This window comes from Aulonocara stuartgranti (genome assembly GCF_965226115.1).
Source record: "Aulonocara stuartgranti genome assembly, chromosome: 8".
In the NCBI taxonomy this organism is placed as follows: Eukaryota; Metazoa; Chordata; class Actinopteri; order Cichliformes; family Cichlidae; genus Aulonocara; species Aulonocara stuartgranti.
Window position 1 is genome coordinate 4366954 of NC_138959.1, and position 144179 is coordinate 4511132.

The window sequence follows — 144179 nt, forward strand, 5'->3', positions numbered from 1 at the left end:
TTGACCACATGACCATCAACGAGCACACAATATTCCAAATATTTCTCTTTCACCAACAACAGTGAGGTTGACCACTGATGTTGGCTAAGGTCTGCCTCACATTCGGAGCCAGATTATTAATTTACTGGCTTGAATAGAAATTCATATTTAAATTCAGTGCCATGTAAGAGGCGTAGAAGATATATCAATTCAGCAGCTGAAGAATGAAAAGGCAATGCGAAAAATCTCAAATACCTCCTCAAAAGATGCATTTTTTTACATGTAAATGGTGACATTTGAATAAAAAAAGAGGGGAAAGGGATGCTTACAAAGTTCATACAGTGCAGTGGTTAAACATGTGGCCCAAGAGCCAGAACCAGCTGCCAAATGATCCCACTGGTCCCACTCTGAATCCATTAACAACTGTAGTTTTTCAGTAAAATGTGGTGATGTTCGCCTGACTACACAGAAATGAAAATGCATGAAAAGGTAAGTTTTTCAAATTGTTTGAACCACAAATATCTAAAATACTGAAGCTGTATACTTACAAAAACTCCAGATGTGAAGGTTTTTTCCAAGGTGATTTGCAAACTGTAACGCACATGTAATTACACTGTACTCAATGACTGTGGAATAACTTGGATATATTTTTATTTTTGCATTTATTTTTTAAATATTACCTTTTGTGGTTGTTTTTAACAGAGTGGGGTATGGAGACCTGCTTAACTCTTATGGTTTCAGCTTTTTAAAATCTTGCGCACAGCCCAGGTGCCCAGCCCAAAATCTGCTTCTTCACACTTAAAGAAAGGGGAAATTTGTCAGTGGTTTTACTGGCCTGGCTCGCCTAAGATCAAACTGGGCTGCATGTGGCTGCTGGGCTAAGATGAGTTTGACACCCCTGCTCTAAATGTTGAAAAGGCTTCACCCTCGGCCAGGCCTCTGCTCCTAAGTCATTTTCACTCCCCCTGCACGTACCTGAGAAAGGTCAGACTTAAGCTTTACTGACACAGCCCCACAGTTTGCCCCTCTGCGATGCTAACCGCTGGATATTCATGCAGCCAGCACAATGCTGCCTCACTGACTTATATATCCACCCATCCTGTCTCCGTTGCCTGTAAGTAAGCATCAGCAGCTTCAAGTGAATCTCCATTCTTGTAAGGGGTTTACCCGCTATTGTGCCTTTCACCGGTGAAATATCACCCCGCCAGCTCTTATCTGCTTAGAAATACGATGCAACAGAATATAGTAAACAAACTCACGCGCTGCCATTAGCTTTATGTTTGCGTTTTTTTTATTGTGCAGTGAAAACCAGTGGCTCATTTCTAAGCAGTAGTCCCCAAAAGCAAAGCATCAAAATGGGAGACAGTGTAGTTACTTTGAGTGAGAACAGTCGCGTAATGGGGCAGTAAAAGGTGTGCTTCATAAATAACGGGTAAGTTGTGAAACATTTTCAAATAAAAACAATATATTTTGGGATAATGAAGTTTCATGCTATGAACTTTCGTCCACATTTCCGCTGTACGGGCATTTGCAAAGATTGACATCTGCAGCAGCCAATAGAAAGCCTCGAACTGGTCTCTCGACCAATAGCAGCGCAGGGGGGGCTGGTGTTATGGAGTCGTAAACGGTTAGTAACAGGACAAGCAGGTAAGTAAGATTTTGTCTTGTTATTTTCTTAAAATAAATGAACGCTCCGCTTGGCAGGAAAAAAACACACATTACGTTAAGCCCCCGGTTGTTTGGCTTGAGCTGGCGGAGTTTTTAAGCGCACTTTTCTGCTAAACGTGCAGCAGTCATTGAGAAGTCAGAGTGGGATCGGGAAGCAAACAAGCTAGCGAGCGTTAGCATCTCTTGCTAGCTCAGCTGGCTGCTATCTGGCAGCCTGGGAGTTCCAAACATTAGCCTGTTAGCTCCGCAACTGGAGAAACTACTGTTTGATTATAGCATAAATCTCCAGTGGCGCATTCCTTCACACAGCGTTCAGTGAAGGAGCCGCTTTTTGTAAACTTACATTTTAATTTCTACACCGTGGTGCTGACATTAAGCGACATTTAAAACTTTTTCATTATAAAAATTTGCAACGATAACGTTAGTGGATGTTAGCTTTAGCTAGCGTTAGCGTGGCAGCAGGACATTCAGATGAATAAATAAATAATAAATAATAAATAAACAGCTGGGGAGACGATACTCAAGACTGAGTCCTAGAAAAAAATAGTGGGGCGGGCGAAGAGGGTATAATTCAGAAAAAACGCTCAAATTCCGAGATTAAAGTCGCGCATTAACGAGAAAAATAGGAGAAATGGTGTTTATTTGTAGCCAATGAGTGACTTTGCTTCACTTTTGAACATTAAGTTTGAAAGAAAATCAGAAATGTGAACTCCTTGTAATAAAAGACCAACAACACCTCTTTCCAAGTATGTTGTTAAGGCAGACAACAAGCGACAAACTCATTTTCACTACGCTGCAGCGCAGGTCTACGTGCAGCAAGCGGTGGGAGGAGTGCACGGACCCTCAACAGTGTACAGCACTGGAAAAACGTCATGTATACTGACGTCCCGCTTCGCTCTCATACAGTGCCAATTTTATATTTATTTATTTTTTACGTACACTGCGCCTCGTTTTTCATATAACCCTGGCATTGTTTTTATTTTTCAGTTTTGTTTGTTTGTTACATTTTTTAATTGTGCCAGATTTGCAATTAACCCTAATTTTGCGTTTTTTTCCACTTAAATTTGCTATAAATTTTATTTGTATATATTCCTTTTTCCCTTCTTTAATTTGCATTCGTTTTCTCAGAAATTAGCCACACGTTTGTCATGTAAATTAGCTGTTCTTTATGTTAAGTTGCCCCTAAATTCAAGGGTTGTTCTTTCCATTTTCCACTGGGCAATTTTCCAAAGTTTGCTATTTTTTTCCTCAAAAATTTGCCCCCCCTTTTTTTTCTTGTAAATTTACAATTTTTTTAGTTAGTGTAATGTGCTGATATCGATTTACTCATGTAATTGTTTTTGCCCGTTCGAATTTTCTTTCTCTATAGCATCAGGATTGGCAATCAGCATAAGAACTGAAGTAAAATAAAAAGTAAAATCTGCCAAATCAACAACATGGTCCAACAAGGGCCTTGTGAATTAAGGGAGCAGCTGATAGTAGCTTATATATCTGTAACTTGCAACATGTACAAACAAAAAATTCCACAAGAGTTACAGCTTGCGCATCACCTAACCCTCTATCTTTTCCTACTACGCCATCATAGTTAAATGTATTGTCTGAAAATTTTAAATATGATTCAAGTAATCTTATTTTTTATTTTATTTGTTTCATTTTAGGTGTCATATTTTCATGTGTGGAAACTGGGAAAATGATCCCATGGATTATTGATTGGAGTTCACCGACAATGGAGTTAAAGGTATAATTGTTATATGCATTTACCTTTATTTTAAAGCCAGGGGGTGCTGCAGCCACCCAATGGCCTTGGAGAAAAGATCACATCAGGGATATAAGTAGTCTGGATTTTGAGCACCCGTGTGAAGAGCAACTGATTAGCATACTCTGTGGACATGTCCCTGTGGATGTATTTTGGTCAAGTGGGATGGATTACATATCCTTGAAGTCTGAAGGGATCACCTAGGAGGAGCACAAGGAAGTTGAGACATCTTTGCATCAGCTGTAACCTGGAGCAAGAGCAAATGGATGGATGGGTATTTGCCAGTTATAACAGTCACAAATCGGTTTGTTTTGTTTCTGTGATGTTTTTCGTTCACGTCCCATGAAGACCTGCGGGGGTCATTTTAGGTTAATACAAAGCAACAACAAAAGGAAAGAAGTAATATTAGGAGATGAAAATCACACTTTTAAAAGTTACTGTGGTAAATCAATAAGAAATGGCAATCAAATTTTCAAGAAAAAAAATGCAGAAATTCTCAGAAATGAAACTAGCGACAAGACTGGTTCACTGAAAAAGTTATGTTTGTAAAAAGTGTAATATTCTTATAAAAACAACAAACATTTTTGAAAATGATAGTCTTTAATATAAAAGAAAAGAAAATCCAGAAATGATCAGAGATTGAAGCCAACAACGTTTTTTTCTCTTAAGAAATGACAAGGTATATTTCTTTATTTTATTAAAGTAATTTGCAAGAGTTAAATGGAAGTATACCCCTGCTTCACTGTACAAGAGTTGGGAGTGGCTCAAGAGTTGGGACTTTGCCTTGTAATCGGAAGGTTGCCGGTTCGAGCCCCGGCTTGGACAGTCTCGGTCGTTGTGTCCTTGGGCAAGACACTTCACCCGTTGCCTACTGGTGGTGGTGGTGGTCAGAGGGCAGCTGTCCGGCAGCTGTCCGGCAGCCTCGCCTCTGTCAGTGCGCCCCAGGGTGGCTGTGGCTGCAATGTAGCTGCCATCACCAGTGTGTGGATGACAGGTTGTGTAAAGCGCTTTCTTCCTCCCTCTGATTTCCACACACACAGATAATGAAGTGTTTATAATGCATGTCCTTTCTGGTAGTCTGATTATGCTCAGAGGCCATGCAAGACCTGTTAGAATAGAATTTTTAATACTTAACAAGCATCAGGAGATCAGAGGTACTGAAACAATCTAAAATCACATATTTTTTTCCATTTTCATTTAATAGTGGGCTTAAATGGTAGTGAGACAAGAGAGGATATAATGTAACTTTGTAAACATCTCAGCTCGGGTTTGTAGACGAAAACACTTCTCAGTAGAGAACTACGTTGAATTTCTCTTTTAGTGTGGGAAAATGGCTGTCAGTGTGCAACGAGTCGTTTATAGGATTATCTTCTAGTGCACAGGATGTTATTAAAAGTTGTTTATTTAAATGTCAAAGAAGATAAACCAGACAAGCAAGAGACACTGGAGTAACAGTATGATCATCTAGTGATGGGCGAGTAGCTGCAGAAAAGTAGCCTCCCTTAGCAAAAAATAAAAAATAAAACCCATAAATAGTGTTTGAAAGAGAAACTTGAATCTGATATTACTTTTTAAACAATTTCAACAAAACACAGGGCATATTTTTCAATTAAAGTTGTGCCTAATGTAACTTGAAGTCCATCCAAGAAAATTAGGTTAACATACTCACTGTGCTAGAGCCGTGCTTAAAATACCTTCATATGATAAACAAAAATTCAATTAATTTGAAGCTACATGATGTTCAGGTTTATCATTCAAAAATAGATAAATGATATCTCAGTGTGTAGCCTCAATACAATTTAGACACAATTAAGCCTGGGAAAAAAATCAAAATGACAATGTAAATGTTTAGAAACAAGCTGTTCAGTGGCAAATATTAATTGTTTATTTTTCCATTGATGTGGATGTCAGTCAGCATCGCTGCAAATAGTAGCCAATAAGCTAGCCTTCAACCCAGCTGCTACTTCATCTCTTAAAAATAAAAATGAAAAGAAATTGTGCAATATGCAAAATTAGGTCAAGAAGAAGGAAGTACAATTTGTTAGATGAGATAAGATAAACGTTTAGTCCCACAGGTGGGGAAATTTGTTTACTTATTTGATCAGGTATATACCTGTTTAAATCTTACCTTAAATTGCAAAAGCTTTTGAAAGCAGAAAACAGTGGCCTGGGTTCGAGTCCAAACTGCTGACACGTCTTTCTTCACTATCCAATTTTTAAAAAAACAATTTTTAAAGGCAAAATAATAAAAAAATAAAATACAATAAAAATACTATTTTAAAAAGGGGGGCTTGAGTATCACTAATTAAGGTAATGCAGAGGGTTTTTCCTAGTTCAGAAGGGGCCTCTGTTGGGTTTGACTACACCCGTAAGCATGACTGATGCACATTTAGCTAAGGGAAGTAGTCTTTGTTATGTTATGTATGGCCATTTAAGAAACAAGCTCGAGTTCATTAAACCTCTGCAAAAATCTTCTTTAAGAAACAGAAGCTCTTTGGTGGGTGTCAGTATTTTGTTATTTGTAGGAAAATTCCTACTAAATGTGGGCCAGTCATGCTTGCATGTGAGGTCGCCCTCCAAAGGCCAATTTTGAGGCCTAAAAAATAACTCATAGCATTTGAACTTAAAGCATTGCATGGATACAAAACACTGATAAGACTGACTTTATCTTACAATAAGATGATAACTCTGTTAGTCCCCACTCCCCTTTACAACTTCCCAGCAACCACATCCCCCCTCATTACTGAGGTCAGGGATTTGCATTTTTCCTTTAATTTGTCACCCATCCACATGATGATCTTTTCATTAAAAATCAGTCAGATGTGAACATTTTTTTTGGTCTGATCCCCTCAGAATCGGTTTTCCATAATACAAAGTAATAAGAGGTTTGTCTATAATAACAAAGACTTCCTGTGATCCAGGCCCTCCCAAATGCTTCATCTGCATCTGGACATCAGTCAAAATAAAATGAAAACGTCACTTTTTATTAAAAACTTTTAATAAAAGGTCTCTTTTTTTTAAATCTATTAGGCAACAATTGAAAAATTTCACAGAAACACAGGTAGGAGTCAGAGTATATTATAGCAACTTTTTTAGCCTTAAACATGCTTGTATATATTTTATCCTGCAGTTTTGTTTTGCGGCTAATAAAAAAAGATAGCAGTATAAATGCAACAAAAACATGAGACCGTTCTAAAGAAAATGCTGTAAGTAAGTGTTTTAAAACATGCCATAGAAAGTACGTTTTTATAATGTTGTCAGACTAATTGATACTTAACAGGCTGTGTCGCCTTCATTATAAGGATTAAATATGTATTGTGGCTCAGTACAGAACTTTCTGGTCATAAATTGCTCAAATTAGATGGTGAAAAATAAAATATCTGCCACTAGAATGCATTATAATAAATCATTATAATGCATAGTAATAATAATCTAATTAGCACTGTAGATATTTATAATAAATATATTAATAAATAATAAAATTATAATAAATAGGGTTAAAATACACAAACTTTTTAGAAACTTTATTTCTTGTTGACCTAACATTTTGCTAAGAATGACATATTCATTAACTGAGTTTTGTTTCATTTATGCCTGTTCGGACATAGTTGGCGCTGTTTTTTGCACAATATGAAGGTTCACACGCGGCTCTGTGGGGAAGATCTCCTTCATGCGGCCAGTAACACTTGACACTAAACATAAACATTTAAGACTGATGAGTTAAATTGATTCCCTTATAGTTTTAGCTTAGTTTGTTCTTGTTTGGAGGTAGTTGGCGCTATGTTTGGGCACAGCGTGAGGCTTTTATTATTTTATTACACGCAGCACTGTGGAGAAGAGCTCCTTCATGTGGCCGCTGGCTGCACCTCGTCATGAAGCTTGTTGTGTGTAGTGTAGTGTGGTGTTTGTGGGCGATCCTGTTCCTGTTAAAAAGTGACAAGAGGCGCAGGCTCTGTTTGCACAAATTCTTCCAAAAAATAGCTGCTTAGGGGAGCAGATCCCGGCTGTAGTCCTCGTTCCTGTTAGTTATTGTTGATTTTCCGCGTAAATATTTAGCGCACAGGTGGTCTTTGAAGCATAAGGGGTATTTTCTGTGTGTACCGTTGGAGTAGGAGCATAGATATGGCGTGTTTAACCAGAAACAGCAGCGGTCGCGGAACCAGTACAGCAAGAAAATAAAAGTGTGTGTCCGCTGGTATCTTTTTTGGAAGACAATGCCCTCCTGTGGGATCTTCTTTTGAGCTTTTATGTCGTTTCTTATCTGCCCTTTACTCTAGTGGTGACTATGAGAAACGTCTCCCGCCTACCAGCTCTAGCACATACGCACACACTCACGCGCGCGCGCAGCACTTCTATGTTTGTCAGAGTCAAATCCGAGGGAGAGGAGCTAGCCGCCATTTTCTAAGCGTCTCTCCCTAAAACGAGAGAAAACGGCTCGCGGCAAACTGCCGTCTGGATTACCTCTTCCTCACCGGGAATCGGACTTTTCGGTAAAGGATTGCCGTGAAATCGCCTACGTTTGAAGTAATTTGGAGTAGAAAGGACGGTTTCGCGGCCTTGCCCTTATATTCGGCGAGGCTAGCTGGCGAGTAAGGTGTAGCTCGTTGATTCGCCCATTGCTGTATCCGGAACGAACCCGAGCGGCTCTGCGCTGTGGACCCGGGCCCCTTTTCCTCCGCTCTCTGGTTGCATTTATTATTTTATGGATATTAATTGATGGCTGAGTGATCGAGTCAACGCGCCACATTTTGTGCGTGTGCGTGCGTGTTAGCACCCTTGGATTTTTTTCCACCAGAAACTGCAGGGGATTGTTGCCGAAATTCCCTCGGATAGTGCAACCTCGTCACGTGGTAGGTTCCTCCTTTTTCTTTGTTAGCGAGCTAGCTAGACTTGGCTGGGTCTACCCCCAACTTCTCCGCTTTTGACACATTTGAGCCCCATTTGTTTGGCGAACTGAATGAGGACCGCTGTAGATTTAAATGTAAAAACAACAGGGCTGCCTCGCATGTGTTCCTGTAGGTCTAATTACAATGCAAACCATGTCTGCACCCTGCATTTAGCTCCCAGCGCGTTTTAAAATAAGTTCTGGGGATGGCCAGATGCTAACAAGAGGCCAGGATTCATTCTCACGCTAATTCTCCGTTTCGTTATTTATGCTCTCATAATACATGTCAGTGCTGGGCGTTTATGCGCCTCAAACTATCAGCCCGGGCGGTGCGCACAGGTTACGCAGGCTGGAAATGTTTACGTGCCTAACTGGGTTAGCTCAAAGTTTACGGCCGAGATATTGAAGGGAGAGCTTCAAAATAAAAGATCTAATGTGTCGCGGATGGGCAGCTTTTCACTGCAGCTGGAGGCTAAGCTTGCGGGCAGGTTGTGTTTCTTGCATCAGCAGCGTTAATTTGCACACAGTGTGTCTGAAGTGACAGGCTCCACGGAGGAGATATTTATCTGCCGAGTTTCCCTGCTGCGTGATCTCCTGCTCGCGTGTATGTTTTCTTAAGATATTCAGCCACGTCTCGATGCTACAATCGCTCTGCTCTTCGGTGGCTTCAAGGCTATGAATAGACTATTATAGCCGTGTGCTCTCAAAACGCTTTTGTAAACATCAGGAAGACATTTTGGTGATTGCGTTATGCTTTGCTAAACGTTGGATGTGGATATTATTTTTGTCGCATCTCTACAGAGGCTCACTAATGGTGCAGTCGGTCCGTAGGGTTGGTTATTTAAATTACCCCCCGTTCTATGCTCAGCGTGTTGCATGAACTCGCTCAGTGTGTTTAAAGCGGAATGGGCGTTTTTTTTTTTTTTTTTTTTTTTAAGGTGGATGAATTGCATTGCATAATCTGCTTCGGAAATACCAACATGGCGTAGTGCGCGCTGACTAGAAACTGCGGTGAAAATACTGAGAGCCGCCTCCATTCATCTCGCCCTGCAGACGCTACAGCGTACATGCAGCTCGCTTTTTATCTGCTGAATTGTGAGAAGGGAGGCTTTTTATCTAAAAGTTTAACATAGATACAAGAGATACTTGGCACGTTTGACGTCCTTAAGGTTTTCTTTAAATTTGAATAATTTACTGACAGATGTAATTGGATAATAATTTAGGGAAAGGTGTAATAGCTGAAAATTAAACAAGAATCCAGTCAGGATGACATCATGTGCTTTGGGCTAATGCTGGGGCCTAAATCCACCTACTTACTGTAAGAAACCCTGCTGCATACTGACTTACCAGGGCACATGTAGGGCAGTGGGGTTTGGGGTAATTTGCATTGGCTTTTCCTGTTCCTCTCTCATAAAAAGATGTCTTCCAAAGCGTATTCTTTAAAGAGCAGCTTTGTTAAGTTAAAGACAATGAGGGCTTGTTCACACAGGCATGGGTGGAGTGGGAATAATAATTTATTAGCCTGGGATTTAGCTCAGTTGTCTGTTTATTCCATCTTTGTCTTTAGCATCACCAGCCCCAAGGTCAGTGTGTGCATTTTAATTTCTTTGTACTTACCAGATGTTGTGGGTCCCTCTGTTGACAAATTATTGTTGATTTCAGTGACAGCCAAAGAATGGTTCTGGAGTGAACGATTGTATTTTAAGAGACTGAAAACACTTTTGCCCGGGATTTTCTTACCCTTCAACTTTGCTTGTGTTTTATTCTTTAGCAGTTCACAGGTCAGCAGCATGTCAAAGAGTCAATGTCATGGAGTTTCCATTAGTATTAGTACATTTATATTGAACATATTTTAATAAACATTTAAGGCAAGAAACTTTCTTTTGGGGTGGTGGTAGTAATTTTCCACTCATTGTACAGTCTTACAGAACCTGTACAGCAAGTATTTCTGTTTAATGTTTTGTTGTATACAGGCACAGTCTGCATTCATGTTTTTCCCATCATGATATACAATTATTATGGAGAATATATTTTAAGTATATGGATGAAACATGGATTTTTCCTGGCTAACAGAGGGGCTGGGTGAGGGGGTGGGACACTACCAACATCAGCAAGATTAGTCGGTGTACAGTAAACACAAGGAGTTCCTGCTTTTTCCTGTTGCCTTGTTTGACAAAAAAACAAACAAATACAAATTCTCCCAGTATTTCTAACTATCTTGTGAAGAAAACCATTGTACATATTAGGGGTGGTTGATATAACCTCAGCATTAAATCTTGATAATCTTGAAAATACTGAATTCTTTATTCATGTTTGATTCTTGAAGCTTGTGGGTACACGTAAATGAAGGGCATGGCCCATCCTCCTTTTCTAATGAGCTAATATCATTGATGAGAAATTGCTAATTTGAAGTGTGAATCTATTGAAATAAAGTGTCAACAGCAGCAATAGTGTAGTAGTGACACAGCATTATATCCAGTGACACAGCAAAAGACAAATGTGGCCTTGTTTGCTTTTTCCCCAGGACATTTTAAGTATAAAATTGCTGTTTAACAATAGCTAAACCAACTTAACCCTGTAACAGTTCAGTAGCTGCACAATATTATCACATGATGAAACTGAAAAATATTTAATAACTTGTAACTTTGGTTGAGCTTTTTTAATCAGTTGCTGAAAGTCCTCCTTCACTACTATGTAACCGGATCAGTAATTTCCATCCACCCTTGTTTACATTTGGGAGCTACTAGTATCCCCTCCTCCATAGCCTTCTTTGTTTTTGTTTTTAAAGTTTATTTATTTTAATTATAATTTTTTCCTGAAGTGGTGACACACGTTTGTTTCCACCTTTAGAGTAGAACAATTTTCTTGTACGTTTTTTTTGTAAGGTACCGCACTTTATTGGAGATTGTTGAAATATTTCCCTTTTAGGCACCAAATCTTCATCGCTCTCAGACATGCCTGGGCTTGTTGCACATAAAAGCATATTGTTTTACAGTAATGATATTGTGATGACATTATTATGTCACCATACAAATTTATGCTGGTATGATGATCCCTGGATATATGATGTATCATGGCTGATGTATGACACAGTTGTAGTAATTTTGTAATAAAAAAAAGAATACAAAAGTCTTAGTATTTAAAATATTACTGTTTGTCTTTTTCTCCCTCTTCTTCTTCTTACTGTTGTTTTTATTGTTATATTGTTGCAATAATAATATTATTGTATTCATATCATTATTATAACAATAATAATAATCATAATAGAAGAAGAAGTGTGGACAACAGAAATTTCACTGTGCAAGCAGTGGTTTGAATAAAGCATGTTTTTGTGTATACTTGGTTGCTGAACACAGTCACTAAAATACTGCATTTATTGCATCAAATATGGTTTCTCATATTTCAAGAACAGGTCTTATGGTTCCCTCACCTGAGTAATTTTGAATGAATGAATATAAATGACACTTATGGAGCTGCTGGTTTCAGTTTTAAATGAACATAGGTAGGTAGTATCTGTATGTTTGTTTACACCTTGTTATGAGGCACATCCCTGTATAAGGTTACTAATGTTATCTCTTAAGCGCTGATGGGAAATTTACCACACAACTCCCTCATGTGAAATAGTATCAGAATTTGATGATGGGTGGTTTTTGGTCATAAGGTGAGTCTTAACTTTTATTTCTTTTCTGTGGTTTTTTTTGTCCCTGCAGGCTGTCCTCAGGTGGGGCAGTAAGCGGGTGGAGTGGAGCAGGCCGCGGTGCCCGTCCCTCTGCACTGCATGGCTGCGATGGCGCCCGCTCTCACCGACGCCCCAGCCGAAGCTCACCACATCCGCTTCAAACTGGCTGCCCCATCCTCGAGTCTCTCACCAGCCAGTGCAGAGAACAACGGTAACGCCAGCAACATCCTCATCCACAGCAGCGGCCCCGCCAAGTGCAAGGCCACCTCCGAAGAGTGTCCCCTCGACTATTGTGGCGGAGGCGGTAACCAGGAACAGCAGCAGCCACAGGCCCAATCTGACTCTGTGTCCCAGGCCTCTGCCCTGGGCAAACTCCAGCCACTTGTGGCTTCTTATCTTTACCCGGATGTGACACCTGTCCCTTCAACTAAGGAGTCAATTAAGCTGCAAGGAGTCCTCATTAAACAGTCTGTGCTGAAAAGCCACAGAATACTGCCCAACTCTCTGCTCAACGGCAGCGGAGACTTCCTCAGGAAGAGGCAGGCGATTGAACTGTCGGGCGGCCAGCTCAAAAGTCTCATGAGTGGCGGCACCAACGGAAGCGGCCAGCCCATGGCACCCGTCAACGGCCTGGCCAAGAAGCTGGCCACCATGTCCAGCTCTGGCTGTGTGGTCGCGGTGAATGGCGACAAGCCTCCCGCCGCCACCGACTCTCAGCCCCAGAACCTGCCCTTTGACTCTGAGACCTTGACGGCGACCTTAACAGGGCACATCCCTTTGAAAGGAGCTCTCAAACGGAGGCATTCCTCTGGGGTTTCTCAAAACACAGATGGACAAAATGTCGAACCACCAGTGCTTCAGTCAGCTGCACTTTCTCCCTTTACCAGCGGCAACCCTAACCCAGTTGAACAGGCGAATTTGGAGGAAGCAGATCCAGATACCCATACGAGTCAGCCACAGGGTTTTGATGGAGAGCGGCCAGGCAGCAGTCAGCAGGGCTCACCGCCATGTACGCCTGCACCTCCCATACCCTGCAGTTCCTCCTCAGATAGCCTCGACGTTCATGTAAGAGAACGCACTCTCATCAATAGCAGCCGCCAGGCTGAGCTCGAGAGCCGACTGCGACGTTTGCACAAACGTCTTCAGGTGGTACAGGCAAAGCAGGTTGAGCGGCACATTCAGCAGCAGCTGGGTGGCTTCTTGGACACGGCCTTGAATCGGCTACTAGGCAGCAACCGGAAATCAGAGACTGCAACCCCCACAGCTTCATGGAGGACCGGGCGCCACTCGTCAAACAACCGGGACGGTCTGAGTCGTTTCCTGAAAAGTGGCTCGATGCCCTTGGAGCTGGAGAGGTTGTATTTGAGTGGCTCAGCCAACCTTCATTCAGCAGAAAGCGCCTTTGACTCTGATGTAACAGAGAGTAGCTCTGGAGGGGACTCTGACCTGGAGGAGGAGGAGCTGTCCCGAGTGGACATTGAGCAGCGGCATGTCAAAATGTAAGTCACCCTCTGAAACGTCAGGCTATTAGGGAGTTTGTACACAAGCACACAGCTGGTTAGAGCCTTCAAAGACTGGAGGTGAACACTGAGGGAAAGACGTCTTATGTTGGAAAGAGGTTTTATACAGAAGCTCCACAGAAGGATTCATTCAAAATTTGGCTGCACTGTTTGGTAACGCCACAGTACTCTGACATTTCATGGTGCTGGGAGTTGTTCAGTCCCTATATTTCCAGGGAAAGTTTCTTGCTGCAGTTTTTCTGTTATGCCATTCCAGGTGCTAGTGACAATTGTAACCACATAGCCTGCCTCAGTAGTTGTTGGGTAAAACCCCAGGAAGGGGTAAGAGGTACGATTCACCCAGAGAGAGAGCGTGTGTAGTTGTGTGGGTGCTATCCTGTGGAGAACGAACCGGCTCGAATGGACTTGCTGCCTCCTGAGAGGGCCTGAGCTGAAATCAAGCGTTGTATTTATTTGCAGGGCGAAAAAGTGAGCACCCACAGAGCACGTCACTGTTTTGGTTTAAAACTGAAACCTAGTAGGAACGTAGAACTGCAGGGGTGGTGGTGGTTTTTGCAGAAGGTGTGAGTTTTATATTTTAACATGCTGCCTGTTGTGACGTCAGGTTTCCCTCAGCCAGGAGGGTGGCCTGTGCATGTACTTCATGGGAAGTTCACATCAGAGAACGTGTTTCTGTGTCATTAGATTTGGGGAAAGTGTGTGTGTGTGGGGGGGGGGGGTAGAGCAGGTGGTGTTAGCAGCATTAATGGAGTTACTGGCCTGTTGAAGATTGGGTAGATTATTAACAAAGCAGTTAAGATCACTGATTTTTATTATCCTTTCCAGTGTTGACTTTAGACCTTTGACCTAAATAACTCCATAACGTAACAAGAAACTTGTGTCCTTAGCATACATGACTGAGGGGTTCAGTTTTGGAGCAAATGGTTTTTGAATGTTTTCTGTGGAGCTCAATGGGGGCGAGAATATGTTGATTAAGTTATACTTTATACAATTTCTGTCTTGTTCAAACACGAAAAGAAGCAAACCAATTAAGAAAACTAAATAAATATGATACGCAAGATAAATAAAACATAAGTTAAAAAATTAAAGGGGAAAATAAATGTAAATAAAATAATTGATTCAACTATAGAGAGAATAACTAAAAATGTAGATCAAATAAAATAGAATGCCAGAGAAAATAAAACAAGACAAATAAAAGTGTTAAAAAAATAAGGTAGAAAATTGGGGAAAGTAACATTAAGCAAAATTGAAAATTAAATAAGATATGTTAAAACCCAGGATAAGAAGTTCTCTAATGCCTTTTAAAATGCCTGTATACAGTAGTAGTACTAGTAGTAGTCATTTAGGTAATAAGGGTGAATATGGCAGTTCAGAGTTGCATGTTTGTAATGAAAGTGAAAGCTGTCATGTCTGCAGGGGGTTCCCAAAGTTATGTTCTTAAAAATACTACGACAGGGTTTTGTTTTTTTGTTGTTGTTTTTTAATTCAGTCTCCTTTGTTTTCAGTAGTGGATACGGTTTGCCAGGAGGTCATCAGGGTCATGGTGATAGAAATGGGAAGTTGTGACATTTTAGATGGCTGTATTATTTGTGAACTCATAGCTGAGAGTTGCATCTTGTCAGTGAAAATGCCAGGCAGAGGAAACAGTATGGAAAGGTTGGTTTAATTAGAGGCCGTCAAGGCAAATTGGTGGATCAACTTAACCCTTTCTTTTAGCTCTAACTCAGCCCATTATAATGTAGGCATCTCTTGAATTTCCCCAAGTAATGATGATCAAAAGCACTTTTCACCAAGCACCTGAAGTACTTCGAGGTATTATTTGAGTTTACATGTTGGGCTCAGTTAGCTCTTTAGACATGATATAAATGACTCATACTGAGCTCATTACATTCAGTGATTTCTTTCTCTAAAGGGGACCAATCATCATGTAATAATCAGCTGAAATTCCCAACAGTGGCTTCATCTTTTCTTCATCTGCTTCAGTTAATCTTCTGTTATAGCCAACATGATATGTCTTGTTGCTGCTTTACCATGAAAGCTTTCCAGCCACCAGCCATCACAAGGCTTTTATTGTGAAGCAGCAACGGCTTCTTGGAGCCTTAGTCACTCTTAACAAGCACTAACTCTTCAGTGAATTCAAGCACGTCTCTGTGGAAAACTGTACACGTATTTACAGTTTTTTTCCCCCTCCACTCTGTGAAACGCTGGATTTTAACCTGTATGGTAAATGACGCATCAGAACTTGTGAGTGTATGACCGTTTCTAAATGTTGTTTTGCTCAGAGAAGATCACTAATCAATCATTGGCTAACAATGTTAACCCTACTGAAGCAAGCTTAGGGCCTACAGGTCAGGAGATGTGTTAAGCAAACAAGTGTCGTTTTTCCACTCATGTATGTGACCTTAACCTGAGAGCAACTAGTTAAGCTTTGTGTTTGAGGGCAGCAGAGTGCTCTTAGCCTGAATTACTTGAAATTTTATCAAGTTTCAACTTAACAAAGAATTGGTTTCACCTTGGATTGATTATAGATAAACATTCAAATTTCAGTTCTTTTAGATAAATCATGATTATTTAACAGATTGTGGAAATATAAATAGATTAATTGAACTCAAGAAACGTTAACACCTGTGGTTCCCAAGTAGTGTGTTCTAGGTAAGTATGAGTGTGCTACAGGATTTGTGACAACCATATGTTGCTGTGATATACAACAATTAAGTATTAATTCATTTGTTGCATCAGTACATGAAAGCTACCTGTCTTGCGACTTTAGTGAGAGGGGATATCAACAGGGCTCAACTGACGTGTGGCATCTGTAGTGAGGTGTTGGTTAATGCCACCATGATGTCAAGCTAGCTGACGAGGCATTTGGAAACGAAATATCTGCCAGTTAAAGAGTGTTGAATTTGAACCAGAAGGCACAAGACAGTTGGGTTGGGTTAAAGTATCAGAAGCAGGGATGGAGTTGAGGTACAGGTTGGGCTGTCAGAAGCCGCATTACAATATCAAAAAAGAATGAACAGCAGATAAGAGTACAGGTGTGCCTTGAAGTTTTGGTTTTGCCATTTGTGCGTGCACAAACCAGTGGACTACATGACTAAGGGTTGCTGCTCTCACTATTCAAAATGCTAGTTGGTTAAACTATTTGTTTTAATTGATAGTAGTTAGCTTCTTCCCTGACAGACAGAAGTGCCTCTCTTGAATGCAGATGAGTGGCTGTAACTTCACAGTAAACAGGTGTTTAAATACTGTTATATATTTGTAGTCAGCAATGCACATAATAGTGGGTTTACACTGAATATTAGTGTTTTATTAATGTCCAACACCAGTTAGCTGCTGGCTCTAAGGTGCTATGCAGCCACCCACCATTAGCCAGACAGGCAAACAACCGAAGTAAGAGGAATTACACCCCCACAAAGTAGTGTGGGTCTGCACTAGTTTGGTGTAAAATGTGAGAGTAGACTGATATCACTTAGCTGGAGCAATCGTTAGGCCTAGTGTGGACTCTAAACATGCTTATGCTCACCGGCCAAAGACAAATTTTGATCTTGGAAAAGCCCCTAAAATATACAGCTGGTAATTTGAAGACATTACACATGACAAGTTTTTCATTTTCAAAGCAGAGGAAAATTCTGTATTTTTTTGTTCATGGTGATACCTGCTAAGAAAAAATGCAATATAAAACTTTGGAGGGCGACTACAGGTGTATGCAATGTAATTGGTTTGCAGTAAGTCGGTGTTTTCCTAAGTCATCTGTGCATTTTCCTGTTTTTTGTTTTGTTTTGTTTTTTTGTCACATTGATTGTGAGTAAAATAAAACCACATAAAGTCAAACTTCTTTTTAAAAAAAAAAAAATATATATATATATATAACATGCCTGGTGATTTTCCTTGGGATAGAAGGCCAAAACCTCTTCTGTAATCAAGGAAGAACACGGACATTGTGTAGCTGTTCATTCAGTATATTTAAAAAATAAAAAACCCCAAAAAACTGGTTTCTTAGCTCCCAGCCCTGCGGCTCTGAAACCTTAGCTCCCTTTGTGAACATGTTCGTCTTCCTGGAAATAAGGTGTGTGTGTTTATGTACATATAACCATGAAGCCACATTTTCACAACTGGCACTTTGTCTCAGTTACCAATTACTGGCTTACAGCTTGGTACCACTCAACACTACACTCACAATGTAATGTTGTCTTCTTCAGGCCAGCAGCACCTCAATTATTTAATGTCAGCCGAGTTGACAGCGTTGTGTAAAATAACCTATTTGGATGCGTTGCATTACTTACAGCTAATCCCATCATCGCTGTCTTTACTGTAGACGTGGTTTCTCGTATCTCAGAGGATTGGGGGGCCAGCCAACTGGCCAGCATCTGGTGCAGGCTGTCAATGTGACGTCTGTCCATGCCGCTTTCCTTTATAAACTATTTGCAGGATCACTTGGATGCATTAGATTAGGCCTGTTACACTGCATTGAGAAATGAGTGGGTACTTTTTTTTTCTTTTAGTTTCTGAGGCAACAATAAACGCTCATCAGGAAATCTCAGATGTTACATAATGCCTCGTAGACAGAACAATGAAAACGTCTGCGTATTTGCACTCAGGTTTGGGGGCTTTGCATGTTTTAGTTGATCAAACTGTGCTTCAGTGATGGAGTACATGTTGCTCATATGATACTAATGCATCGGGACAGTTAAATGACTGTCTGCCCACCTTGCTTCTGCTTGTGAATCAGGGTGACTAGTTTGGCCGGGACCACAGCGTGCCCTTCATGCTTATGGCTCAGCATTACTCTGCAGTCTCAGCTGCTCAGCTACCTTGTCCCCATACTCATTCCTCCATGTCTGTGTATTTACGGATGTATGCGAGCCCCTGTGTACGTTCCTGTCCTGCTCTGACACATCTGGATGCGTTTAGCTCGAGCTGAGTTCCTGAACACGAACCCACAGTCGTTACATAACCCTCCTCTTTTATGTAATGACTTGCTGCTGCTGCTGCAGCTCTCTGGTTGAATTTGCCCTCTCTAGTTTCTCCTGCCCCACACCCTGCCTCGGCCTGCCTTGTTCAGTTTTCTTCCTATGAAAAGATGAGCCTGACCAGCTGCTAGCTCACCCCTGGCACATCAATTATATCTGAAGAAAATAATGTCAATGTTAGGATAGTTTTCAGCTCTTTTTATTATTTAATGTGTTTGAAAACCCTTCGCACAGGAGGACAAAGAACTAAAATGACAGCTGCTAACTTTAATTTCTCTGTTCTTGTTACATAGTATGAATGATGGCTTGCTGGTTGTGAAGCATAATTGAAAAAAGCGATTCAGAGGTCACACTTCAAAGTATCAATATAAGTATGGTAGAGAGTGGAAGTTATGGGAGTTTTAGTAGTGTAGTTTGGTTGGTTGGATTCATTTTCCCTCATAGTTTGCATACTTACACAAATACTGCAAGTCTTAAAAATGCTAATGATTAAAACAAAATAATAATTCACCATCCCTTTAATTCCAAAGAGAGTTAAAAAGATTGAGTAGCAGAGTCTTAAATCTTTCCTGCTTTGAGCTGTAGGATGCCTGAACTGGTCTGTTCACATTTAGATGATAGCTAACCTAAACTGCATTTGACACAGGGCTGGTACTGCAGCTTTAACCACCTTGTATAGTCCTGCAGAGATGTTTTGGAGGGTCCAACCTAAATCTGAGCTTTTGAAGTACAAATGAAGCTTTGTACTGGCTTTCTTTGTAGTAGTTACCTGTCTTGACAAAACTAAAAACCCCAGTCCCCATGGGCATTGCGATGGTGGTTCGCAGCTTTCAGTGTTAACTTGGGGTTACTGCTTCAGGCTGTAAGTGCACGGTGTGTTTGATGTGTTGTTTCACTTCTGTTTCGCACAAAATAAATAATTTGACTTCCATCTACATCAGTTATTATCAGAGGAATGTGTGATAATGATCTAGAAAGGATATAAACAGAGAAATGTAATTGTGGAGTATTTCTGCAGGAAGGTATTTATTTTTGTGCTTTCACAAATTAAATATTAATTTATTTTACCTCTCAGCAATGTAGTTTATTTGTAATTTGTACATTAGAGCTCTGAAACTTGAAACATGTGTCATTTAAACTGTCTTTTTATTAAGAGTTTTTCCTTTATACATATAAACAAAAAGAGAAGAAAAGGATTACAGATTATCTGTACATTCGGGGTAATTAGCCTGTACACTTAAGGCTGTGAAATATAAAAGGAAAAGAAAGCTAAATAAAGAAATATAAACATAAGTATTATAATAGTAATATTTCCCCAGATAACATAATCCCTGCAAAATAATCCAATTCATTCCCACCCAGGTCACTGCCCTAGACCTGTACACTGTATTTCCACTCCTGACATGAGGGAGTTGCACATAGACAAAAGTGAATGTACCTGAAAATCTGTGTCATTTAAATAGTTCCTGTGTTCAGGACTGACTCTGTCCCTTAGATCAATGACAGATGTGGAAATCACTTACATTTGTGGATGGATCAAAGTGAAATGAATTTGACTGATTTAAACCTCTTGGTTTTAAATACATATCAATTTTATAATCCCTGTTCTGTCAGCTGCAGTTCCTGCAGTGTAAAACATACTTGGCAACAGATGAGTCCCAGCGTGAAAACATATTCATGCAAATTCTTGTGACAGTGCAACTCGTACTTGTACTACACAGCTTCCTTCTGCATTGCTAGTTGGGTTGCATATATAAAATCTATTTCTTCAGACACTAGAGCACACTCACGTTAAAGAGTTTTTAGTGTTAAGCTCAGCCTTGCTCTACTTGAACATAGGTCACTAAAGTTAAAGTAATCTCACTTATCCAAAAATCTGTGTATTTTCCTGTCATTTTAGACTTTGGAAGTAAGTGTTTTACTTTTGCATAAATTAACCAGTGAATTCTATTTAAAGTTTAAAATAATCCTCTTAATTAAAAACAAATTTTTCTCTTTTTTTAATTATAACAAACTCTGACATTTCCAGTTATTAAGTACTTGTTTTTAATCAGTGGTGCCAAACAATTTAACTGCAGTGAAGTTAGAGCTGGGCGATATGAGATTTTTTCATATCATGATATGTTTTTTTCATTTCAGGCGATAACGATATCTATCACGATATAAGCCAAATAACTATATTTGTAAGATTTAAATGTGCCGTTGCTCACAAGTAAAATGTGAAATAATCAGCAGCTTGTTTTTATTTAAATATTTATTTCCCATAATAATCAGAATCAGAATCAGAATGGGTTTATTGCCAGATGTTGAGGTTTACAACATTAGGAAATTGCTAAGTTCAACAGGGTAGATGTACTTAAGGAACATGAGACTTTTTCAGATAAATAAAGGCAAATATTGCAAACTACACAAAAGGCAGCCGCTAAAGCGTTTAAGTTTCAAAATAGAACAAACGAAACAGACTAAATTGTCAATTCCACTTAGAAACAAAATATTAATTCTAAAAATAAATCTTAGTTTGTTTTACAGAATAACAGACAAAACTGACTAACTTTTGTCAATATCAAATAAACTGAGAACTATAAGGAAATTCTCAATCTCTCCTTGTTGTATAGCTGAGCTTTTCATACAGTTTTAACAGTTACTTTAGTCTGACAAAAGCCGAATGACGAATTAGCGCTTCCAGTCAGAGACTGAGGCTACGTCCACACGTACACGGGTATTTTTGAAAACTGAGATTTTCCGTTTTCGTTTTAAAAAATAATCCCGTCTAATTCAATTCAATTCAATTCAATTTTATTTATATAGCGCCAAATCACAACAAAAGTCGCCTCAAGGCGCTTCATAGATACAGAGAAAAACCCAACAATCATATGACCCCCTATGAGCAAGCACTTTGGCGACAGTGGGAAGGAAAAACTCCCTTTTAACAGGAAGAAACCTCCGGCAGAACCAGGCTCAGGGAGGGGCGGCCATCTGCTGCGACCGGTTGGGGTGAGAGAAGGAAGACAGGATAAAAGACATGCTGTGGAAGAGAGACAGAGGTTAATAACAGATATGATTCAATGCAGAGAGGTCTATTAATACATAGTGAGTGAGAAAGGTGACTGGAAAGGAAAAACTCAATGCATCATGGGAATCCCCCGGCAGCCTAAGTCTATTGCAGCATAACTAAGGGAGGATTCAGGATCACCTGGTCCAGCCCTAACTATATGCTTTAGCAAAAAGGAAAGTTTTAAGCCTAATCTTGAAAGTAGAGATAGTGTCTGTCTCCCAAATCCAAACTGGAAGCTGGTTCCACAGAAGAGGGGCCTGAAAACTGAAGGCTCTCCCTCCCATTCTACTTTTAAATACTCTAGGAACAACAAGTAGGCCTGCAGAGCGAGAGCGAAGTGCTCTAATAGGGTGATATGGTACTACAAGGTCATCAAGATAAGATGGGGCCTGATTATTTAAGACCTTGTATGTGAGGAGCAGGATTTTGAATTCAATTCTGGATTTAACAGGAAGCCAATGAAGGGAAGCCAAAACAGGAGAAATATGCTCTCTCTTTCTAGTCCCTGTCAGGACTCTTGCTGCAGCATTTTGGATTAGTTGAAGGCTTTTCAGCGAGTTTTTTGGACATCCTGATAATAATGAGTTACAGTAGTCCAGCCTGGAAGTAATAAATGCATGAACTAGTTTTTCAGCGTCACTCTGAGACAGGATATTTCTAATTTTAGAGATGTTGCGCAAATGGAAGAAAGCAGTCTTACATATTTGTTTAATATGTGCGTTGAAGGACATGTCCTGGTCAAAAATGACTCCAAGGTTCCTCACAGTGTTACTGGAGGCCAAGGTAATGCCATCCAGAGTAAGAATCTGGTTAGATACCATATTTCTAAGATTTTCAGGGCCGAGTACAATAACCTCAGTTTTATCTGAATTAAGAAGCAGAAAGTTAGCGGCCATCCAGGTCTTTATGTCTTTAAGACATTCCTGCAGTCTAACTAATTGGTGTGTGCTATCTGGCTTCATGGACAGATAGAGCTGGGTGTCATCGGCATAACAGTGAAAATGTATGCTATGTCTTCTAATGATGCTGCCTAAGGGAAGCATGTATAATGTAAACAGAATTGGTCCTAGCACTGAACCCTGTGGAACTCCATAATTAACCTCAGTGTGTGAAGAGGACTCTCCATTTACATGCACAAATTGGAGTCTATTAGATAGATATGATACAAACCACTGCAGTGCAGTACCTGTAATACCTACAGCATGTTCTAATCGCTCTAATAGGATATTATGGTCAACAGTATCGAATGCTGCACTGAGGTCTAGCAGGACAAGCACAGAGATGAGTCCACTGTCAGAGGCCATAAGAAGATCATTTGTAACCTTCACTAAAGCTGTTTCTGTACTGTGATGAGCTCTGAAACCTGACTGAAACTCTTCAAATAAGCCATTCCTCTGCAGATGATCTGTTAGCTGTTTGACAACTACTCTTTCAAGGATTTTTGATATGAAAGGAAGGTAGGAGATTGGCCTATAATTAGCTAAGACTGCTGGGTCTAGAGATGGCTTTTTGAGTAAAGGTTTAACTACAGCCAGCTTGAAGGCCTGTGGTACATAGCCGATTATTAGAGATAGGTTGATCATATTTAAGATCGAAGAATTAATTAATGGCAGGACTTCTTTGAGCAGTTTTGTAGGAATGGGGTCTAAAAGACACGTTGAAGGTTTGGAGGAAGTAATTATTGAAGTTAACTCAGAAAGATCAATTGGAGAAAAAGAGTCTAACTTAACATCAATGGTACTAAGAGTAGCTGTAGATAATATTACATCTGTGGGATGATTACTGGTCCACACATAAAGGCAGAAATGAAGGAAAACGCTGCTATGAACATGCCAAAGCAGCAGGTGGCGCTAGATTCCTAACCGTGCAGAAATGTTGGCCAATCAGAAGTCTAGAAGCCTCGGTGGGAAAAAGTAAACAAAGCTGCGGCATAGAAGCAGAACCGAGTCGTATGTGTGGACGGACAGTAACTGTGTGTATATGTAAGCATTTAAACACTGCAGAGAGTAGAATTAACAGTAACAGTATTGTAGAAATTCATTTCACCGAAACAATAACGTGGCGCAGAGTGTGACGTATGCACCAGTTTATTGTATTTCCAGACTTGCTTTCGGCACAATTTACAGTGCACGCTACTCTGTTTTTTGTCAGACTTGAAATAGCCGAAATACCTTCACCCTACGGAACTTCTATGGCTCTTCCGTTCGACAATCTCTCCGGCATTGGAACCATCATCTGTTTTCTCTTCGGTCACGCTCGGTTGATTTTTCTAGTCGGCACACTCATTTCCTCCATTACCCGCTGGCTGCTTCCCAAACAAACACACGTGCGGCTTGGCACTTGTGCTGTACGTAACAAGTCACGCGACGTGACGCTGCGGCTGTGATTGGTTCGGCTCTGCGCTACTTAGTTTGGATTGGCTGACCTTTTTTTTTAATTTTTTTATTTTAATTTTAAGAGGACAAGAGCGGCGAGGTCTATCGCGATAGCTTAATTTCTCTATCGAGTAAAAGTTATATCGCGATACATATCGTTATCGTTCTATCGCCCAGCTCTAAGTGAAGTTAATAATTAGATTTTTAAAAATAAGGTTAGGTTAGGGATTTCAGTGTTACTCCACTGGATTTAGAAGTATATGGAAAGTTAAAAGTATTTGTACCTCCTACATAGATTCTTTCACTCATAAAGAAGTTACTATTATTGTTTAGTTACAACAACAATTACATGGGAAGTTTTTGTAACCTTTCAGCCTGATCTTTAGACTCAAGGAATGACAGAAATGTTTAAAATTGCACTTTCCTGTCATGCCTTCAGTTGCCTGGCACATTTTATTTTAATTTTTTAAGGAAGTGAATTGAGGCAGATCTTTCAGTTGGTCTTATGGACCTGGTAAATGTTCTCCATAATGTACTTATTTAATGATAGAGAAACATTTGCAGAGGTATTTTTTGGGTTAAGGTTGAATAATAGTGATCCAAGTATAACAGCAGTACATTTAATGAATTTTTTGACCCGCTGGGTCAGATTTGACACTCCTGACCTGAACTGGAAGAAGTCTTCTTCCAGTTCAGCTCTAACTTGCCCACTCTCTTTATTGCCAGCCTGAGTAAAATATGAACATTCAATGACTGCTCTTTGGATTTGTGGCACATCTGTTGAGTATCAAATGTGTGCATTTGCTGAAGACTGCTTGAGAGGAAGGTGGAGGTAAAAAACGAGCCATCACTGCAAGTTGGAATGGGTGTGGGTGCACATTTTTAAACTGTCTCTCTCCTGGAAGATATTGATAGTGCTACATTTAGCTGTTCGCATGAAAGAGAGAAAAGTACAATGACCCAGCTCCTCTCTGACCTCCACACACAGCTTGCCAATCAGGCTGCGAGCCAGGAGCACATGTCAGATCATAAGTTTACGGAAAGTTACAGATTATGGGAGGCGCTCTGTCAAGGGTGTGTGTGACGCTGATGCTGTTAAATAATATGGCAATATGCAGTTTGGACCCGGATCATAAATATGGGTTAAGAGGAGGGAGAAAGTTGAGATAAAACCTACACTTTTAAACTAGCACTCACTGTATTTGTGCATCAGTGCCACAGAAAGCAGCTGATCACAGGTGACGTGGGTGGACATGACTTTTATTTACATGCACAATAGTTCTGTCTGTGCTTTGGCTGTGCAGTTAATCAAATTTTATATTAAACAAGATGATTAAGATAATCATCTGCCTTTGGCTGTGCAGTTAATCAAATTTTATATTAAACAAGATGATTAAGATAATCATCTGCCTTTTTTCTTTACTAATAGTCCAAAATGACACTTAGCCAGGCTTGTGGCAGTTTTACTTCAGTTCATATTTCTTTATGTAATTCAATTATATTTAAAGTGCATGGAAATCCACTTAATTCTTCTAAGTTGAAGCTGCTGTTTTTCCTGCGTGTAATCATATTAATCTTGCTGTAATCACAAATCCCTAGTCTGTGTTAATGTCTGTCCTATACTAATTTTAAGTATTGTTGTGTAAGAGTGATAAAGTGAAAAAACAAACCTAACAATGCGTACTACAGTTGTATTAAGACTGTCGAGTTTCACTTATCCCCACAAAAAACAAACACAAATTCATATTTTCTATTAACTTTTCAAAGAAGTAAATGTGTTTCTAGTTTTGAAACCTCTCTATTTGTGTTCCCTTCAGCATGCTTCAGGTGGGATGACTGCTGTCAGTTTTCAGCTTAGCATAAATACAGACAGCTTTTATTTTTAAATGCTTGTGTAACTTTTAAAACATAGTGGTGATAAAAGGAAGCATAAGAAAGGACAATTTTCATCACCTTTTACATTTCCTGATCAGGTGCTTCTCGAAGTACAGCATGAATGACAGCAGCGTCATCTTCACTGCTTTTCTGTTTTCAACCTTTTTGAGGAAAAATGAGGCTATTTGGGATGAATCTTGTAAAACATTCATTCAGTACCCTCTCATACTGCTTTTAATTTGCTGTTATGCTTCACAGGTGAATTCATGGCTGTGGTTGGTGGAAACACATTTTTGCTGTCCTTTGTGGCACCTTTTTCCCCCCTGTGGGTTTAAAAAGAGAATTAATTAGTGAGCTTCATTTCTAAAAAAAAATGCCCAGCAGTCCAGTGTGATACAGTCGAAGCCCCTCTCATACCGCAGACATGCCTGTACACACTAGGGCTGCTCGATTATGGCAAAAATGATAATCACGATTATTTTCACTGAAATTGAGATCACGATTATTTGACGATATTTATTTAACCCTTTAAGACCTACTATAGAACCAAGTCCACCAGAGCTTATATTATTTTTTTTTACATGCTGTAGTGCCATTTGTGGGAGCATTTCAAGTTGCTATACATCAATACAACTGTTATAGCCCATATTTTAATAATATGTATGCATTAAGTCCATAGTAATTACATAAATTGCAAAAAAGTGCAATAAACTACAAAAAAAATTGAAAATCGCTTTTGTTTTGTTTACATATATTTCTACTTGGAGAAATTTAAGAGGTTTATCCCTCAAAACTTTAAATACAATAAAGTTGCAAAAAATAGTTTCCCACCACAGGAAATTTATTTTGAGTGTCTTCATAGTTTTATTTTGGAGATACAGCAATTTTTATATACTGCAGGAAAAACAAAAAACAATCCTATGATGCAAATTTGCAAAGAAAACAGCATGTGCATCATTTCACTGTGGGAAGTGTTACGAACAGCTGATAGGAACGGCAAAGCGTGTTTCTGGAATATTATGTTTTTGTTCCTGCAAGCGCTTTTTATGCAATTTTTGCAAAGCTATATGTGGAACGAAACCGTGACCGAGGACAAGCTGATGGCATAAGATGTAAGTACAACTCCTCCGGTTTCATATGCAAAACAAATTATTGCGCTAGCTTACGCGGTTCAGGTTCTACAGGGATTTAAAAATAGTTACGCAAAACGGAGCGTGCTGCTCTGACCGGCTTTAAAGGGTTAACAATGACTTTAAAAAATAATATAAAATGGTGTGCAACACCACTGAAGTTTTTTTTTTTTTTTTTTTAAACTCTCTTTTCAACCAACGGCAGTCACTCTCTAAATAACCTCTGCTTAGCTTTCCGAGCTTCCCTCGGGTCCTCTTAATCAGCGGTCTCCAACCTTTTTTGCGCCACGGACCGGTTTATGCCCGACAATATTTTCACGGACCGGCCTTTAAGGTGTCGCGGATAAATGAGGGAGGGGCTAATAATCGGCTCAGTCATTTTTAATGATCGTTGAAAGCCCAGATCGTAATCGTGATTAAAATTCGATTAATTGAGCAGCCCTAGTACACACTGTAATCAACATGTGCTTTTAATGACGAAATGATAAACCAAAACATGGTGGCTCGGATTACATGTTATTAGAATTGCCAACTGTTACACAACCACATGCAGTTAATTCACCAAATTGTGTTTCTATTTGGAATGGAAGTAAACGGTCTCTGTGGCGCTAGTGGTCAGAAAGATGATTATAGTTGTTGAGGATGCACTCATATATATTTTTTAAACCTTTGGCTTCAGGTGTCTTCTGTTCTAATCCACCACCAGCGTTTCTGTATTCCTCACTGTGGGGTTATGGCACAAGTAACGGGTCAGTAGTGAGAGCATAATAATTTTTTATTTTCCCTTAGTCACAATTATAAAAACAATCAGATGAACTGTGATTACCATCTTATTGAATAAACTAACAAAGTTAATGTGTATTGAACTAAACCCACCACAGCCTGGTGGGGAGTTTCCTGAGAGGCAAAAGTAAAGGACAAAAACAGAACACGCTTTTATCCTGATAATCGTGTTTTAAATGATTATGAAATCAGATTAACTGCAGAGCCCTATTCTGAGGAGGACACTGGGAATCATTACTTATACGTAAGACAATATTGAGTTCAGCTTAGGGCTGCTCGATTATGGCAAAAATGATAATCACGATTATTTTCACTGAAATTGAGATCACGATTATTTGACGATATTTATTTAACCCTTTAAGACCTACTATAGAACCAAGTCCACCAGAGCTTATATTATTTTTTTTACATGCTGTAGTGCCATTTGTGGGAGCATTTCAAGTTGCTATACATCAATACAACTGTTATAGCCCATATTTTAATAATATGTATGCATTAAGTCCATAGTAATTACATAAATTGCAAAAAAGTGCAATAAACTACAAAGAAAATTGAAAATCGCTTTTGTTTTGTTTACATATATTTCTACTTGGAGAAATTTAAGAGGTTTATCCCTCAAAACTTTAAATACAATAAAGTTGCAAAAAATAGTTTACAACAACAGGAAATTTATTTTGAGTGTCTTCATAGTTTTATTTTGGAGATACAGCAATTTTTATATACTGCAGGAAAAACAAAAAACAATCCTATGATGCAAATTTGCAAAGAAAACAGCATGTGCATCATTTTACTGTGGGAAGTGTTACGAACAGCTGATAGGAACGGCAAAGCGTGTTTCTGGAATATTATGTTTTTGTTCCTGCAAGCGCTTTTTATGCAATTTTTGCAAAGCTATATGTGGAACGCAACCGTGACCGAGGACAAGCTGATGGCATAAGATGTAAGTACAACTCCTCCGGTTTCATATGCAAAACAAATTATTGCGCTAGCTTACACGGTTCAGGTTCTACAGGGATTTAAAAATAGTTATGCAAAACGGAGCGTACTGCTCTGACCGGCTTTAAAGGGTTAACAATGACTTTAAAAAAATAATATAAAATAGTGTGCAACACCACTGAAGTTTTTTTTTTTTTAAACTCTCTTTTCAACCAACGGCAGTCACTCTCCAAATAACTTCTGCTTAGCTTTCCGAGCTTCCCTCGGGTCCTCTTAATCAGCGGTCTCCAACCTTTTTTGCGCCACGGACCGGTTTATGCCCGACAATATTTTCACGGAACGGCCTTTAAGGTGTCGCGGATAAATTAGGGAGGGGCTAATAATCGGCTCAGTCATTTTTAATGATCGTTGAAAGCCCAGATCGTAATCGTGATTAAAATTCGATTAATTGAGCAGCCCTAGTTCAGCTTAAAGATTGCTTTACTTACTCTGCACATAAAATGTAATTCATTATATTGGCATATTATTGCAATAATAGCTTCCCAGCAATTGCTCCACCAAATTGTCTTTCTACCTCCTGCCTTGTGTACAGGCCTGAAAGTAAACAAGTGAGCCGCAGACAAAAATGTCTCGCTCATAGTGTGAGATTTTCAGCAAAGAATTTGCTTCATTCTGCATCGCAAAAACCCTTCGCTGCTGTACAGGGAAAGCACTTCATGGCAGTATGTTGCATTAACTAGATTTCATCCATCAGTTGTACTCTTCCTCATCTGGTGGCTTTTGAGTGGTAGACTGTGTGATGCAGGACAAAAGTTTATTCATGTTCGGTGAGAACACATTATCTTTGGGTTACTTCATTTGTACGTCTGGGTAGATTTGGTCTGTAGCAGGTGAGTCATCTGTGTTCTCACACACAGGGCTGTGCGATATGACCAAAATCTCATATCCCGATATTAAGACATCTATCGTCCGATAACGATATAAATCACAAAAATGTAACATTTTCTGTAAATTCTGTGAATCTCGGGCAGCTCGACTTGCGTGAAGTGTTTCCAGCTGGGCGTCATGGACCTAGAGTCGAGTGTTTTAACTGATGCATGAAACTATACATTTTTAGACAGGTTGTAACGGCCACCGTTTTCTTTGTGAGTATTTATTACACGGCGTGCTGCGGGGAAAAGCCTGTTCTAACGTTTGAGTCTAAGGTTTATTTTTTTAGCACCTGGCGGCTCTTTTTTGCTTCTTATCCGTAAATACTCTGCATCTTTCACGTGATTCAGTTTATTTTGAAAAGTCTCAACAGGATCTTGAGCTTTATTGTGAAAGGTTTATGTGGAAAATAAACTAGCGGAAACGTTGTGGTTTAACCGTCGTTGTTGCTAACAACAACGCATAAAAACAAGCGCTTGCCTGTCTGTAGTGTGGTTATATTAAATATAAGAGAAAGGGAGAACTTTAAGAAATTAATATAGCCACTACAGTGACCATCAAAACGATGAAAAAATATTGCTGTAAATAGTTTATTTTGCGACACCACGAAACAAACGATAGCGTAAAATGAAACGATAGACGTTTTTATATCGTTATTCGATATATATCGTTATATCGAACAGCCCTACACACACACACACACACACACACACACACACACACACACACACACACAGCAGTTAAGCATAATGCAATATAGTCAAGAAATAAATTGGTGACTTAAGCAATTTATACCACATCATGTATGATAAGCATTTTTTTCCTCTCCCATTTGTTGGCATCCTCTATGCAACGCTTGTGCTAGCTGCTCTTACCTCATGATGAGATAAAAGTGCATTGTGGAAAGGAATTAAACAGATCAGCCATTAGGTCAGTATGTTGAGTTCACCAATATCTGATCAGGATACTAACATCTGATTAAGATATCAGGTTGGTTCATCCTTACTAGCAGGTGAGAAATCCCTATGCACTGCTCATCGTTTTGTTACCAAACTACTGCACACCAAATCTGAATATCAGGTCTAGCCTTTTTGAGTAAAGATTGGACCATTGTCTGGTCCACATGTCGGGTTGTTGCACCCCTGATTAACATCAATAGGAAAACTGGTTGTTTTCACATGAGGCAGCGTCATGTGTCCAGCGGATGGGATATCAGGACCTGCTGGTTTTTGAGAGAGAGCTTTACTGCGAGGCAGCGTTACTGAGCGATTATGGTGGTTTTTGAAGGGGTCACTATGTTATAGACGACATATGTGCTGCATCCAGAGAAGCACCACAATGGAGAATCTGCTGACAGCCAGAAAACGGCCACCGAACCGGCTGCTGCTGGCACTTTGTGTGTGTATGTGGGAGTTGAGGGGGGAGGAAAATTTGTCCTGATTAGAGAGGAGGGGAGGAGCTCCTCGTTGGGAGAAAGAATGGGTGATAGTAGTGGGTTCTTTCTAACTGACCCCTCCTCTTTCTCAACCTCCTCAGTCACCCTGGTGATTGAGGTCATTGGACTTGTAATGATCGCTCTGTTTGTGCTTTTGTAAACTGCAGCTGAAGCTCTTGCTGCTTCTCTTCTGTTATCTGATTTTAGGTTGTTCTGCACTTTCAGAGTGGATTATTTTAACTTACCTGGGATATTGTCTGTCAGTGCTGATGAGGTGTCCTAAGGACTGAAGCTCTTCATTCCCGTTCAGCCTTTCCTTATCATGTCTGTGATGTTTTGCTTCTGCTTTTAAGGAGCTGATGTATCCTCACTCGCCTTGGTGGTTTGGCTGTCTTTATGTGACTGCTGATCTTTGTATAATAACCATATTTAATGAACACATACCAAATTTTACTTTCATGCTATCAATATTTTCAAAGTTACAGACACTAGAAGAATAAAGGGTTGGATAAGTCACCCATCATTATTATTATTATTATTATTATCATTATTATATTTAACAGCGCTTGTGTGCCCTCTTGAATTCTTGAGTACAGAAAATATCTGGAGGAAATGTTCTTTTATTAGGGCTGTTTAAAAACTGTATGTGAGAGGCCTCTCTTTTACATACATTACATATCAGGCTCATCTACTAGCTGTGATGTCCTTTGCTCAGAGCTTAAAAACAAGATTTTGACTTTAGATTGTCACAGTTGGAGAATGTTTAAAATTTATTTGGTTGCAGTTTCTAACAGATTGTTATGTTGTGTAATAGTTGCTGAACTTTCACGTGGCTCAGAAATACCGTAGGAAATGACGTGGCAGTTTGACACACCCCTCTTTACCTTAAGTGCATATAACTTGATGCTTGTGCTAAGTAAAGCAAGACAGACAAATTATTTTAATGATTATAAGAGGACCAATTGTACTTGCGTGCAAGACTCTCCAGAATGTCAGTCAGTACCTTTACTGCAGTTGGACATCAAGTAGGCTGAATTTGGACCCTTTGGTGAGCTGGCTTTAGGTCCTGGGTCTCATGTTTGATACTTCTAATTCAAAGGGACTAAATGGAACTGATCGTGTGTGTGTGTGTGTGTGTGTGTGTGTGTGTGTGTGTGTGTGTGTGTGTGTGTGTGTGTAAGGAACAGCAACAGGAAGTAGTGCCAGCAGGAAACACTGCAGCTGTATTTACAGCATTGTCCTCCATACTATGTCGTAGTGAACGGGGACATAAGACTAGCAGATGTGTCAAGGAAGAAATCGGAATGTCTCTGATTGCACTGATCGGCTCCGTGATGGACGTCATCTGCCAGAGGAGCTCTGTTTCTGCTCAGCACCTCAGTAAGGCGAGATTCTTGGTTGGATTATTGGTTATTCCAGCGTCTGCACCCAGCCCCACCCCCCTCCTGCACCCTGTGCCCTGTAGATTTGCTTTTAAGGCCTGTCTGTTCCTCTCCAGACTGCCAGAGCGACCCTTCCCATCTCCCTTGTCTTTCTCTCCCATCTACCTCTGCCCTGGTGGAGGCTCTGGAAATTGAAAACAGGTTAGGGTGTGTGGGGAAGAGAGGAAAAAGAGGCAGTGCAAGGTCTATCTTTGTCTGCTATCTGAGTCATTACCTTCATTGTTCATCCACAGCCTCTGCGGCCCTGTCTTTGGAAGAAATGGCGCCCTCTGTGGTTGCTTCCGCACTGTGCAGGAGCAGACATTTTCCTCTCATGTCTGCCTTTGAAATGGCCATTCTGTGTGTCATACTGGTAAAATGGAGTACCCTGCTCTCAGCTGGCACTCGTTCCTTTCTCACAGAGCATACCCCTGCAGTGGAAACCCCCAGTTCTTTTTTTCTTTAATTTTTAATTTCTCCACATATTTATAATGCATGCCTAATCATGTTATTTTTTGACTCTAATGCTTTTCCAGGCTGCCTGCAGCTGCCACTGCTGGGAGCTCTGCTATAACGCTGATTCACTGACCTCTGCAGTCTGACAGCGGAAATGCTCCAAATAATCAATTTTAGTGTTTAATAATAGTTCAGTAAAACACCGGAAAGTACTTATATAAACTGGGAACAGACTAATAACTGTAGTTGAAGACCAGTTGCATAAATAAGTGGAGCTTCACTAAAGTCCACACTGGGTCCCAGCGAGATGAGGGCTGATGCCGACTGGTCGTTTTTTCTTATGAAGGTTGCTGATTGAAATGACCTGGAGGTGTCTGTGTGGCAGACACAATAAAAGCTGTTTGAATTCCTTAAATGCTAAGGAAGGGTGCTTCAGTGCTTCCTTTATTACCTCCTTTAGTAGCAGAGTGTACACTGAAACATCCTTTATAAAAGAAAATAATACTGTCCCACAGTTTCAGTAAATTAGGTGTGTTTTCTTTTTCACACAATAGTCTGTTGATATGTTTTGAGCCTTCATCAGCTGGCTGTGTTAAAACCTACATGTGACCTATGAACATCAAACTGCAATAATAAAACATGCTGCTTATCAAGTTGTTTCCTGGTGTGAGGTTGGGGGATTTTTACATGAGAAAGCTCAATAAATAAAGATTATGTGAGTTTGAAGTTCACCACAATTCAGTTGAGTGGACAGGATGAGTAATTAATCTCAGTGAGATAAATATGTTGTTTCACTTCATAGGCTGTTTAGTCCTTTTTATTTAAAATTACAGCCTTGGATATAAAGTTGTTTTTCATTGGTGTTTCTATTTAATTTGACCTTTGTGAAAAGAAATTAGTTTGTTTTTGTCCCCCACCCCAGTCCAACCTAAGGACAATTGAACAAGATAAGACCATGAAAGCAACTCGCTTGTTTCACAAGCCTGAATTAGACCTTGCAATCAAAGCACAATGATTAATCTTTAACTTTGATCTTGCACATATGTTTGTAAGGCTTAACAAGGTGTGTAGAAAGTTTCATTAAAAACAAAGTACTTAAAAAAAACAAAAAAAAACTACTTGTACATTGCAGCCTTTTGAAACCCCCCTCAGCTCCTCCGTACTTTGATTTGACTCTTTTCAGTGCATCAGCTTCGAGACTCTTCCTTGCTATTGGTTGTTCCTTATCTTTGTGCATATGTGTGAATTTAAACACCAAAATAACAGCACATTTAAGACACATGGCTAACACAGGGCATTTACTCGCAGTAAAGATGTGGTAGTAAATAAGAACTTTATTTATATGATAGAGTCCTAAAAGGGAGATGAAAAAATGGTGAGAGATACAGCATCACATAAAAGGAAGCTTATAAGAACGTGGTTTTAGATTTCACTGGGTTTTTTTTTGCCTGGCTCATCTCCTCAGACTGGTGGATCGAAATCCATCAGAGGTCCTGATGCCTCAGTTCAGATTGTCTGCCTGCAGCATAAACCTTCCTTTTTGTTGTATTCTGTATTAGCCCGTTGGCTTTTTTTTTTAGGTGTGCCTGTCTGTCTAGTTCAATGTGTCTGTGGAATTCAAACCATTGCTACAGCTGGTTTGGCTCAAATAAATAGAACCTAAAGTAGTGAAGAGTAGATTTGATCTGGACACACGTGACATAAATCACTATCACCCAGAGTATCTTCTGTTGACCATAACTTAAACACTCGTGTCATCCCCCCCCTGCAGATGGAAGCGAGCAGAGAGCCGCTACACCGTGGAGAGAGCTGCCATCATCAGCCACTGGAACTGGCTCCAGGCCCACATCTCGGACTTGGAGTACCGCATCCGGCAGCAGACGGACATTTACAGACAGATCCGCGCCAGCAAGGTCGGTCCTTCCATTTATTAGACACGTCTGTGCATTTTAGTTTTTTTTTCTCTGATGTGCAGAAAAATCTTCCATCAAGTGTAATAAAATCAGAAAAGAGTCCTTTTATGTGTATTTCCACTGACACTGTAGGATGAAGAAGCTCTGTGATGCATTTTAACTTGTATTAATTTCTTTATCTTTGAATTGAAAGTATAACTCTCATCTCTCGATTTCTCAGGGCTCAGTAGAGCTGGGAGGTGTTTCGCCAAGTGGGGTGCTTGCAGGTGGGACAGAAGTAAAAGCAGAGCCTGTAAACACTCAGGTAAACAGATTTGTTTCTTTAAAAATTGTCTTTTTAATAGAACAGTAGCTGCTAGTGGCTTAAAACCATTGTTTTTATTCTTTTTGTTGACCTTTTTATTGTTTTTACATAATTTCTGTCACATGTATTGTTGCATTTGTACATGGTCACATGAAATAGGACAAACATTTAAAAAAATGAGGTCACTGTATGCACGAGTAATCCCTGTGAGTCAGTCTCATAAAGCAGTAAACAGTTCAAGACAGAGGTTGTCTTTAATCAACCCAGCCGCTATCTTGGATAGATTAGACAGACTGTTATCAGTTAAAATGGCAATTTTTACTATTTTTATATTCTTTTGATTTAGAAAAACATTTTGCCTGCATTAAAATACAACCGCTGACACGGTTTTCATAGCCCCCCTTTTCTTACTTAGCAAGGCTGATCCCATCATCTCAGGTACACAGCTCTGGCTGCAAGTTGCACAAGCTCCACCAACTGTCCAAACCTTATTTTTGAGATGCACAACTAATCAGAATAAGTTGAAACTGTTTACGACGGAGGATGAACCGAGATGAACTGAAAGCTTAACAAAGGGATTATTTTTGAATGAAGATGAGTTTAAAGATTTATGTAAGAGGCGAGCCTCAGATCAGTTTTTGTGAATACAAAGGGAAGAATACAAAAACAAAATTAGACAGCAGTAAGGTTACAAAATTTTCTTCTTGTTCTTCCAACAAATAGAAAATGGTGCAAGATAAAATCTTTAGCCTTCATCAATTCTTATAAATAACCCCATTCATTCTTGGCTCAAGTGTATAATGTAAAGATAAATAAATATTAATGAATGAATATTAGTTGTAGCCTTTATTCAGCACTTTGATCTTCGGATGCTGTGTTAGTGGGTAAATATAAGCAGCTCTGCTTTAGTCTATCCCTGAGAATGACTGAAATATTGAGCTTGTTTGTTTTCACACAGGTGGAAATGAAATGGTAAGTGTTCACGGGAAATTGTGTTCTTATCTGTTCCTCAGGTCTGACCGAATCAAAGCAGTTTAGAAAGGAAAAAAAGCTCCCTAACCCTCAGATCCAAATAATTTCTCTTGATGAGTCGGCCTGTCTGGGTGTTTAAATTGTTTATGTCTGTTCAGCTGCAGCTGTGCAGCCTCCCATTGCAGCGGTGTACATTTGCTCTACTGCATGTTGAACCTCATTAAATTAAATGTTTTTCTGTCTTTAAGGTAATCCGATTTGATAGCAAAGCTGCTATATAAATGGCAGTTGTTTATAGTAGCACGTTTCATTATACTTGACATATTTAACACAAGCTTTTAAAAAACTGTTTAAAATAAAAATATCAAAATGTTGCAAAGACGTAAAGTACAAATTAACACACGCTCAGCTATTGAGTTGAAATGATAGAGAAATGTGGAGCAGATGTTTGTGAAATGAGACAAGGTTGACTGGAATCATGAAACTGTTCACTTGTGTAAAAGCTTGCGGAAAAAGTGCTTCAGGTTTTTTATCTTGATGGTTTAAGCCTTGGGAGAGTGAAGGCCTTAGCCCAAATCTGGACTGAATAATTCAAGGCCACAGGACCAAGATGATTTAGTTTGTCTCTAATGCAGTTTCCTGAAATACCGCCGGCTGCCTGAGTGTTCAGCGTGGTCAGCCTGCCAGTTAACACGAGGTGTAGTCTAACTGGTTTTGGTCTTATCTGTCGATGCAGGACGCCGGTTCAGAACGTCTGGAGCACACGGGCACCGCCCATATCAGCAGCACAGAGCCGGGCCCTTGGAAAGGTCAAAACGGGCAGCCAGTCAACGGCGTCCTCAGCAGGTACAGCTGCTAATGATTACCTCATTTTGAGTTCTCGGAAAGGCTCGCTGCCTTTCCAGGAAACGCGAGAGGGGAGTCCTTCGTTTGGATTTGCAGTTAGAGAGATGCTGATTTTAGCTGGAGTGATTAGTAGAAAAGTAATTAACCTTTTTCACAGCAGACATTTCAGCTGGAAAAACATCCACGTTAGTCATCTTTGCATAGTGGTGTTTTGCTGTGGTAATAAATGGACCCAACTATAATATTTGTCTCATGTGCTTTTCACGCAATCACAATATCCACTATGGACAAAGCTTTGTCTGTGACTTTTGTTTTTTGTAGTCTTAATACTGCATTTTAAAAAAAAAAAACTGGCACATCTTCTAAACATCAGCTTCCCTGAACTCATTTTTTTCTTAGCAAATGTGAAAGTGTAGCTGCTAGATGCCGCCTGATGAGACATGAAACAGTCTTTAACCTCCAGCTCAATAGTGCAAAGTTTGTTGAACTGCACCCGTGTTTGAATCAGGGATTTTTATTTAGTTTATTTTTGTTTCTGTTGTGTTTAGTTTTCAGGATGATTTTCTCCGTTTCGGTTTTGTTTTGATTATTAGTTTCAGTTATTTTTTTTTCATTTCACGCAGTCAGTGGACACAGTCCTGTAGATATGTGTCAGTGAACTTCTGTACAAAAATCTACATAACATTTGTTTTTGTAAGTGTGCATAGGTTGTTTTTCACCTGGTTTTGGTTTTAGTTTCATTTTAATTAACTGTAATGACCTCTGTGAGAATGAAGTGAGTAATAATCGTGTGAGCTCAGCCTCCTACACGCTGTGCTCAGGCAGCTTCCTCATTGCTGATGAAGGTTTCTAAAGCAGGCCATCTCCTGTTGTTAGTGCCATATGAGAATAAGTCATTCTTTTTAAAATTACGGTAACCAAATAGGAAGCCACCTGACAGAATCGGCTTTACTTTCAGTAATGACTTCAGTGGATTTTAATGAAGCAGTACAGAATTTTACCTTCATGCTGTGAATAATTTGCTAAATACAGGCTCTTTAAACGTCGATGGGTGAATCGGAGTTTCCTCTTTTTCAAGTAAATGTGATATTTACAAGAAATTGTCAGCCCTGAAAATTACATTTAAGCTCTGTTAACACAAAAGAAATCTCCTATCACATACTGACCTGTGAAAAGTGTATTTTGGATAAAGTTTTCTGTAGCGAACGCTTGTTTATGTGCCTCTACATCATAGACATTAAAATTGGTGCAGTTTTGCTCCTGAACCTGTGGGTTAGAGTCACTTGGAGTGGGTGTAGAATTGATTTGCTCTGAAAATGCACCAAATTTCAACCCACTCGTATGGTGCTACAACCGCATCCCAAGGTAAATTTTTATTGTGTAGGTTTATGCTAAGGTTTCTGAAGGGGCACCAGTTGACTTTAATTAATTATAATAAAAAGGTGTCATAGGACAATGTATTGAATTGTGTGTCCAATGTTTGTGTGTGGAAACTGTTGAAGTTACATCCTGAAATATTCAGACTCTATAATACATTAGATTAAGTATTGTTCCAAACACAAGAAAGAGTGTGAAAATGTCCTCACAGATGGTTATTTGTAATCCTGTCACATAGGGTCAGCTCACATGTCTTGTTATTATCTTGAAGCCTGAATCCAGAGTTTAGGATGCTTGATGTGCTCAGTGATTTCGATTTTTTTAATTTTTTTTTTAAATATTTGCAGTTTTTTGTTTTGCAAAGTTTATAATACTTTGGGCACTGTATCATACAGACTGTACAGCTGCTAGTACAGTCTGCTATCTCTGAGGTGTAGCACATCTGGCAGCTAAAGTCACATTGATGAGTTTTAAGCTAATGAGATGCACTCACAGCTACGAGTACGCCAGCTTTTAACAGGTGCTAAATCTTCTCTCCGTGTTGTAGGATGGCAGAGAGCACAGACGCCAAGCATCAGCAGCCGTCGGCCTACGACAGCACATGCGTGGCTGCACGTACGCGGCCGCTAATCAGCTGCCGCCGGCGGCGACTCATTCAGCCCAACACTGTGCCCAACCTTAACGGCAAGGTGAGTTTTCTGCTCTGTGTGATTATTCTTGAGTTTCACTTGAAAGAAGCTGCAAGGGCACACGCGTGTGAAGGAGTCTTTGTGGAAACGGCGCGAACATGCTGAATGTTCAGTTTCGCACATTTAAGAGCAGTGAAAGGGCTTTTTGTTAGACAGCGCCTAGTGTTTTAGGCTTCACTCTTCGGCTGGTGCGTGACCTAATAACTGAGTAAACGAGAGATGGGGAAAGTAGGGCATCTTTATTCAGAGTCGAACAACAAAGGGTAGTAATGGCCCCATGTGACGACTCACAAGTTTTAGTTGAGGGGGGAATAGAAACGTTTCTCTAATTGTTTACACCCCTTCCCACTCTCTGGGAGACTGAGTGTGACTTTAAGTCTCTAAATGTGTTGAGGCTTTTAAACTGAAAAATACTACTACTACTACAATTATGCAGTCATATTTCTCCTGCTTGTTTTTATAAACAATATTTTTAAAAAGGAAAAAAAACAGACTTTCAAAGAAACAACAAAAAGGTCCTTCAAATCAAAGCATGGTGAGCCACATGATTCAGAAAGAGAGAAAATCCTATCAGTTCAGCAGGACATAAGAAGCTTAATGCATCTTTTACATTAAACAACTATTTACATTATAAAATCCAAATCGTTCACAGCTGTCGTTTTAAAATGCTGTGCCTCTAAAACAGCTTCTCTTTTTTAACATGTTTTTATGATGTAGTGAAAAATAATCTTAATCATTTCATGATTAGTTATAAATAACCCCACTTTTATGTTTACAGAGTGTCAGTATTTACAGTGTTGACCTGATTGGTTTATGTTCCCTCCTTATCGAAGCCCCAGGTTGATCACTTTGTGGACTCATCGTCTTCCACTGATTCAGGATAGTTTGGTGATGATCTGTTCATCATGGAGCACATCACAAGGCAAAAGTGAAACCAAGTGGCTCAGAGACCACCTGATTTTACACCAGGAAACTCCCTAAATCATAGCATAGAAACTTGAGGCACTACCACAGCTTCTTTAAAGAGTGTGCTGAAAGAGATTTAAATGTACTATATTAGTGTGTAATAATATGGTTGGTTTCAGTAGTGAGGAGGAAACACTGATTATTTCTGTGGGACGAAGTACAGCGAACTAAACCGGTGTCAGATACGTCCACGCGCGTTCATCTAGCAAAACATAATCAAAATAGGAGCTGATATCTCAGATGAGATGGAGGACATTTTCTGCAGAGGAACTTTTGAACACCAGTGATTTACAAATTCTAATAGGTATTGTCTGATTATATTGGGGGGGGGTTCTAGTAGGAGGACCAAACTCATTAAACACAACATGGCTTAAATAGAGTGGAACACAAACTGAAATGGCTCGGTATGAAAAAAAAATGGCACAGCTAAATAGGAAAAAAATAGAATAAAATACAAAAGGTCAATGGAAAAGAAGAAAATCTAGATAAAATTCAACAAGGAGCTTAAGGAGCGGGTGCAGTCTGTTCTGTTTTTGTATCTATTAAAAGAGAAAGTTTCAGTAAAGTACCAGCAGAACTAATAATAGAGTAATTTTAAAAATGGGGGGAATAGACATAAAGCAGGCACACGGAGCATGACGTCAGCGGCTCTAAAGAGCAGAACATTTTCTGGCATGACTCACTCAATAAGTGTTTAACGGCCGTGTCAGTGAAGCCGCTGAATTATTAATAATCACAGCTTGGCTGTGAATGATTTGCAACCGCTCTCGTTTGTCCTCCTGGCAGGCCCCGAGGAGCAGCTGCATCCAGTGTAACTGCAGGGTTAACCCCACCTGTGTGATGTGCGGTGGCTGGCCCACCCCCAGAGAGGACCCTCAGTACGAGCTGCCCACCCTGGAGCGCCTGTCAAGGCTGGATCTTGGCGTCCACCCCATCCTCTCCTTCCCCGACGGTCAGTGCTGGTCTCAGAGCGGAGCTTGAGTTTACGCAGCCATTTCCTCCTTTACATTCAGAGGGGAAGACAAACAAGGCGTGGCTGTGAGCTCAGCAGGAAGTTCTGCTGAACATATTTAGTCATTTAGAGTCTTCTCTCTCTCTGCGCAGCAAGGAACTCACATAAATGAAGACAGGAATTTCTGACTTTACTGCAAATCAAAACATGAACAGTTTTACACGACACGGACAAATGAAGCAGTAGGTTTGGCTGAAGCTCACAGAATAGATTATCTAAGGTTGCAGTGTAAAGCACACAGCCTGGTGCCAGATTCAGCCTATCAGGACGTCTGATTTGCTCCCAGAGGGAGGGCAAAACTTTTCAGGCAGTTTAGTGTTCTATTTTTGCTCTTAACGATAAATAAAATGTGTAACCAACAAACCAATAAATGACAGGAAATAAGTTTTATTTTTTAATTATACAGGGGGGAAAAGTGTAATTGTCTTAAGTCTGGGTTGTGGGCTGCTCGTCTGTTTTCCTGTAATTTAACTGGGTTATTTCTGAAACTCTGAGCCCAGAGGAGATGTGATGTCGTGTGTTCTTTTCACTGTTTAATCATTTTGTTTTTTCTTAAGCTATTTCAGGGTGTCTCATGGATGTAATTTTCACTGGGCACCTAAATTTGTTTACACTAAAACAAAGGGGGAACATTTTGGAGGTGACTTTAAAGGTTATTAGTGAACATTTGGACCGCTGCTCTGAGGCTTGTTTCATGTGAATCACTAAACTGCAGAAAACTCTTCAAGAGTTTATAGCACTAATTTTAGGAATATGTCTTTTGTATTCTTGGACTTGGCATGATTCATATTAAGGATGATAATTTCACCCACCCTCCACCCCAGACTACTTGAAATGCTATATTTGTGGCAGATATTTGTGTTTTTTCTCCTGTGAGTACAGCAGCATGCAATGTCACAGCTCCATACAGACCTTACCAGTCTGATCCCTGGTAGCTACAGCGCTTTCTTCTCCTGTTCTTGTTGCTTAATGGTGTCTGGCAGCCTGTATGTGCGTTACTGCTGCGTTCTTGTTCTAGTAGTAGTGCTTCAGTAGTGGATATTCCCTCTGGGGTTAAAAAAACAAACAAAAAAAACCCTGAGGGAATATATTTATTAGCTGAAGTTGGGCTGCACTGTGATGTAATATCAGTTTATGCTACTATGTGCTCATCTGAACCTCAATTTGCCTAAAAACGCTCAACACTTAACCCTCATTACATTTGAGTTTTAACACATCCACGGAAAACTTTGCCCCCTGGTGGGGGTAATGTGAGTGTAGTTACAGAAGTGCCCTCAGTTTGTCCTCCTGTGTGAAAAAAGTAAGCTCCTGATTGGCTGCCCCTTGGAAACATCTGGAAGGTCGAGATGTGTGCCTGAGAAGAGCCAAGTGTAGAAAAAAACTGCCCGAGACTGAGTCAGCATTTATCTCGTATGCTGACCTCGTTAATTTGAAAGTTTCACCGTGTTTAACGTGAACCTCCGTCACCATAACAAGAACGTATTTGACAGAATATGAGGGAAAGCATAAAATTTTCTTCAGGAAGTTGATTTTTCTGAGTCTCATTTCCTCTGCCGCTGTCTTCCTCAGACGTTTGTATAGGTCTGCGCCTGCAGCAGGTGATGAAGAGCCAGTGGCAGACCAAGTCACTGGAGAGGAGCAAACCACTGAAGAAGCTCTCCCTCAAACACAAGCTCTCCTCATCCAAAGAGAAGCACAAGTTCACCAACTCGCTCATGGCAGTCAGTAAGTATGGGAGCTGTCCGAGCGGCAGCTTTCTGCCATTTGACGGCAGCACACGAGCACAGCGACGCCTCTGAGATCACATCACCCAGACTTAAATACGACCTCTCACATTCAAAATAAATATAAGACGTGAAGAAACAGACAAATGTGTACAAATGTACGATGTTACGAAATGTCATTTTTAAAGTCAGCACATTATTGGGACACAGTGTGATTGTTGTTCAGGTCAGGTTTCTGCTTAATTCCAGCTGTGTAGGTTTCACAGTTCACTCTGTCCTGGTAGCTGCCGTATTTCCTAATTTCACGCAATGAGACGCTTCTCAGAAAAGAATCTGCCTTCTGAGAAGGCCCGATCTCGATGTCATATCCACTCAGCTGAGAACAGAGCAGCTGTTGATTGGTTGTTATCCTAGAGGAGAAAATACGCATTTACTAATTCCACCATCTCACACGTGAAGATTTAATATCTGACATATGAACATAAGCCAACTAAAAACTTCAGGCAGTGGATTTTTAAACTCAACAAAAGTCTTGGAGTAAATTTTTATTATCTGAACATGTTTGTTTTAATGTGTAATGTAAACGTCCATGACTGTGGAAGCGCCGTCAGTTGTCCTAACCTGTGACATATATGACAGTAACCTGATGTACTCCTGGTGTTGCAGGATTGGGCCACAAGAGAAGCGCTGAGAAGTCGAGGACAGTTGACAGCAGCGTTGGCGGAGGCGGCGGCGGCAGCAGCGGCGTGATGAACGCGGCCAGGCTGGAGGGCCAGGCTGTGTGCAAGACAGAGCGGCTGCAGGCCATCTCGACCCCGTTAGGGCCGTACGACAAGAACTACAGCCGCAAGAGAATAAGGGAGCACTCGCTGGAGAGAGCGGACTGTGAGTTACACGTCTGCAGCAGGGACTGCTTTAATCTGAGGTCCCATCAGTGAACCCGCCTGACTTTTCCTTTCTTTCTTTCTCTCTTTCTCTCTTTCTTTCTTTCTTTCTTTCTTTCTTTCTTCCAGCCTCCCCCAAGCTCTTCATGGACTCGAGCACCCCCTGCACGACTCTAGCCAACATGCACTCGTCCCTGCACAGCCCCCTAACACGCCAGCTGTCCACATCTTCAGAGAACTCTGTGCCGCTGGGCCTGAGCAGCCAGAGTGTCCCGAGCACGCCTGTAAGGACGCCACCCCAGATCTCACACCTTATTTGGATGATTCAAATCATCAGTCCGGGGTTTTTAAAAATGCTTGCTGTGTTTTTTTTAAGCAGGCTTTACTGCAGTCATATATTTTATTAATGACATTCATTTATTTCAGTAGCTGCGTGGAAATCTGATGGTTTCACATGACACAAGATGACAAGCACAGCATTAAAAAAATGTGTTCCAGGGAAAGTCTTAGACGGGGTGTGTGTGGGAAAGCTGTGCTGTAGTGAGGAAGACGGGAAACAAACTGAGACTTCTGCGGCGGCAGCATGCAAACAAGCTGCGAGCGTCACTGTCTGATGCGTTTTTGGCGCCATTAATGCGAACAAAAGTAAAAGTTGAGGCTCGGTGTGAGAAGAACACTCCCTCGATAAACACTCATCACACAGTGTTTGTCGCTGGGTGGAGGTTCAGACGTTAAACTCGAGCTGAAACTTTTTTGTGGTTGCTGGAGCAGAAAAAGCAGCAGGAAACAAAAACACTCGGCAGACTCGTTGCGCCAGCTGCTGCCGTATCCGCTCTGTAACTTGTGATCTGTGACCCCGTTCGTGGTCGGAGCGCTTTAACGTGCTGCGCTGTCTGGGCTTGTTTTTGTTTTTGCTTTTTTCTCTCATTTTCATCATTATTATTTTAATAATTTTACTTTATTTTAATTCATTATTTTCACACTTCAGAATCAGGCTGTCTGTGTGGATGCTTAGCTTAGCTTCAGGACTTCTTAGCGAGTAATCTGAAACCATGAAGCAGCATTTTACTGATTAACCTGCTGCTGTGGATGGGCTCACTCCAGAGGTTCTCACGGCTGAAGTTCAGTCTGCTTTCAGCGTCTTCTTCCTGCCGTGTGAACTTTTGGAAGCAATTTAACTCGTCCTACGTCTTTTTTGTGCTTGTATTGAATTGCATGTACTCATCTTCACAAACTTGTTACAAGTCAATGATGTTTTGTCTTCATTTACATCCAAAGTTGAGTCTCTAAACCTCGTAAAGCCTCTTTTTCACGGATATTAAAGTTCATCTGGTGATTTTCTTGGAGCTGGATAAATCTGGAGCGCTCTGTTTTGCCTCGGTTTGTTTTTCGGGAGCTGAAGGAGTATTTGGACCTAGAAATGGTTAAATGCTGCAGACTCGACCAACTGATTGTGACCTGCAGGGCATCTTCAGCTCATTTGCACACTCACCCTAAAACATGAGCGTGTAATTGTTGCCTGCTGGTCTTTTACACCAACATGGACAACATTTATTAAACAAAGTCTCCTTGGATTAAGGAGGAAACCTGTAAATTTTAAATATCCAAATGTGTTTGTGAAGTGAGCTCATGATGACCTCAGTTTCTATTAACCTTCATCTTTTGGATTAACATGATGACACGTGTCATCCTCCCTGCAGGCTGTGAGAGCGTTTGAGCTGAAAGTGTGTCGGAGCCGGTCGAGTCGTTATTGTTTGCAGACTTCTGTGTAAAGTCTCGCTTGTTTACACTCCTCCTTTGTTCTCCAGCAGCAGCCAATCAAGAGGAGGCGAGGTGAAAGCTCCTTCGACATCAACAACATAGTAATCCCCATGTCTGTGGCTGCCACCACCCGCGTGGAGAAGCTTCAGTACAAAGAGATTCTCACGCCCAGGTAAACCGATACCTGCATGGAAAAATACCACTCTGCTGTGGCTGCTGGTTCCCTGCACTCACACGTTTTTGTCTTGTTTTCTAAAGCTGGCGGTGTGTGGACGCCTTCTCGCAGCCCATAACCGAGGAGGAGAACGAACGCGAGGTGAGAGAACCACCTCATCTGTGGTATTTATCAGATTTCACGTGTTAAGCTGGGATGTTAGGATCCGTTCAGGAGATCCTGAGCTGCTGAGCGAACAGTGACACCTGGTGGTCGGATCTGACTCGTACATTTTAACCTGTGAAGCAATCATGAAGGCTTTGAAAACCTAAAAACTCTTCTTTCAAATTCTTAGCGTGACATTAAAAGTTATAAAAACATCTCAGCGTCGTTGTTCGAGCTCAGATGGTCAAACTGCTTTCTCTCAGAGTGTTTGATGATTAAACTGAAGCAAACGAGTTTTGGGGGTCCTGATGACATGCGATGTTTCTGCAGGTGGAGGACCTGTCAGACGCAGCTTTCATTCAGCTCCATCAGGCCTATGAGGACCAGGAGCGCACTCGCTGGACTTGGAGGGCCCTGGCTCCTGCTAAGAGGCGGGGCAGCAGGTAAGAGCAGCATCATACGCCTCAGTAAGCGCCTCGCGTTTGTTGTCACGCGGCAGCCGTGACATTGACAACTCCTCCGTTTCTTCCTCAGGTCGTACAAGTCCGTGGACGGGCGCACCACACCTCTGCTGTGCGGGACCAACCCGCCCACCCCTCAGCCCGCGTCCCCCGACCCGGGCCACTGCCCAATGCTGCATGACTACAGCTACGTGCCGTCGCCCATGAGTCCCGCCAGCCCCGACACCGCCTCCAACCCCCACACGCCCTGCTCGAGGGACTCCCACCGGCTCCTGTCCAGTGAGGACACGCGGTGCTCCACGCCAGACTTCACCTTCGAAGAGCGGGTACGTAGCTCCACCCCTGAGGATCAGTCAGCCTGTGAAGCGTCTGAAACTTTCATTCGTTTTTAACACCCGCATTTTTCCCCCCCCCCCAGACGGTGGCGCCGTGGGAACGCCGGTGCTTCCCCCTGCCCGAAGACCCGGCCCCAGAGCCCGAGTCTGAGAGCGACCACCAAGTCAGGCCCAGGATGCGCAGCATCTCAGGTTGCCGAGCGATGGCCTACGGACGCCTCGATTCGGATGACGCAGAGCCGCCCCTTGACGACGAGAACAGTGGCGGCGCCCTAAAACACAAGTCCTCCACCCACCGATGAATGAGGGCCCCCCCCACACACCCACACAGCTCCTCTCTGGCATTAACAAGCAGAACCTCAGCGCAGAATAACATTAAATGGGTTCCTGTTGTTTGATATTCAAACATCAGTCTAATACTTTCACAGTTTTTAGTGAACATTACGGAGATAGAAGCCTTTCCCGACACTTGTTTTTTGTCACACGAAAGAAAAAAAAAAAAAAGATAAATGTTTAAAAAAAAAAAAGTATAAAAACAACACGTTACAAAAAAATTTCTGTAGTAGGCTAAACAATGTACATGGGGGCTTAGTGGTGTTTCATACGTCGCGTGTACACTCGTAGCGCACTATGTAGCGGACTCCTCAAAAATATGGCCAAAGGGTTTTTTTTGTTTTTGTTTTTATTGACTAGTTTGCTTGTAATTCCCATGTACATTTTTAGTGGAGTGACAAATAAAACAATAAAAAAAGGAGAAAAAAAATCAGCCCTTCCTCTTCCTCCGCCCCCTCAGACCTTCCTCATCCAAATAAAACTGATACATTTGAGATGTGGTTCCCCCTCCTTCCACTAGAGGTCGCCTGAACTCACCAGAGCACTTCTTTAAACTGCCAAGTCTGGTTTGCTTCATTATGTTTGTTTTTTCATTCCTGACGTGTTTTTTGTTAGTTTTTCTCTCGTTCTGTTCTGACTCATCCTCTTCTTTTTTGTGCGTTCCTTTTAATAGTAAATCATTCCTTTTTTGATCTCCCGCCGCTGCCTCTGTTTTCAGTTCAGCTTCACAGGGCAGCACAAACAGACGCGGCGTTAAGTTTGTTTTTTATTAGTGTTTTTTTTCTTTTTCTTTTTAAAGCACTTACCCCTCAAAGCGCCGCCGCTGCATGTCAGCAAACACGCTTGCGTCCGATCCCGACGGCACAAAGGCGTCCACTTAATTTAAAAAAAGAAAAGAGGAAATGGAAACGTCAAATCGCAGCGCGGCAAACAAACCCCGCCCTCCCTCCTCTCACATTTCACATGTAGCAGCTCTCAGCTGAAGCCGCCCTGAGCTCAGGTTCTCCAAGGGAAAAAATCTTCTGCTGCCCCCTCCGACCGATCGATCGATCGAACGTCACACTCAGACCGGATTTTATTTTCACCACATCCTCCATATAACCTCACACACTCCTCCTCCCTCCACCTTAAAGTAACTAATTGCTATGCAAAAAAAATCTATGGTTTTTCATTTTACACCTTTTTATCCCGCAGCCATTCAGTCACTGTTTGTTTTTTTTCTTTTTTTGTAGTTAAGCGAGATGTCGATGTACCTGTTTGATTGTTGCAGCAGTTATAACCTAATCAAAAAGCTGAATTGTTTTTTCTTTTTTTGTAAATAGTACCATTAAAACATTTATGTTTAACTTGGTGCCGTGGTCCTGCTCTCAGCTCATTTTAACCTGTGTGATGTCACTGCTCGCCTCTCGCAGGTGTAGCGCTGCGTTTGTCCTCTGGCTCCGGGTGTTTGAATGCAGACTTTTCATAGGTGGTCCTGAACGAGCCAGAAATCTACATTTTTACTGTCAGATTTGATGAAGTGAAACAACTGTGATCAGCGTCCTGATTACACCACCACCTCCACCTGCTGCGTCTGGAAGTGTCATCCTCACTGAAGTGTCCTGTTTTAAATCCATAACCGACCAATCAGAACGCAGTAACATGAATGGTTTATGTAGAAAGTAAGATTTTCTTACTATGAAGCGAGGAGTTTTAATTCTGACTTACTTTGTCAGAGGTGTGAAAGGTTCACAGCTGGGGTTGAACTACGCCCGGGCTCACGGGCACCCAGACAGTGATTAAATGGGGAGTTGAGGCATCTGCTGGAAAAATCAGCAGCGCTTTGAGCAGGTTAACAGGAAATGGAGCGACTCTTCTTTCAGGGTGTGAAACTCTAGATTAAACAGCTGAAAGGAGTTTCAATGCCACAACTTCTTTCAGTGGAGAGGTGACTGGTTTAAACAGTTTACTGGTTAATGTGTCTGCCTCACCAGAGAAAGCTCCAGTTGACTCCCAGAAGAAGACCCAGTTATCCTCTGGGATTATGTCAGGAAGAGAATAAAACATGAGGACTGACCTGCTGTCAGCAGCCTGAGGAGAAAGCTGCTGCTTTAAAAGTACAACTAGAAGTCTTGTTTGTACACACACCTACAATCTGCAGTTAGACCTGGATTGTGGGACGAAACTGAAACGCCACCTGGCGGCTCTGAGACGAGAGCGACCTTCCTGTTGTGACCGCTGCACCAATCCTCAGACTGCCGGCTCAGAAAGCTTCATTTCAGCTGAATGATGTCCATAAGTGTGCTAACCTGGCACTAAGTAACATTGTTTTGACATGGGTGACCTTTGACCTGTTACTACAGTTTAAAACTGAGTGTGAAAACTTTTTGGTTGGCTAAAACATTTATAAAAGTATTTTGGGCTTTAAAAACAAAACCTTACTTGATGAAATTGTTAACAGAACTTGTGGCTGTTTATTCAAACTTGGCTGTTTTTATGATGCCTGCTGTGAACTTTGAACTGAAAGAAATTAAAAATAAAGCGAACACTAAAGAAAAAAGCATAAACCTATAGCTATAGCACTGCTATTTTCTTATCGCTGACAACTTAAAGGTGCTTTTTGTTTCAACGTGTGAATGAAAACATTCACCACCAGAGGGCAGCATTTCACCAGTAGGTGCATTTTAATGTTTCCAGATGTTTGCTGCTGCTCGCGTCCTCTAAAGTCTAATCGTTCACCAGGCTGACATTTTAAAGTAGATCACTTACCTTATTTAAAAAACGTAAGCCTGCAATTTTAAAAACAATTAATCATAATTTAAAAAAAAAACCACCTTCTAGAGCCTGAGAAAGTTCACACACAGTGCTCCATCTTGTGGTGCAAAGTGGTATTACATCAAAGTATACAGCTGCTTCAGAAATAAAATCAAAGCAGGTTTTACCTTTATTCACTGTTTAAGTGCCAGTGTTGGCCTCCAGTGACTGCTGAGGGCTCCCTGCTGCTTTGCTGATAATATTAAAGAACAGAATAATTTGGACAGATTGTGACTTTTACGTTTATTAGTGAATATCGATATAATTGTTGTCTGCAGGTCCCAGGGTTGATTGTTGTGCAGCTGCACTAAGAGGACGACCTCATACTGAACTCTGGATAAAATAAGACTGAAACAGGCCTTTTAAAAGTAATTTCTAAATTATTAGCTTAATCATTTTTATTCTTTAAATTAAAAGTGATTTTTTTTTTATTACAGTGACCGTTTCAGCTTTTACACACTAATAAATTTTCCCCCTCTTTTTCACAGCTGTTGCATTTTGCTCGTATAAATAAAAAGGAAAAAGTTTCTCTTATGTTTTATATTTCATAAATGCAGTAAAACACATCGTTACTGTAAAGAAAATGTAAAGCACCAAATAACATAAATATTTGAATTCCGCTGGAAACAGATGAATGAGTCCCGTCTGATCTGGGAGTGATTTTTTTGCACTCCTTCACCACCACGGTGACTTCATAGCATTTATTTTCAAATACACATATACAGCAACAAGAATCATCATAAACCAGTTATTGAGAAAATGCACAATAACGAGAACAATCACATTTCCACAACTGTACAGCGTCAGAAGTAACCCCGAAGAGAGGAAAACAAAAACGAAAGAAGGTGACGAGTTTTGTTACTGTGGAAACCTCTCTGAGATCGGCTCCCGTCCCTGGGTGCTCGCGTCCGTCCTGCACGCAGAGACGAGCGTGGAACTGGAACTAAAGAGGGTTTAGCATGCAGATAATGTTGCAAGCTTTTCGTGTGCTTGCTCGTTTAGGAAACCTTACAGCAAAGTCGGTGACCTTTTGACCCTTAATTGCACATTTTTTTATACAAAAAAAAAAAGAATTGGTACATCCGTCCAGTTCCAGAGCAAATATAAACAGGATATACAGAGAGATCGCTTTGTGAAAGGGGGGCAACAAGCAGACGGCTGTCTCTTACATGAGCTGCATGCAAGAAGCTGTTTCACTCATTTTAATGCGAGTAATGAATCAGCGGGGGGGGCCACATCGGGACGTCTCTGAGCACATGAACTGGGTTTGTTTGCAGGGGAACGTCTTAACCTGGCTCCAGCTGGAGAACACAACAAAAACGTGACCACATATGCACCGCGTGGACAAAAGTAAGTGGACGCACCTGTCTGGCTCAACCATTTAAAAGGGATCATATTTTAATCTGATACTCGGGCACTTTTGCTGCTTAAAGGAAGGTCTATCTATCCTTTAACTTTGACGGGTTTTTTCCCAGTGCCAAAAACTGCAGTTCCTCTGATGGCCACTTGAGGCTGCCTCCATGTTCAAACAACAACCTCACAGTGGAAATAAGTGTTGGTTGTTAGGGCCAAATGATGCACCTGTGGCTAAAGCACCATGAAGGCAGTGAAATAATCACCTCCTCTAAATATTCCTGTTCTGGCCTTTGGTCAGAATTTACTGAGAATTTAGACACATTTTCTAAAAGTTAATTAAACACTGAGTCATAGTTAAATGTAACGGCTCATCAAATGAATCCGAGAAAGTACCAAAACCCAAATGGCAAGTAATATCCGGCCCAAGTGTGAGGTTTCTTTTTGTTATCTGGGACCACTGTGTGCTGTGGCGTTCAGGTCTCCTCTGGCCCACCAAACACTTCCTGTGACGCTCATCAAGCCTCACTCGTGACTTTTGGACTACTGCTAAAAATCTGCAGCAGATAAGCTCTCATGCGTCCACAAACTTTTGCCACGAAGTGCACTTTTACTACTTTGCAGGGAGCGAGAAACACGGCCATCTGATCAGTCCTGTGTTTCAGGTGCATGTGTGTTGGATACAGACTGCCTAAGGAGGTCTTCACCGTCCGCCTGCCGTGCAACACTCACAATCTTCTCCGTACAAACGATCCATTAACAGTAAAACAGCCGTTTTCAGTGTTTGTGTCACCGCTGTGAAAACTTTAGTCTACCTGTACGTGCATAAATACTGTTCTCAGCCTCCTCCTCGCAGTTTAGCTATGAAAATGTCACTTTAAGGTTAATTTTCCCTCCTCAAGCTGTAGCGCATTTACACAAAGCAGTAAAAAAAAGAACACTGACAGTAGCAGGCACGATACAAATGTTTCTTCATATCAAATACATGTCATATATCCACAGAGTACGATTATAAAACTGTGCCCAACACAAAGTCTCTACTCTAGCTCTTCACTTCGTCTTTTTTCTGTATTTTTTAAATCCAGGTAACGCTCCCCTGCCCCTCCCTCACCTACGACGCAGGGAGAGCGTCAGAAATGAGACCGCGGAGAGGCAGCAGCCCCTCGCTTCGTCACCGAGCTCAGATAATTGATCATTCTGAGCCGAACGACTCACACAGAGAACAGGAAACAGCGGGGAACAAAAACCAGCTTAAATAAGTCAAATAAAAACCGAAGAAGAAATGTTGACATTTTGTTTTTTAAATTTTTCCTTATTTAGCTTTAGTGTTCTTACAACACGTGACCGGGCCCTTTAACTTCCATATTTAAGGTGAAATATTCCCCAGCGTGCTGCTCACGTCTGCAGTGGAAGTTTGAACCCGTGAAAGTGCCACCAGGCTGTAACGAGGTCTCAGCAGCTGCGGGTCGCAGCAGACAGCACAGCTTTACCGTATCGTCGCCACAACAACGAGCCAGCTACTTTATAAGAAACTACAAAATCCTGATGCTTCAGTGTATTTATCGGTTAACAAATGTTTCAATGGCCGTTAGAACAAGATCACCCTCACTCGGCCATGTTTCTCCTATTAAGCAGGGAAGAGTTAAACAGCACAGCTGCCGTTGGTAAAGGCCTCTCTCAACCCTCCGTTAAGTGTAATTTCTCTCTTTCTTCTCGATCTCGCGGCTCTGAACGAACATCTGAGCTCGGCGCGTCCCGTAAAAAGTCGCGTGAAGGCGACGCGATCAGTCGCTGTTGTCTCTGCGGTCTCACTTCTGCCCCCTCCCACCCCGCAGTCTCCTGCAGTAGCTCGAGGTGCAGCACATGTCAGGACTACACAAAGCAAAGACAGCAGTGAGGTCTGAAAGCTTTTTCTTTTCTGCCTTGACGAGAAATATTTGCTACTTTTTCCTTCTAACTGTTCCTCCGCCCACTTCACCGGACCCTGTATCTGATCCCTCTGCTTTAGCGCAAACGGACCCCCACCCCCGTCCCACAAACAGTCTGCATTAACCTCCATCTTCAAGGTTCTGTTTTTTTTATCAAAAAATAAATAAATAAAAAAAAGAATCAGGGGACACCCGTCAAAGGTGACGCTGATAAGATACACTTCTAAAAGGGTTCACAGTCAATGTGACGGGAAACCGAGTCTTAGACGATTTAGCGGGATATGTACGGAGATCCTCAGAGGGAGGATTTCGCTCTGCTGGGGTGCTTTAACTCTTAAAGGGACACTTACAAAAGGTTCAAATTAAGTGTAGAGATCAAAGACCACAGAGAGATATTCAATACATGTTGGCCTACTGGTTAATCTGTTTTCTTTTTTAAGACCTCTAATAGCAACGCCTCGACGAGATTCAAAGGTTAGTGGAGGATAAACAGTGACGGGCAGCTAAAAAAATCAAATAAAAGTCCTGTGAAAGTAACGAGGAAGGCATCACAACTCCTCTACGTGGTCGTGCGGTCGAGGCGGGGAGTGCGGCGAGCGCGTTCACAAGCCTTGTTTGGCCAGGGAGGCGGACACCTGGTCAGCCAGCGTGGAGAGCTGTGGAGAGTCGGTCATGTTGATGCTGCCAGAGGAGGACACGGTGCTGAGCTGGTGAGGGGAGTCTTCCAAGGAGACGATCTCGGCGCCGTGGTCAGTGCGGGCCTTGGCTGTCTCGCGGAAGTTCAGTTTGTGGCTCTCAATCTGTGGCGAGATCGGAGGTGAAGGTCAGACATCAGATCAGCCATGGCCTGGATTTTTCTGATTTTTAAGGACTAATGATAGTCCTGCACTACGTAATCTTTTAATTTCCTGCGTTATGATTCGCCCTCAGCTGTTTACTCAAAAGTGTGTGCACATGAGGTACTGTTTGCATGCATGCAACAGAAATAAAGACGTTTACAGCTTCCATGTTCATAACATTTCTTTAAATGTTAAAGGAAACCGGTCAGCAACCAGCGAGCCACCTCCGGTTGATGGTTGCAGAGCGGTTGCAGGAGGTTTCTGGCTGTGTGAATGACCTCTTGGCCTGACTGATATGTTAGGTTAGCTTCACAGCACAGGCCTCAGATCCTGAAAACTCATAATCAGCACTATCCACGTCATGTCTCATGTCTGAGAGTCTGAGATGAAGCAGCTTGTAGGTACTTACAAGAGTCCTCAATCTTTATGAGAGGGTTCGTCAGGATGGGTGTGATGGGTGCTGAAGGGACAGTCGGAGGTGACTGAGGGGGGGTGACAGCGGGGGAGAGGACCGAGGGGCTGTCTGAGGTGCTCCCCTCTCCGTCTTTCCCCTTCTCCCTCTACAGAGGAGCCCCAGCAAGGAAATAAAAAGGCATGCAACAAAAATACACGTGATGGTTTCAACAGAAATGAAAAATAAATAAAATAAAGCAAAACAATTGATGAGAAAATGCAGCACAGCGTCTCAGGGCCGCTGAAGGTAAAAAAAAAAAATACAAATAAAAAAATGTGAGGAGCTTGGGGGAGGAGTCAAATTCAGAGAATATAATCAGAATTTTAAAGTTTGAAGAATTTAAAATTATTTTACAAGAAAAAGACAAAATTTCTGAGATTAAAAAAGACATTTTAAAGGAGAAAATTGGTAAAATTAGAAAAACTGAAATTTATTAGAAAAATCTGATGAATATATGAGAAAATTGTGATAAAATTACAAGAAAGAAACAAACCAATTTATTATTATTAAATTATTCACTGTTTTTCTCATACATTGCCAGTTTTTTCACATAAATTTTGCTAACTTTATCTCTTTAAATTGCCTTTTTTCCCCTGTAAACTTTTAGTTCCAGTGACCCCGAAACGCTGTCACAACAGTGAAATTTGACAAGAACGACAGTGAAAACTTTAAAATGAAGGGAAAATCAGCAGGATGAAGAAAATGGAAGCTTGAACAAAGGAGGGAAAAAGCAGAAAAACCAAGACAAAAAAAAAGCTCTAAAAGCTGCTGTGTGTGTGACACCCTCACGAACGTCAGCGTGGCTGTTAGAGATCAGCTGAAATGTTCTCGCTGGTTTTAGTTTTGCTGTTTCTGTGTTGCTGAGTGTGTTTCACCCACAGAGACGCAGAAGAGCTGAAAGCTGGTTTTCCGAAGAAGAGAGCCGAGCACTGAAACATGCTTGAGGCCAAATGGTGCCAAACTTTAGTTAATTTAAATTGAATTTTAATTATATGTGTATATTGTCTATGTACTTTCAGTTCTAGAATTTTTATTTATTTATTTTTTCATTAGTAAATATGATGCTTTTGAAGTTTTTAGCTGCAAATTTTGTCTCGTTTTTTTTTTTATCTTACTCTTAAACTGCATTAGCAGTAAACAAATAAATACAAAAAATCTGATGTTTAACTTTTAAGAGGAATAAGAGGAAAAGCTTGTAGAAATTTGAATGTAGTGAAGATCAAAATGTTTGTTTTCCGATTTTTTTCTTGGCACGGATTGGTCTCCATACAGAACTGTGACGAAGCGCCACGGTGCCCTGAGCGTTTTGCTTTTAGCCTGCAGAGAGCGCATCGGTGGATTTTTACTTCACCTTCTTCTGCCCGCCTCCAGGAATGTGGCTGATGTTGCCCAGAGAGCCCACTTTGGACTGAACTTTAAACTCCAGCTTCTCGTTTTTGATCTCAATGTTTCCACCACCTAAAAAAAAAATTATAATCTGAGTGCAGCACCATTATTACAGAAGTGGAAGAACTTGTACTGGTACTTAGTGTAAGAACCAGCATCAGTACATTTCCTGCTTTTAAAATCAAACAATCAGAGCTACACAAGTTTAACCAGTTTTTGTTAATATTAAGAAAACCATCATTAAAAAATGTTTTACTGAAATAATCACAGCTGCCTGAGACCTTCAAGCAGGGACCAGCTGACTGTTCCCACCCATCCGAAAATAAAAAAGGCAGACTGAGTGTTTGCCGTTCGGCTCTCCAAGCCGCTTTGCAACCCACCTCCACCCCAGCTTCTTAGGTTAATGCTTTTCATGGTATTCAGAGCAGAGGCATGAACATAAATTACTACGTGTGGTATTGCATTTACACTGAAGGTGGAGGAGACTTCTGCTACTAATTATATTGTCGTTATGTACTCTGTTCACAAAAGCTCGTCACCTAAAATTAAGCAGAAAGTTGGAATAATGTTTTACCCGGCTTGTGACGAATGTTGTCCTTCGAGCCACACTTAGATGTAACGTTGCTCAGATCGATCTTTTTGTGCACGATTTGAATCTGAGAGGAAAAAAACAGCACAAACAGAGTTTGAATGCAGACCAGCAGAGTCAGCAGCTCTGAAGTCGCCCTGCATGCAGCCACAGAGGAACTGATCCTATAAAACCGGCCTGTTAGTGAAACTGTTCCTGAAAGCAGGTTTAACGGTCTCTGAGTCGTACTTTAAAGTCGCGTTGGAGCTGTCTCTAAACGTGGGAGCTTTTAGTGAATCAACACCTTTGTTTTTAGATAAGAGCGACTCAGTCAGTCAATGAAATCAGATGATGATTTATGGGGGATTGTGTGGAGTCTTTAAATTTAAGGTTTCACTTGTTGCACGATGACCAATCATTTTTTAAATATGTATTAATAATAAATCTGTGATTTCCATCTTTCTCCTTACATTTACGACAGACTTGACTATAAAAACCTGCTTTCTGGAACCGGGTTATGGAAGGAAACAGATTAACAGCACCGACTAACACACTGGATTAACACTTAAAGTTTTAATCTGAGCGGTGCGACCTTACCCCAGTGCAGAAAAACGAGTGACCATCTTCTGCACTAACTGATAAAAGCCAGATTTCAGCAGCCATGCATCACCATGCATGGATAGATGATGTCACTCTTGGCTGTTTGTCTGCAAACACAGAGCGCTCAGTCTCTCTGCGAGCTGAGGTCACCTCAGCGTGGAGGACAACAGGCACTGTTTGGTGGAGAAGCCGAGGACAGCGGGGCTCTTTGTTACCCGATCGGGACACTTTGAGGGGACAATTAGTTCACTTCACATCAAGGTTTTAGGAAATAAAAATGTCCACAAACAGGATTCATGCGTGTGGCTTCAGGGACAGATTTGAGGGCAAAGACTCAACAGAGTTATCGGGCTTACGTGAGACGCAGAGCATTGCATAACACGGTAGATCCACTAAACTAAGAAGACTCTGATTTAGAAACTACAGAGCATCTAAACCAGTGAAAGAAAAGCACTGGGAGGGCGGTTTAGTGCTGTTCTAGTATGAAACGCTCAGATCTGTTCACGAGTTCAGTAAAACTGTTAATGGGAGAAGTTGACAGGTCAGCGTTTGGGAGGTCAGAAGGGCTGGACACAGACGGGAGGATCTGTGCTCCTTTCTGAGGATGCGTTCAGTGGAAGCACACCTCTACTCACATTGCCACCACCAGGTACATGTTTTATATTATCTTTGGAGCCACACCGGGACTGCACACTGCTCAAGTCCAACTTCTTATCGAGAATTTGCACCTGGAAAGTTGATACATGGGGGTGAAAAAACACAGTTATGGCGGCGAAAGCAAAGAGCTGCGAATGAAGACGATTACTGGAGAGGAAGATTAGATGTTGGAGGGACAAGTTTGAGGCTCGGGGGAGTGAGAGCTGACCGAAACACTCGTGAGGAGATGTCCCCACATCGCCGCACTGGTGCTTTGAAGCCATTACAATCAGGTGAAGCATTTCAGAGGTTTTCAAACTGTACAGGGGCAACCATCAAGTTAGACCTCTGAGGGCCAAGTCATCATCGGAGATGACTCCAACTCTAACCTGCAGTAAAACTGGTTTTAATTTTATTTTCACTTAACTGTTTTCCACATTTTTGACAATCGGGGAAAAAATGAAACAATCAGAAAAAAGTTGAAGGTAATCCTGTGATGACTTTGACCGTACAGGGTTGAGACTTTTCATTAGAGATCGATAAATACACAGAGAGATGACAGCACCAGTTATAAATGCAAGAATATGACATTAAACACTCATCAGATACTTTTTTAGATAAATCTTCTTCAACTGCTCCTCACTGCAGGTATCCGTCATGGTTTGATGCTGAGTGGCAGGCTCGGTTAGAACCAAACGGCTCTCAGACGGAAAACCGGACTCAAAGCAGCAGCTTTATTTTCTGGGAAAAATAATCCATAAAATAAATGGAAAACAAACCCAAACTTGAAGATAGAAACTGGAAACTAAGACGTCAACATTGGGAGGCTAGAAAACCAGGAGCACGGAGGAAACACACAGCAAAGAGAGGACAACACAGGGCTTAAATACACAAGGGAGTAACAAGGGAATGGGAAACAGGAGGGAAACACAGCTGGGACTAATCCGACATAACGAGACAGGGAGGAAGTAAAACCAATCACATGACAGCAACCTGATGCATTGAGGCATGTAGACATGGTGAAAGACCCGCTAAAGGCCATCAGACTGGGGGGAATAAAGGTGATTTAAGGGACTTTGAACATGGTGTGGTTGTTGGTGCTAGCGGAGTATTTGAGAATCTGTTCATCTTTTCCCCACACATCCATCTGTGGGTTCACAGAGAACTCTAAATGCACAACACGTCGAACCTTGAGGCAGATGCACAGTAATTAGACAAGAGAAGACCGAAGTCTCTGCTGCGACATTCAGATGGTGGGGTCAGAATGTGGCATAAACCCCACGAAAGCACGGATCCATCCTGCCTCTCATGAACGGTTGAGGATGGACGAGGTGGTGTAACGCTGTGGAGGATGTTGCTCACCATCTCTGGCATCATAATCACAGGTACTTTGGAAAAGATCGAGATTATTTACCACGACAGCTCTTTTTACAGAATTTGTAAAAATGGATTCAACATTTCCTCTTTTTATTGAGAGGATGTGCTTGAATTTGAACTTGAACTGATAAAGTTGTAGATTTAGTCACGTCAGACTCTGAAAACCTCTGAAATCCTTCAGTCTGGATGGAGAAGTGCACAGGTGAGGGGGAGACTGTTAACCCTTTGAGTCACAGAGCAGCGAGGCTGCAGGGGGAGCCTGGCGTATTTGGGTCCATGTGACATTTTCAGTGCATAATCAGTTGATTCTGATGAGGTCAGGTGTGAGGTACCTGCTGATTTTCATAGAATGGCGCTACTGTAATGACAGGAAGTTGCTTTTTTTTGTAAAACAAGCTGAACTGCACTTGTAAATGATGCAACAGGCTTTGTGAATAATCCCTTTGCTTGTGCCTTTGTGGAATTAGTGGGACTTCTTTTAAAGCTACAGTCTCTCTCACCTTGCCTCCACCAGGCGTGTGCTTTAGGTTGTCTTTAGAACCGCAGCGAGATTGGACGTTACTTAAGTCCAGCTTCTTCTCGAGGATTTTGACCTGCAACAAGACAGAAAACAAGTAAATTCTTCAGGAAATAAAAGGAGAACAGCTGGGGGGAGAGAATCAGCCCGAAAGGAGGAAGTGAGATGGTGAAAGAGATCTCGGCATTAAAGCTGCCATCTGTAACTCTGCATAATTGTCACGTTTCGAGGAAGTCGTCAGTTTTCTGACGACTTTAGTGGAGCAGATTGCAAAAATAGCGATGTTTTAATGCAGCTGCAGAGTTTCAAACAGATGTTTTAGCAAGGATATTAAAGTTAATTAAAACTTAATTAAGTGTAAAAAAAAATGTCTTTAGAAACAGAAACATGAATAAAAAACAAAAAGCAACTAAGGAAATACGCTGCACTCACAAAATTACTTAAATGAAAAAGAAATACTAAAAATTGTATTAATTTTTTTTTAAAAATTGCTCAAATTTGTCAACATAACCAACTCGAGGAGGCTGTGTTAATGTTAACTGGGACAGACAGAGCTATTTGTTAAATATCAGAACTATATAACAGTGTTTTTTTTTCTGTGTTAAAAGCAAATCAATAATCAGTTTAATGTTAAAGATGCCAGCTTTAGCTCAGTACATCACCAGTTTTCAGTGAAAGAATTAAAATCATATAAAAACTTCAGTCTTATGTGCATAGACTGCATATAAATGATGGACGTAGCTTCTGGGTCTGAACAGTGAGCTGAATTAAACCTGCATTCTTTCTGTGTCCAGCAGAGGGCGACTCCTGTAGTAGCCAAAAGCAGTTTTTGTTAGGTACACCTGTCCTTCTGCTCATAATGCAATAACTAATTAGCCAATCACGTGGTAGCAACTCAATTCTTACGACTGAATGGACTCAACAGCTATTTTTCGTTTTTTTTTTTTTATTTATTTGTTTTCTTAGATTTGAGCTTATTTTGCCATAAAGCATCGTCAGTCTGCTAATACAGTCTGATTGGTCTGTTAGGTCTGTCTTACAGGCGTAGAGACTAGTTGGCAACCACCCGGCAACCACCTGGTTGTTACAGAAAACTGTGTATTCACCAACTGGTTCCTGGCTGATGCAAAAAAGGTTCTGCACCCACAACCTCCTTGTTATTGCTTTAGTTGCTAGCAGACCGCCGTAGTCACCCACAGTTTGCACAGTAGAAGCCGACTTGTCTGTTTGTGGAGCCGTCGCTAAACTTGAAAAATTGCATCACAAACCGTTTCAAAATAAAAGTTGTGCCTTTTGAAACACGCTGGTTGCAGCAGCAGGACAACTTTTACTCTGAAGGTAAAACATTTCTGGTTGGTGCAGACAAGTTGCCGTCTTTCGTGCTAACTATGGGTGACAATCTGTTAATGGCCGAAGCAATAAAAAGGTGGTTTCCAGTGCAGCACCATATACCTCTGGGACTGTCAACCAAGTCCAGTAGCGGTTACTGGAAGAGAAAGCTCGTGATTATACTGGTGGCTACGTCTAGGGCTGTCCTTCCCTGTGATCTGGAAGACGCTGCTGCGTTGCATACCTCAGTTTCTCAGCCAAAACTAAGGCGTCAAAGACCAAAACAAACAGCTGGAAGCTGTTAAACGGGACTCAGCCTACCAGGGTGAGTGATGCCACAGTGGCTACATCCATCTTTTATATGCAGTCCATGCCAATTACGGATTATTGAGCAGATTGTGTTTCCACATCCAGTCCACCTTCTGATCGGATCATTAGAGGAGAGCACTTTGCTTTTACCAGGAGTTAGTTTCTGATGGTCATAACTGCAGAGATACTCAAGAGTCTGGAGTTGAGTTCATCCCCCAGTTACTCACATTGCCGCCACCGGGTACATGTTTGATATTGTCTTTGGAGCCACACTTAGACAGCACATTACTAAAGTCCAACTTCTGATCAAGGATTTGTACCTGGAAAAGTGAAAATGTCAGCTTTTAGATTTAGAGTTTAGACGATGGCTTGATTTGATTAAAGAAGTGGGAAGAAACTCGTGCGGGAGTGTGACCGCATGCGGGGTTGGTGAGAGTCGATAATTCAAAGTGTGCATTGGTCTTCACTTCTTCTCATTTCTTTACTTGTCCAACACTGGCAGGAACCAAAGACTGATTTTTCAGCTCTTCTATCATCTACCAGAATAAAAACTTTCTAGTTTGAACTCTGAATGGAGCTGAATTATTTATTTTGGTCCATAAATATCACAACACGTGATACTTTTGAGTTTCATCAGTAAAACATCGGACACGTGACTGCACCCTGAATAAAATTAGACCAACGACCTGCATGGCTTTAGCTAAAATAAACCTCTAGCGTCTCACACACACACACACACACACCGACATCACACTGCAGACTACACTCGACACACTGAGCTGCAGACTGGAGTTTTACTTCCACAAACATTTCTTAGAGACACGGCTGCCCCGGGAAGATTAGAGCTAAATAATATTGAAATTAAAAAAATAACAATAATAATAAAATATCTTTTTTTTAAAAAGTTACATTGTGTCCTTATCAAAACTAACTTGATTAAAATAATCTTTAGTGTATTTGTCTGTTGAGACCTGAGGTGTGCGGATTATTGTGAGTCAGCTGCCTGACTTGTGTTTGTATAGTAACACCTGAACTTCTGAAATCTCACCCTGACAAATCGTCATCATCTAGTCTTCTTCTTTCGGTTCCTCTTTTTAGGGTCACCACACATCCCAGCATCCTCTTTTCCCACTTACCTTCACTACATCCTCCTTACATCTTCACTGTTACACCTGTCTCCCTCACCTGTCTGTGCTCTTCTCTTCAAGTTAAACTAACTAGTTAATCTGTGTGCTCTTCATTCTCTTCATAGCTGCTGGCCCCTGAAATAATGCCCTATATGTAATAATAAAAGTAACAATGGAGCAAGTAAAAAACTAAATGAGCAAATCCACTCTGGAAACAGACATGACAGGGAAATGGTAGGTGGAAGGAACAACAAAGGGTTCAGGGCCTTCTGTGTTGGTATTAAAACTCAAGCATGTAAAATGACCGAGTGGGGTCATCAGATGTTACACAAAACTGATTTGCAGTTTTTAAGAGGTGCTTCTCAGACCTGAAACCTGGACAAAACCTGAACTTCCTGCCTGGTCTCATCACGTTATTGTGCAGAAATATCAGCTGATTCTGAGGAACTTTGTCTCAGATTTGATCGTTTTTATAACTGGAACGACTCTCGAGGCTCTCGGTCTGTTAGCCACGGTTCACTGCAAAACATCACGTTTAATCACAATGCAGCGATTAAAAGAGGAAGAAATGATGTTAAAAACAGCTTTGAGGCTATCCATGATACACCAATAGGCCAAAATGAAACGCTGCAGAAACAGAGGGACACATTTGTGGCAGGAAAAGGTTTTATGATTAAAAACCCACAATGGCACATAGAAATATACGCCTGGATCATAGACGACTCCACTCGGTCACGTGAATGTTAAAACTCTGATCTGCAAACTCAGTGGGCAGTGTTCTGTGAGGGGGTGTATTCAGAGTATTTCCTGGGTTACCTTTCCCCCTCCGGGCTGATGCTTGATGTTTTCTGTGGAGCCGATCTTGGACCTCACGTTCTTCAGGTCTGGCAGCGGCGCCGCGGCAGCCAGAGGAGCCGGTGGACGGCTCTTCAGCGAGCCCGGGGATTTGGGGGTGGAGCGAACCACAGCCACCTTCTTCACTTTGTTGGCATCGGCCCCTGACTTTGCAGAATTTGATTGGCTACCGGGGGATTTGGGAGTGCCGGGGCTGCTCTGTCCACTCCTGGCATCTAGAGGATCCAGAGAAATTATAAGTTAGGAGGAGTGTGATGAGTGTAGAAGAAATCATTAAAAAATAATAAAAAATAAAGCATACTAGGAGCTCTACTGGCTAAAAGCTGACCGAGTTTGATCCAGAAACAGCAGATCAGACCGTGTTATTGTGGCCATGCAAGGCTGGAAGCGATTTCTAATCATTTCCTTTATTTGATTTGATTTTTTTACCTTTTTCATTTTTTGGAGTGAGGGATTTGTTGGCACGAGCTAGATCACAGAAAATATAACACATCATTACCGCGTACTCCAAAAATACGGAAGCCTATATTAAAAATAATAATGGAGTGGATTTATATAGCGCTTTTCAAGGCACCCAAAGCGCTTTACAATGCCACTATTCATTCACTCTCACATTCACACACTGGTGGAGGCAGCTACGGTTGTAGCCACAGCTGCCCTGGGGCAGACTGACAGAAGCGAGGCTGCCATATTGCGCCACCGGCCCCTCTGGCCAACACCAGCAGGCGGTATGGAAAAGTGTCTTGCCCAAGGACACAACGACAAGGACAGAGAGCACGGGAATCGAACCGGCGACCTTCCAGTTACAGATACGCTTCCCAACCCCCTGAGCCACATCGAGCTTTAAGAGCAGACTAAATAATTATTTTACCCGTTAGGTGCCATTTTTTCTTTGAAGAGTTTCTCTGCACAGCTGTTTAGCCACCGACACAATTTCTGTTTTCCATTCACTTTGTTGCTTTTGGATTTTGGGGGGAGATTATTTCATGCCTGTTTCTGTGATTTAGTAAAGAATAATAACATTTCTACTGGTACATAAATCACATTTATGCAAAGAGTCCACTGATTCTTGGTTAGATGTGGGCAGTTTCCTAACCACAGATCCAGTCACACAGAGACTGGTCAGCGACCTCTACCAGCTGGTTTGCATGTGGTTGCTGGAGGTTGCAGGGAGTTGTGAGGTACTTACAACCTGCTTGTACCTTCTTTTTTTTTTTTTTTTCTCCGCCTGTCCCATTTGGTTCTTTAGCCATCAGAATTGTTGTCTGAAGACCAACAAGGATACCCAATGGATTTACTTTGCCAAATGGATCATCGTGGCATTGCCGTATTGGTCCATTTGGTCGATCTTTGTTTTTATTATTTATTATATTTTATTTTCAGATGTTACAGACGGGACAGACATGAGTGAGAGATAGGAAAGGGAGAAAGAAAGAGGAAGGAAAGGAAAAACAGAAGGGGAGAGGGACAGTGAGAAAGGGGGGGAGAAAAAAAAATTGCTTGTACCTTCTGAGATGGTGAGGCACAAGCACTACAGCACGGCCTGCGTTGCAGACAGCTTGGTGTCTATCAGGGACTACAAGTGACTGCAGCAACCTGCAAGCAACCAAAGCAACTACCACTAGGAACCTCTAACAACCACTCCCAGCCGGCGAACACATATTTTCCAGATGGATGGATCTCGATCAATCAGGATTTGGCCCAGAAGCTGATATCCAGCAGAGAATTACAGAAGGTGTGAATAAGAAGGGTCAACACTGTGAATATTGACTCTCTGCATAAAGAAATTACCGAAATATTTAACTGAAAAGGGCAATCACAGTCTGCAAACTAAAAGTAAATTTACAGCCAAACCCATTTGCTGTAAAAATGAGCGTGTTTCAGGTTTAAATGATATGGCTAATACAGTCCGCTTTAGGCTTCCATACTAAAATCAGTAAAATAAAAGTTGAGTTTAGCACAAAGTCCTCGGCTCGTACCTGGTTGAGCTGCAGTTCTGGCAGAAGTTTTGGCCCCTGGAGTCTGAGACTTTGCACCGCTCTGAAAGTCACCACAACACTATTTTAGTTTCCAGCAAAGAGACGTCTTGGAGATGGTTGAATGCAGTAACATTGCACACTAATCAGTGGGGAATTGATGAGTTGTTTCTTCATATAATGTTTGGTGATAATAGAGGGAGGAATCAGGTTCCAGTCCATGTTTTTCTTTGACCGTTTCAAACAAGATTCAGTCAGCGAGTGTGAAGAAAACTGAGCGAGTCAGTCGGCTCACGTCTGAGCTCTAAGCTGCATTCAGACCTGTACTTACTCCAGGCTGCCTGGGCCCTGTGCTGCTGACTTTAATGGGGATCGAGCTGTGGCCATTTCGGGAGGATGCAGGTGATTTGGCGCCCTTGGCGGTTATGGACGGTCTTTGAGGGGAAGAGGTCGGTGTGGTGGCAGTTTGAGTCTTTTTCATGAAGAGGAAGAAATGAATGAAAAACAAAAGGTCCAATGACAATGACCACAAAACAAAAGAATGATTAAAAATAACTGAAAGATGATAAAAATAAAGGATTTTTTTATGACATGAATAAAATGTTCTGGTTTATTATAACTTGGATCTTGTTTTTACACAAACAAATGTAGTGCCAAGAGAGGGGATAGTCCTAATATGGTCATCTCAGGCACAGAAGCCCCACCTCCCTGCTGTTTAGATAGGGCGTCCAATCCAATTTATTCTTATTATTATACTTCAAGGGGGTGTGCTATTGGGCAAATCAGGCAGGTGCATGAACCAGCTTTTATAGAGTCGTTGGTTCAAGTCGAGAGGCATCATCCTGGGAAATGAGGCCAGTGCCTAAAAACTGCAATTCCTCCTGTGGCCACTTGAGACTTGCTCCAAATGTGAGTGAATCTCCGTAGACTTGCATGTTAAAATGTCCAACACAGGCAGGTGTAGCTGCTAGCTGCTTATTATGAATCACCTCCACTAATTGGAGTCCAGCAGGTTTTTGATATTGGTGCTTTTGCAGCATTTTGATGGGATTATATAATATATAAATATTATAGTTTGCAGTGTTTGTGCTCCAGTTTGAGTTAAACTGCAGTATTTTCTTAGTCTGATAATAAAACAGTAGTTACTGAGAGCTCAACACTGTCGCTGGAAGGAGTTCAGTTAAATGTTGAATATATGTGATAGACATGGGTAATAATACGTCGTGTTTGTTAACTAAAGAAAATAAAACCAAAGGTTTTAATAAACCAGAATATTTCACAACAACTAAAAGGCATAAAGAAATGAGCGACTGAACCTAAAAAATGCCGTTGGTGACGTACCTTATCTCCGTTATCCATCACTCCTTGAGCTATAGAAAAGAAATAGAAGCAAACTTTAGCTTTTGGCACCTTTTTTTAAAAGCTTAATATCTATATTATATTTTCATATCCACCCAAGTGCAATAAGTTAAGACTTTTGCTTCCATGAGCGTGCCAGAATGCATTCTCATGGAAAGTGAAATGAGTGATGTTGGGTATGCAGCATGCAAGAAAACACATAAAACAAAAAGGTGGCTTTTTTTAGGGCTGCATAACCAGCAAAGTGAGCAGAGATGGAGAGATGAAAGAAAAAAGCTAAAGTGGGGGGAGGGAGGACGACAAGCTTCTCCTCGGGTCAAAGTTAACGTCCATAGAAACACTTCGGAGGGAGAGTGCTGCATAACACAGAGCAGAAGCTGCGTTGGAAATCAAAGGAGTGGAAGGAGTGAACTGAAGAGGACTGGTTCTGAACTGGTGAACATGACAGCACACAGACCTTTGAAAACAGCGACCGGCACCAAAGACTTTCTGGCTCGGGTGCTTTGGGGGGGCGTTTTCTGGAGCTCGGCGGTGCCGGTGGTCTGAGCCACACCGCTCCTCATCTCTGAGTCATTAGAAATGTCAGGCTTTGAATAGCTGGCTGTATGTAACGATGAGTCACCGCTGTTTTCAGCTGCCGTGTCAGATGGCAATTTGTTAAAAAGGCGCTGCTTCTTGGAAAGGTCTTCACAATGAGAATCGGAGCTAGACTGGAGCGCACTTTGCGTATGAGGAGCCCGGGGTGTTTCTGACGTGATATTTTTGCTTCCGGAGTCACCGAGGGGCTTCGGAGCTGCTCCTTCAGCAGTCAGTCCATCGTTTGTTTCTTCAGAAATGAGCTCCTCGCCCTGAGGAACACACAAGTTTCTGTCCCCAATGGATGTCAAGTCCTCCAAAGCCGTGCTGCGGACTAAAGACATTCCAGAGAGGTTGCTCATTTCACTGAGGCACTCGGAGGCGTCGAGACTGATGGCCCTCTGAGGATCTGCAGCTCCTGCCCACTCAGGGCTCCCCCTGCTGGCCTGCATGTCCCGTTTAATCTCTGCCCCGCAGCTGAGGTCTTCAGAGACCCACGAAGACTCACTTAGCCTCTTCCCACACTCTCCCACTGCTTTGCTTCCTGGGTCCAGAGAGCAGGAAGCTCCCATGAAGTCAACGCCCTTCCCAGCGTCTCCGTGCAGATCGGACTCTGCAAATCCAAACTCACCACGGACTCCAGAACCAGGCCTCGCTAATTTGTTTGGAAAGCAGATTAATGGTGACATTCACAGCAGCACTTGTTATCCATCTCCCCAATGAAACAAAAAAAAAAAAGAAAGTGGAGAAGTGATGAAGGAAAACAAAAGACTGTTTGATTACCCAGAACAAACACCAGACACTCAGAGAGCTGTGAGCGGTGATGATGCAACACAACAAACCCAGAAGTGATTAAAGGTGGAAAAGTGTGAGTTCACATGAAAACAAAATAAAAAATAATGCATCACAGTTGGGTGTCAGACGGAGAGATGATGCATTCCAGTGAACACAACACACAGACCAGTGATTTATGCTGTTACAGAATACGTGATTAAAATGTGATGTAAAGCCTTTCTGAGCCGACTCTAGCAGTGCAAAAATAACGTATCCCACCCCACAACGGACCTCTAAGTACACACACGAGTCTGGAGTGTTTCACAAGAATGAATTTGGACATTAATATCGTACAGTTATGCAAAAACGAATAATTAAATGATCACACAAAGAAGCAAATTTCCACATTCTGACATTAAATGATAAAAACCTTAAACAGTTATGTAGTTAAATACATGTATTATTAATCAATACATTTATTTTTCCTTAAACATATAGAATTATCCATTAACTTATTTGATTTGTATTTAATTGTTATTTTAAGTAGTAGTATGAGCCACTGGATTCAGGGATGCCAGGTCATGATGCAGAGCGGACCACAGAGTCTTTATTATCAGGGACCGTTGTTAAAGCAGGTTTAGCCCAGTGCAGAGCTGTTTCTATTCAGTTTCATTTACAGGATCATGTTTAAGTTGAAGATTTGTCATTTTTCTTTTTCCAGTTTGATTTTTCTTTAGTTGGCTGCACTGCATCCAACACACTGAGCCACGGTTGTGAAGAAAGGAATAAATATTTATTTCTGCCTCCACCAGTCGGTCAACCTTCACAGTGACCTTGAGCCCGAGGACAGTTTGAGGGAAGACGCACTAGGCGATCACTGTGTGCAAGTTTCGTGATGAATACTCTGAGCCTAGAAGAAACATTTGCAAATTTGGACACCTTGCCGTGGCACAAGGTCATCAGTTCTTCAGCTGAATTAGCCAAAAACGTCATAAATTCCTTCGACTTTGATACAATACGGAGGCTATCCATGTACACCGACGTGTCAGGACTACGTTTACAGTATCTGGTCAAACGGTCAATATCAGAAAAACTATTCATTATAACACATTTTCCCTTTAAACTGAAAATAATGTTCAATTCCAGGAATCTCGAATTGAAAACTGCAGATGCTCAAATCTAAAAACAAAACAAAATAGAAAATAGAAAAAAATGTAAAGACTGAATAATAATTATAAAAAAGTGCTTTATTGTTTCTTATTGTTACCGTAATGGGTGAGGGTTAGTGCCGTTTTAAAACTATAGAAATACTCTAAAAATAAAATAATGAAAAAATAATAACTTGTGCTAAATTATTATATTTACATATTGCGCAAGTTTGTTGTTTTGAACTTTTAAATGATGCTTGGTGTAATGTTTAGATGGAGGCGGATGATCTGCCGACCCTTACAGGAATCAGCCGAGAGGAGAAGGTGGTGTTTTTAACCTTTAATCCATAAACGCATCATTAAAGGAAACTGATGCAGAAATTTTAAAGATGTGCGTGTTTTACCATTTAAATAAACTGAAGTGACTGATTACATCTGAATTCAGGTGGAACACTCCAGACTCTTTAATATAGTAGCAGGAAAATCAGAAACTGTGGTCAGAGGTTTACATATGCAGACATGGATGCTGTGGTGATTTCAGCCTTATAATTATTTCCTTGAACAGTTTTTTTTCCAGAGGTGGAATGATTGTACAACATACATGTTTAAGGACTTGGGTAACACGAGTTTGAATATATTAAAAATATGAAATTGTAGACACAGGCTCAGATATATACATACATCCACTTAAATCTTTGAATTAATGGTGTTGAAGGTTCTAACTTGACAAAGCAGAGGTCTATTAACTTCTCATTAGTGACTGTGATTGATTAGAGCTGGTAGTTCTTCTTTGCAGCATTTGGAAGTTAGAAAGGTTCTTGGAGCCATTTCTAAAAAACTGCAGTTTTAAGATCAGCAGTTTGAACAACTGCATGAAAGTAAAAGTTATTCTGTCACTGCTTTGCTGAGGAAGACCCAAACTGTCATCGTCAGATGAGAGTAAACTGGTTAGGATGTTCAGGAACAACCACCAAGGCTCAAGCCTACCATGAAACTGCCTGAACACCAGCATGGCTGATCACAGTGAAGCAAGGTTTACATCTTCAGGGATTGAGAAGATGCCAAAACAAGAAAGCCCTCCAAAAATCCAAAATCCAATGCTCCAACACCAACACCTTCAAGCTTGACTGAAATTTGAGACTTCCCCTTTACGGACAAGCCAAATGCCTTCTGGAGAAAAGCCTGATGACCAGGCGAGACAAAGATTGTTTGGTCACCATGATGTTTGGAGCACAGGTGAGTGATGTGGGTCAGGTCTGTCATGGTGGTGGTGCCATCAAACAAAGTGGATGGAATAATGAAGAAGAAGGACTATTCAATTCAATTGTATTTATATAGCACCAAATCACAAACAAGGCTGTCTCAAGGTGATTTATACTGTAAGGTAAAAACCCTACAATAAAGACTATACATGTATAAACTAATGGCCTCCCCAAAGCACCGACCTCTACGCTTTGATTTGAAAATTTGTGGATTACGATTAAAAGTCGAGTATGTGCCAGGAAACCAACCACTTTAAATTAATTCCACTGATTCTGCCATGAACAGCGGGCAAATGTCCAGACAGAATTATGCCAACAGGCTTGTTGATGGATACAAAAAACATCCGGCCGAGTTGCAACTTGCTAAGGGACATTTAAACTGATATTAGTGGGAGTGAACCTATCATTTTGACCATGTGTGGCTTAGAGAAAATCAAAAAAACTTTATTTGTTTTTGTTTTTTAAAGTCAACAAAGATGTATGTTGCACAATCATTGAACCCTGGAGAAAAAACAGTTTGAAGAAATCATTAAAAGCCCAAAATTACCACAATATTCATGCGTGTCTGTAAACTTCTGACAACAACTGTAGAGAATAGAGGATCCATTTAATTTAACACTATATGGAACATACTAAAACACAACAGAGTGATCAGCTGCTTCCTCTCTGAGGTTGCTTTCATTGCACCTAGGCTCATTCATATCTATCTCCTGCAGTAAATAAATACTGTCTACGTGCAATCAATAAAACATACAACAGCCTACCTGTTGAAGACGCTCCTGCTGCTGATGGAACATAATGAGACAGATGGAAAAGATAGAGAGCTCAGTCAGTAATGGCTCTCTGTCACTCGTGTGTGATTAATACACCCACCCGGTGCAAACGAATCAATAAAAGCTTGCATACAGCATGTCTTCAGTCAAAGCAGAAAGCCCACAGCAAATACAGGTTAGATAAAGACATCATTCAAAATCATAAAGATGGATAAGCAGGCTTTTATTTTCTTGCCTCGTGCAGCAGTACCACACTGAACGCTGCTCTGTGTGGTACTTGAGCTGTTTTAAACATTACCCTGGCTTTCCCCGCAACCGTGCATCTGTTTAACAGATCACAGGACTCTTAAATCTGCCTGTGGTCTGGACGTTCCTTTCATTCTGAAATAGCCAGGATGTAACCATCTTTTTGTTTAAAAAAAGGGGGACATGTTTGCCTCTCGAGCCTTCTTACGATCATGTTGCAGTTCTGGAAGGGGCCGCATATATAACCGTCTGAAAGTAAGCATTGGAAGAAAAAAGCAAAGCCAAAACAGAAACCCAGAAACTCTGTTTTCCAGTGAAGATACTGAAAGAAACGCACAAACATACAGAGCAGCAGCAGGAAGCTTTGGTCACTTTGAAAAATACACTTATCAACTTTCTTCTGTGAGAGTTATCTAAGAATAAGAAGTCATAAAGGTTCCTCTGGCATCAGTGACGACTCACCATCAGCTTTTATGTCATTTTACAGCGTGCAAGGTTGAGCAGGGCGACTTTTAACCAAAATCATTACCCTTCTCTAAACCTCACCAAGTAGTTTTTGTGCCTAAAACTAGAGATGGACCGATCCGATATTACGTATCGGTATCGGTCCGATACTGACCTAAATTACTGGATCGGATATCGGAGAAAAATAAAAAATGTAATCCGATCCATTAAATATCACGAAAGCACCTCACAAAACTTGCAACACGCCGTAACTCACCTCAGAACGTTAGCACGTCGGAGCAGTATGCATCACGTGATAGAGCCACTGTGGCATGCGGGACCTGTCGGTGGTCTGGATAGCATTTGGAGCTTCGCTAGCAACCTGGCATTTCATCTCCGACAAAGTTATCCCCGAGAGAAGTAAAGCAAGTGTGTAAGTCCATCTCTGAATGTTTGTAAAGCATTCCTGCGTTAAGCTTAACGAGCGACTGCCTCTCGCTCTCCGGCTGCTACTTCAATCATGAAACTGCTTAATGATCAGCTGATCGGCTTTTCTGTCGCGAGTCCGTGTCTCTTGTTTGTTTTTGGCCCACTTTGCACCAGAAAGAGGAAACCAGCGGCTGAACAACAGCAGCACATTTAAGCTTGATAAGCTGTTGTTAGAATTTATTTAATATTACTTTCTACTCGAGGATCTTTTTCTACGTAGCTGACGCTGGTAACTGTGCAGGGGCGGATCTAGCAAAGTTTAGCCAGGGGGGCCGATAGGGCATTAACAGGGAAAAGGGGGCACAAAGACATACTTTTCTTTCTTATTCTCATTTAAAATGTCTAGCTTTTAATAAATAATTATCTGACACCCAAAGTTTTAATTTGATGTAAAATGAATAAAGTCAATTACTGTATATAGTGACTATTAAGTCTAATATATACACCCTAGTAAGCTATAGTACTTTTTCCTTTGGGAAGGTACCATCTGTGCAGTCTGCAATTTTGTTGAAGAAAGATGTTGAATCTATTTAATATTTCTTGAAAAATAATTGATTTCTGTGCATTTTTTTTTTCACACTGCATCAAATTAAGGTTGATTACGTCGATTAAGCATCATGAGGTGGAGCGTGAGGGGTGGTTCCCTATTTTTTATTTTTTTATTTTTGTTGTTGCTGGGAGTTGGAACCCTATTAGTTAGGTTTCTTAATATTTACGCTAAGTACTCTTTAAAATACCAGAATAGTGAGGATGGTGTAGGTTTAAGTTTATTAGATTGATCAGTATTGCTGAACTATGAAATATTTTTTTGTATACAGGTATAACAGAATAGCTTTAGTGTAGTTGTTGTTTTAAACTTGAGTATGAACTTGCAGACTTGCAAAATGCAGCAAGATATTTTAAAAAACAGTTTTGTTGATTAAAAAACACTATATCGGATTCATATCGGTATCGGCAGATATCCAAATTTATGATATCGGTATCGGTATCGGACATAAAAAAGTGGTATCGTGCCATCTCTACCTAAAACTAACCAACTAACCAAACAATGTGTGAAAGCGAAAGAAAATGGATATGAACAACAAAATCCACAGAAAAAAGTGAAGCTTGCAACAATCTTAACAACATTGGAGGAATTTCTGAGAATAACCAGAGTGTTTAATGGTCTGGGAAGAACGTGCTGAAACACTAACACTGTTCTCACGTCTGTACACGCAAAATAAAGACAATATTAGCTACAGTCAACCAGCTTAGCATATAATGAGCTATGTTATAATGGGTAACAGAGACAACTAGCTGACATGATAGTTATAGGTGCAAAATCATATAATTTTAACTTTGCTTTACTGCCGTGTCTCTTAATGCATATCTGTGGAGACAGAAGGTCAGTCCACTAATAAATTCATTAGAACTCCCCGAATTTTCAATTTGGTATCTATTTCCGATGGAATTTTCCTTTTTCTTCCTCTTCCCAAAATGGGATACCAACTTTGGTCTCCTGCATGCACTCAACCTCAAATTTTGTGAGCATTTCAAATGTGAATGAAGTCGACCTCTTCTGTAGTCTCAACCGGCAGATGGCCCCGCCCCTCCCTGAGCCTGGTTCAGCCGGAGGTTTCTTCCTGTTAAAAGGGAGTTTTTCCTTCCCACTGTCACCAAAGTGCTTGTCATAGGGGGTCTCTGTATGTATTATTTTAGGGTCTACCTTACAATATAAAGCACCTTGAGGCAACTGTTGTTGTGATTTGGTGCTATATAAATAAAACTGAATTGAATTGTAGTTCACATGAGAAAACCTTCTTTTAATAAATAACTGAGTGTTACAGGACTTGTCAGGGGGCCTCCTGCTTCCACTACATACATAACCCACGTAAACAAGTGGAGTCTCATGCTAAGCTAAGCTAAACTAACAGCTGTAGCTGCACATCTCATCGAGTAAGTGTATTTCTCAAAATGTCCTGCTATTCTTTTAACGATGCTGGGGAAACAAAAGGAAGCACGAGCAGCAGAAAAGAGGCAGCAGCTCAGCGTCTGGAGGCGTACCGAGTTGCCCCTCGTCTTTGCTCACGGTGCTCTCTGTATCTTCAGCTCCTGCTTTCTCTGCAGGCGCCTCTGCTGTTGGATAAATGGATCTCAGTCAAACATCAACAGGAATTGTTAAAGTCTAATCTGACACTTCATCAGGTTCACACAGCTCAGGCTAATGTTGTGTTTACTACCACACGTCAGCAGCTTCAGAAGCTGTTAAAGAGATCAAGGAGGTTTTTCAGCCCGATGACTTCCCACCTCGCTTCGCTTTGAAAAAGCTGTCAGTCTCAGTATTTATGATCAAAGCCTGCTCGACCCGGGCTGGAGTGACGCTACTGTGGCCACATCGTACAGGCACAGAGGGGCATTGTTTTCCATGTTAGTCACTGATCTGTTCATGTTCGCTGGCTCTTATTGCACTCTGTGTGGTAACAACACAACTCGCTGTAGAATCAGGCAAATCAAAAGGTTTTAGCAAGAAAACTCAAACTTGAATCATAAAAGTTTAGAGTTAGGGAGCAAAAGAAAACCAGCAAACCAAGACGAGCGTTTCTCTCAATAGAGCTCTAAATGAAGAAGATAAATCAAGTGATGATTTTCACACAAACTGAACCATGCTAAATAAGAGCTAAAACACGGGTTAAGCTGCAGCTCAGGCTTCATGTCAGAAGTGCAGGCGGGCGTACCGGGCTGCGCCTCGTCATCACAGTGGCTGCTGTCTGGCTGAGAGAGCTCAGACACAGAATTCACCCCATTCTCACTGAGTGCTGCTTCATCCTCTGCAAATCAAAGGTAAACTGGAGGTCAAAGCCGAGGTAATCGTGACAGAAACTTGGAAAAAACCAACCACACATGCTGCTTAGAGGTCAACTGTGAAGCAGAATTCAAAATGGTTAAAAGGCATCAGCGGCAGTCTGACATTTAAACCCAGAACCATGAAAAGTCTTCAGTCGGCTCTGTTTAAGGAGGTAACACATTTATTCACAGTCTACTCACCTTAAAACAATAAATACTGAACTACAGCAGAGCTACTGCCTCGATTTTCCAAAAAGGAAGACTATTTCTGGAACGATGCATTCAGACAGCATCGCCAGCCTCAGCTTGACTGAGGGCTACATGGCAGATTTGGATTATGTTAAGGTCCGGTTTAGAAAACTAGACATATATTTCCTGGATTATACTGTTGTGTGTTCATCAGGTCATCCTCACATACAATCTGCTTCATGTAAAGACTTCAGCAAATCACCAAAAATCCAGACAGCCTAGACGTTTACCCCATTTTGTTAGTCACAAGTATCAGCAGTGTTGGGAGAGTAGATAAAAACAATAGCCTAAAATGTTTGTGTTTTATTAATGAATTATTTATAATAAATAAAAGTCTGGCAGTCAGTTTAGGTCGTATTTGGTGCCCTTGTTTTGCTGTACACCACTTACAGGATATCAGACTATCTTAAATTAATTAGATAATTTAATTAGATAATTATGTTTTTCAGATTTTGACACTAACAAATTTTAACGGGAAGGTTGTTTCATGTCTGCAGCATCCAGACACAGTGGGGATGTGTCACCAAGGCAACCAAAAAACGCCTGGAGGCGTACCACGTCTTTGATGACACCGCCAAAATGTTAAAATCTGTCCCGTTATGGACTCGGACGGTGTAATTCTGTAATTCTGTAATAAATCAACATTATGGGATTAATTATGAAGCTCTGTTTATAATCTCTTAATTATCTAATTTTAGAATTGTTATTACAATAATATTTATGAGGCATTAGATCAGGAAAGTCTCTAACTCTCTTAATTATGACATTTTAAACCCATAACTATGAGATTACAGTTGAAAACAAAATTAAAACACTAAATTATCTCTTGTTTGTATCGCACTTCCTTGCAGATCAATAGATACAGTTTTGAAAGCTCCAATTTTGTATGCATCACTCCAAAGAACTAAGCAAAGCACCTCTAAAGCATCAGATGGCTAAAAGCTCTAAATATCCTAAACGAACTAATCTCACTTTACAAATACGTCACTTTCCACACACCACATCTGCTGCTTAAAGGGATACTCACTTTGTGTTTCACTGCTGATACATGTGTTGTTTACCCCTGCAGATGGACCTGACTCTGTGCGCTGCTTCCTGTTAGCACATAAGATGATGGGAAATGGAAACGGGGAGAACGAATGCACTAGTGAGGGCTGTAAACTGGGGAAAGCTAGGCTACGTACTAATTAGCCATGTGGTTGATTTGGGTAGATTAGAAAAAAAGGGGAGAACACATTGCTGAGAGGTCTGACACTGATTATTCGCTCTGTGACGAATAAATCTGTCCAAACACAGTGAAGCAAACACGATGCATCTTTAGCCATTTATCTGCTCTTCGTTTACGTTTCAGGCATCAAATGGAGCTTTCTGAAAATGCTTTCTGTGCTGCGTTAAAGGCCCGATTGTTTATGGACTGAATTGCGAGCGAACAGTGGAGCTGGATGGAGACGGGGCTCTTTCTCAGGGGTCTGACCCAGATGCCCGGATTACAGAACACAGTGCAGCTGCAGTCGAGCATGTCTTCTATCCATTATGTAAGAGATTAAAACAAAGCTCTGTAGAAACTCAGGAGCTCGGCCTCCACCCAGACGACAGTGAAATTTGGTTTAACTCTACTTTTAAATTCTTCTCTTTGACATTCTTTGATGTCTATTCTAGGATTAAAGCTTTAATTAGAAACCCTTTACCTGTGAGCCCCACACACAGCTAATACATGCATTTCATACGTTGTTAAAACACATTAAATTGTAGTTTAATATAATAATTAATATAAAGCATTTAAATCCTCTAATGAAGACAAACTGGATTTTACAATTTGGCAACTGTGTTTAATTAAGATGTCATAATCTGTTTACATAACAGCCTCTTTCCATCAGTGCTACAAAGGAAAACGACAAATCATTTACTCCAGGCTTTTATATGCTTATAAATGCTAAATAGGTAAGAAACTTAATAATAAAAGTGTTTATTGCACAAAAGAGCAAAGCTGTTTATTCTTTAGCACAAAGTTTCATTTATATTTAAATATTAAAACATTTTACATAACTTCCACTCAAACATGCTGTAATTTCAGAGACATTTTTACAGTTCGCTATAATTAGCAGCTAGCTCAGTCTATGTGATGTGATCATAGAGTTTGATTACAGCCTGCTAACGGCTCTCCTCCTATTTATCCACATGTAACATTTAGCCTCAGTGTTAGCAGTGACGCAGTGATCAATCAGTCAGTTTTATTACCGGGTGGGATCATGGTGGCTACGTCCATCGTTGATCCCTTTTCAGGAAGCTGTTATTAACACAAGGAAGATAATACCTCAGAGGTTTTATTGTTGTGGGCACCTCACAAACCTTTAGAGCTTAACTGCAGATGAAGAGCGGTTGACAACAAGTACGAATTTAGCATTTTTCACATTTCATAATCAGACGGATTTTTGTTGCTGGTGTACAAAATGAGTTTGTACTTCTGTAGGTCAGTTTTCATCAGACTAATAATATATAAGTCTTCGGGTATATTCAGAGACAACACGTTCTCACTCCAAAAGCGTAACATTTTACGCTAGGTGACAAATCGTCAACATATTACGTTTTCGGCTACCCACCACGTTCCTAAATATGAGAACCGTATGGACTCAATCTACACATGTTCGCTCTTTTTCTTCAAATCGCTTAGAAACACGCTATTTAACATCATTAAAGTCCTGGTTAAGGTCAGGAAAAAGGTTAGGTTTAGGGCTGGAATACAGGGCTGGAACGTCTATTACTGTGGGAGCGTCATTGCACTGGATTTCGGCCATAACCTGCCGCGTACCATAAGAACGCCGAAGGTCAAAACGTTGTGACAAAACGTCGGCATGTTACGCCTCGGGAGTGAGAACGGGCTGTCAGAGAACGTGTGGTACACACCAGCACTGGACACTCGACTGTGAGCCTCAGTGTAGGTGGACAACGGAGGGAAAATATGGAATGATATTAAAATGATTCATATTACACTGATTTTTACTTAAAGTTCAACTTAGCTAAGTTTTTACAGTTAATTATTTGTGGTAATAAAAGTAAGTGATAAAAAGGAGGTGATAGATCATCGATAGGCCTCTCCTGTTCCTACAGTCTGAGCTGAACATATAAAGCCCTCACACGAGCTGATCCCGGATATTAAACCAAAACCAACGCGATGGCTCACTTGCACAGTTTTTCCTCATACTACAAAAACCACATTGTTGTCTCAATTTTTTCCTTAAAAATAATACTTTTCCAAGAGTTTCCAGAGGTGTTGTATCACATTGGATCCCCCTGATTGCATAAACCCGCTCTATGCTTTTATACTGATGAAGAGTGGGGTCATGTAATTTCCTGTCTTCCCTCTACTAGAGGGGCGGCTAGCTACGATCAATGAGAAGCGTGGAATTGACAGATTCTTTGGACGTGCACCATCAGATAATCTTTTGTATCCTTGGAAACTGAACATGCGTAGGTCTAACAGCACAAAAATAGCATCATCTCTACTCGTGCTGTGAGAAATAATGGTTTGCAGACAGAAGAAAAGAAAGCTGCTCATTGTTTAATCCAAATCATCTGCCAACCAAAGTGCAGCAACATCTCACAGCTCTCTGTCATCAGACTGATTTCAGACCCACCAGTGGAGCTCAGAGGATTCACAAGTTGAGCTGAAGCTGGAAAAAGATCTCATTAAAGACACTTTCTTGTCATTTTTAGTGAGTTTGCATTTGTGTGTTGGGTCCTATTTTGCTTCCAGACTGTATTTCTAATGTCTGACCTTTCATTTTGACTCCGTTCTCCTGGTGGTGCTGATCCTTGATGGTCATGTTGGCTAAGGAGCTGCTCATGGTGTCTCCAGAACTGTAGCTGTTCGCGTTGTTCACGTACTCCATTGCCAGTCGCGGGTCGGGCTGCAGGAAGAAAAAAGCAAATTAATGAAGTACTGAAGGTCCAGGGTGTGTCACGTTACACATGTCAGCTGAAAGTAGCTGACAAGCAAGAAAATGGCTGTAATGATGGCGCACTTAACAGACACTTTGTCTTCCGGCCTGCAGAACAAGCCCGTCACCACAGAATGTAAACAGACACTGTGCCTGTGAAAACCTTGTTATTTATACATCCTGACGTGGGGTCAGCGCTTCAGGTTACAGCCTCACAGACAAAAATAGTGCCCTCTGCCCATGTGCACGCTGTCCTCGCTGTGACAGGGCTGCACTTCCTAAACACCCACTGACTAACTGCAACAACAAGTGCAGCCACGTCTCAGCCGTGGCAGGCAGGTCATCAGGATGCAAACGCTCCCCACTGTACAACACAACACTGACGCTCCTTCAACCGCCGAGATGTGAATTGCGTCCAATCTCATAAAAAGAGGATTACATGTCAGATTAAACCCGAGCCTCTGGTTACATCAGCGCTTTTCAGCTTGAATCATATTTTTTCCCTCTCCTCTGACACAAACACACACACGCGGACAGTGTGGACAGCTTATGCCGTAATCAGTCTGTGCATCCAAACTGCATGCCCCGAGTTTGTTTGGTGATGCAGATTTGGCAGCTTCTGGCCTTCGGTTTCGCCCTCATGTCTACTTTGGCACATAAACATGACACTTTAATCTCTGAGATGTACAATACAGCTTAAAGCGGCTATTATAGTAGCACATAAAATTGTCAAAGTAGTCACGGAAATAAAACAGCAAGTGCAAAAACTGCTGCTTCTAACTCAGCGAGGGAAAGTGGATTTCCTCAAGAATGAAAGTGAAAGTTTGGCCCATTTAATGCTTTATCCTTCTGGGCTTTTCTCTGTTACTGCATTTATTCAGCCGATACAGTTACTCGTTACTTTACAGATTAAGATTTATACATGAAAATACTATGAGCAGCTTATAAAATCGTAATAACCTCATGAACGCTTATTAAAAAAGAAAAACCTGCTCCATCTTCTGCTGCCCTTACTTTAGCTCGATGCTACCGAAATGTCCAGACCTCGCTCACACTAACCACCTCCCCCACTTCTTTCTGGGAGGTTCTGCCCACAGATGTAAGTTAGCTGAGAGACAGAGTGTCTCTATGTCCTGGATCTGCTGCTGGGCCTCCTCCTCATCTAAACACATCACCCAAGAGTTGTTCAGGAGCATGCCAGCCGCATACGGAAACACCTGAACTCTCTGCTTTTACTGAAAACAAATCTCACGAATTCCTGTGACGCCACCTGATGCAAACGTCGTCTTAAGAGCAGCAGCGCCTGAACTGTTGCTATAGTTACCCACCCTATAAAACCCACCCTAAAGGCACGCTCAGCCCAGCTATGCGACCTTCCCTCTGTGTACCTTCATGTCTCCTGACCTTGGGTGTTTAAACAGCGCTCCACATTCAGCACAGATGACAGAAAAGGGACAAGGTGGAAACAAGATCAGGCTTAAGCACCACAGAGAGGCTCGTTTTCACAAAGAAGCTCGATTCTCCTCATAGTTCAATTACACAGAGAATTCATCCAATCACCTGCTGTGAGTTCGTCAAAGCCTGATAGATATTGTCTGTAAAGGTTCTCAGTCATCCAGGTCATCGTAGTTACTTGTGAATAGTGAGTATTTCCAGCAGAAGAAGTGAGGCAAAATAAAGTGTGGCACTCACTTCTATAGAGGAATAAGATCTAGCAGGTCTAAGGAGCTTGGAAAGAAAAGCATCTGAACTTCTTTAAGTTTCTTGTAGACGTTTCACCTCTCAACCGGGAAGCTTCTTCAATTCTAAGAGTCCCCAATTTTAAGCCCAAGGTGTGAAAACAGGCACGGGTCACAATTTACTGAGGTCAATCCTGGGCCATTTGACCTTAGTAAATCACATGATAGAGTGGGGCTAGGTTTCACACAGGTTCACCCACACCAGTTTTCACTCCTTGGCTCATGTGATTAGACAGAGGATCAATACGGGGTCCATGACCCTCTTGGGGACACTCCCATAGGGCTTAAAATCTGGGACTCTCCACATTTGCTCTTAGAACTGAAGAAGCTTGGGCTTTCTTTAAGTTATTAAAAACTCGGCCATGTGGAGCTGAGATACCCAGATAAGTCATTTATACACCCACGACGTAGCTGTTATGTTCATTACCGAATGACTAGGATAAACCTTGTTATAGGACAAAAACAGGAGAGATGGTTCAACAAAAAGAGTCACTAATGTGTGTGATGTACACACAGTATGCTTGGTGTTTACAGTTTAACAGTGAAGGGCTACTTAAACTGTTGTAGCTCACTGCCAGGAGCGAGAAAAGGTGGATGTCAGCTGGAGCCATCCAAAGGCCCAATCCAAAGAGGGCAAACTCTAATGGGCCAATCACAGGACTCCACCTGTCTCAGCATTAAACACAGACTCGCACACTGTCTGGAGAAGCACACCTTAATTTTTCATGTCAACATTAGCCAAGTTGTTGCCATTTCACTCAGCTGTACAGTGGATAAGCTGGTTTCTCAGCTACAGCTACTTTGAGTAGTCAAATTGAATAGAAAAGCGCCAGCCTGTTTATTTGTACTTTAATGATAACAACAACTACATGGATTAAACAACAACTACATGGATTAAACAACAACTACATGGATTAAACAACAACTACATGGATTAAAAGCAGTTTTATTCTGACAAAAAAACTCATTAACATAGGAGGAGGTCCTAATACATTATATAAGTGTGTATCCCATAGGAGCTCTAATGAATAGTGCACTCTCCCGGTCCTCACACACAGTTCCCCAACAAAACCCTTCATTGTAGCGTTACACATGACAGAATCCAAACAACAAGGAGAAGGCAGCACTCGTGCCAGCAAAGACAATCCCTCCGAGAGGTCGTTCACTCTGCATCCGGGAACTCAGACGGTTGGAGAGCAAACAAACTCGAGTCTGATAAGGAGCAGATCCTTCAGATAATCATGTGTACACGAGCACTGTACGTTAGTGTGAATCATATCCTCTGCCTGAGACAGTAAGGCCAAAATAAAGAATCTATAGCTCAAATACATAACAGATTCACCACATCTAATTTTAAAAATAGAGGCGATCTTAAGCCCGTTATCAGAAATGCTCGGGCGGAAGCAGTCCTGTAAACTCTCCTTCCCAAGAGCATTTCACTAATTTCGGTCCTCTGCAAACTTTACAACAGAAACACTTTAGACGGGACCAGCACCTCCTTAATGATTTGAACTGGGACAAAAACACACACACACATTTCACCTGCTGCAGAAAGGGAACGTGACAGCAGTCTTTGTCGCAGCTTCATGAGGGGGAAAAGCCTCAGAGGGCTGCTGATGCAGCTTGTTCCTCTCAGGGGCGTGTGAAAATGTGATCTTGGCACAGACCGTGCCTCTGCAAGGAGCTCGGTCAACAGGGATGTTGACACAGCTCCAAGAGCTCTGAGCACTCAGTGAGACAAGCAGTCTGAAATTAGGTGTGTGTGTGTGTGTGTGTGTGTGTGTGTGTGTGTGTGTGTGTGTGTGTGTGTGTGTGTGTGTGTGTGTGCATTTAGCTCAAATTTAGAGCAAGATGCACTTTATTTCCTGTGTTTCTGCTGTTTCCCCTAGTGCGACAATTAAGATAAGTTTGAATCCCTGCAGAATTCCTGATATGTTGCTCATAAAGATTAACCATAAATTGTATATAAAGCTGCAGCCGCACTTTGGCCACTGTCATGTTGGCTTTTAGGGCCAAGAAGGGACCATATTTAAATGTTAATGGGTTGCTAAGTCAGCAGCTAGCAGTAGACACAGGTATCTGTTAAGTGCTTCCAACTAACCAAACAGTAAAACTGAAGAATTTCATTAATCAAAAGTGAAACACAAACTACTTAGATGTGCTGTGCCATGTATTATTTCCCATTAAACACTTTAGCAGCACCAACAGCTTAAACACAATCGAGTGGTGAGGACACCTGCCAATCAAAGAAACCACGCCCATAACTGCAGAATCCAGAGAGACGAGTTATAAAAAGGTTACCCTGTCAGCTGTTATATCTGTAACAGGCTGCAAATGTTTATTTCTGATATAAAGTTGGCTACTAGAAGAACTCCAAACCTGCAAGTCATAATGATCCAGAGTTAAGTGGACTCAGATTTGACTTTACAAACAGTTTGTGCAGCTTCCTTTATAATCTGAACATGTAGAATTACAAATATGCAGCAATCTGGGGACACTTGAATAATGAAAATTATGAAATTGCATTATTCTTAAAGCCGGCCCAAAAAACAGAAAAATATAAAAGGTTTTAGTTGCTAATTATCCTTTATTGACAAATAATAATGAGGGTTACTGTCTGTATAAGTGGATGAGTGCCAGCACGGGTCCTTAGCTGCCCGTTACGGATCATCTCTGCTAATTTGAGTAACTGAGCTGTGCCTCTTAACTGTGTTTGTGCTTTCTGGAGCATTTTAGTGCAGCGGTCCCCAACCTTTTTTGCGCCACGGACCGGTTTATGCCCGACAATATTTTCACAGACCGGCCTTTAAGGTGTCGCGGATAAATACAACAAAATAAAACTAGTACCGGTACCGAAAAAAAGAAGATTTATTCATAACACACGTGAAAAGACCCAGGAAAACCGAGTAAACGATAAAAACGATGACAAAATAACGCTGAAAACCGATAAAAACCCTGAAATCCATACATTTCACACCTGAGCCTCAACTCTCGCGGCCCGGTACCAAACGACTCACGGACCGGTACCGGTCCGAGGCCCGGGGGTTGGGGACCGCTGTTTTAGTGGACTTATCAGAAGTCTTTGCTCCAGTTTTAATGACTTTCTTCTCTTTTTGTATGTTACTTTGCACTAATTAACACTATCTCTTTCAGTATGATGCACAGATACAGCTTTTGAGCAGCGTTTGCCAGCGTTAGCTTTTATATTAGCACTCCATCTTCTTGTCCAAATATGGTCTTCATAACAGAACTTCACAAACCAGGCTATGTCCATCTTTTATATACAGTCTAAGGCTTATTTTGAAACCATAATAAGACAAATCCAGTTCAGTCCTTAGCATTTTTACAGATTAATTAAGTTTTATCTACGGATTGATCGAGTCATGGTCTCAGCTGCTATGTATTACAGAAGAAACCTGGGCAGATTTTCTGTTTTTAGTGTGCAAAAACAAAGATATTTCATTTACACTGACATAAAAGTAAAAACAAGCAGCAACTTCACATCTGAGAAGCTGAAACCAGATTATATTTAGCATTTATACTCGACAAATCCCAACAACTCTCAACCAATCTAATGTTATTGACCAATTCATTGAGTGTGTGACAGTTTTAGAGGTAAAATGGCTCACACTGAGAAACAAAGGCATTCGTCTGATGCCGTGTACGGGCCTGCCGCCTCACCAGCCCTGCGTGTAGCTCAGCTGAGAGACGAGGATGCTGCTCTCATGCTTGATTGCCTCTGTATCTCTGACCTACTTTGCTCACCACTCGCTCTCTCCCTCTCTCTGTGCTCTGGCCCAGCCTCCGGCAGCCAGCACACTCTGACTCTACCTTCCTAATGTGGGCCCGGCCCTGCAGCGGAGGAGCTGAAGGTGGAGCCCGTTTCCATTTTCCCCTCCATCTAAGCGCTGGAGGGGAAACATCTTGCAGGGCCGGTCTGCACACGGCACCACCCCGACGTCCCGCATCTACAAGCAGCTAATGTTTGCAATATTTCACCTTCAGGATTTCAGCCACGCCCTGCTCTGCTATCTTCACACGCATCCTCCTTTCAGTTCACATTCAAATAACTGGCACATAATCAATGCCAGACTTGTACTTCTAGGTTCCAAAGAAGTAAAAGACAAACCGCGACATTTCTGAGGCCACAATGTTGCATTATGGAATTCAAGATATGAGGAATTCTTCTCATGTTTGCACGGCGCAGACTGTTAAATAATCAGGGACTCCAGCTGCTGCTGTATGTTCACAATGAACACACACACACAGGTTTCCCAATGCAATGAGCCAGTCCTCAGTCAGCATGGTGCCAATTAAGTGTGTACAAGAATGCAGCTGAAATCCCGCTGTGGCATTTCTTCTTCTATTTAATGAGGCAACGCATCCAGAAAAAGGCTTGTTTTGTGAAACTGTGAGGTTTATCTTGTCCTTTATGTGTTCAGTAAACTAGAATCAATGCATAAAGTGATATCAAAAAGATATCTTTTAAATCAAGAGTGGTATATAAATGTGGGTTACAACTTTCAAACTCTCTTGATGACATGCTCAAACTTCTTGCAATGTTCAAATAATTTAAAACAGGGAAAGAGCAGCACACGGACATTTTTGAGGAGTTTGAGCCTTTTTAAAAATAATAAAGTAACTTAAAAGAATATTTCCTTAAATCAGTAGCTCAGCTGCCTGTTTGAGCTCTGAAGCCAAATAAATCTGAGTAACTTTTAGAAAAGCTCCACTCTGGAGACTTAATTGCTGTGGTGCTGTTTATTCTGCCAGCCTAAGCTCTGCAGGCGGGTCCGTCCAAACTGAAGCCGGCCGGCTGGATGCGGTCGCCTTTGGACTCGAGCCAACAGGGGCCAACAGGCTGTCAGTCTTTGCTAAATGGAGCACTTCAGTGCGGACTCATTTCATAATGCCCGACGCTTGAGGCCATGATGGAGTCAGCAGTCACATTAAGGAGAGTGACTGATTTATTTCAAAAGAGCTGCACTGCTCACATCAGCCTGCATCTTTAACTACATTACACACGTCTGCGTTTTCAGTTCTTTAGGTTTTCTTTCAGCTTCGTCGCCAGTTCTTTTGGATTTGCTCCGTTTGTACAGCATACACACCCGCATACCAGAACAAGTGTCGTGTGTAGAAGGAAAAGGCTTTAAAAGTAAAAGTGCCATCATAAAGTTCTGGACTCAAACCGCATTTAGCCAATCTCCCCTTCGGGATCTTCTCCTTATGCACTGCTGCTACTGTTTTAGGTGGACATCCAATTCTGACTTGACAGTTCAGGCTTGACGTTTTCTAGCCAAGTGATGACGTGTCTAATGCTTGGGACTGTAATAATCCTGTACGACCTCATTCTTTGTTAAATGATAGGACTGCTCCTAGCTACACTCCTGACCTGATGCATCGCTTTCAGGCTGTTTGGTCTCATCGCCGCTGATGATTCCCAAAAAGGAGGTTGGGTCAGTTTGAGACCTTTGGCTTTTTAACCACACCTTTTTTCACTTATAAACTGCTAATAGAGCAATGTAAAAATACATCATAACAGGTAAAAATACAGTCAAAATCAGAATGTAAAGGATCACAGAATAAGTCTCAGAGGTGGTCGGATGATTGATGAGTGAGTGCTTCTGAACAAATCTGCATATAGTTCCCTGTCTTACGAAGCCTCGGATGATTTTACTTCTTTGTTCCTCAAACAGCTACTTAAATGAAAACATCTGAGTGGTCTGGAGCAGAAATGTCTCTTTGGTGAAAACAAGAAACCACAACTATGGTGAGACACAGGCTGGGCAAGCTGGTCTTTTTTGTGGAAAAATGTCAGAGTAATACATGTTCCAGAGTAAAAAGCTTGACATGTTAAGCGACTAAAAGTAGGGATGTCTCGACTTCTTCTATGTTGATTTTGATGCTCACAAACTTTGTGTGCTGTGCTCCAGAAACCCAAAATACAGCCAGTGTACATGCGTCAGTATGTAAAAATAACCTTCCCAAAAATATATCATGTAGAATTATCAAGCTTATAATCACATATCTCAAAGCTAAAATCTGGACCCAACATATTTCTGGTCCCTGACAAACCAGGTGGCAACTTAACTGATATCAAACATTATTTCATCTACATGCATAAAAGCAATCGTACCAAATATGCTGCACAGTGATTTTTCAAATATAACAACACACTGACAATGTCTTTTAAGTTCTGCTATAATGGAAATATGAAACTTTCCTATTTTTATTGACATTTTTCAACAACTCTGCACCGTCGTCTGGCTTGTCTGCAGTTGAAATTGTGCTTCATATTGCCAGCATTCAATTAATTATGCATACAGTAAGAAGTGGACCTGGGACCCCTGGCTGGAGATGTGTGCACTCAGTTGCCAGCTTTGTTGTGCTGCTAATCCAACTAGACAGGTTTGGATGCCCAAATCGAAAGCAGAGAATCAGCTACAGTCTAAAGGTTTTAGAGGATAGATGCCTCAAGGCTGATCTGAACATGTCCAGCAGTGTTTTTTGGGGGGAGGAGCCCCTCTCAGACCTCCCTGTGCACATACCAGCGTGTCTCTCCAGTCGTGCCCAAGTGCTGCAGAAACTTGCAGAAGGATGTCTGAGTTTATCAAAAAAACAAAAAGATGGCACTGAGATGTGTTTCACTGCTTTCTGCGCATCAGTTGGAATGGCTCCCAGCTGCGGTTACTGACTACAACATGCCCGCTCCTCTTCACTGTAATTGTTACAGAAATCGATGCAATGAGTGAGAACCAGTGAGGGTGGGAGAGAGGTGTGTCCGTGGAATGAGACGAGAGATTCTCACTCCAACATCCCTCCACCAAACCAAAGAGGAAAAAATGACATATTGTTCATGTGGCGGGCACAAAGGGTTCGCGTTAAAAGGCTTTCATGCACCTACTGTGGGTCAGATCGCGTCCGCTGACCCTGGGAGGATTACCCAAGAGCCCATATGTGTCAGATAAGCAGCCTGGTTCACTGCACTGGCCGTGTGACAGCACACGGAGACATGGGCGCTCTCCTCTGTTTATAATATGAAAAAAAGGCGAAAAAAAATGGGCTTGGCATTTGCGCACAAGCACTGCTTCATCCCGATTTCCAACACCATCCGCTCTCGAAACAATACAGAGACGCAGGGAAATCAATTAAATACACCAGGGGCTTCTCGTTTTTGCGTCTATTTACATGTCAGAATCTCACATATTAAAATCAAAGGAGCTGGTTTGTGAGGCAGCTAGTCTGGAAAGCATTTAGGCCTCAGATGCAAGAAAGAAGCGAAAGATCCAGAATATCGGGAGGGGAGGGGGGTGCATACAGCCATAAATTCACACTCAAAGCCGACGACACAAAGAACACAAGTGTTATTAAATTACAGTAAATCTTAGAGAAATAACACCGCTTTGTTGCCCCCATGGGATTCTTTATTAATGAGATTATAAATACTCTGGAGGATTAGTCTCGTTACTGCGCGCCAGCAGCAGAGTGGCAGTAACGAAAACAGGACCTGCTCCGGAGGATGATGGAGACATTTTTTTTCCTCTTGAGGAGGAAGAAAAACGCTGAATGTATCGTGTTTGTAGGGAGGTGACTGCACCTCCAGGGCTGGTGCGATGATGGCTGCAACAAAAACACGTTTCTCTGTTTATTGTAGGTCGATGGAGGAGCAGATCGCGCACAATGAAAAGCGTGAGCCCCGAAAACACGCAAAATGAAGCTGCTGCAGGAGAATCTGTGCTGTCATGAGATATAAGAGAAAAAAATACGCCTCGTGTTCAAGTGCACGAAATTTCTATACGTAAAACGCGCACAGGCCCAACCTCTCCCACCTCATGCAAATAAAATATCAAGTGACAGGCCGAATGCCGACGCAGAATTACGACGCGGGGTTTGAGCCGCACGTCGCCCGCTCTCCTGATGTTTCGGTGTGATTGCAGCCACACCGGATCGGTTAAATAAAACAAATATGTCTGGGTTTTCTTACCTGAGTGCAGACAGCGGTCTCGTCTCTTCAGCGGCAGTCGCTCACCGGGCGCGCACGGCTTCTCGTCGCAGTGCAGGCGCAGGCCGGAGCGGGGCGCTGTGGAGCGGCGATGACTGCATGTCATGAAATGCAACCTGTCTGCGCGCAGCAGCCTCCAGCCCATTTGCTTTCATCTAGGGTGTAAACAAAGAGGTGCAAAGACGGATGTTTTGCTCTCAGTTCTTCTGTTTATGCAGAAACAGCCCTGCACAGTTATATAGACAGCTATCTACACACACAAATAAGGACATTTTAAAAGGAATTTGAAGGTTTTAAAATGTCTCAGTCAAACTAACTGACTGGTAAATAGTAACTGTAACTGCAAAAAAAATCATAGGATCCTTTTTTTTAATCTTTGGCAATTCAACTGTCAAACAGTTGCCTCAAGGTGCTTTATATTTTAACCTCCTAAGACCCGAACTCTTCCACGGCATGCATTTTTAATTCCTCTTTGATATTTGGACATATTGGGGCCCGATGAATGTAAAAACAAAGAATTACCAGATTTGATTTTATTTTTTTACCTTATTTTTGTTTTTAAGAAACATGAGAGCCACATATGAGCATATTTGTTTAAAATTTTGAACAGTAGCAGTAGCCTATAATGTCCTCGTAAGTGGATATCAGGCCCTTGTAGAGCAAAATTGAGTATTTTGGTGTAAATAACCCAAAATGTGATGTCCACATATGTGGACACCAGGTCCTAGGAGGTTAAGGTAATGATCCTACAATAATACAGAAAAACTCCAACAATCAAAAAACTCCCTTTCATCAAGCATGGAGGACCAGGCTCGTGGAAGGGCAGTTGCCAGTTGTGCGTCCACGTGTGACCACTTCCAGGCCAGTAACATCTGCACAGTATCCAATCACTACTGAGGACATCATTTGATCTTTTGCAGCCTCATAGAAAGAAGGTCCTGAGTTTGAATCTACCAGCTGGGGTCTTTCTGTCTTTCTTCCCCCCACAGTCCAAAGACAAGAATTGGTGATTCTAAACTCACCCTATTAATGCGAGCCTAGATAAACCACCTCCTGTGTGTTAGCCATGACAGATGGATAGACCCCATGGATATGACCCCAAACTGGATAAGCAGTTTAAAAAATTATAGATATTTTCAAGACAATTTCAGAAAAAAGAAGAATTTTAAACACCATCTGACATACCCCTGGACCTTACTGTTGTTAAATCAGAGCAAATAGTCGCAGGAGGTTCAACACCTGTTAAAAAGGCTGAAACCAGAAAAACAGAAGCTGTTACACAAATATCTCTTTAAATCCTCAACTAAGAAATTTTAAAAAGCCATTTTTAAGATGAAGATTTTACTGAACCATCTGACAAATGTGCTTAAAAAAATAATTGCATTACATTTCATATTTGCTACATCTGGGATAAAAAAAATGCTTAAAAATGTATTGTGTAATATATTTCGATTTTTTCAGGAGTCAAAAAAACACACAGATGATGTTGAAGGCTCAAAAACTCCAAAAAACCTCATGTATCACATATGGTACACTAGGCGTTGAAGGGATATGGGCAAAATGCTTAGCTGTCCACATACTTGTGGACATATGTTATGACATATGATACATGTTATGTTAGTACAATACTATATTATTAGTATATTTGCCGAAATATCAAATATATCGAGTCAGTCTGTAACATTAAACATTATTATTTTCCATATTATCAACAGCAGCATACTTTTGTTCATATAAGTTCAAATGTGCGTGGATCATTGTTTTCTTTGTAAGCCTTTGTACAGTTTTCAGTATAACCTCCCTAAATACTTTGTTATTCTGTGAATATGTTATTTTTACAATATATAGTTGTTTAAATTAGGATTTATGCATTTGTGTATTTTACGTGTATAAAAAGGTCTTTGATCATTTTATTAACATAGATCAGTTTTGTGTGAATTGATTAGGTCCTTTAAGAAGCAGCAGGCTGATATACGGACTGTGGGTCATGGGGACAGGTCAAATTAGAACTTGAAGTTGTTTTAAATGGCTTAAAGTTAATTAAATTACCCTCTGCCAATCAGGCTCAGACAGTCAATAGTCTTTACAGTCACTATATCTAGCTTTGTTGTAGATGTTTTGCCAATATTATATAAAGGAGTGAGCACATATACGTTAGTTAAGTCAAATATTTCTAAAAATCCTCCCCTTTCACTGCTTTTTATTTTGCTTACATATTTCAAACTCAATTAAATTCTGAAGAATCAATAATTTTCTATGAGTTGTAAAAATAAAAAATATATTTCAATCCAAATATAGTTACAATAAATTCTCATCTGATGCTCTTTAAATAACCTTTCTCCATTCATTTTTAGCACTTTTTATATCAGCCTCCTAATAAAAGTGAGATGCAGGAGTGGCAAGATCTTCAGTAACACATCAGTAACTGTGAACTTGTATTCAAGCTACACCACTCAGTCCAGAACAACGTGCTACTGGTATCTTACACAAAGCAAACAGGCTCCTGATAGCACTGCTGCACTTAACTCCATTATCATTCTCTGGATTTTCATTTTCATTGGAAGTTGCAGTAGAGCTTAAGCATGCATTTCGTAACTGGATATATCTGGATAACAACTGTGGTCAGAGTAAATTAAGTAAAAAAAACTTGACAGAATAGCGCAGCAATAAGGACACATTTTCAGGTTTGAATATGTTACTGACTGTAACTATAATAAAGTTTTAATGAAGGTAGAAAGGTGGAATTTTACGAGTCTACAAAAGGAAAGTTATAAATTGATTTTTTTGTTTTTATCCATTTGTGAGAGGGGCTTCCAGACTGGACAGTAGCTACAGGAACAGATGGATGCGGTGGGCTCACAAAGGTCGAGTGTTGGCTCATAAAGCAGCTGAGACCTGCCAGACTAAACAGTGCACCCTTGTGTCACTCCTCTTTCACTGCCCTCCCTGTGGCCCCTCGGTATCACACACTGAGTGCCAACTTTTACACTGAGTCGAAAAACCAGCAGTGGAATTATTGACGTTCGAATTCATGCTGGGGCCATGATGTGTTGGCAAGACAAGTGCTTTCTTTCTTTTTCCTCTCCGCCTCTCTGTTTTGCCTTTCTGGAATTGTGCCCAGTGCAACAGCTGGCACTAGCTGTGTGGGTTAAGATGATTTGGTTATTATCCTGTGGTAGGAGTTCTCTGTGAGCCAGGTGCACAAGACCCTTCCCTACCATGTGGGCACCGGCCTGAAGGAGCTGCTTCACAGGCTCAGGGACTTTCCCTTTTCTTTCCAAGCATTCCAAATAAATACAGTTCAAATAAAGAAATGGTGTAAGACAAATATTTGAAGTTACAGGTTTTTATCTCAGATAAAAGATGATTTTAATATTAAGCTGGGGGATAACTTTTACTGATTGGCCGTATAATCATTCTTTCCATACTTTAAAAAACATGATGCTAACTTCAGGCATCCAGATTAATCAGGTATTCCGACTAAAGCTTATAACTTTCTCCGGTACTCTGGGAAAAAAAGTAAGATTTCTCCTTTTGCATCAACTTACTAGCAACAATCATCAGTAAGCTAGCAGCTCTTAATAACTAGCATCCCTGGAGTATTTACAAGCGTTCCTATGAAAGGGATTCATTATCCTCAGCTGGGAACTAGCATTAATTAGTTAATATGTTAACAAGTTAATATAATAGTTTCTAGCATTAGCATTAACTAGCATACCCAGCCTACAAACTTGCCTTCCTAGGCTAGCAACTAGCATTCCTAAGATAGCTACTATTAACAACCAACCTACACTACTGACTAGAATTTCTAGGCCAGCAACTAGCATGTTTAAGCTAGTAATTATTATTACCTCACATCCTTATAATACTGACTAACATTCCTAGAATGATAAATAGGATCCCTAAGTTGGTGACTATTATTAACTAGCATCCCTGCACTAGTAACTAGCATTGCTAGGTTACTACCTAGCATCACTAAGTTATCATCCCTTAAGCTCCCAATTAACACTCCTAGGCAAATGAGTGACAATATTAAACTAAAAGCGAGCATTAATTAATAGAACCAGGCCTATATTTCTAAGCGAGTATGTCTAAGCTAGAAACTAGCAGAACTAAGATAAGCTGCCCATAGGGTTTTCAACTTTTTAACTATAAAATAAGGGGCACTCTGGTGTACCAGAAGCGCAGTGCACAGCCAGCTGGGCATAGTGTAATAAGAAAAAAAATATTCAAATAAAATACTGTAAATAGGGACTTCAATCACCCAGTTTATTATGCTACACAGACAAAACATCACCTTATTTTTACAAATCACGTATTACTCTTCACATCTAATGTGCATAATGGGCCGTCACTGAATGTTGTGACTGGGCAGAAACAATCATCTGATACAACTGCAGTCAAATCAGATTTAAGTGGCATTACAGGTAATGGTCAATATATACAGGACATCTGAGGTAGAATAAGAGACGAACCATTTTTGCTGATTATACAGGATGTCCCAGCTAAAACGGGCAGTTGGCAACCCTACCTACACAACAATGGTCAAAGAGAAGTACAAGTTCTCTTTAATTAAGAAATATTTCCATAATAAATTAAGATAATTCCAAGAAACCTTGGAATTATATTTTCTGTATTTTCTATACAGAAAATACACAATTTCCAATTTTTTTCTTCCAAAACACTTTGATTTACATCAGTTTCACAAGTTGCTTATCCGCCAATAATAAGGTATAGATTTTTGTCAGCATGCAAAGCTTAAAAAGGAAGTAAAAGCACATTTTTACACATATATTCTGTAGATAAAAGTAATGTGGAAAGACACTATGAATTTGATTCTGTAAAAATAGTAGAGGTATACAGTTTCTTGCATATTACACTAATTTCTTTATGTTTCAGTTCTGGGACTCCACAGTAGCTTTGCATGACCTTTTGTATATTTATCTTATACGATCCATTTTTGTAGTCTTTTAGCTCATCATCCTTCTTAAACAAGACCTTTCAGCTCTTGTCTCTTTAAGACCCCCCTCCTTAAAAGTCCTCTGTTTTATGATTAGCAGACTTCTGGAAGTTTACTGAGGGGCAGCACTGAGCGTTTTTGAACTGTACTGATCATTCAGAAAAGTAAATATTAGACCATTGTGAAGCCTGAACATTTGGTCCACATATGTTCATTTTAATATATGTAACAAAAAATAAGAAAAAAGGTAACATCCATATGACGAGTAGAACTGAAAACAGAAAGAATGTTTGTTTGTTTTTTCTAGATAGAAATTAAATTTTAAAATAAAATAAAGACAATGATTAAGAAAAATAACACTGCGCTTAATGCTTTGCCTAAATATGAAAAATGACGTATGTGGTCCTTAAATCAACTATAGCTGCAGCCACTATTTTCCAGCCACTGTCCTCACTTTCTATACGTGAAGTGAACACATGTTATTCACCACATTATTTGTAACTGACTGGCGTATTTACTGGCCTGTTTTGGCATCACAATTGAATTTTGTCAGAGTTCCTCCATATTTGTTTATGTTTAGACTCTTGCAGGAAAACATTTTGTACCTTATGTAATCACGTCTTTGACCATGGCAGTCACAGCAGACGCCAACAGAGGCTGTGGTCTGCTTTTCAAAGCAGAGGAAAAATAATGGAACAACATTAGATTGCTGAAATATTTCAGCGCTGACTGTGTCAGTGCATTTAGACCAGAGTTTACCCTTCAAAGAGTGTTTGGGTTGTCCTCAGGACTGTCTGGAAAAATCTTAAATCCATGAAGACCATCTGCCTCCATCACTCTGAGGGAAAAAGGTTGTGTAACGGGTTTACCCAAATCAGACCCGCAAGCTGTGATAATTCCTTTAGATTACTTTCCAGTAACTTACATTACCCATTCAGTCAGCCATGTAATTCACTACAACTAACTAGAAGGTGTTATAGCTGCATGAAGAGAAATGTGTCTCAATACTCAAAAGTGTTTCAAATGCATACAATATGATCCAAAAGCGTAAACTAAGATTTAGAAACGTGTACATTTACTTGTGCGTCATTTTTGAGGACTCACAAAAGCATGGTCCAATCCACACAAACACAAAGCAGTCTGACCACATGTAAAACTATTTAACAAATAGGTATATCCAAACCCAAAAAACTATAGACCCCCTATGCTAAGCAAGCCTACCGCAGACATGAACGAGACAGATAAATATGAAGGCATGCCGGTGTTGTGCCAAAAAGTGATTGTCTGCCAAAAACTGATTTCCGGTATTTGCCAAAAACTGATTGCTCGTATTTAAACTGCTATAAGTAACTTGTTGGGCTATAATATGTGAAACATATGTCAAATGCATCCCTCATGGATGACATAAAGTCATCTTGAGCCACAAACAACATTCGTGTAACAAGGTAGAAGCCGCAATCAGTTTTTGGCAGTGACTTTTATATAACCTTTATTTATGCAGTTAAAAAAATCTCATTAACATTAAAAATGTCTTTTGTAAGAGGTAAGTTGGCCAAGAGGACAGCAGACATGGCAGCAAATATTACAATATTTCTGTAAAAATATTTTAAGTGGGGATAAAGGACCGGATTGGTTATACTGTAAGTACAATAGCAGAGAGTTGTAAAGATACTTGAAAAACAGATATTGTTTTAATTCTCTATATAACCCCTTTATAAACCCTGTTCACCGAAGTCTATTTACAAACATACGTAAAGATATTACACATAAAAAATACACAGAAACATTGGAAATCAGTTTTTGGCAGACAATCACTTTTTGGCACAACACCGGCTCGGTCAACAAGGTCCGCATCAGGTGTTGAGGAACCAGGGCACCCTGACGAGAAGTGGGCTACTGGAACAAGAAGGCATCGGTGGGCAAGAGACGAAAACAGGGCGTTGTTGGAATGCTACTACGCAAGTAACCCTGGCGGAAGGGCCTACATGAATAGGATGAGAGACCTATGGATTCTTCGATATCCAACATCCACAATGACGGCGAAACAACTAGTAGCTCAGTGTTCCAACATTTTTCATCTGCAGTCTGGAGGTATTATAAAGTTGATGATAACAACATTGCCATAGCAAACTGTGAGATATGTAAACTTGGGAAAGCGACCCACTTCAGTACTGGAAAGAACATGCTAACCAGTTTCCCTCTATGGCTGCAACCCAATATCTCAGTGCCCCCTGTAGCTCTGTGGACAGTGAGAGACTTTAGTGCCGTTGCAAACGTCCTTGATGAGAACAGAAACAGGCTCAAACCTGACAAGGTAGAGATGTTAGTTTTCATTAAGAGAAAACACACATTTCCTTCTGTGAAACTTACTGCTATGATGACAGTAAGAGTTAGGAGTGCAGTTTCTAAAACCACATTACTAGCTTTGCAAACACTGTGGCACTTTTATTTTTTTATTTGTTTACATGCCTGCCGGATATTTAAGTTGAGGTGCTATTTGTTGTTATATTAGTCTTTTTTTATATTTACTGTTGCACTAAAGTCCATAAGTGAAGAATTTATGTTATTTATTACTTGATTGTTCAAGCTACCTCACAAAAGTGCTTTGTTTGTTAACAGAGTTGTTGAACGTTAAAATAAAGTGAATTAAATAAAAAAAATGAGGAACATCCAGGATCTGTTTCTTCGTTCTGCTTCATTCTTTTTTTATGTATTATTGAAGTATTGGATCGGGACTCGGTATCGGTAGATACTCAAAATCAAATGACTCAGACTCGAGGGCAAAAAAACATGATCAGCACATCCCTAATTGACACCTTGCTTGGACACTGAGTGGCAAATAGCAAAGATTGCAGATGAGTGCATTTAATGTTTTTGTCTTGTGTAGCCATTCTAAAGCTAAACAAAGGACAGGCTTTGTGTATAACCTGTGGTATGTAGCATACACATGTAATATAATAGAATTTTACACATCAGCTGAAACAAAACCTTCTTGGATGGTCTCGTCGATTAAACATAAATCCATTTCATTTGTTAGATAATTGCACTAAAATGCTGTAAAGAGCAAAAAACGCACAAACATTGTCAAGTGAACCAGTTCGCAGACTTCAGAAGGCACTCACAGCAGTTGTTGCTGTCACGATTGAACTTGAGCTAATGCAGTAAAATGAGACACTCCAAGACCTGATGGTAGAGAGATGAACCAGAGCATGACCTTCAATGCAGACTGCAGAGTTCACAAGTTGCTTAGCGGTCACATTAGGGTCAACTTTTGAGATAAGGACGGTGAGGTACGTTGTCCTCCCATCATGGTGAATTGTATGTGTGGATTACATAGATTTATGTTTTATAAGACATTAAACCTGCAGTGTTCCGGTCAGAAACAGCACTGGACCATTTTTGTGTTTGGGCGTTTCGTCCAAGTGAAGCAATGAAAACTCACAACTGCATTTCTTAGCATGACAGGACAGGATGATCACACTGACGTGTTTAAGACGGGAAATTCACACACTTTAACTTTCAAAGAAATTGTGATGCATTAGTACAAACAAATAATTATTATAATTATAACAAATTAAATCAATTTCAGTGAAAGGTTTATGTGATATAAGCAGACAGGCGATGCAGGATGAATTATTCAGATTTATTTATTAATTAACTGATAAATTTAGATTGTCCAATTACTGTTGCTGCTAATTCCCTGATTAATACATTTCTTTAGATTTGTCAAATTTTTTGGTTAAATTGATTCATGAATAATTAATTGATCACTGATCAATTAATTATTGATCAGTGCAGCAATACAGGTTGCTACTATGCACCTGTATTTATAACTCAGGTTCATAGTAGCAACTCTTTTTAACCCAGCACAAGCTCTCTAAGAAGACGAGGAAAAACTCCTCAAAAACTTGAGAAGAAACCTCGGGAAAGGCAATTCAAAGAGAGATCCCCTTACCACGGATTGCTGGGGGTGGGTGGGGTATTTTCCATTTATGGACAGAAACCATGTATGGAAAAGACAATACATGGAAGTTCCACTTCGATCTCGTGGTTTTTGTGGGGTGCCTCTACAGGGGCAGGACTGTAAAAATGACATAATTGTTAAAAACATACACAGATATGTGACATGGCTTCAGAATTTGACCAAATACTTCTCTGTTAGAGCTTATGCTCTGTAACCCTGTTGTGCTTGGAGTCGATAAGTCATTTGAACCAGGGATGATTTCGAAGTTCCTCTAGGGTGAGGCGGTCTTCATTTTTGGCTGCCAGGCAACCTAACAGAAAACTCTCGCAGTCTGTTTGGAAATATAATAGAGGGTGGGGTTCACGTTTGTCATACAAAAATCGATATGTGCGTTACCGATACAGATAACACATTAAACAGAATTTTCTGTTTTGTAACGCAAATCACGACAGGTTAACGAATTAACATCTGGCTTACTTTCTGAAATATCAGTACGCTTCGAATACATGTTCTTGGAAGAGGTGATGTTGTGTAACAGCCTATCCATCACTCTGCCCAGCTGCAAAACTGTGATGCAATCGGCTTTGGTGGCGTTAAACAGCAAGTTTAGAGCCGGTGATTTTCTCCCTAAAATCCAAAGAGAAATTATTAATGGTAAGAAATGAATGTGGACACAAGGCGTGTGGGCAGGCAAGAACATGTAAACAATGAGGCTGATGACCTACCATTTCTTCGAGTGACTGCTTCTGGTGTAAAAAAGACTCCACAGCCAAAATCAATGTATTTGACACGCGGACGTGCTAAACGTTCAGCTGAGTTTTCAATTATAATATTGTCTGTCTTAATGTCTTGATGGAAAACACCCTTGGAGTGCATTTCAGTGGCTGCATCTACCAACTGTCTCATTATGACCTGACAGACAAACGAAAGATACATTAAAACCATAAGATCTAAATTATTCATAAAAGACAAATATTTTATTCTTGCTACTCACTGACCTTAATGTCGCTCTCACAAATCCTTTCTCTTCTGTTTGACAGGTAAACGTCCAAGTCTATGCCGTTTTTGCCCCCTTCAAAGACCATAATAAGTTCTTTTTCTAAGTCATACCAGTCGAGTAAAACTGGGGTCACATTGCTGCTTGTAGCCTCTGGTCCTGCCCCCACTTTTATCAGCAATGCCACCTCCAGAGGAATCTTGGTCATTCTACCATTAAGAAGCTTTAGAAACAGAACATCCGGGTCAGTTGTCAAACATTAGGCTGTTTGAGGTACATGCTGCCCGAAAAACAACCGAAAAAGACAAACATCTCATACCATTGGCTGGCGGTAGAGCGACTTCTGAGGAACATGTTTTATTACCACCTGCATTAAAGAGAAAATGTGTTTGAGAAAAAGCACGTAGAGAACAGGATGAACTACAAGAAAACATGCGTAAAGTGCACACATAAGAAGCCATACTGGGAAGTTGTCTTCTCTACGTTTTCCAAAGAACACTTCCCCATACTGTCCTTCACCCAGCATATCCTGCTCGTCATATTTTTCTTCAAAGTCCTCTACAGAGAGACAAAACAAACACGGGGTTGTGATTAGTTGCATGTAGGAAAGCTGACATCGTCTCATTTTACACATTCGTACAGGCTCTGTTGGAAGCTTCCTAGTGATTACCAGATGGATGCCAGCTAAATTCTGAGAGCTTGGGAAGGGGCTCTCGTTTAAGGTGTGATTTGAACTTTTTCTTACCTGTAGTGTGACCGTTGTATGTGCTAGGTAAAGGATCATCTGTTTCATAGATGGAGTTGTTAGACTCCTCCTGTGAGCTTGATGTCCTCCTCTTTTTACTGCGTGGTTCTTTTGTTCCATCGCTGCTCTTTTGTTTGCTGCTCTTCTTTCTGGAAGCAGCTGCATAAACAAAAATCAATTAGACCTCTGAACTCCACACAGGCCTACAGATGATCAGAAACTATAAAACAAAAAATAATCTCTGTGAATGTCTCACTTACACTTCTCAAAGAAAACATGGCTGGGGCCTGGGGTTGGACTTTCGCTGTCCTTTCGTGTTTTGGAAGCTTTTTCCAATCTCTCTGTGGAACCATCTTTTCTTTTGGAGCTCTTGATTCGCCCATCTGACGTCCTGTCCTCTATCCTGAAGGACCAGGGCTCAGTGTGGCGTTCTGCAGTTTGTAAAAAAATCTGTTTGTTACTGCTGAATCAAAGCACCTGAAGTAAAAGCCTGTAATTTAAGATGAATTGACAGGTAAAGGAGACTTCACTCACCTAGATATTTACTTACACCCACAGCACGTGGCGTAGCAAAGGTCGGCCAAGATTTTGACGACATATCGGAAACTGGTTCAAAATTGTTCTCCCTGGACTAAACTCACTTTTAACTATTTGATTTTGTATGTAGTTGGAACTTTGAAAGGTCCCTTTTTAAAACTGTTTTGATGACATCACGGAACTTAACATTCTAATATATGCAAACTGTCTCTGCGTGGCTACACAACATCAAATTAAATCACAACAAAGGAGTAACAAGCAGGAGCAGTCTTACAGTATAGGTCACATGTTTGTCAGCATACAGAAGTGAAGTGAGCTATTCTGTTCATTTAGAAAAATTAACGCCTGCTTTATTAAAAGAAAACCAATAAATATAAAAATAAAAGAATGCAGGAATAGAGACAAAGCCCAGATGTCCAAGTTTTGCAATGGGACATGAAAGCAGCTCAGGGAAGTTGACAGTGAGAAATTTGTCTCAAAAGCTCACCATGCTATCTGTGTGTATGAGGTGAAGCACATACATGTAAGGTTCTTCAAACCAGCGAGAGAGATGTTACATGAAGTTTTAGACATTTCTACGCACAGAAAGGTTTTTGAACGAGAAGCTTATCCAATTCGTGGAGCTGAGCTTAATAAATAGTGATTATTTATGCACAATTTATTTAGGTTTGGATATATGCATTTGTAAAATTGTTATACATGTGGTTAAATTGCTTCGTATTTGTGCGTGGACTGAAGCACGCGTTTTTGAGTCCTCCAAGATTACACACAAATCACTGCACACATTTTTAAATTTGGTCATTCAGTGTCCCACTTGTCATTCTGGATAGCCCTGACCAACACCCAACGCACAATAATGTCACGAAAGCATATTTTTGGTAATTAGTATCCCATAGCTACTAACTGTTATCCTTAAGCTAGTAATTAGCATTAACTAACGTCCCGATGCTAGTAACAATCATCCTTTTTGTGCCAATCACCAATAATTAGCATTTCTAGGGTAAACCTTTTCCCAAACTATTAAAACTACCCATATGGCAAAGAAATAGAAAAAACTTATAAAAGACTTGCGTCAGCTTTAGCTTGCTAGTGAATCATATAAGGCTTAATATGATTTACTCATGGGGCAGCACGGTGGCATGGTGGTTAGCACTGTTGCCGCACAGCAAGAAGGTCCTGAGTTCAATTCCAACATCAGGCCGGGGTCTTTCTGTGTGGAGTTTGCATGTTCTCCCCGTGTTTGCGTGGGTTCTCTCCGGGTACTCCGGCTTCCTCCCACCGTCCAAAGACATGCAGCTTGTGGGGATAGGTTAATTGGATAACCCAAATTGTCACTAGGTATGAATGTGAGTGCGAATGGTTGTCTGTCCCTGTGTGTTAGCCTTGCGACAGACTGGCGACCTGTCCAGGGTGTACCCTGCCTCTTGCCCCATGACAGCTGGGATAGGCTCCAGCGCCCCCCGCGACCCTGAAAAGGATAAGCGGAAGTGAATGGATGGATGATTTACTCATGAAAGTGGCCACTTTCTCATTACTTTCATATATTGTTTTAGTAAGTATCCAAAACATACAAGTTTCATTTATATAAATGTTCAAGGGATCTTACATCTGTTTTCACTCTTGTATGCTTTTCATACAAGTTTCACACAAGACAGATACAAACCTTAGAAGATTTATATATATCTTTTCCATACTGACTGCATTTTTTTTTAATCCTGCCACCAGGGGAATGTTGGTCATTTTTCCCATTAAGACCATTCTGGTCAGTGTTCAAACATTACATGTACATGTTACAGGAAAAACAACAGGAAAAGACAAATCTCATCATTGGTAGGCAGTCGACTGCTGAGTAACATGTTTAACAACCTCCTGCATTATAGAGAAAATGTATTTTAGAAAAATCATGTACAAAATCGATGAACTAGAAGAACTGTAAAGTGAACAAATAAGAAGCCATACTTGCGTTTTCTAAAGATAGGCCAAAACCTTGCTGCATCCACCCCTTCATATTTTTATTCAAAGTCTTCTGCAGAGAGACAAAACAAACACGGGGTCGTGATTAGTAAAGCTGACATTGTCTTAGCTTACACTGTAAAAAAAGTCAGTAAAATATACAGCAAAACACCGTCAAATTCCAACGGTAATGGAACGTAAAACCAAAAACTTCCTTTTACTGTATTAAATAGATTGAATAACCGTTAATTGTGAGACTGGATAAAACTTTGTTTTTTACTGTAATAAAATGTTGAAATTATAAATATTTTCTGTGAAAACAAATAAATATGCATACATTTTACAATTACATATTGTAATGTTGAAAATGTCTGAAAAACTTAGATTTTACGGTATTATTTGAGTAAAACTACATCTTTTGGGGTTGTGCACATTGGAATTCACAGTATAAAGCTGTAGATTTTTAAGCAAACAAAAACATTCATTTTTACAGAAACAAGATGTTAAAAAATAGGGTCCACCGTAATAATACAACCAGTACATACCATTAAAAAAAAGCAAATATCAGCAGTGAAAGACAATAAAACTGATAGTATTTTTTTATTTTAAAATTCAGATACTGATATACAGATTAAAAGTTAGGCCTGCAGTATATCATTGTTAACCTTCTGATAAAAAAATCAACAGCAAAAGAAGATGTTAAAAATAAAGTTTATGATTGTGAATAAAATTGATTTCAATAATCTTTTTTAATTATTATTTTAAAACAACTTTATGTTGTTGTGTTTCACGCCATATTATCAGACCACCTTAAGTGGGTCCGCCTTAAATTTTGAATTTGTGTGATCGCTGTTGATTGGTAGCTAAACTGCTGGTAAACTGTGTACAGACGTTTTACGTTCGAATTGCAGAGAAAAAAAATCTGGTAGCAACATTGTGCAGTATGAGCGAACCATTTCACCAAAAAAAGGGGAAGCAAGGCAAGACGTGGCTGCAGCGGTCTGCAGACGTGACTTCCGAACCTCCTAAAGAAACAAAGAGCGACGTTACATTGCGGGATGACGTCACCTGAAAATGACCAATAGCGCGGCGCGCTGCTGAGCTGTGTGCCAACCGCTCTTTTTTTCATGCAGGAGACTCAAGTTGGCTTCGCTAACGGACACAGTTTTGAACTCGTATATTAGCGCCATTTATTGCTGCTTGGACCACAGCATCTTCGGAATTTGTAGACATCGGTGAGGTGAGTACATGCAACTTCAAGTTATCTCTGTTATAAAAATCCACCAGCCCAGCGTTTATAGATAATTTTAGCAGTTCGTTTTTTATGAGTGAGGTTGTGAATTTAGTTAGCATTTGTGAGTTGAGTTAGCATTACTGTTGCGAGGGAAGCATTGCTCTGGATTAGTTTCTGTATTTGGCGTGCTTAATTCGCTAGGGAGGAATTACCAAAGTACTTGGAGTTATGTTAACGTGTAATTTCTGTGGTAAGGTAGTTCAGTCATCAAGGGGCTACGTGCTTCATTGTAAACTGCATCGGAATGAGCCACGTTGTTTCTTTCGGTGTATTGAAGCAGGCTGCAAGCAGACATACACCAGGTATGGCGCGTTTAAGGCTCATTTTTACCGAAGACACTCTGCCCCCACCCATGTCACTGGTGTGGCGGTGGTTTCTTCGTTTACATGTGCAATGGCGATGTGTGAACGTCAGTGTCAGAACTCTAAAGAGTTAATAGCTCATCTGAAGAGCCATATTGTGGAAGGACACGTGGTCACTTGTCCAGTAAGAGGATGCACAAATACCTTTAGAGTTAAATCATCTTTTACTGCTCACATGTCACGTAAACACAGAGTTTTCAGACAGCAGCATTGGTGATTTATATAGAGAGTCTGCATGTCAATCATCTGTTCCAACCACATCAGATGACTTTGTACCCTTGATTTCCGAGCCTGCTGCACAGTCTATTACACATGAAGATAACATGGAAATGCCCCCTGAATTCTGTGATCTTTTTCTGAGAAACGTTTCACTATTCTACTTAAAATTGCAGGGTCAGTTTCTACTGCCTGCTTCAACCATACAGAACATTGTAGAGGAAATGCAGAACATGCATGAGTTGGGACAGACATACAGTTTGGGTAAACTTGCATCACTGTTAAAAGATGACACATCATTATCAGAGGAGGACATCAATAAAGTCTGCGAGTCTGTCAAAAGCTATGATCTTTTTTCTGCATGTCATACCGGGCCATTGAGGACAGTGCACTCCAGAGCTCAGATCTTTAAAAAAGCCTTCAACTATGCGGAACCAAAGAAAATATTTTTAGGGAGAGATGAAAACAGAAAAGATAGGTTTGCCTATTATGTGCCTTTAAGAGAGACTTTGAGATGTCTGCTAGAGTCTGATCTGTGGCAGAAATCAGAAGAGCCCTCTACTGAGCCTCCTGCTGATGTTCTGTGTGACATAAGTGATAGTAAGCTGTTTTAAATAAAATGATTTTTTTGGTCAAAACCCATTGACTTAATTGATTTCTATCCATTAACATCTTACATGAAGTATGGGTACCAAATGGTTCCACTGAAACACAGTGTGCTGTCACAATAATGGTGCTGTTAGTTTGGTACTTACGAAACACTGTATAAAAGTGTAGTATCAGGCAAGATCAGCTTCACATTTTAAGACCAAAGGTACCACTTGGTGTAAATTGACCTTTATTCACATTCTTTTATCAGACATCTTGGAAATGGGGGGCAGCATAAGGAGTTCCATTACTAAGGTGCTGCCGGACCTGTCTGCCTCAATCCTTGAAATTGTACTGGAGGCACTACAATCATTAGGAGTGGAGACATCTGAGAAACAAACCAGTAAGTATTATGATTTCATTGCACAATAGCCATGAAGGACTTTCTGTTTTTTCTATTATGCTTTGGCCAAGGTCCAAAAAGTACAATTAATCTATTGTTTGTGATATTGTTTTACAGCACCAAATATGGAAATTTCAAGCCAGGCCAGCATATCGTCTCCATCTGTTTTAAGGTTTAAGGGTGGTGGCACAGCTAAGACCCAAGAGTCTCTTTCAAGGTTAGTAAAGTAAACAGATTCAAGAAGATATTTTACACATTTCTTTGTCGTCTGTCTCTAAATCTTATTTTGTCTTTATTATGATTAAAAAGGTTTGTTTTGTTCCTGCCCTTTTCAGACACTGAATTTGAGCAGAAACCATAAGGATACTCAAAGGACCTGTGACTCTCAGGAAATGGTGAGATTTCAGGTCATAATCTTTTTTTTTTCCATTAAATTAATTTTCCTTTTTCCCTTTACAATATTGCTGTTTTGTTTTTGTAAACAGCATCAAATGAGAGAGACAGATGAAACAGTTTCAAGACAATGGCAGGAAAAAAATGCTGAAGATTGAAACAAACCTTGGCTGGAAATATTTGGTATGTGTTTTACCGTAAATCAAATTGTTGAAAAACATTCAGCTACACTGTAACACAGGGAAACTTGATTTGCACTTATTTTGTTACTTTAATTTCTTGTCTCATTATTTTTGTCAGTTATTATTGTTTATGGTGTATGCCCTTCTTGTTTTCCTTCTGAATGCAGAAGGTATCTAGCCAGTCCACAATGAACGCTTCGTTGCACCCCATGAGTCTTCTGGCAGAAATGATGGCGGCTGTATTCTTTGGTTTCCCTAAACATCACACCCTGCCTGTTTATACGAGGCTCTTCAATTAAGTTTGCACCCAAAGATTCAATAAGAGGTAAGCAGTGGTATTATTCAAGTTTTGCTAAAGAAAGATGGACAGGAGACACTAATCTTAATCAGCCGAGCTCAGGTTCATGTCCAGGTGAGCAGTTTCATACGCTATAAAATGTAGATTGAATGATAGGTCTCATCACCATGCATTCAGCCATTAACTTCAAGTTCTATGATAAATCAATACGAAACTTAAATACGTTTTCCAACAAATTATGATTGTGATTAGGGCTGCGTTGTCTATGTATAACTTTTACATAAGTAGATTTAAAGTATAACTATTGCCAAAACGCAACCTGGGCTGTTTTTTTTTTTTTGTTTTTTTTACTGTATCGATTTTGATGTGCTCAAATTTATGCCCCGGCCCCCTAGTATTCCCATTCACTGGCTATTGACCACAAAACAAAATCACGGTCAATCTCAAAAACGGCTTGTTTGTCGTAATTATGCTTTTAGATATATGTTTGTCTCGTTTACAGTAAAAAAAAAAAAAACTGAAAAAAACAGCCCAGGTTGCATTTTGACAATAGCTATCCTTTAAGAACTGTATATTTTACACTTAAGAAATCATTTATCATTAGATCTGGTTTTGGCAGCACGTTTTGTTCATTTCTGTGCATTTTGCTCAAGCACTGATCAAACTTTGTCCATTTTTTTTGCTGCAGAGGGGATCCTGCCAGTCCAAAGTGAACTCCTGATTGACATTGAAGTACTCCTGCAGAGCTTGTATCTTCAACACCATGCGCATTAGAAACTCCACCGAGTCCTTTCCTTCACCAAGGCAGGACCCAGTGACTCATTACTGTTGATAGGTCAGGGGCAGGTAATATTTTGTTTCATGTTTAGTCATTCCTCCATGGATTACCAGCCATATATATGGACACATGCTGTATTCTCAAGATCTATGCTGTTTTGTAGGAATAGAGAAAATAATATGTTTAGTCTGTTTTCAAATGGTATGTCAAATTTTCTCATTGTTTCAGTAATATTCTCTACCTTGGTTGTATATGAGCATCTTTAGATTTTTCTATATTTAGCGGTTGCAAATGTAAAATGTACGGTAAACCATTTATGTTCCTCATATTGTACTGTATTTTTAGCGGTAAAATACCGGCAGCTGTGGTTGCCAGGAATTTACCGTAAAATGTATCTGGTCAAAATAAAATGCTGTAATTTGTTATACAATTTCACTGTGTTTTTTACTGTCAAAGGTTTTAATAAGGTTTAACATATTTCTGTTATTTTTACAGTTATTTACAATAATAGGGTCTATCCTATTACTGTTAAATTAACAACAAATTACTGTAAATATTATTATATTATTACTTTTTTTTTACTGCAAATATCCGTAAAAAGCTATGGAAAGTTGCATTTTTTACATTAAATTGCTGTATAATTGACAAATGTATTTGGTTTTTTCTATCATGATTTTGGTAAAATAATACGTTGTCTACCTTAAAAATTAGGGTTACAAAACCAGTATACCGTATTGTCTTTTACAGATTCCACATTTTTTACACGGTATATTCCTGGCAACCACAGCTGCCGGTATTTTACCGTAAATTTGACAGATTTTTTTTTACAGTGTAGAAGGGGCTCTCTCGTTGCAGATTTTAACAATCTCTTACCAATCCTGTGATAAAATGGAAAAATCCACGCCGGGCATCGGTCTCATAGATGGAGTTGTTGGAGTCCTCCTGTGAGCTTGATGCCCTGCTCTTTTTATTGTGTAGTTCTTGTGTTCCATCACTGCTTGATTTTTATTTACTGGTCTTCTTTCTGAAAGCAGCTGCAAAAAAAAATATACATGTCTACAGATGATTATTTACTATAAATCAAAAAATAGTCACTTCAGTGTTGTCTGTCTGCCTTACCACTACATATTTCAAATACAACGAGGGTTTCTAGACAAAAACATGGCTGTGCCATGGGCTCCCCGGTGTCACCTATTGTAGCCAACCTTTACATGGAAGAAGTGGAAAGAAAGGCTCTTGGCTAAAGGGAGAGTACCCAGCCACTGGTACAGATATGTAGACGACATCTGGGTCAAAATCAAAACACAAGAAGTGGAATCCTTCACTGCGCACATTAACGCTGTGGATAAAAACATCAAGTTCACCAGGGAAGACACAAAGGACGACTGCTTGCCTTTCCTGGACTGCGCTGTGCACATTGAAGAGAACGGCAACCTCAACATTGAAGTTTACCGGAAGCCCACACACACGGACTAGTACCTCCTCTTTGACTCCCATCATCCTCTGGAACACAAACTTGGAGTCATTAGGACCCTACACCACCGGGCAGAACATGTTCCCTCTAAGCCTGAAGGGAAAAAGAAGGAACACACACATGTAAAGGAAGCACTAAAAACATGTGGTTATCCTAACTGGGCGTTCTTAAAGTCAGCAAAGAGGCACAGAAAAGAAGACCAGACACCAGCGAGGGAGGATAAGAAGGACAGACGCAACAACATTGTCATCCCCTATGTAGCCGGTGTATCAGAGAAACTCAGGAGAGTTTTCTCCAAGCATGACATCCCGGTGCATTTCAGACCCAGCAACACGCTCAGACAGAAACTGGTTCACCCGAAAGACAAAACTCCTAAACACAAACTTAACAATGTGGTGTATGCTGTACAGTGCAGCGAGGAATGCCCAGACCTCTACATTGGAGAGACCAAACAGCCACTTCACAAGCGCATGGCACAACACAGAAGAGCCACCTCCACAGGACAAGACTCAGAAGTCCATCTGCATCTTAAGGATAAAGGTCACTCTTTGAGGATGCCAGTGTTCACATTTTGGACAGAGAGGACAGATGGTTTGAAAGAGGAGTGAAAGAAGCATCTATGTCCACTGTGAGCGACCATCTTTGAACAGAGGCGGTGGTTTACGACACCAACTCTCTGCCATCTATAATCCAGTTCTGAGATCCTGTCACTACCCGATCTGTACCGGAAACCCGATCGGTACCCCGCATGCGCTAAAAGGTGTCTACTTCTGGTCGAAGCGTTTTACGATAGAACAGAGTATCTGTTAAGATGTTAAGAATAATAAGTATCTCTTAAAATGTTTCCAATAATGAAACATTTCAATATAATGTAGACAAAAACTAAAACTAAAAAGATAGTTACGGATCAGGACTCCCTGATCCTTACTGCGCATGTGAAAATTCTGACCATACAAATCGGGTCTACCCGATCCTTGCCACCTCCAGAGGAATCTTGGTCATTTCACCATTAACCCTAGAATACTATCGCTAAAAGTAGTAACACCATCACTAACGCCAGGTGATTTTATACCCAACAAAAAGTACTTCTCATCAAAATATGACAACACATGACAAATTAGAGTGGTCTTCTTTTTTTCTTCAACTGTGCCATGTCTAACAAAATGATGAGAATAAAAGAAAGAAAAATCTGTGTTGCTCTGGACTCCTCTGCAGAGCTGCAGTTTAAAAACTTTAAGCTGTGTTTAAAGTGTTTAAAAAACACTTTCTCCATAGCTTTCATCACTGGTAGATCTACAGTCTGAGGCTGGAGCCAAACAAACCTGCAATATTACAAAACCTGTTTTGATCAAGCTCACGAGCAGGATGAAGATTTGGGGAAGGAGGTACGGCTGCATGCAGGTTTACTGTAGCGGCTCAGTTCCATCAAAGGGTTTCCACTAATTTAAATATATTTAGCCAGCAGGGAGAAGCAGACTTACTTCTTTGTGCCTGCGTGTGATAAATCTTTCATGCCTTGCTCCAGAAAAACTACTTTGATACTCTGAGGTTGATGTGGAGTGTTGGATATGGAGCATCTCTTACTGCTCTCCTCATTGCTGTTGTGGTTTTCTGCTGTTTCAGGTTGGTTTTGACACCAGAAACCTTTTCATTAAAGGCTGAAAACGACCACATTGAAATGTCAGAATAAAACATTAAATATGCTTGTGAGAGTTTCCATGTTAGTGTAATTGTAATATATATATATTTACTTTATTTCTGCTGTAAATTTGGAGTTTTAAACAGAGCTGTATGAGAATTGACTCACTTTTGGAGGCAGCTTCAAGTGGCAACTAGAGGAACTGCAGTTTTTTGGCATTTGCGTTAGCTATTAAAAAACAAACAAACAAAAACACTTAAGCTAATGCTTGTTGATAATTGACTTTGGTTAATTGACTCATGTTGTTTGGATGAGCAGAGGTTCATAGCAAAGGCTGCAACCCACATCCTGCTCATTATGGGCAAAAATAGTCTGAGCATGCTCAAAATGTGCCCTTATAGCGGCCCTCTTCTCAAAACAATAACGTTATAGCTGTCTATAAAATCCTTCCTGGGTTACACTGTCTCCCAGGTGTTTCAGCTGCAGTACAAAGCAGCAGTGACCTGCTTCACTTCTTCACTTCTGTTGTCTAACTTTTCCTGGTTGCTGGTGAAGGGCCTGTATCTGCACACTGTGCTGCTCTTCAACTTCATTCAAACCAGGAAGCTGCTGTGGATGTTGGCTGGGGTCATTTTGGTCATTTTAAATAATTTCTTTGTCAGACACAAGATTAAAGAGTAAACAACCACAAATATTATTAATCATACTATGATCAGCATTAAAGCATTAAAGTGCTGATTATGTTCAAGCTTAAAATGAAGTTCCTGAATCTCGTGACCAAAATCACGAGTGTTCAGATTATCTTTCTTTTGTTTTATGGACCACAGATAAACTTTGTGATCTTCCTGAACATCAGCAGCATCAGTTTTCAGAAGATGAAGAGCACCCACGTGAACCAAAGTGAGATATGTGTGTACATGTTACATGGGGTTATTGATTATCTTAACATCTGTTTTGTAGCCCCCCCCCCCAACATGAGTGTTTTATATCTGTCTCCTGCTGATCTGCTGCCCTCTGTAGGAGACTCGTCCACTCTACTCGCCTCCTTATCCCTGTTTGGCTTCACCATGTTGTGTTCAGCACGTCACCATGGGTCCTTGACTCTACCTGGAGTTAGTTTTAAGCTCCTTCCAGGTAACGACCCAAAAAGTCCTAAAATATGTTGTCAGCTATTTACATTTTTCATGTTGTCTCTGGGTTTTACTGGAGTGTTGTACTGATTTCTAAATCGAGAGGTAACTTTGTTTTTTGCAAAAATGCATCTTCACAACATCAAGATTTGTCAAATGATCAGCAATAAAAAACATGACACTCTATTGATTGCATAAACGCAAAGAAAGACTAATGAGTATCGTGTGTTTTATAGCAACTTTGTATATTTTTATTCTTGGGGGGGCTAGCAGTCTAGTTCATTCATATTTTCATTCTTTTCATCATCTCTGTTTGTCTGAACTCGGAGTCGGCGAAGTGAAAAGGTCTCATTAGCAACTGCTTCATGTGTACACAGGCACGGACGCCCCATCAGAGACCTCAGGGGCCCCCAGGTACAAAGAAACAAAGGGCAGGCATGAATGGATAGGTGGAGGAGCCACACAGTAACCCTCTGATGAAATGAATTCCTCCTCTGCTCTCTGAACCCGAGTTTGATGAGTGTGATAAAGTGAGACCATTCAACACAGGGAGGGTTTAAAAAAGGTCTCCATGTTGAAAAAAGCATTCCCACCCTCCCCGTCTTCCTGTCTGAATGGCCTAACCCACATGGTTCACAGAGTGCCCTCCCCCCATGTGTATGTTGTCTTTTCCTATTATAGCGCAGAGTTATCCGGCTGCACGGCCGTAGGACTCTGGTGTTGGATGGCACCCGGCCTGTGCGTGTTTCTGGAACAGCTTTCATCAGAAAGACTTCACTCCTTCAGTCTGCACAGCCCTCAGAATGAATTCCACAGTGAATGTGAGCGATGAGCATACTGCTCATGACTTCATGTTTACGTCCGAATCTGTGGGAGAGGGACATCCTGGTGAGTAGAGGAGTGCTGCTCATCATGTGAGAAACTGCTTTGAGCGCTTCAGTGATCATTGATGGTTTTGAGGAATGCGCAGAAGCCTGATCGGTGCTGCATAAAGTCTACAGTGCAATAGACTCAATACTTGAAATGTGCAATTCACTTGTATTTTTATTTTTTATTCCTATTTATTCTATTTATCCCCTTTGTATATTTTATTTATATTTGTCTCTGTATTTATATATGTGTGTGTGTGTGTGTGTGTGTGTGTGTGTGTGTGTGTGTGTATATATATATATATATAACAGTTCTGTAACTGTAACTTTGGTCGTTGCTGTGCTTTTTTTGGAAGTCGAATTTCCCAGAGGAACCCACCCGAGGGATTAATAAAGTTCTATCTTATCTTATCTTATCTTACTTTCGTGGAGCCACACGGTGCTGATTTGCAGAGGAGGAATCCTGGACTGAGAAAACTTCCACTTTAGTTCCAATATAAGCAGAACTTGTGTTTTAAGCTGAACATCTGATGAGTCACTTTTTTGTCATGAATAATTTTTACATCTGCAGCTGCTGCTGGAGCCATTTTTGTGGTGCAGACATGTGACGTATGTTCTGTTAGGAAAAATGTGTCTTCGGCATAATATAAATTATGTCATTTATAAAGTAAATAGTGCAGCTTTGCATCTTTTCTTTAATTTTCTAACAAGTGCATGTTTAATGCACTGCAGATGTTTAGCTTAATCCCACCAGGAAGTGGTTGAAGAGCAGATTTAACCTCATCACACTTTGCATTTTTACAATTCTGCAGAACGCAACATGTGAGCATCATGTAAAATAATCAGGATAACAGCTAGATTTTATAACATCTTTGCTGATGTGTAAAAATGGTGCTGGTTCACAGATAATCCCTTATATCAGGTGAGTTTTGAAGACGTGTGCAGTGAAAGTGTCAGCAAATATAATTCATTTAAAATTACACATAAACATGTGCTTTAAATGTAAATGTGTAGTTAAAACAGCAGCAAACCAAACATTACAGATGGGGAAAATCCATGTTTGTAATTTAAAAAAAACAAACAAACATGAAAGTTTCACCAACAATAAGCCGATAATATAATATTTCTACATTTTTAAGGGTGGTGTAAAAAATGTTCATCATAAAGCAGGAGAGTAAATTGAAGTTACAGAAGCTTCAGTGCCGTAGTGCTGATACAGTTTGGGAGTGCTTTGATGATGGAGTTAGAGTGTACCGTGTCACGCTGGCGTGTATTCACCAAATCAAGGCTATTCATAGTCCTGTAACTGCCAGAGGGAACGGGGTGATATTTTCAGGCTCTGCCCAGATCAGGAATCTGGCATGTGCAGTAAAACGATCGCACGACAGACCGAACCAGCACACATGCAGATATTTATGCCTTTTAGACTTCTCCTTATTCTATTTTTTCCAGATAAGATATGTGACCAGATCAGTGATGCTGTGCTGGACGCTCACCTGAGGCAAGACCCTGATGCTAAGGTGGCTTGTGGTGAGTTTGAGTTTTTGTCCACCAGAGGGAAGCAACACACAGGGAAGAGGGACATTTAAGATGGATGCAAATGGTAATAGTGTCCATGACATTGGTTAAGTGAGACATTAAAAAAGGAGGGTGGGTTGCAAACAGGCTTGCATTTTCTTTTGACTGTAGTGGGAAAAAAATCGCCCATCAGAATATGTCATGTAATAAATGCAGGTGTGATAAGATAAAGCTTCCCACACCTCAGCATCTTTTGTTTGTATTTCTTTAAATTATATGTCTATTTTTAGTTTATGGAATGAAAAAGACGATATCGCTGGTTCTGCTGCAGGAAAACTCCGTGAAATATTCATTAACAGCAGTGATCCTGACAAAAGAACATCACTTCCCAAGCAATTCAATTCACTTTAATCCAGGACACCAGCAGTATTACATCAATAGTCAGGAAGGACATTCACATCTGATGGCATGAATACACATATGCAGTGTGATGTCCTGTGTGTGGATGAAACAGAGACGGTGTGTAAGACGGGCATGGTGCTGCTCTGTGGGGAGATCACGTCTCGAGCCAACGTGGACTACCAGAGAGTGGTGAGAGAAGTCATCCAGCATATTGGTTACGATGACTCGCAGAAAGGTGAGTGAAGTTTTTAACGTTTTGGCTGTAACTTCATCTACACTGGGATTCCAGGGAGGAGAAATGCTTTCAAACGAAAACATCCCTTTACTTCTTTTTCCTCTGTTTTTCCAAGGATTTGACTATAAGACCTGTAACGTGCTGGTAGCCCTGGAGCAGCAGTCACCTGACATCGCTCAGGGAGTTCATATCGATCGCACGGAGAGCGAAATCGGAGCTGGAGACCAGGTCATCTGAGCGCTTACATTTCAATTCTGGACTGAAACACCAGTTTTTTCTTCTTCAGAATATAAAGTGCTGCTCTTTGACTGTACTCGTGCTGCGTGGACAGGGTCTGATGTTTGGATACGCCACAGATGAGACAGAGGAGTGCATGCCCCTCACCATAGTCCTCGCCCACAAACTCAACGCTAAGATGGCCGAGCTGAGACGAAATGGGACGGTCCCCTGGCTCCGCCCAGACTCAAAGACACAGGTGAGGTCAGAGTAGAAAACTGTGTAGACATGCCTGAACCTGCAGTGTGAGGCAGCCAGGGTGGCATACTTAATGGCATGTTTGTTGTGGAGAAGAAAGCTGAAGATGCTTCCATGAATCCCCACGAATGAGGTCCAGCAGCCTTCATTCAACTCTTCATGTCAGCTTTGTTGGGCTCTGCTTTAACAGTGTTATTTGTGAAGTAGATTCAGTAGAAGTAGCTCCCTCGTGTGACACACCCGAGTCTCGTTAAATCAAAGTAAAAGGACTAAAAGTGGCAATGCATATTGTTTTGCTACAATAACATTAACATAATGTTCACCTTTCCGTAGGTAACAGTTCATTACGCCCAGGAAAATGGCGCTGTGATCCCCAAAAGAGTGCACACTGTGGTGATCTCCGTGCAGCACGATGATAACGTGTGTGTGGAGGAGCAGAAGAAGGTGCTGAAGGAAAAGGTCATCAAAGCCGTGGTGCCTTCACGCTACCTGGACGAGGACACCATCTATCACCTGCAGCCCAGCGGACGCTTTGTGATTGGAGGGCCGCAGGTAAAGAGCCGAGAACATTCGAAGTCCCCGAATACTGTTTACGTTGATGTCACGCAGCATGAGGATGCTGGCAGTGGCTTTTAGTGCACAGCTCAAATATGATGGGGTTCAAATCTAATTTCATAGTTTCAAAGTTTAAAAACAAATAATGTAGTGAAGATCTTGCTTGCTTGTGTGCTGTGTGGATATAAATCTTTGTGATTTCTCTCAGGGTGATGCAGGAGTGACGGGCAGGAAAGTCATTGTGGACACGTACGGTGGTTGGGGGGCCCACGGGGGCGGAGCTTTCTCTGGAAAGGACTACACCAAGGTGGACCGCTCGGCCGCCTACGCTGCACGCTGGGTGGCAAAATCTCTGGTGAAGGCCCAGCTGTGCAGGCGGGTACTGGTGCAGGTGAGACCTCGTTCCAGTTTAATCTTCTCCAAAAGGTTTCTGAGATGTGTGCAGGATGAAAAGGCTCAGAAGTCTGTTTTCTGAGTCCTTTTATGTAAATCATTCTTTTGGATTTTTGTGGGACTCATTTTTCTACATATTTAAGGTGGAAGCTGTTATGCTTGTCATTACTTTGCGGTTCAAACCTTCTGCTTGTGAGGGGAAACAATCAAAAGGCTTAAATAGAGAGGGATGGTGGTGCACCAAGGTCCAATTAAAAGTAAATTAGAATGGTTTTAAACTGTGAATCAAGGAGTTAGTTTCTCCTTTTTTTGGACTTTATAAATAAATAATAATAAAATAATTGTGGAAAACCCAGCAGTACGTGGCACTATCACCAGTGGTATCACCATCATCACGGTGGTGATAAAACAACATGTTCATTAATCACATGCTGTGTTTTTCCAGGTGGCGTATGCGATTGGAGTGGCCCACCCGCTCTCCATCTCCCTGTTCACCTACGGCTCCTCTCCAAAGAGCGAGAAGGAGCTTCTGCAGATCGTCAATAAAAACTTTGACCTCAGACCTGGAGTCATAGTCAGGTCAGGGTTGCACCCACACCACCGCCTCAGTGTTTTATAATCTCTGTCCAAATCTGTTAGACTGTACTGAATCTATCTCGACTGCTTGCTGCTGCAGAGACCTGGACCTAAAGAGACCAATCTACCAGAAGACTGCATGCTACGGACACTTTGGCAGGAAGGAGTTTCCCTGGGAGGTCCCGAAGAACCTCAACTTCTAGTGTGTGTGTGTGTGTGTGTGTGTGTGTGTGTGGTGGAGTCCATATGGCCTTTGTTCATTGGTCTGAGTCTGAGGTGTGGGTGGGTCAGAGGTGTTCCAGCTGTAGGTGACAAAGTCCCTAAATGACAACTCTGAAGCATGAGAGATATTTACACTTTAAATCTAAACTGTTAAAGAAAAAAATAAACTGAGTGGATGACCAAATTTTAAAGGAGAAAAACCGTGCATGGGTCATGTCTTAAGCGTTTCAGTGAGTTTTTGAAGAGCCTGTGGGGATTCTGCACATGTTTGAGGTTTTCTCGCGCTCGTTTATGACTATTTCAGTGACAAACTCTGACAGTCAGCTAAACCTCTTTGAATAATTTTTATCACAAGCGTCTCAGTTTTGCCTGGATAAAAATGAACTTCCATCCACCCAATTAAGGGTCACTGGGGGGCTGGAGCCTTTTCCAGCTACTATAGGGCGAGAAGCACGGACAACACATTGAACTCACATTCACATCTATAGACAATTTAGAGTCACCACGTAACCCAACTCTACTACCTGCATGTCTTTGGACTGTGGGAGAACGCCGCAGTATGCAGAGAGAACCCACGCAGACACAGGGAGAACGTGAAACAGCCAGATGGTGGATTTAACTCAAGACATTCGGGCTGTGAGGCCACCGTGCTCCCCTGTAAAGGAATTTATTTAACATGAACAACAACACACATCTACCAAAGACGGATGACGTCAGAGGACATGGAAGTAGACAGTCTGAACTGCATCAGCTGATGACACCCTCACATCAGCTGATTTTTGTTTTTAAAAGACAACTTTAGAAGTCAAAATGACTCCGAAGCGTCTTTAAACCATACATAAAAACAATTTTTTTTAATCAACTTGCTATCAGGGGTGGGAAGGTGTACTAGTATCTGCTGCTCTTGGAACTTCCCAAGGTTTAGCCAACTTTCCCCTACATGGCTTGGATGTGGCATCCTGCTCCTGTTACATTGCATGGAAAACACCAAAATGATTTTGATGAGAGTTTGAGGTTAAAAGAACAAAAGCTGAATAATCTTAAAACTTTTCTGCAGGTGTATAAACTTTTCCTCAGGCTTCATGCAGTTTAGTACGATAACGTGAGGTTTTTAATGAGATGCAGACGACCAAAGATGAAATCCAAATGTCCCAGAGAGGCTTCATAGGTTAGCATTTATTAAAGTTTAAAGTTAAGATTTTTCTTCCTGCATGCTTACCAGAATATATATTTTTTACTATCAGTGTAGAATTTTTTTGTTCGTTTGTTTTTCTGTTAGATACAGATGGGTACAAATTAGGGAAAAGAAACAAAACACTAAGTTACTTTGGCCACCGTGTGGCGCCAAAGGAGCTCCGATGCGCGTTGGTTTTGCTTCAGAACTCTGCAGGAGGGATGGAACAGTTCTTCTAAATGCCAGTCATCATTTTGGTCTTTTAATATGCGTTGATACAAAATTTCACAATTTCTGGTATTCATCTCATCAAACCAATATGTCTTCTGCATGGGAGCCTTTTCAGTTTCATCAGGATGGAAATGTTTATTCAATCAGAACAACTTTGTACTGATTTGCAGTGAAGCTTTCCTCTAAACAGACCTCGAGGATCTTTACAGTTTAAAGCTCAATAAACCTGAGTCAGTGGATTCCTGTATATCTAAAGCTAACCACAACCCGTTATGTGTGCACACACTGCATCATTTCATATTAACTGTTTTATTGTTTTACTTTCAGTGTACATTCTAAGAAATACAATTTGAATAAAGTATTTCCGCGTATGATGAAATTAAAGATGTTAAACATATCAATGTTTCACCTTCATAGTTTGGTCCCATTAAAGAGAAATTATACAGCATTTTTTTGGGCAATGAGCTGAAATGAGAAACAACAAAAGACAAAACAAAACTGAGCTTATCTGGGAAATATGAGAGAGCTACATGGGCAATGTTGCCTTAAACAGTTGCACCAAGTGTTGAAATTCAGCTTAGAATAACATTTACATCTTTAAGCTACTTTGATAGGAGAGGCTAGTTGTCGCACATGAAGCCCACCTGCTGTCTGATGTTTGTGGAAACCCTCATCTTGCGGCGGAGGTATGGAGAGAAACCTGATTGTGTAACAAAACTTCCTGAGTAGAAACAATGCAAGGCTCCAGGACTGACGGCGCGCAGCGAGGAGCGACATCTGAGGCACTTTCAGAGACCGATTGTTACTCTGAGACAATTAAACCAAACATTAAGGACTGTGGGTGTGCTCGTGTGTGTTTCTTTGTTGGTGTTTGTGTTCGCACAGGCATTGTTGGTTTTGTGCAACGCTTTGCAGGACAGAAGTCTGTCAGTCTTTGGTCACTGCTGAGGAGAGCAGCTTTGGCACTTTGTAGTAGTGAGTGTGGTGATATGCAGGGTGCAGCATCCAGGCTCTAGACTCTGTTACTCTTTCACCTCCAGTTTTTCTCAAACACACCGTAGTTAAGTCACAGGATCGATAAGCTCTCTGGCTGGTGGTGGCCGGCTCCGCCGACCTCTGTCTTGTGGTCAGAGGTGGAAAAGCTCTGCATCGCCCCGCCTTTGGAGAGCACCATCAGGGTGTCCCCCGACATGCCCCCAAACTCAAAGGCAAAAGTCCCGTAGAAGAACATGATGATCGAGCAGTAGATCCACTCAAAGATGGCGGAGGCGTGCTGCAGGGCATAGCTCTCCTGGCAGAAAAAAACCCCACCTGGTGATCAGAGGGTTAAGGCGAGCAACGGCTGCACAGTGGTTCAGTTTGACATTGTTTTTATTGCTCACGTACTGAGATGTACTGGTCGCTACTTTGAATTCGGTCCTGTGCTGTTAATATTAAGATGGCTTCACCATCACATTGACCTGTGGTCAAACCTGACCCTCTAACACAAAGGCCCACCTTAAAAAAAGTGATGGTTTACCTTTACCATTAACAGCCAGTAAAAGGTTTCCTGTGTCTGAATGCAAGCCTCACATAGACTCCAATCAATACCATCCATACATTGATGACCTGCCTTTTAAAGGTGCATTGCAGATGTTTTATCCCTAAATGTTTCCTTACAGACTTGACAGCAATAAACTCATCAGACACATAATCTTCATGACCAAAAACTCCAAGTGAGCATTTGGTTTCAGTCATGTTTGTAAATGGTAAATGGCCTGTATTTATATAGCGCTTTACTAGTCCCTAAGGACCCCAAAGCGCTTTACATATCCAGTCATCCACCCATTCACACACTGGTGATGGCAAGCTACATTGTAGCCACAGCTGCCCTGGGGTGCACTGACAGAGGCGAGGCTGCCGGACACTGGCGCCACCGGGCCCTCTGACCACCACCAGTAGGCAACGGGTGAAGTGTCTTGCCCAAGGACACAACGACCGAGACTGTCCAAGCCGGGGCTCGAACCGGCAACCTTCCGATTACAAGGCGAACTCCCAACTCTTGAGCCACGATCGCCCGTAAGGCTGTAAGGCTGTGTGCTCTCCAGCAGGGGGGCAATGCAACATACCATACATTATAAATGTGCTGGATTGTAAACACTATAAAGAGCGACAGTCACGTGTGCAGACAGACAAGAAATTAGTTTTATACTAATGTGCTGATTTATTGCAAAAAGCTGAGTTTCTCAGGATTTATGCACAAACAAAGCCAGTTATTGTGAAGCAAAATGACCCTTTTCTCCCTAATATATCCCTGCAACCCATTCATGCTGTTTTAAAGGTTTGATTAGCTACAAATGCATCTTTTAGTAAATTTAGGGGAACAAACTGTGTTATGTATAATGGATCATAAAGTAACTACTAAAGTGCTACCACACTTACAATTATGTCATTAAATATGTTAAAAAAAGGTCTTAAATTCTCTTCTTAATGCAAAAGTCATGTAATCAGTACTGTAACAAGTCACTTTCATTACTTTTAAGAAAAGTAACAAATAATGTGCAGTAATACATAACCTTTTTTTGGCTCATTTAACCATCATGAAAGAGAAAGAAAAACTATAGTTATTAAATCTTATATTGACCCATCCATTCACCCTGAGCTCCTTGTTCCTGTCTCTGTGGCTCCATAAATCTACAACTTACGCTGCCATAGGTCCTACAGCCACTAGAGGGTGCCATGTCTCGAAATAAATCTTTCTCATCCAGCTCTGACACAACCCTGCAGGGTATCTATGCCACTGAATGTGGTTTTAAACAAGCAAATAAATAAATGCAAGCAACCTATGTGTTAGGGAACTGTTTCACTAAAAATGTACTGTAGTGCTGGAAGAAACACAGATAAGCTTCAAGGATACTGAGCACCAGGGCGATGAGGGCCAGCAGGGCCATCCCCACTCGTATGTGACCTATCCAGTATTCCTCCTGGGTCTTGGCCAGTCTGTAGGTCAGAGCCGACTGAAGGCACACAAACAGCATGCTGGAGGGGAAGGCGACCCCAGCTCCCACGTAGTGAAGGACTTTAGCAAAATCCACCTGAAAAAAAAGAAAACAAAACAGGCGGATAAACAAAAACTGTTACACTGAGGATCTGGAAGTAGAAACACGGCACGGAAGAGAAAGACATAGCCGGTCTTTCTCATCCACTATGAGAACTATGAGAGCACGGCGCTAACACGTTAACAAGCAACCCACGCTAACGCGCTGACGCCGTCCAGCCCCACGCACGGGGTGATCCACGCTAACTCGCTAACTGTGATTTGCAGCATTAATGCGGTTATGGCGTTAACGTCATTTTAACGAGATTAACGCTGACAGCACTATTTTAAATGCAACTAAAATCCTCCTCTTTTGTGTTTAGGACAAAATAAATTCATGTGATATCACCAACTGTCTTTCATAATGCTCAACATCATCATATAGCAGCCACTGTTTGACTGATGTGAGCTCAGCACCAGGCTTTATTAGATTTTCTGCACTGAAAATCACGTTAACCGGAGGATGAACACTGCCACCCTGTTGACTGGGTGAGGTTTAAATTTGTTGTGTAAACCAAAATATCTTAACAACTCTGGGAAATTTGTGTTATATTAACAAATGTAACATAAATCAATTACTGGATGTATTTCTCTCAAATACGCCTTCAGGCTTTAGTACAAATCTGGAGATGGAAGTTTAAACAAGTCCTTTACTCAGCAGAATATCATTTACACCTCACAGTCTTCTTGTGGGAACATCAGGACAAAACAAAGCTGATAGAAATGCAAACAGAGGTCATTGTGACCCAGCACTGTTACCAAATCATCTGTCACAGGAAGCTGTAATGATACTAATTTACAAAGGAAGCTGGATCATCACCATTATCATCTCTGGCACTGGAGGAGGCGACACGGTGTCAGCTCGAACTCCACACATAACAAGCCGGAAGATTACCCGTCACTGCCATGAGCTCATCTCGTCTCAGCATCACAGACGGAGGAAGTTCATTTTTAATATTTTCTCCTGCAGTCTGTGAGAGCACGTTTTCAAATACAGCAGCTGATTTTATGACGACACATCTCCTGAGCCTGGACTTGTGGTTTATTATGGAGAAAAAGCAGCGGTTTAAGCCGTCTGACCACAGGGAAGAGACCCAGAGAACAAACAAATACTCATTCAGCTTGAGTTATAATTGTGCTTACCAAGCATCTGAAAGTTTTTTGTTCATGAGCTACTTTTATGTGGGTCGTATCCTCTCATATTCATCTCAGCATTAATTATAAAACTGATTCAAAGAGAAGGGCGAGCAGGAAGATAGATAAATCTTCACATACGAACAGAGGAAGAGGAGTCAAATGCAGGACAGTTGACAGGTAAGCTGAGGCTGTGTAAAATCCTAAAAACAAGCCATGTTCATATACCAAAGGGCAGTCAGGGAGGCCAAACAATCCAGGCAACAGGTCACACAGAAGGAAATAACTACAAACACAAGGAAAAATACTGAGAACACGAGGAATTGTGCGGCAGGAGGTTTATGTCCTGAGGACACTTATTAGAAACAAACAATTACCAAGAAGGGGTCACGAAGAAAGACAAGAAGTAAAACTGACAACAGTGTAAAGAGAACAGTCCAAAAAAGGACCGCCTACCTGCTTTTCCTAACCACTTTTCCTCGACCTCGACGGAAAACATCACGAGGCGAAGGAAAGGAGCGAAGGAGAAATGATGAGTACTGTGCACAGGGATTATTGTCTGCCATACAGAAACTACAACACCCAGAACATGGACTACAAAATGTGTTTAACACAGCTTTATCTTTATTTTGTGAATTATGGTGCGTTATTATTCCCACGTGTTTTTGCACTACTGTATCGGCCTGCAGGGTTCTCAGTCAGATCCACACTTTGCTCAGGTCATCTGCTCAGCTTCATGCTGCAGAAGCAAGTATCAGCAAACATTTCGATGGTGTTTCCTACGTCCATCTTTATTCAGTGTCTATGTGTGATTTAAACCTTATTGTTGGTGCTAACTTTTTGGGTTTTTCTGGTGATTGTGACGACTGGAATAAAGGTCATAAAACTCTTCTGACTAATAATAAAGAGCCTTCAAAGCTAAAATAACTCCCTGGAGGTCTTGAAATGATCTTGAAAATGTATATATGAATTACTGTGTCAGGCACTGTGGAATAAGACCTGGGACATGGGATGATAAAGGTTTAAAAATGCAGACATACCACCGATGAATGAGACCACAATAAGCTCTTTGTGGAACGATGCATGATGCAGAACAATGCTGCAGAAATTTTCCTTTTCCACGCAGACTCTTGGCCGCATCATTCGTGATTTCCTGAAACTCCAGTTCAGCATTCACCCTTCTTTCTCTGAGACATAAACAGACTGGATGAAGCTGTTTATCATTGTGTCAGAGCCATGCGTGCTTCTACAGTATATGAGCCCATATCACTCAAGACGTCTGCCATGTTTACACTGTGGGAAACACTGCGATTCATTATATAAGACCGAGCATAGAGGGGGAGGGAGGAGGGCGCCACGGCCAATCGGCGAGCAGGGGAGGGTCGCCCTTAATCGATGGTGGGCGAATGGATGAAAAGAACTGAGGCTGCACTGTGCAGTGACGCTGAGATGTATTTGAGGGGGCCCACATGTGCAGAGACAGGGCAGCAGTAACCTGAGACCCCAGCCTCCCTGCATTACTGTGACCTCTGGCAGCGTGCACACGTGCCTGAATATTATCACTTCTATGTCAAAACAGCTCAGACGGCCGCCACATGCACACGCACAGTAGAAGCTGAAGTACTCCGATCTTTTTAATCAGCCCACAGTTTGTCTACTTTATTCTATTGGGACTTTATTTGCACAAATGTTGCTGGATCTGTACTTTATTTAGTCTCAAAATCAGTGCAGACGTTGTGTTTACGTACAACCAGTACAAGATGACACACACTCACATTGCCCTGTGAGTTCATTATGCTATCACTAGTTGTGCAGCTATAGTCCCAGATCAGCTGATCATCAAACCACAGCTCATCCAACTGGTGAATCTTTGGCCTGCTATATTAGCCGGCCCACAGCTGCTGTGTCTCTGCAAGCCACTTTGCAACCCTCCTCCACCTGATCTGTTCATGATGTGTCCGACTGCTTCACCTCCTACCTGAACTAACGATATGCTCAATTTTGTGCATCATGTTAGCGCGTTTCAACAAAGATGATGCAGTTTTGTTTCCACTGCAAAGTGGCCACTTAAATATGTAAAACTGTTATATGGTGGTTGTAAAAACCGTCAGTTAAATCCCTGTTTGTTATTTTAAAAACAAATATTTTAAAAACAAAGGGGTGAATATGATGTTAAAATCAGGCTACATCAGTGCAGTTTACATGTAGTGCAGTGGAGCATTTAGCAGCTAATGGGCCTGATATATATATATATATATATTTAAATCAGCAATCACACAGCAAGAATCAGCTGGTTCTGAGCTCAAGGACAACAAACCTTCAAAGAACAAAATGGACCAGAGCACACTGATCACATTAGAGCCTTTACATTTGCAAACATTACTTTTGTCTCCCCTAAAGTATCTGAATCAGTGATTACAGGTTTAAATTAAAGTTAATGTAATGCACCTGTGTTTGCCTGCAGTGACAAGTCATAATATGTGATAAGAAGATTAGGAAAGGCAAAGAATGCAGAAATTATAAGGAAAATCTTTCATGTAATTTGTGTCTTTGAAGTGCTGTGAAGTAATATTAAACAATCCTCACATGTATTGCATATTAAATTGAGTGTAGGATACATCTAGAGCTGTAAAATAAATGTATTGGATTAAAAAGTCCAACATGTCTCAGTGACATGTTCTGCAGTAAAAATCAAGAAATCAAGTGACACAGTTGACTGCACGTAGTTTTCTTTTGCTTCCTATGCGTTTCTTTCCTCTGATCTGCAAACTAAAAACATTCATTATTATCGCGGTGACATTCAGACGCTGCACCGGTGCTGCATTCCTGGCAAAACCAAATCAGCACAGGTTTAACAGAAGATTTCGTGCAAGTCAGAACTTGAAGCACCAAGAAATAAAGGAGCTTGCGCTGTGACCCTAATGTACGCATGTGTGTCCTGAGCATCTGCTGTAAAAACCTACACGTTGGTGCATGTGTTGCAGCTCTTCTCTCTAATGAAGCCATCTTCTATGAATCAGAAGAAAAGGTGAGCCAAAGATTGAGCTTTTTTCTGAAAAATGAACGGGCGCTTTGTCGTGAGAGCGCGCCCTTACATTACACCACGCTCGAGTGTACCGAGGGAAGAAACACAGACGCACAACACGCAGCCAAAATTTTGTTTTTATGATCACAATACCACAGCGAGACAATTTCCAGACAAAACAAACAGAACATCAAAAGGAAATGTGCTTGGAAGCTCTACAAAGAGCTGCGAGTCTGCAGGAGCGAGGATCATCAGAGGCTCTGCAACCGCAACTCAGCAGAAACCCCGTATACGCCAATCCAACATTCACAGCGGTGCGAAAGGACATAATCCAGCTCGTAAGGTCGTAACTCGATTTTTCGAAGACTCGATTGAAATGGGAACGAGAGACAGAGTTGCAGTGCGTGCACGTAGCCACGTTTGCTGAACAATGGGCTGCACCGCAGGCTGAGGTGCACACTGGGTCATTGTGTAACTTCATGTCTTTGATGCTTGACGAGGCTGTGTGAAGCTGGAGAAGGGCTTGGTAACAGGTTTGTGAAAATAGTTATGAAAGTTAATGTTGCTGTAGGAAAGAGGTGTCAAACATAAGGCCCAGGGGCCAAAATCGGACCAGCAGACTCTCCAATCCACTGCACAGCATTCAAAAATGTGAAGGAACAGTAAAAGGACCGCAGCACGCCTCATTCACCGACTTATTCGCCTACAAGAACTTTTTCTACACCCAAGTCCTTTCAATCTAACACACAATTATTCTCTGCTCAAACAGCAGCTTCAGTCTCTTGTCCAAGATACTTGGATACCAGGGATCGAACCATCGGATGACCTGCTCTATGTCCTCAGCCACAACCAGCCCAAAGGTGTCAATTTTGGACTTTTAACTGTATTTTTATAAAGTTTTATAGCTTTACGTTTACTGATAAAGGCTGCACACATGAGTATCCATGTTACAAAAAGGTAGGTAATGGATGTAAGATTATAGATTAATAGATTAAAGAAAAAATGAAATAATGGAAAAGTTCCTGGTTTCTTAACATCTACTAAGGATTTTCTGTTTTTTATAGACAGATACACAGCGATGTACACATGGATACATTTTTACTAATCTTGACTATGAAAACCAACCTTTTTAAGGACTTTTAAGGACCCAAAATGATTTATTTGAAGCCAGGAAATCTGCCCTGAGCTTTATATAGAAGCTGACACGGCTGTTAAATATAAATTACATCACAACGATGTGATCGTGTCAGCTGCACTGATGTTCTTGGAACATTAACTGTATAAACAACGCGTGAAAATTACACACAGCTCTGAGTTTTTAACACTCGCTCCTGTTTGCTCCCCTCGCTGCCTCCTCTCCCCACTCTGGCCTTTCACAGCTGCCTTCAATCCACATTGGAGCCCATGGATGTATAAACACACCATAATCCCACCACCCAGGTATTAGTCAGTCCTTGGGAATATGCATTGGAGCCTCTACTGTAGGTTTTCTCTATTTACATGAGAGCCTTTAGTTGATACATGGCAGATCTTGCAGAGGAGAAACTGTTTAATAAAGGTTACTGCTAACTCAGTGTTTGCACAGACATAATTAATGAGATATGAGCTTTAACATCAACTTTATGAATGAAAAAATGAAAGAAGAGTCTCAGTCAACTTCAGGTGCAACATAAGGGGAGGAGTTAGAGAAAAAATGCATACAGGTTAGGTCTTTTATCCTGGTAACTCTGTTTTTCTCACGTCAGGATAAAAAATCTGTCCTGAAAAGAGCGTTTGATTCCAAACAAATACGGTCCCTCATATCATAGTTTGGTTTACAGTGGACTTAAATGAACAAAGTGGTGATCCTGAATGGTATCTCAAAGTCTGGATGCAGGTGAAAGTTGTTTCATTCAACAGACTGGTATGTGCTTCCCTCTTCCCTCAGAGATTAGCTGCCCATTAGCTGAGTTTCTGTTCTGGCTGAGGGGAGGCAGGTCAGTCTGACCTTCTTCATGGTCATCACTTAAATTACCTCCATGCTGTTTGTTACATTCAGGCCTTCTGCTTTCAACTGACCCATAAATCATGAAGTCTTATCTCTGCTGTGTGGCCTGAACACGGCATCAAGCCCGTTCTACCTCCTACTTCACTGCAGTAAATGTGGAAAAGCACAAAGTTACCCAGGTGTTAATACATTTTCTAAAACCAGCAAATGTTGTGTTGCAGGAAAAAAAAAAAAACAGTGCACCCAGATTAGTTTGTTTTTAGGCTACACATGGATTACAAGCTTCCACCTCAGTTTCAAAGAAAGCAGCTGCACAATAGCCGGAGGTGCCGTGAATCACACACAGTGAGATTTCCATCTCTGATTATGTAACTTACTTTTTGCAGCTTTTTTTGCAGGATTTTTGCTTTTGTATCTTTCACGTATAAATATCACCCCTCAATTGATGTTGTTGAACGATTGCATAAGAATGATTTGGGGCCTGTCAGGCCCACTATCCCAGTTTCTCTCCCCTGTAATGTCTGTAAAGTCGATCAGATGGAAAATTGGCAGGATTCTGAATGAAACTGGGACAGAGTTCATAAAATTTGAGTTAATTTAACTGTGAGGATAAACATTAAGTCGTTTAGGAATAATTGCAGGATCCTATCCTCTGAACAGAGTCTGCCTAAAACCACGTGCGACTCTTTTTTACAGGGATCTCTCCTAAAAGAGAGGAGTTAAAGTTTGCAGAAGAATAAAAAACTTCCACTATTATCACCCTTGATTTACATGAAGTGAATGATTACACAGGCAGGGATGAGAGCTGTGGGCGAAGGTCAGCGTGAACAGATATTTACTGTCACTGCTGCTCGTGTGCTGTGAGTCTATGAAAAACTGGGCTGACAAACATTATCCAGACTTTTTTGATCTCATTGACTCTGACTGGATTAATTACCTGGAAGTTTCCCACCATGATGAGCCCCGCGGCGCAGAGCCACCCGGCGGAGAGGCCGGCGGTGTTGAGGATGCAGTTCTGGTGCTTCTCGATCACGTGAGCGTAGCGCAGCAGGCCGATCAGCATCACTGGAGGAAGTGAGGAAAAAAGGAAATGACAAATCGGGAAGAAAGGACCGTTTTTGTTGGTCAAAAAGTTATGTAACCACATTTTTTTCTCTTCAAGGAAGAGAAGCTCACACTACAAACTCTACCTGAGGTGTTTATGATTACTCCAGCGGGATGAGCTCCATCTCTACAGAGCAGAAAAATAACCTCAGGGCAACAAGCATGAAGCTTAGTCCTCTCTGAAACTGATTTGCTTAGGCTGCTTGGAGGCAGCAGACAGAAGGCTTGCATCATTTGTACTAAAAGGGTGACGCTGCTGGTCCATTCAATTCACTACAGAGTCAGATTAACAGCACAGATAGTCTTACAAAATTCTGGCATCACTGGATTACAGTTTATAACAAAGTACATGTCCTCAAGTTCTTCACTGAAGTACTAGTTCAGTATACTTGCAGCTTATTTAAGTATTTCCATGTTATGCTACTTTTTGCCTCGATTCTACTACGTTAAAGATGCAAATGTTGCGTTTTGTACTCCACACTGTTTATTTTAAAACATTAATTCCTTCTTATTTTACTGACAGGCAGTGTACGGACAAAGGTTTTAGCCCACACCTCTTAATCTTTTAATTCAGGTGTTTTCAGTGCCATTGTCACCAGTGTATAAACTGAAGAACTTAGCCATTCGGTCTGCCTTGACAAACATTTGTGATGTAAAGGGTTAATCTGAGGGTTAAAGGGTTATCCTCCATGTAAAGTTACAGAGCGGGGACACAGAGTGCTGAAGCATCTAGAAAAATCCCCAGTGCTCTGCTGAATCAGTAAATGCAGAGCTCCAAACCTCCTCTGGCAGTAACATCAGCACAACAGCTGTGCACCAGGAGCTTCATGGCATGGCTTTCCAGGGCCAAGTAGCTGCTGAAGGTGTGATGTGCAGGGGAATCAGTACTAGTATCCTTACAGTATGATTATAGATAAAGCTACTATCTCCACCTGCAACATTGAAATGATCACCAGTTAATTTAACATGCATATCTTTGGGACTGTGGGAGGAAACTGGAGTACCAAGAGAAACGCCATGCAAGCACAGGAAGAACATGCAAAGGCAAATCAAATTTCAAGGTGTGTACCAACTCAGGTCCCTGCTTTAGCCACACCATCATTTTTGCAACTATAAGACTTCCAATGCCCAAACTGCACAGAATAAACCTTTAGTCGTGCTCAAAGCTAAAGCTTGATGATTCTGCACATCCCTGTGTGAGCAGATTCCTGATGTCTGTTTATGAAACGTCGCCTTCAAAGCTTCGCAGCAGTTTCACACGGCTCTCCCACCCTCCTGTCTGATGATCATGCCGTTCACATCTGGCACTCATCTCCCTGCAAACTGCAGAGAGCGACTGTTTTGATGTTCCCGTGGGTTGTCCAGCAGCGAGCACAGTGGTCCGTTTGTGGCGATCGAGTGCACGCCACGATAAGACTCCGTGTTTTGGGTTCTGGGTTAGGCGTGCGTTTCTTGGGCTGCTGCACAGCAAGAGTTTGACATTTACCATTCTTCTAACCTCACACTACACCTTTGAATTAAACAAACTCCCCCACCAATATAAACTGAGCATTGTTTATGAAAGGGGAATAAAAAAAGAAGGAAAGCTTTTGATGTGGGAGAAATGAGCTCGTTCACAAACCCTAATTTTTGCAGACTTCACCGAAATCATCCATAAAAATGGTAATTACAGGAACGAACTTGTTTTTCCTGTATTCCTGCAAAGAGAACAAGAGGTCCTTCCTTTAAGTATTTATCTATTATCCTTCAAGTCAAATTAAGATGTTGTCATTCCTTGACTTGGAAAGAGCACTGCTCAGCCCGGGGTCGGGACACCACGGACCAGGACCGCAAATTTACACACCAGGGCACAAATGTTTGATGCGCTTTTGCCAATTTAAGACAGATTTTGAGAGCTACGTATCAGGCATCTGTGGTCTAATGAAATAGAAAGTGACAAAAGCAAGAGAGCGAAAAACAAGAGAAGTAAAGTTTTCTATTAAGCTCTAAAGCTTATTTTTCTCAAGTCTTTGTCGCTGTTTCAGACTATTTTCTCTGATTTTCGTGTCTTTTGCCACAATGAAAAAACACCAAGATGAAGCCCTGAAAAACTTTTGTGCCCCATGGATGGAAAAACAGTGACTGTGTGTTAACAGCCAAGTTCTGAGATAAATCTGGTTCAGGGAAAAAGCCTGAGCTGGAACGGGTTAACAGGTTTTTAAACTTGCCCAAATTCCAGCATTTTCTCAGAAAAGCAGCATGAACCTGGTGTTCATAGGGGAGAGGTCACCTTAAATAAATGGCTCTGTATAGAGAGCAAATAGGCAGCTTCAGTCCAGGACACTCGGGTCAAAGGGTTGACAATATACTGCAAAATGTGTGTGAGTTCACGTTGGATCACAGGAAGCTCCCAACACCAGGAAATTGTGTCTGACTGAGGCTCCTACAGTCGCTTTCAAATCTGGAAAGAACTGCATTCCTTTGAGGCAAACTTCCATTTATGCATTTCCAAAAAGTTGATCAGGGTGAATTCCCTGAGTGTACATTATCAGAATCCTGGCAAACATTTTTAAAGCAAATATAGAAAAAGAGCCAATATACCCTCTGCACACCGGGCAACGAACCCTGAGCAAACCACAGAAAATCAATGCTTTTGGCACACAGAGTAGCTGTCCGTATGGTCAGAGGGTGAATGCTTGTGGGTCATTTTATTCAGAAAAAAGCAGTATCGATGGCCTAGATTGAAGTTTTCTCTCAGATTGAGGGCTGAGGCCAGAGCTGGCCGTGGATTCTGGGGAACAGAAAGTTGGCCGGAGCCTCTCCAGCTGAAAAAACAAGTCCTGTTCGACCAAGATGTTGGGTAAATATGTACGAGAGTAAAAAAAGAAAAAATACTATAAAAGCTGAATATTTGTAGACCAAAACCATCCTGGTTCTTACCCATAAAGGATCCGGTGCTGCATATGAGGCTGAAAAAGCAGCTTTCAGGTGGCAGAGTTCCACATTTACTACAATGGAAACACAGACGAGAGGAGGGTGGTTAGTAAGGGCTGTACTCAAACTACGACCCCCTGTGCTTGCTGTCATATACCCCCTTCTCCATATTTTACTTTTTTTTTTTACTGTGCACAACTGGAAAACCCATATTTGTGTGCTTAGCTGCTCTGTGATACTAAAAACCTGCCAGCATTTTTTCTATAAATATAGAGTCTTTGTGGGAGGTCAGAAAGAAGGACACACATCTGTATCTCCAGCTCAAAAGCATCCAAAACATTTTCCCATCTAGACACAATAAGCCGATTAGATTTTGATCTTGTCAGCAACACTTATTCAGCACCCTGGATGTTTTTGTGGGGGGAACATAAGACTTGTGAAGCACTTAACAAAAGCCTTTCTTTCTGCAGAGGTGAGGAGGAGCCTCGCTCGGGCAAGTGCGGACTTATCTAAGATCACGATCTTCACTGCAGCTGCTCGCCAAATATCACTGCAGTTTATCTGAAACCGGATTAGTTAAAGAAGCGGGCGACATCACTTTCTGGAGCTACATGTAAGACTTGCAAACCCTAAAGCAACAGTTTCAGCTGATGTTTGTAACGCTGCATGGAAACAAAAACTGATTTTCAGCCCCATGAACAGCTGCAGATCTCGTGGATTCCTGACAGTTCACAAGGATTTACAGGTTGAAGCAGGCAGGTTTTTAAACTCTGAACTTTCGTAGCTTGTTAGTCCCTATTTCATGGATGTCAGATGCTTAAATTGGGTCAATGAGCTTACACTGAGGGCTAGATGTGAGTTTGCTTTAATTTAATCCCCAAAATAAAAAACTACCTTGGATTTATTGGTTCATGTCCTATAAAAGCCTCTTTACCTGCACTTTAAAACAGTCATGCAGTAGCATTTCCTCTGCCTTATCTATCATGATGAAACTTTGTTTTTCCAGCTCTGACACTTTGATATTTGGCTTGCATAAATATATTCTGTGAGTTCAACGACTTTCTGAAGACTTTGTTTGATGTCCGTGGCTCCACATTTCTGCTGGTGTGTTTTAAAAATGACAACACAAAGAGTCTCAGACTGTCTTCTTCCTTTTGCAGCTTTTCTTGTGTTATTTCAATTAGTAGTTTTAGTAAAACAGGAAAATTTTGTTTCTTTTTTTAGAAAAGGACCAAAAATCAAGCACGTGCTTGCTCCAACTGAACAAAAGCAGCCAACCTCGAAAATAAACCACTGACCACAGCAGGGCGGTTTGCTGTGTCACATCATCTGACATCTGTGGTCAGATCATGTGTACAGCATAACTTTTTTTGTGTTTCAGTGAAATTGTTATTACTGCAAAAGCAGAACTAGGACCGTCAGTCTGCTTCCTCTTTGTGGTTTAATGAAGGATAGGGCAGGAATGACTGCAACGTGCAGCCGTTCTGTTCTTTGAAGTTCCCAAATGCTACAAGAAACCAGGAGTTTAGCAGGTAAGCACACAGCAGCAGCAGCCAGCTCTGTTCTAGGATGCCCTCTGGACCCAGTGGAGGTGGTGAGTGACAGGAGAACGGCGGCTAAGCTGTCATCCCTGTTGGACAACATCTCCCACCCCATGCAGCAGACTGTGACAGCACTGAGCAGCTCCTTCAGTGGGAGACTGCGGCACCCACGGTGTGGGACGGAGAGATTTCGCAGGTCTTTCCTCCCCACTGCTGTCAGACTCCATAATAAAGACTTTAACTGATCAAGCACACACATCCATACATATGCAATAATACTAAGTGCAATAATCCTTTCTGTCATCGTTGTATTTTTACTCAGTTGTATATAGTATTTGTATTTGTATTCTATTTTTATCTTATTGTATATTTATTTTATTTTATTCTACTGTATATAGTATATTATTTTATTCTATTCTGTACAGTTGTGTACTGTATTTATTCTTATTGTATTCTAATTTTTGCCTCATAACTTTTGCACTGTCCACTCCTGCTGTGACAAAACAAATTTCCCACGTGTGGGACTAATAAAGGTTATCTTATCTTATCTTATCTTATCTTATCTTATCTTATCTTAGCATGGAAATTAAAGTCCACCTGTAACACCCGCAGAGGTGGGCTCACTGACCTGATGAGTGGTATGTTGTCCAGGGTGCAACACAGTACAGGTCCCCTCTGTAATGGAAGCGGCTCCACACAGGACTCATTGTAAACCCTAGAAAAACACACATGTGCATCCATTTATTTCAGTTATTCAACATGATTCAGTGTTCGGAACAATCGTTATCTCTCAGAGCGCCGAATTTCTTGCGGTTGCTCGAATTTCTTAAAGTAGGATGGGAGGCCTTCAACTATCAGCCCCATCTCCTTTTTTAGGATTATGCTTCAGACTTGGGACAGCATGGTCACTGGTGTTGGGGTTCGAATGCACCACCTAGCCGGGACCTTTCTGCATGGATGCGTGAGTTCGCTACAGGTTCCAGCTTCCACCCACAGTCCAGAGACATGCAGTTAGTGCGGTTAGCTGAATGTGATTGGTCATCTGTCTCTGTGTGTTGGTTCAGCAATACAATGGCAACCTGTACACTGTGTCCCCCACCTATCCGAGATGGGCTTGATCAGGTGACTCCGGAGTATTGCTGTTATGGGCCCACACTGCTGGGGGATTTCCCATGATGCCACGCACTTCTTCTCCACTCTCATCTTTTTAGTCTCCATGTGTTTCCATTCCACTACTTTATGTCATTATGTTTATTGACTGACGTTTGCTGTTTGTGGCCTGAATCTGCAGGAGGTTTGTTCCTGTTAAAAGTGAGTTCTTCTTCTCCACTGTCGCCAAGTACTGCTTACATGGGATCATCGAAATGTAGGTTGTCTAACTCCCAGTAAAAAAGGTTGAGTAAAAATGTGATCTTAGTGTTTCACACGAGATCAATGTCAATTCAGGGAAACTGAAGTGACCAAACGTGTTGAAAACTCTGTTAATGGTTGAGCATCAGCTGCGACACGTTTGGCATGATAGCGCTCTTACTGTACGCAAATGACGGTAGAAAATTAACCCAAAATGTTTTCAGGTGAAAGGTCTTTTATGTAACACAGTTAATGTTCAGCTGCATACTTTGTTTTTATTTTGATTTCTATTCTCCATTTGTATGCAAGTGACTCAAACCGATGTCTCATTTAACTCAAATGCAAAATAGCAAACTACATTCCTGCATTACAAATGTTAAAAACTGGGTTTGTAACATTTTATCTATAAATATATACCTGTATTTACTAAAATACCTGTATATGCATGTAGACAGGGCCTAAATCGACATATATGTGCAGATACAGCACTATGGAGATATGTGGTCCCAATATCCCAGTGGCCATATGTTGAGAAGCAGGGTACACCCTAGACTGGTCAGAGTGTAACACTTAGAGACAGACGACCATTCACACCTATGTGCAATTTAAAATCACCAGTTAACCTAACCCCACTCTATGTCTTTGGACTGTGGGAGGAAGCCAGAGTACTCGTGGAGAACAAGCAAACCCCGAACACAGCTTGAGAGAAAGTCTGTTTTATGTGTTTTTATTTGTTAAGGACACGCTCCTATTTACAGGTAAACACACAGAGTGACTCTTTAACCCTCATTATTTGATTTGGCTGATTTTGTTTTTTACAAACACTCAGAGAACTTATCAACTTCTAATCTGATATGATGAAAATGTTATCCAACACTTGCTGCTTCACTCATTCAGCAAATAAGGAAAATCACTGTTATCATCCCTGGAGTTTTAGTTTGTAAATATAACTCCAAGATTCACTCTATTTATCTCTGAAGCTGCATTTTCACTCAAGGAGCCCTGATATTTCCCACTGTGATCTATATTAAAGGCCACTGAAGAAGAGAAATCTCAACTTCTGGTTTAAGTGGTGATGCTTTGCAAGTGGACTCATTAGTTAACATGTTTTTGTACATACGTCACAATGTTTTTAGCATCTTTAAGCTTTCTTCCTGTTGAAAGGATTTTTTTCTTTCCCACTGTGCCCAAGTGCTTGTTATTGTAGGGTCTTTACCTTGCAAAATAAAGCACCTTGAAATGACTGTTATGATTTGTGATTTGATTTGGCGCTTTTTAAATGAAAGTGAACTGAATTGTCTGGTTTAACCAAGCAGAGCTGAACAGTTGAATGCAGTCTTGAGAAATTGTGCAACAATCCTGCTTAAGGTCTGAAGCACTTTGTGTAGTGTAGACATCTCTGACTCTTTTTTTTTTATCTAATCCACAGTCAAAAATCTATCTCTGTGAAAGTGACCTCTGGTCACTGCACTGGAAACAATTTGGAAAAAGTTTCCTCGTCTCTTTGGGAACATTCCTGATGCGGAGATGCAGCTTGTGTCTCTTTGGTGCTTTGAAGCAACATTAAACTGCTGACCAATACTATGGTCTTTAAAATGAACCCGATATGTGTGTTTGTGTGTGTGTGAGTGCTGTACCAGTTGTTCACAGGGCAGACGTGCTGGTTGTAGAGGGCCATCGCGTATCTGTGAAGACAAAGAAGAAGAAAATCTTTGGTCAAAGATCTGAACAGACGGTTAAAGAGGCAGACAGAAAATGATGAAGATTCAATCATGCTGTCAGGATACGGTCTGGAGATAACACTGGCTCTGCTCTCAAAACATGTCCAAAGCTCTGCCTCACTCGCTGTACTGCAGCATTTGAAAGTATTGTCACATCCAACCACACGAACGTCTCCAGGCTCTAATAATGTTTTCCACTAACAAAACACACATGAATCACCACACGGTTGTTTTCAGAGACGGAGACAGCTCCTCTTCATCACACATGTGCGTCGAGCCGGACGGCTGCATATTAACATGTACTGTTACACCACAGGGATGTTTAAAAAAATGTCATTTACACAAAACAACCTCCACACACACACACGCAGAGCCTAACAGCCAAACAGAGATCATTCATCACACACATAAATGCACAGTAGTACATTTTAGAAGCACATGTTCTCTTACTCCACCAATTTGGTGCAGACTCCTATCTCTCAAACTCAATGCTGGATTTCCATAAAATTCTGAACAGACAGTAATTTCCTCCAGAGGATAAATGCTTCTGGTTTCGGTGATCCTCCGACTTTCTGTCTGGCTGTACCAGGAGATCTTACACACAAAGGTTTGGCAACTATCAAATAGAGATTTTGCACAAACTATCCAGATAGTTTTTGGGGGGTTTTTAATGCAAAACCCTCTGAGAAGTCCTTGAAAACAATTTGAAAGTGCTGTTTCTTTCCAAATATAACTGGCAGTTGACCAAAACTCTAAAAGATGACGCCAACACAGAAGTACCAAAAACTGCAGTTCCTCTAATGGCCACTTGAGGCTGACTCCCCTGTTAAAATGCTCAACTTTACAGCATTAAAAAGTATTAAAATCTTTGATTCCTTCTTCTATTTTTGGCCTCTTCTTTTTTCAGTCACCTTCATAAAACAGCTGTACAGAGTTGACCCTTTGAAGCCATCATTTCTACTTTTAGTCCTCTAATCTGAGTCGCTGAAGTGGAGTCCTCTATCAGATTTGTGCTATTGGTGCATTTTTCTAGGAATTAACTTCTAAATAATATATTCTGCTTTGTGCTGCAGACCTCCCAGGAAGTCTGTCTGTGTCAATTATTTTACCACAATCTCTCAAACCTGATGACAATCCAGCTCCTTGTGAAGTAGACTGCAACAGAAATCCCTTCAGTCTTACTCTTCAACTCTTTTCTACTTAGGTTTAAGATCAAAAGCCTGCAAAATGCTTGACATTTCTACCATGATACTTAAGCACAAACTCATGAATCTGCTAATGAAGTTGCATTACAACTGCCAGTTACAACAAGTCTACGCATGTGTTACTGTAACCTGGCTAACCTGATTCAGAAGGTGTCCACTCTCCTCTGTAAAGACATACATGGATTAAGTCACATGTGCTTCTTGTTCAAAGTGTGTGGCATAAAAACTCTACAAATACTCATTTTTACCACATTCAGACAAATTAAAACAGGTTGTTACCAAAATAAATAACCAGTGGACATAAAATCTCCCATATTCCACACCATAATGTTGGTGGTGCACTATCACTCAGGTTGAAATATGTCACAAATGGCCCATTAGCCTCTTTCAAAACAACCGTGAGGACATATTGCACCATAGATCAGATACACAGGACTCAAAAAAGCAAGATGCCAACAGACATGTGACCGCTGGAGCGTCTTTATTGATCGCTGATAACGAGGGAATTCTCGGGTCAGAAGAATTGATTTGCCCTTTACAAAGTTGATGTGGAGTGAGTGGCCTGACAGAGGCCGTCCACTCTCATCCACTTCCCTCCCTCCCACGACTCATCTTTTTTAGTCCTGCTGCATGTACTTGAAAACTGCATGCCGTGTAAACTAAAGTGAAGATCACGGTGTGAATGAGCCGTTAAACTAGAGACTCAGATACACCGCCTCTCTCATCCCATCAAATACTTCAGTGTTCTCAAAGCTGTCAGCGCCGCCAAATCACACAGAAGGTGACCTTTGGATTCAGTGCTGTGATGCATCGAGTTCAGGCAACAACGTGATGGATTCTTACTGCCAACACGTGAAATACGAACACTTGTAAAGCACTCTTTGTTTGACCGATGTGTTTCAGTCTTTGGCAGGGACCCTGGTGAATGGCTATCACCCGAAACATGCAAGTCTACCAGTAAAGTTTCTCTACATACAAGTGTTGCTGGAGCGTCAATCTTTTTGGTCTTCCCCATGCACCCTGGAAATAGGTAAAGTTTTACCAGCAATCAAACCAAATTGAAAACTGTGTTTTCTGTGTAAACCTAATCAAAGATTCTTTTCAGTGCAGCATCGGTCACTGCATGAAGTGTAACGTCATCAAACCTCCTATAAGCACTGATCCTCGTGCTCTGGCACGCTTGACTCGCTGCAGTCTTCTCCTGAATGGGAAAAGAAAATCACAGCTGTGGCACTGAAATAGAAGTTGAAACAGGAAATGGCATACTTCCAGTAACTTTCTGTTGGCACTGCCAAAGCACCTTTCACAGGATTCATACTGCTGTGTTAAATCTACCCCGAAGATCCCTGCAAATCCCTTTGAAACCTGAAAGCATAATCTACCCCATAACCTGATGTGCTCCTCCCTGTAACCACATGTCACATCAACACAGTCTGCAGCCACGTCCACACTAATACGTTTTCATTTGAAAACGCATCTTTTTCTCTCCGTTTTGGCCTCCCGTCCACACTGAGACGGCATTTTTGTTCAAGGAAAACAGAGCTTTTTGAAAACGCTCTCCAAAGCAGATACATTTGAAAACCGTGTAAACGGAGCCTTTTGGAGCTGTGACCAATTAAACTAAGATAGCAGAGGGCATTATATAGCAGCTGTTTTGTTTTCTCTCTATTTTGACAGCCCTATTAAAGATTAATATCAGTCTGCACATGCTCCAGAGAGCTTTTCTTCAAATCCCTTAACTCTCACTCGCTTTTGCAACTTTGTACTTTTGTGTTACTCGCAGCAACAACTCCGCCTCATTGTTAGTCCATTTAAAAAACTTGGTGCTTTTCCTCGACCTTTTGCCGCGACGTTTCAAAGAGCTGGTGTTGTGCCAAAAAGTGATCGTCTGCCAAAATCTGATTTCCGGTATTTGCCAAAAACTGATTGCTGGTATTTAAACTGCTAGTAACTTGTTGGGCTATAATATGTGAAACATATGTCAAATGCATCCCTCATGGATGACATAAAGTCATATTGAGCCACAAACAGATATAAGCCTAGTGGGAGTGACCCCCCACAGAGGGACAAAAGGACACTCTTTCGAGGATGCCAATGTTCACATTTTGGACAGAGAGGACAGATGGTTTGAAAGAGGAGTGAAAGAAGCCATCTATGTCCACTGTGAGCGACCATCTTTGAACAGAGGCGGGGGTTTACGACACCAACTCTCTGCCATCTATAATCCAGTTTTGAGTTTCCTCCCCAGACGCCTTAACGCCCACTCACATCCTGGGCCAGCTGACCTCAGGAATTCGCATGATAAGGTGGGGCCAGGTTTCACAATGAACACACCCGAAACTCTGGCTGATTGGGACCCACGCCCAGTTTCCCACCTTGGCTCAGGCGATTAGAGGATCATCAGGGGGTCCTTTTGTCCCTCTGTGGGGGGAAACTCCCACTAGGTTTAAATCTGGGACTCTCCACCATTTGACCTTAGAACTGAAGAAGCTTCTCGGATGAGAGGTGAAACGTCTTCAAGCAACTTAAAGAAGTCCAGACGCTTTTCTTTGCAAGCTCCTTTGACTACGATGACCTGGATGACTGAGAACCTTCACAGACATAAACGGCAGACAGAAATGAGGCAGGTTGAATCTTCTTGCGTTTCACGGATGAGCGTTTTCGGCCGTTTCAATGTGGACGCACAACTCTGTGAAAATGACTGAAAATGATATTGTGGAGCGGAGCGTTTTTAGACAAAAATGCCGTTTTCAAATTTATCCGGATGAGTGTAGACGTAGCCTGCGACTATTGTGATCGGCCAGTTCAACAATCATCGCCTCTACATCAGGACTCACACGTGTCAGTAAATTCATGGAGGGAGATTACCAAAACTAGATATGAGGAAAAGTACAAAGAAGTGAAAAAACTTGATGGACATTTTTGCCAAAAAAACAAAAAGTGAAACTGACCACAAACTGACCCATGAGGGAAAAAACTCACAAGATACTTAACACACAATGCATCAGCCCAAGCGTGAATGCTGGCAACGGCCACGTGCATGGATTCACTGCAGAGGTCAAAATATGAGCATAAACCACCACCCTGCCCACCTCCTAATAAACGTGCAGCATGCGACAGTCCAGCTCTAGCTGATGTTTTGGGAGAGCAAGTTGCTCAGTTGTGACCTATTACTGATTTTAATACAAAGAACGAGTTAAAGAAAAAAACAAAAATATTTCATTTTGGAAAAAGCAAAAAAAGAAAAGTCATTTCTCCCTTCAGATGTGACACATTTCAGCTTGATATAAATAATTTACTTCGCTTTGGTTAAAGTGTAAAACTCAAACTCCTCATGTTTTCCCGCAAAAAGCCTCACACGGCTGCCCAGAGCTGTGGAGTTTTTAGGTCATGACAAAAGCTGACAAAGCATTCAAAGGCAGAAACAGACAGGTGTCGACGTGCCTGAAAAAACAGCAGGAGGAGGGGGATTACAGATTCAAGCTTTAGAGGCCCGGCGTGAAGAACTCTCGCACTCATTTAACAAAGGACACTCTGAATCCTCTCACACTTTGAGAGGAAAAGAAATCAGCTGTTTCCCAGCATCCTAGTCTATAGAAAGTGCAAGAAGGCGTTATCCAGAGGTCATCCAGCCTGGGAGCACAGATGTTGGATAGCTTTTTTCCTCAAGAGATCATTATCAGGAGCAATAACTCATCTGTGCCACTCTTGATAGACTTACACAATCCTACATTGACTTTTATACATTAATTATTATTGACTGACCTTTTCATGCACAGAAATGAGCCTCCAACTAACCATTACATTTCATTAAAAGGTTACACCAAGAATCCAGTATTAGAAAAGTATTCTGGTCTCTTCAGGGACTCGTGTGTGGTGATCAAAGGAAACAGTTCCTTTTTTTATGCTTTTATTTGCTTTTTTGCTGGGAGCTCTGTTACTTGATGAGGTTTTATCAGTTTTATCCTGGTTTAAGTATCAAAACAGGACATTGCAAATCAAAATCCTGACTTTAAGTAATTTGATTACATGTACGTTTTCCCTAAACAATTCTCAATAAAGTACAGTGAAAAAATGTTAAATTCAATGGACTCTGGTCAGTGATGATTTAAGATAAATGCAAAATTTGTTTTTAGTGGGGGACTTTTCGCAGTTTTGTTTAAAGAGAAATGAAATCTTAGATTAGATTTTTTTAAAAACGATTAACTTTCATCACCTTCGAGAAAGTTAAAATGTATATTTAGTGCTAAAAATATGGATAAAATTCTAGAGTTTGACTGACACAACTGAAGCACAGACTTATTGGATGGTTTGTGACAATTAACCGCACAAAAAACACAAAATTTAGTGGCTGCATGTCGACATCCACCTATCGCCCAGCAGCCGTACCCTTAACAATGTCAAACTTTAAGCCTTAAAGCATTTAAATGGGTGAGCTATGAAGAAATATCCAAGCATGTTACAAGTGTCATTAGCAGGACAGCACAAACAGTTTTTCAGAGTAGTCTGCAAACATGCTGGTCATTTTAACATGAGAGCCTATTGGGATAGGCTCATCTTTGATGGCTGCCTCTAGTGGCTATCAGAGGAACTGCAGTTAACCACAAACAGAGGTTCTTGGGTCTCTTTTCAGGAGTTCTTACATGCCTGCAGGAACAAGCATTAACTCCAGCCGGGGAGGATTTTTAAAACATCTTCGATCTTCGCCTGCAAAGTCCTGAAATGAAGACTAAGCGTTTTTCTGGCTTCCGAAAAAGGAAAACATTTCACATGCATGAACTTTGCACCGTCAGTAGACATCATGGTGACCGCAGCAGGGATAACAGATAACATGTGTGACCACACTCGTGTGCAGACAGCTTGACTCGTGAGTTGTCTTTTAGAGGAAGAAAGATCACCTTCATCACTACACACTTATTGATTCCAAGGCTCGTATTTAAAGAGGAAGCAGCTGAATGTATTTACCCTAACGAGTCCTAATCTTATCCAAAAGAAGTAAATGTTTACGTGAGTGTTTCAAGAGCTGAACTTTAAATACATATTTAAACTTTGAGTGTACAAACAGACACGGGAACCTCCTGCAGATGCTGCTGCGCGGCTTGTTTACTCGGAGGTACTCACACCACCCATATTCCTGTGATGATGAAGACAGGCAGGCTGACGGGAAGGATCATCCAAGGCGACATGACGGACGCCAGGCGATCTCCGCCGCAAACGACACCAACGGACACGGGCTTCGTTACAGACCTGAAGGAGCGCAGACATAATCAGTCAGGGAAAACAAACGTACAAATATTACAATCACAAATCCTGAAATCAGGATTCCTGATTGGTAATTAGCTCTTTAATCCATCTATAAAACTCCCGCCTGTTCCAGCTCCTATACTGAACTTTCCTCTATACTTCCCTATACCACACCACTTTTTTGTCTTCCAATATTTTTGGTCCTTTTTTTCCACATTTACCGAAACCTGCACTGCTTTATATTCAGTTTCAATCAAATAAAACCTTTAGAGCTCTTTGCCATATTACGTGCATTTTTTTACATGATGATTTATTGTCTTTCATTTAGATTTTTACTCACTGGGTTCGTTTCTTTCTTGGTATGTGTGTAGTAGATTGCATTTTGTGTTGCCATACTGCACTTTAATTTCTCAAGCGATTCTTGTTTTACTAAAGCTGCTGCGTTTATTGTTTGCTGTAAGATTGGAGTTTCGCAGTTTTTAGAGTATATCTTATGTTAAAAGTGAGGGTTTGTAGCTTTTCCCTACTTTATGTTTCATATGCTGAACGTCTTTTGCATTTTGGAGTGTCGGTTGAACAAAACAAGACATCTGTGAGAGATGTGCAGTGATGTAAGGGGGAGAATATTACATCTTGAACAACGTGTTTTGTGTCTGTCGTGCAGGTCCGATGTAGCGGCCTGCAGCAGAGATGACGAGCTGTCAAACTTGTACCTTCATCACTTTCTCCACAAATACATCAGTGCTTTCCCACACAGAGCGAAACAAACAGTAACCTGTGAAAACGACGGGCCAATGCTCAGACCTGCAGTCCTGCTTCTGTCTGTATGGCTATTTTCCTGAATAAACATATAAAACTATAGAGCAGCTCTCAGTCCACACACCAAACTGAAACCTTTTTATACAGGACACTGATTTATGTTTTGGCCGAGGTATCACAGTTTCTGTCCTTGGACATGTTATCGTCCTGTCACAGATTAAGCACAGTAAGTTTGAACTTTACAGAGTTCAGTGAATTACTGCCAGTCATTCATAAAAAATATGCACATTTAGGGCTCAGCACATAACTTGAGTATTACTATTTTTGTGACTTGTTACACAAACAATTCCTATAAAGTTGGGACACTGTTAAAAGAAAATCCCATAGAGCCATATTTTATTCACAACAGAACAAAGAAAACACATAAAATGTTGAAAAATGTTAGCTTAATTTGAGTTTGATGGCAGCAACATTTGGGACATCTAACAGAGCATAATGTCACCGACTGATTCCAAGAATCTGGAGGAATCTCTGTGCGCAGGGGACAAGGCTAAAAATCAATAGTGGCTGGCCGTGATCTTCAGCTCTCAGGCGGCACTGCGTCATAACCAGACCTGATTCTGTCATGGAAATCACTGGATGGGTTCAGGAACACTTCCAGAAATCTCTGTCTGTGAACTCAGCTCACTGTGCCGTACACAAACGCAGGTTAAAGCTCGATCGTGCGTAGAAGAGCAAACATGTTCGAGCAACATCACCAAAGCTAATTTAAAACAACCTGAGGAAAAGTGTGAAGATGTTCTGTGATCACACAAATCAAAATCCTCCAGACCAAAGAGGAGAAGGACCCTCAGCTCTGAGTATATTCAGGTTTCAAACCAGAACGGGACAACATTCCTCTCCCACGAGCCCAGCAGCTGCTCCAGATGTTTATGAGCTGTTGTTAAAGGAAGAGAGGATGCTGCACAGTGATAAACATGTTGCTGGCATCACTTTCAGGTTCACCTTATTGTTTTATGAGATTTACAAATCATCGCTTCTTTTAATTTCACACTTAACAGAGTCCAAAAAGTAACTTTTACACTTCATCCTCAGTTATAACAGGTGTCGGCTTATTTCCACCTGTTTTAAGGGGGAAAATACAGATTTTCACATGCAAAGTATGCAATTATCTTATTAAATCCTACATTAAACATGAAATATTCTATATTCAATCTGCCTGTAAACGTTCAGCTTTACCGTTTTTGAACTCGTTTATCTGACGTGATAAATGTAAAATTTAATGTATGATAACTAGACTTGAAAACACAAGCTGAGTCAGATTTTGACATTTTGAAATTCATTTTTGGGTTTTTTCTTCTTTTTTATTTTAGGCGTGTTTTGTTAAAAATCACACAGAAACTGCAACACGTGCGTTATTTTTTAACACAGCCTTTCTAAGACTGTAATAAGGAATGCTTCAAATAAGTAGCCTGCATGTTGTGTTATATTAAAGTAAAATGTCTGGGAAACATCATAAAATTATAAAATAGTTGAGGTTACAGGTAATCACGTGCAATAAAAACTGACTAACATTAAGTCTTAAGTTATTATAAAATCTTTAATTATTGCCACAGTTTAGTCTGTAATTTCAGATTATTCGTGTTCCTGCTGTGCGTCTATTTGACCTCATTAACCCCTCTGAGCTTGATCAGCTGGCCTTCATGCTTTAGATGCATGACAACCTGAGATGCACAGCTTCAGTCCTCGGATCCTACCTCTGCCGCTCAGCGGGGGCTCCTCAGTCTCCGCGTCTCCTCCCAGCTCCTCCAAACTCGGGGAAAAGTTGCTGAAAAGTGAGGCCGAGCTGGTGTTTCTGATGTTTCATCGTCCAAACGTGGCTGCAGGTGTATCACTTCATCGGGATCGGGAGAGGAGACGGATGAGGTGGCGTCGGTACG

General features: G+C 41.1%; 5 protein-coding genes and 1 long non-coding RNA gene across 33 annotated transcripts in view; 3 read left to right on the forward strand and 3 right to left on the reverse strand.

Annotated features, from left to right (window-relative positions):
* Positions 1-1587: 1587 nt before the first annotated feature.
* LOC309712730 (KAT8 regulatory NSL complex subunit 1-like) lies at positions 1588-48100 on the forward strand. Of its 4 annotated transcripts, XM_082543765.1 has the most exons (16): positions 1588-1626; positions 3306-3385; positions 11999-13466; positions 34625-34766; positions 34987-35070; positions 36779-36888; positions 38813-38954; positions 40707-40872; positions 42502-42657; positions 43323-43541; positions 43670-43824; positions 45349-45473; positions 45560-45617; positions 45951-46063; positions 46155-46407; positions 46500-48100. In XM_082543765.1, exons 3-16 carry the CDS (start codon positions 12067-12069, stop codon positions 46716-46718), a joined length of 3342 nt encoding a protein of 1113 aa, XP_082399891.1. In that variant the 5' UTR covers positions 1588-1626; positions 3306-3385; positions 11999-12066; the 3' UTR covers positions 46719-48100. The 4 variants fall into 4 exon arrangements, with proteins under 4 accessions (XP_082399891.1, XP_082399892.1, XP_082399890.1 ...); XM_082543766.1 differs by lacking the exons at positions 1588-1626; positions 3306-3385 and adding an exon at positions 3404-3677; XM_082543764.1 differs by lacking the exons at positions 1588-1626; positions 3306-3385 and adding an exon at positions 7325-8253.
* A 1967-nt stretch (positions 48101-50067) lies between these two features.
* On the reverse strand, positions 50068-88791 carry LOC309713243 (microtubule-associated protein tau-like). Of its 24 annotated transcripts, XM_082544704.1 has the most exons (17): positions 88601-88787; positions 78715-78847; positions 75967-76122; positions 74582-74674; positions 73911-73982; positions 70680-70700; positions 66138-66166; positions 65128-65268; positions 64800-64860; positions 62782-63035; positions 61066-61158; positions 59184-59276; positions 57306-57398; positions 56077-56158; positions 55468-55574; positions 54072-54222; positions 53509-53623 (listed from the first exon to the last, which is right to left on the reverse strand). In XM_082544704.1, the coding sequence occupies exons 2-17, from the start codon at positions 78827-78829 to the stop codon at positions 53619-53621; spliced, it is 1566 nt and encodes a 521-aa protein (XP_082400830.1). In that variant the 5' UTR covers positions 78830-78847; positions 88601-88787; the 3' UTR covers positions 53509-53618. The 24 variants fall into 24 exon arrangements, with proteins under 24 accessions (XP_082400824.1, XP_082400813.1, XP_082400814.1 ...); XM_082544698.1 differs by lacking the exon at positions 54072-54222 and having other exon boundaries at positions 50068-53623; positions 70680-70697; positions 88601-88791; XM_082544687.1 differs by lacking the exon at positions 54072-54222 and having other exon boundaries at positions 50068-53623; positions 88601-88791.
* An 8830-nt stretch (positions 88792-97621) lies between these two features.
* On the reverse strand, positions 97622-99882 carry LOC309713060 (serine/threonine-protein kinase pim-1-like; the record flags this gene model as incomplete). The annotated part of the gene is made up of 9 exons (XM_082544398.1): positions 97622-97873; positions 98020-98169; positions 98268-98454; positions 98541-98762; positions 98859-98906; positions 99003-99097; positions 99285-99443; positions 99545-99715; positions 99819-99882. The coding sequence occupies 9 exons, from the start codon at positions 99880-99882 to the stop codon at positions 97782-97784; spliced, it is 1188 nt and encodes a 395-aa protein (XP_082400524.1). The 3' UTR covers positions 97622-97781.
* A 3332-nt stretch (positions 99883-103214) lies between these two features.
* Positions 103215-105526, forward strand: LOC309713203. 2 transcript variants are annotated; one of them, XR_014278515.1, is made up of 6 exons: positions 103215-103370; positions 104506-104637; positions 104755-104854; positions 104973-105032; positions 105123-105213; positions 105380-105524. It is a non-coding gene; the product is annotated as an uncharacterized lncRNA (long non-coding RNA). The 2 variants fall into 2 exon arrangements; XR_014278516.1 differs by lacking the exon at positions 103215-103370 and having other exon boundaries at positions 104454-104637; positions 105380-105526.
* A 4700-nt stretch (positions 105527-110226) lies between these two features.
* LOC309713246 (S-adenosylmethionine synthase-like) lies at positions 110227-116012 on the forward strand. The gene is made up of 11 exons (XM_082544718.1): positions 110227-110301; positions 110422-110535; positions 110909-111419; positions 112853-112930; positions 113433-113555; positions 113671-113783; positions 113887-114030; positions 114363-114581; positions 114793-114975; positions 115423-115556; positions 115654-116012. The coding sequence occupies exons 3-11, from the start codon at positions 111335-111337 to the stop codon at positions 115754-115756; spliced, it is 1182 nt and encodes a 393-aa protein (XP_082400844.1). The 5' UTR covers positions 110227-110301; positions 110422-110535; positions 110909-111334; the 3' UTR covers positions 115757-116012.
* Positions 116013-116054: 42 nt separating this feature from the next.
* Positions 116055-144179, reverse strand: part of LOC309713247 (transmembrane protein 150A-like) — a 28637-nt gene continuing 512 nt past the window's right edge. Inside the window, exons 1-8 of the mRNA XM_082544719.1 lie at positions 143997-144179; positions 141358-141483; positions 134948-134995; positions 132589-132675; positions 130426-130493; positions 127340-127467; positions 120077-120254; positions 116055-118491 (exon numbers count right to left, since the gene is read on the reverse strand). The exon at positions 143997-144179 is cut by the window's right edge and continues 512 nt beyond it. Of these exons, the coding sequence (XP_082400845.1) occupies positions 118247-118491; positions 120077-120254; positions 127340-127467; positions 130426-130493; positions 132589-132675; positions 134948-134995; positions 141358-141422 (819 nt within the window). The 5' untranslated portion in view covers positions 141423-141483; positions 143997-144179 and the 3' untranslated portion in view covers positions 116055-118246. The remainder of the gene's footprint in view (positions 118492-120076; positions 120255-127339; positions 127468-130425; positions 130494-132588; positions 132676-134947; positions 134996-141357; positions 141484-143996) is intronic.

Coding starts and splice junctions, on each gene's coding strand:
- LOC309713243 (XM_082544687.1), bottom strand. CDS start 78,829: ATGGAGTACGTGAACAACGCGAACAGCTACAGTTCTGGAGACACCATG. Junction 55,575..56,076: donor CAACATTCGTCACAAGCCGG/GTAAAACATTAT, acceptor TTTTTTTTTTAG/GTGGTGGAAACATTGAGATC. Junction 53,624..55,467: donor CTGGAGGCGGGCAGAAGAAG/GTGAAGTAAAAA, acceptor ATCTCGCCACAG/ATTGAGAGCCACAAACTGAA.
- LOC309712730 (XM_082543765.1), top strand. CDS start 12,067: ATGGCTGCGATGGCGCCCGCTCTCACCGACGCCCCAGCCGAAGCTCAC. Junction 34,767..34,986: donor GACAGATCCGCGCCAGCAAG/GTCGGTCCTTCC, acceptor TCGATTTCTCAG/GGCTCAGTAGAGCTGGGAGG. Junction 42,658..43,322: donor CAACTCGCTCATGGCAGTCA/GTAAGTATGGGA, acceptor CTGGTGTTGCAG/GATTGGGCCACAAGAGAAGC.
- LOC309713246 (XM_082544718.1), top strand. CDS start 111,335: ATGAATTCCACAGTGAATGTGAGCGATGAGCATACTGCTCATGACTTC. Junction 114,031..114,362: donor GCCCAGACTCAAAGACACAG/GTGAGGTCAGAG, acceptor ACCTTTCCGTAG/GTAACAGTTCATTACGCCCA. Junction 115,557..115,653: donor AGACCTGGAGTCATAGTCAG/GTCAGGGTTGCA, acceptor TTGCTGCTGCAG/AGACCTGGACCTAAAGAGAC.